This window comes from Mustelus asterias, chromosome 12 (genome assembly GCF_964213995.1).
Source record: "Mustelus asterias chromosome 12, sMusAst1.hap1.1, whole genome shotgun sequence".
In the NCBI taxonomy this organism is placed as follows: Eukaryota; Metazoa; Chordata; class Chondrichthyes; order Carcharhiniformes; family Triakidae; genus Mustelus; species Mustelus asterias.
In genome coordinates this window covers 90,985,197-91,102,490 of record NC_135812.1, presented here as the reverse complement: position 1 = coordinate 91,102,490, position 117,294 = coordinate 90,985,197, and the positions used below count along the sequence as shown (strand labels likewise).

General features: G+C 43.2%; 3 protein-coding genes across 3 annotated transcripts in view; 1 reads left to right on the top strand and 2 right to left on the bottom strand.

The window, feature by feature from the left end:
• gna13a (guanine nucleotide binding protein (G protein), alpha 13a) overlaps positions 1-26,222 on the bottom strand; it is an 83,656-nt gene extending 57,434 nt beyond the window's left edge. Inside the window, exon 1 of the mRNA XM_078225585.1 lies at positions 25,642-26,222. Within this exon, the coding sequence (XP_078081711.1) occupies positions 25,642-26,163 (522 nt within the window). The 5' untranslated portion in view covers positions 26,164-26,222. The remainder of the gene's footprint in view (positions 1-25,641) is intronic.
• An 18,485-nt stretch (positions 26,223-44,707) lies between these two features.
• anapc11 (APC11 anaphase promoting complex subunit 11 homolog (yeast)) lies at positions 44,708-50,509 on the top strand. Its single transcript, XM_078225584.1, has 2 exons — positions 44,708-44,903; positions 48,502-50,509. The coding sequence occupies exons 1-2, from the start codon at positions 44,795-44,797 to the stop codon at positions 48,645-48,647; spliced, it is 255 nt and encodes an 84-aa protein (XP_078081710.1). The 5' UTR covers positions 44,708-44,794; the 3' UTR covers positions 48,648-50,509.
• Positions 50,510-59,844: 9,335 nt separating this feature from the next.
• card14 (caspase recruitment domain family, member 14) lies at positions 59,845-115,150 on the bottom strand. The gene is made up of 20 exons (XM_078225593.1): positions 114,940-115,150; positions 113,679-113,816; positions 107,048-107,373; positions 103,489-103,659; positions 100,758-100,877; positions 98,340-98,465; positions 95,825-95,977; positions 91,915-92,034; positions 90,468-90,598; positions 89,659-89,747; positions 81,625-81,703; positions 80,337-80,526; positions 77,009-77,132; positions 71,234-71,477; positions 66,876-66,939; positions 65,474-65,600; positions 64,855-65,016; positions 64,164-64,288; positions 63,171-63,286; positions 59,845-60,049 (listed from the first exon to the last, which is right to left on the bottom strand). The coding sequence occupies exons 1-20, from the start codon at positions 115,148-115,150 to the stop codon at positions 59,845-59,847; spliced, it is 3,021 nt and encodes a 1,006-aa protein (XP_078081719.1).
• Between the last annotated feature and the right edge of the window lie 2,144 nt (positions 115,151-117,294).

Here is a 117,294-nt window from a genome sequence, read left to right as displayed (position 1 = left end):
ACTAAATACTTAATTTGTATAATTCGAACGCTCTAGTTGGTGGTTTACGAAAGGAGGAAAGAGTTTATGAAGATTTATCTCCACGATGATCACTATGTTTTGATGAACATAAAGTACATGGATATCTTGACTAACTCACTTGACTACATCGAGAACAAAATCAAAGTCTGTACTTGTGTTTTGAGTATTTAAAAAACTATGCAGTCTTCTACTGATTCATGAGCTGAAATCAGACCCCCCCCACACACCATTTTGCACTGCTTTCAGTTCGTACTGACTGAATTTTGTGGGGCTTTTGATTTGGAAAGGTATGTGCTATATTAATGGACAAATCCTAAATCATAACTCCAGGATCTGTTGTCAGCAAAGTTGAGGTGCAAGTGAACTAATGAGAATTCCAATTCAAACTTCATACTGAGAACCAAGGTCCTATGATGTATAGTGGTATCAATGGACTAGTAACCCAGTGACCCAAAGAAATACTCTGGGGATCCAGACTCAAATCCCACTACAGCAGATGGTGGAATTTGAATTCAATAACCATCTGGAATTAAAAGCCAAATGACGACCATGAAACCACTGTTGATTATCTTAAAAATCCATCTGGTTCACTAATGTCCTTTCAGGAAGGAAATCTGCCATCCTCACCTAGTCTGACCAACATGCGACTCTTCTGTGTCCACTCAGCTTATCAGCCACTTCCTAACAGCAATGTGTATACCACAGGAATTGTAGTGGTTCAAAAAGGCATTTCACCAACACCCCCTCAAGGGCAATTAGGGATGGACAATGAGTGTTGGCCGGGCTCGTAATACCCACAAAAAATAAAAAAACATTTTTTTAAAGTGCAAGGAGGACTAATATAGATCCAGTTTTCAAATGGAACAAGAATAGATTTGCATTTCTAAAGCAGTGCATCAGATTTCTCAAAAACTTGGAAATCTTATGCAGGCAGTTGCCAATTATTTTGCTGAACAAATTCCTCAAACTACAATAAGTTTTGGTGTTAATTGCCTTGCAAACATTTATTCACCTGGAGAAATGTGCGACAAAAATTGTGATGTGTGAAATGAAGTAGGCCATACTACAGCTCAAGTGGCAGGTCAAACCTCTAAATCTCACTTCTGATGTGCCTGAAAATATACAGTACAGTAAGGCCACATAATCCATCCTTCTGGATTTAAAATACTGACTACACAAGTCTCATTGTAACCCTAACAGACGTTTCTTTTAAAAGCATCTAAATTTGCAACCAATTGGGACATATGCAGAAATGCAGTTATTCTGAAATGTGAAAAGCAGCTATCAATTACGTATGTTTCGATAAACTTCAATCCCCTTTCCACAAAAAATTTAGACAAAGTAGCATTTACAATAGCACACCATTGTAGAAATTTGAGAACATGCAAGGTAACTATATAAAACTAATAGGTAAACTTTAGTGTGGAAAATAATTAATCTACCCAATTACAGAGGCCTGTGTAAGACTTTAATAGCTAGAATCATAATAGCAACCTGGAATGAACTAGTTCCAAAGTCTAATAAAGTAATTTCCAAAACGTTGTTTAGGTCAATGCCACCACTTATTTGGTTCCTACTGGTTTTGCATTAGCTACTAGGCAAAATAAATATATCCCAGCTGTGGTTTATCAATATAACAAAGTCCAGTCATTTGAAAAACAAAGGACAAAGAATAAATTGAATTTTTATAGAATCCAAAAGTCTAATTTGGCCAATCTTAAATCCAGTGCAAGACAAGAGACAAGCAAAGTCACCAGACAATGCAATGCAGTACTGTACTGATTACCAATACAGTATCAAACTGCTGGAAACCCCAAACTTGCGGTTATATACAAAAACATCTGTCCAAAATAGATTTTACATTTCAGCAGGGATGTAGCATTTAGGAAAGACAAATATAAAGAGAAAAAAAATGATGAGTCCATTGACATATTAGTATGAAATTTGCATTCCGCTTAACAACTTGCACCACAGAATCAGTAAATTAGCCTACTATTGAGTACTTCAAGAAAAGCTTAAAATTCCAATCACACTTATTATAATATCAGAGCCAGGTTTTTTTCTTGCAATGATACATTGAATACAACAAGCAGCAGAATACAGAATGTAATTTACTTTTTTAATCCATTCATGGGATATGGGCGTCACTGGTAAGGCCGACATTTATTGTCCATCCCTAGTCGCCCTTAAACTGAGTGTCTCGCTCAGCCATCTCAGAGGGCAGTTGAGAGTCAACCACATTGCTGTGGGCTCTGGAATCACATGTAGGCCAGACTGGGTAAGGACTGCAGATTTCGTTCCCTAAAGGACATGAGTGAACCAGATTGGTTTTCCGACAATTGGCAATGGTTTCATGGTCATCAGCAGATTTTTAATGTGCATTGTAATGTATTAAACAGGCCAATCCAAACAACCAAGTTGCAGATTTGAGTGCATTTACAATATAAGTTTATTACTAAAATGTTGTTTGGAACAATGCAAAATAACATTAAAAATTTCTCTTCAATTCAGAGTGCCGCTAGAAGGAACCCAGACTGTTTTGCACGGGCATTTCATTTAGTGTTCCACTGATTGTGTTTTATTGAAGACGATTGAGGATTTATATAGCTTTGTTGGTACAGAATTAACAAGTGTAAAATTGGTCGATTTTGTTCTTAATTTTCAGTGCTTTTGTGAAACACAAAAGCCACTGCACTGAATTCTTATATTTTCACTGAAAACAAGCCATACTTTCAGAAATTTTCACTTTCAAATGTTGCTACTTTTATTCCTTCAAACTCGAAAATTCACATTCATTTATAATTCTGGAAAAAAATGTTTTGCACACATCGTGTTAAGTTTTCATCACAGAAAATATTTTTCTGCGAAAATTGTCTGGTTTACACTGACTTTTTCTTTAGCAAAGAATTTAATTGATCGATTATTTCTGAGCAACTCAAAATGCCCAGCACCGAGTCTCAATCCCAGCTTTTCAGCACCCCTATTTAAAACATAATAAAAAATAACAGCTTTTAAGTCCTTTTTAAAAACAACAGCCACATCTGAACTACTTCCCTAAATGCTTCATATATAATTGAAGTCATGTAATTTATTTGGAAACTACACATCACTAAAATCTTGCACTATACTGCAGTGTTAAATTTGTGCTTTACATATATTAATAGGCTTATAAAACTTCATTAAAGCCAATTTGGTGTTTATAGCAACACAGTGTAACATGCAACACAAATACCATTAAAAGCAAGACAAATCTGAGTGTATATCCAAGTACATCGAGAAAATATCCATTCGTATGACAGCAAGCGATTGTACCAGTTAATTTTAGATTTTAGTTTCCTTGTCATACTAATCAGGCTAGCCCTATGCTTTTTAAAAACAGTCTTGTTTACTGTAGAATCATCCACTTTATAACCATATCAGGCTCAGAGAAATGCAATTATATTCCGAGAAATAAAGAAACCGTTACAATTTATTTCAAAAACCCAAAGCAATTTAGACAAACACTTCATGTTGTGTAATTGAAAGCACGGGAAGGAACTTAATCATAATATTGTGCTCCAAATCAGTTATAACAGGCAGACTAACCTCCAAAAATAAAACAATTGCAAAAAACTGATACTTCCACTAGGATTGCTCAAATCAATATTTAAGCTTGTACCTGCCATCATAGGCGGAGACTAGATACTTGTTCTCTGAGAAAGGATCAAACTTCAGAAGCTTTCTACTTTTGAACATCACCATGCTATCTCACCAGTGACCAACTCAACCAATCCAAACTGGTACACTGATGAAGCAGCAGCAAGATTTCCATTGCATGTTGCGTAAATTCCCACCCTTCTGAAGAACATGAGATTAATTCATCAACTATTGGGCACTCAGAATAGAGCCATAGAATCCCTACAGTGCAAAAAGAGGCCATTCAGCCCATCAAGTCTGCACTGACCCAGTGAAAGAGCATCCTACCCAGGCCATATATCTATAACCGTGTATTTACCATGGTTAATCTCCCTAACCAACACATCTTTGGACACTAAGGGGCAATTAAACATGGCCAATTCACCTACGTCTTTGGACTGAGGAGGAAATTGGAGCACCTGGAGGAATCCCACACTGACACCGGGAGAACGTACAAACTCTGCATAGTCACCCAAGGCCAGAATTGAACCTGGGTCCGTGGCGCTATGAGGCAGCAGTGCTAACCTCCCTGCCACCCACCCACCATTTTATTGTAATCTAATGGCCAAATTATTACGTCTTAATCTATTCCATGCCTTGCAAATTAAATTAAAAGCTTGGATTTTTGCATTAATTCATACTTCTCCTAAGTCCAATAACGATCAGATCTTTTGACAGCTCCATCAAACATTCTTGTCCTTACTATTGCCTCAGTTAAGGAATTTCCTCCTTGCTAAAATTGACAAGTAGCTCAATTTCTCTAGAGTTAAAAAATCTTTCTCAACCACCAACCCCAACCTAGTATTCAGAGGGGACTGCCTGAAAGAGTGGTCAAGGCAGAACTCCCCATCGTACTTAAAATATATTTGGATATATACTTGAAGTGCTACAACCTACGAGGCTCCAATCCAAAGGCTGAATTGTTCTTTTTCAGCCTGGTTGGACATGGTGTGTTAAAATGTGCCCGAAACGTCTACAATTTAACTAATCTCTTCACAAAGCCCAAGCCTGCCAAAACTTGAATACTGATCCTGAAACTAAGGGTTTGGCTTAAACTTTCCTGCCTTTCAACAGGATACAAGAAAACAAGCTTGTCATTTTTGAGACTTTCACTTACAGCCTCATATCAGCTATTGCTTTGAAGTTCCTTCTTTTGTCCCTCCTAAGCTATAAAAATACACGCACCTCGTCCTTTTCCCCCTCACCATGCTAAAATCAAAAGACTTGTTGCAGTCCAACTTGATCTTTCTACATCTCAAAAATTGTGGAACTCCTTATTTCTCTCCTTAAATTAAGCAATAAACACACAGGTCTGATGATACTTAATCACCGTTTCTTGATTGGACACGCACAGAATAAACATTATACCATGCCCAAATGCGTTTCACAATCAGAAAATTGATCCAGGAGTGCAATCAAACTAGCAACCAATTTTATTTTAAAGTTTACTTAAGGCTTACATTAACATTGCAATGAAGTTACTGTGAAAGTCCCCGAGTCGCCACACTCCGACGGCTGTTCGGGGTCAATGCACCTAACCAGCAAGTCTTTCGGACTGTGGGAGGAAACCAGAACACCCAATGGAAACCCACGCAGACATGGGGGGAACATGCAAACTCCATACAGACAGTTAACCAAGCTGGGTATCGAACCCGGGTCCCTGGCGCTGCGAGGCAGCAGTGCTAACCACTGTGCCACCGTGTTTTTCTAAAACAGCAAAGTACCAGAGGCACAAACTGACAAATGAACAATTTATATGGCCGGGCTGGCTGAGAGGCAAAGAGACACCAAAGAAACTCCTTTCTTTTACAAATTATGATTACTTATTTACTAAATTTACCAAATGTCACCTATATGTGGTTTGGATTTCGAAGATTAATGAGTGAATCTGAAGTATTACAAAATTACTATTCTTCACACTGCAACGCACCAATAATTTACTTTCAAATCATTGATGAAACTATCAGAAAGATTAATAAACTTAATTGAAAAAAGGCTTCCACAAGACTTCATAGTGTCATTGACAAGCAAAGCAGGATTCACAAGATTTTACATCATATACAAATACTTTCAGATGAGAAGAGAACGTGGCATCAATTATTTGCAGCAGGATAAGACAAGTTAAACTTGTTTCTACTACATCAAGTTCTTTTTAATCTCATTGATGGCAGAAACGTCAATACTGCCAATTACTGACAAGTTAGCACTTTTGGTGGTCTGCCAAGACTATAATTTTCAATGTGGAATGCTCAAGTATGTGGCAGCCTATCTGGACATTTCACAAAGCATTTACAGGACAGGAAGCATAACTGCCCTATCATATTTCATTAGATGATCGCCAACTAAAATTTAACACAAAACAACATACAATGCTGGAAATACTCAGGCCAGACAGCATCTGTGGAGAGAAACAGAGTTAACATCTCCACAGACGCTGACTGAGTATTTTTGCATGTTATGTTTTTATTTTGGATTCTGCAGCATCCACAGTATTTTGCTTTTGCATTAGCCCAAGTTCAATACTCTGCCTTACCCCCTTACAGATGCTGGCTGCACAGCTGTGAATTTTCAGCACTTTATTTGTATGCCATTTTGCAGTTTTTCAACAAATACACATAAGAATCAATTCAGAGCAACACAGGGACTATGCAATTGATTTAATGTACACTGCTGTCAAAATGAGTGATTTGAAATTTTACAACCTAGAAACACTTAGTCAAAAATCTAAATAAGTCTTCCTCACAACATGCCAAATATTTTATTTTTGATGAAATGATAGTCCCTCTTGTAGCAAAAATCCAAAATGTAGCAAGCAAACGTCAGAACCTGAATAATGGAACTTCAACATAGCTTTGAAATCAGGATGTATTCCCACATTCTGATAAATTGCAGAGATTATACCTGCGGTCCATTTCCTTGTTAACCTACTCAAAAGCTTAGTCTGTAGTGCACAAGGTGCATTAAGTACATCAGTGGTCAAACACAACTCGAACAGGAGAGGCAAGTAAAGTTTCATACAAACGGGAGCAAATTTCCAAATGTTGAAATGCAAAGCAACTCAAAGCTTTATGCTCATTAAGTGCTGACAAATTTTGTCTTTCAATGAAGTTTACTCTCAACTCATTCAGATAGAAGGAAGGGATGGAAGCAAATCAAAGGGAAAAGCTTTAAAATAATTTAAGACCTTTTTACAAGCAGTTGCATTTAGGACAGAGGAAATATCCAAGTACAAATATACACGACTCAATATCCACCACTCCCCAAGCTTACACAATGGCTTCAGTCGCTTTCCCAATTTCCTGCAGGGCTGTGCATAAAGCAATTTCATCCAGCCTGACCAAGAATGATCCCAACCTCAACAAATATTATCCAAGTAAGGGAGTGGGATGTAATCAATTAGGCAAGTTATGTGGCACTTGATTATCAAGGCCTGAGAAAGCAAGTAAATTTTGTACAATTATATATATTTTTTAAAATATTGCTCACAATGGGCAGCTACATTCTTTATTCTTGTCCGAATTCTTTGTAGCCACCCACAAATTTCAACTTTAAAAACCGCTTTCAAAAATTACTTTTAATATTCGAGTTAATCCCTCTGGAAAGTTAGCAAAAGGCTGCTTCCATGATGAAGCAAAAATACCCACTGCCTTCAACAGTCCAAATATTTAAGTACATAAAATTAAGTTAGAAAACTAGTGTCATGACCAATATAGGAACATATACTGCTAAACCGCTCAAACCTGTTCTGCCAATCACTGCATTCAAGTTTATCAAAAGACTTTTAAAGTATAGAGCATTGAAAGTGTACAATGCTCTAGGAAATGCATAACAGTACAATTCTAGATTTGTCTTCAAAGTTGCTGACAATGTCTGCAGAAAGTACTTGGGCATCCACATGAGTGAAGCACTTTTGTGAATCACTCTCTTGGTAGTGGAAGAAATGGTGATTAATAGCACACTGATGAATTAAAGGCATCACATCAGCCCTCGTCAGTCCCTCGAAATGAGATGACATCTCCCAGATTCATCACATCAGAATGTGTTGATTTACTGATAAATTGAACATCCTCTAAAACTAGTGTTACAAATACGTTAAAATAAATATGCTCTATTTTCCATCCTAGAATATTCTTAAATGGCCTAATTTTGTTTGTACCAGCTTTCATTCAGAGTAGTTGGGTTTACATCACCACTCAGGACTGTTGTAGAGATGCATTCTGGTGAAAACTTAATTATTGCAAGTTATTGATTGGAACCCCACCTACCATGAAAAATACTGTTTGCATGCTAGTCAGGAAACTATCAATTCCACTGTGATTTGCATCAAGTTTCAATGAGGATAAAGCTTTGATGTTACTGCCCTGTAACGTTTATTTTATTTAGGATATCAGCTTTTGATTTGACGTTGCAAGATAAATACACTCGGTCTTTTTTTCCCCTTACCATGCCAAAAGTCACAGAATCCCTACAGTGCAAAAGGAGGCCATTCGGCCCATTGGGCCTGCACCTGACAACAATCCTACCCAGGCCCTATTCCCGCAACGCCATGTTTTTACCTTGCTAACCCCCCTAGCACTCAGGGTCAATTTAGCATGGCCAATCAACCTAACCCACACATCTTTGGAGTCAACTGCTTTCCACACTGCAAAAATTGTGGAAATCTTTATTTATGGCAAGACTTCAATAAAGTCTTGAGAAAAATCTTGAATTAGCCAGTGTTACAATTATTAATTTGACATGCATCACGTGCCACATGAAGTGTTATTTGATCAAATCAAATGAATTTTACAAATGCAGTGTAATGAGTGGAGACCAATGACAATCACAGAATCATACAACACAAAAAGACAGCAGTCAATCACATGTATGCAGGCTCCCCTTATTCGCCCTATCAAAATACCGCATGATTTGGAAAATCTCAAATTTCCTCTAGACCTTATGTAATTTGACTTTGATGATTAACACAAGTTTTGAGACCTCTCAGCATGTTTTGTACTATGTGGTAGTGAACATTTTTATTTGCAAAAATGCATTTTTTTTAAAATGCTCCAAATCAGAACCAAAGTATCAAAAAAATGCAACGGGTTCAGCCAGTGATTTCGCCAGGAATCTTATCCAGCAGGAAGCTGGTATAATACAACCCCGATAAATCTGTTCACAGCTTATCAAAGTAGCTTCCATTTATTAAAAAGCCTTTCCTTGTTGAGAATTCAAAAAATATACACATGCACCAGCAATCCAGAACCACAACAAACACACTGGGTATAAAACCAGAAACTGTTGGAAATGCTCAGCAAGTCTGGTGGCAGAAAAACAAGAGTTAACATTTCAGGCCTATGACCTTTCATCAAAACTCAGATGAAAGGCCACAAACCAGAAGCACGGACTCTATTTCTCTCTCCACGGATACCACCACACCTGAGTATTACCAACATTTTGTTTTTAATTTCAGATTTCCAGAACTTACAGTATTTTGCATTTAAACAAATGGGGCATTCAAGTTAGGGGCTACTGCAGGCTGGAGAATAAAATATTTTAGAGCAACAGCATTATTACCGCTGAATACATCCTCACAGAATCAAAAGATTCCTATTCACGTATAAATACTACACAAAATAGCGAGGGGACCAATAATCTTTCAATCAGTTTCAAGGCTCCAACACACAGATAGTTTCCACAGATAGCAGCAACCCTTTTGCAGGTTATTGAATCAAAGGAGTGTTCACAGCCAAGGTTGATGCTGCCCTGACACCCTCCAACAATTTTTGAATAATTCACAAAAAGCAATCAGCAGCAGGGATCTCTGCAAATGTATTTTATTCCTACCCCTCCCCCATCACATTCATAAGAACATAAGAACATAAAAAATAGGAGCAGGAGTAGGCCATCTAGCCCCTCGAGCCTGCCCCGCCATTCAGTAAGATCATGGCTGATCTGAAGTGGATCAGTTCCACTTACCCACCTGCTCCCCATAACCCCTAATTCCCTTACCAATCAGGAATCCATCTATCCATATTCAACGAGGTAGCCTCCACCACTTCAGTGGGCAGAGAATGCCAGAGATTCACCACCCTGAGAGAAGTAGTTCCTCCTCAACTCTGTCCTAAACTGACCCCCCTTGGAATTCTCCATTGGAAAGAGGCTAAGAAGTTACTAGAGACCTCATTGTTCCACCTCAGATATGCTAGCTCAGCACAACAAATGGTCAAATCTGGTACATCAAGTGGAAGATCATAAATTGCCTGGATTCACTACAGTTCGCCTACTGCCGCATCAGGTCCACAGCAAACGCCATCTCCCTGGCCATGCACTCAACCCTGGAACATCTAGATAACAAAGACACCTATGTCAGACTCTTATTTATTGACTACAGCTCAGCCTTCAACACCATTATTCCTATGAAACTCACCTCCAAACTCTGTGGCCTGGGCCTCAGTTCCTCCCTCTGCAGCTGGATCCTGAACTTCCTAACCCACTGACCACAGTAATTAAGGATAGGCAACAATACCTCCTCCAAGATCATCTTCAACACCGGTGCCCCACAAGGCTGTGTTCTCAGCCCCCTACTATACTCCTATGTATAGTATGACTATGTCATGACACGTGGTCAAATTCCGCTCCAACTCGATTTTCAAGTTTGCTGATGACACCACCATAGTGGGTCGGATCTCAAACAATGATGAGACAGAGTACAGGAAAAAGATACAAAAGTCTGAGGTCACGTACGAACCTACTCAAGAACAGCTTCTTCCCTGTTGCCATCCGACTTTTGAATGGACCTACCTTGCACTAAATTGATCTTTCTCAACATCCTAGCTATGACTGTAACACTACATTCTGCACTCTCTCCTTTCCTTCTCTATGAACGGTATGCTTTGTCTGGATAGTGTGCAAGAAACAATACTTTTCACTGTATACTAATATATGTGACAATAATAAATCAAATTAAATGTTACAGGAATAAGAAAAACCATAGAGATATGTGCTCAACATGGCTGCGTGCTACAGGAGCTACAGCTCCCCACTACTTGCACTGTTCCCACTTATCCTGGACAGCTGCTGATAGTGGGCAAACACCATTAAGATAGATGCCAATTACAAAGAAACTTGCTTCAGCACATGACTATTTCAGGTAGTTCAAGCAGCTGTTTGTACCTCATTGAGGTACAATTACTGCATTTGTCATTGTCCTTTGAGACAGCACTACTGCCTTCAGCTAAGTGCTCCTGCAATAAAATACCACGGTATAAATGAGCCCCAGTTCAGCTCTCCATAGCCGAGAGTAGTTTCTTTGGCACATATCATTCAATCCTAATCCAGAGGTGAAAATAAGACCGCTGTGTACTTCAGCTCCGTTCAGCTCCCCAACAATATACATGATAACTAGACCACCATTTCTCCTTCTCCAATCATTCTGTCAATAACAAAACTGGGGTGGGGTACCTGGAGTGACAAATAGAAAGAGAAAGTACAGAGATTCCCTCCATTGTTTTCAAAAGTTTCTTGGGCACACTGGCCACTCTGTCAAGCAAACAAATTGCTTGGATACGAATGTGGCTACCATAAGCTGTAGGAAACATAACGCATTTGTCCACTAGCCAGGTTATGATTTACACCTTAACACCTGAAATAAAGTTCCTGTAGGACAACGAAGTGTACCATTGTCTCCATGCAAATAAATATTTGCAAGCATGTAATATCACCATTCTTCCTCAGGAAATTCCATGCCTTTACAACAATTGCAAGTGACATCCCAAATATATTTAAATGTATTCATAGGAAGAAAGATTATTCAATAAAACTTGCTTACACAAACTTCTTTACAATCACTTTGCATAAATTCTAAATATAACTATCCACATATTCTACTTCCTGAGCAACTTTAAAACGTAATAAATTTTGATGCAGCTGCATAAACTGGTGTAAAACACGTCAGCAAGAGCAGAAATCACATAAGCAATGGAAACTCAGCAGTGGCGTCTCCTTGCTGTATGATGCAATGCAAAGTAGCACTGGAGTGGCTACTAGCAATATTCCTTTCTCCAACTTGCAGCTGTACGCCATAAGGTATCTGGTAAACAAATTCAGAAGTATTGAAATGGACCACAAATGTAATTGAGGAATTCAAGTTCATTTAAGGTTTCCAGTCATATTTCTGGCACTTCATTTCTGATCATTTTACAACTCTCAGATTTGAACAAGCAATATTTTAAAAAATCACTATGTCAATGTATCCTAACAGTGTATTTTTACTAGCATATCTACAGAAAGTTTAGTTTCATGGTCAGAATTAGAACTGAACTTCGTTAATCAATTTGCTTTCCTGATGCTGCAAAACAAAAATCACAATATTAATGATTCTGCTTATCATAATGAATTACTTCTGATTTCAAAGCAAGTCTTTCACGTTAGGATTATGTTGGAATCGAAAGTGCAAGAATCCAGCTTTGAAAAGGCAATGTACTTTAATAACTATGCAATATCAGAATTTTTATGGCCTTAACACCAAATTCCTCCCTCTTATGATAGATCAAAATAATGCAAGTATACTGACCCTTCCATCCCTACTTCTGAATTGGTAAATAATTGTGTACAGCTAAAAAAAAAATGACTATAAAGCATTCCTCCAGACTTGTAACAATATTGTCCTGTGGACAGTTACTTGTAGGAGCTGTTCAGGTGTCCAACTGCATAAAGTATGCCAGGACCGCCTTTTGGTTCCTTTAGGGAATGGCAGCTATAATTCTGAAATTTACTGCATGGGGAACTGATAACTTATAATCTATCATTCTTTGGCAGAGTGCCTGGATCTGTCCACCCCAACTCAAATTCACTAATCTTATACACACTTTCTTCAAAATAATCTAGTTATTTACTATAAAATGCTTTTATCCAGAAAAGGTATGCCAGCAACCAGCTTTTTAGGTGTCCAGATCACCAACAACCTGTCCTGGTCCCCCCCATGCCGAAACTATAGTTAAGAAAGCCCACCAATGCCTCTACTTTCTCAGAAGGCTAAGGAAATTTGGCTCGTCAGCTACGACTCTCACCAACGTCTATGGATGCACCATAGAAAGCATTCCTTCTGGTTGTATCATAGCTTGGTATGGCTCCTGCTCTGCCCAAGCATGCAAGAAACTACAAAGGGTCATGAATGAAGCCCAGTCCAGCACGCAAACCAGCCTCCCATCCATTGACTGTCTACACTTCCCGCTGCCTTGGAAAAGCCGCCAGCATAATTAAGGACCCCATGCACCTCAGACGTACTTTCTTCCACCATCTTCCGTTGGGGAAAAGATACAAAAGTCTGAGGTCACATACCAACCGACTCAAGAACAGCTTCTTGCCTACCATCAGACTTTTGAATGGACCTACCTTGCGCTAAGTTGATCTTTCACTACACCCTAGCTATGACTGTAACACTACATTCTGCACTCTCTCGTTTCCTTCTCTATGAAAAGTATGCTTTGTCTGTATAGCGTGCAAGAAACAATACTTTTCACTGTATACTAATACATGGGACAATAATTTTTAAAAGTTTATTTATTCGTCACAAGTAGGCTTACATTAACATTGCAATGAAGTTACTGTGAAAATCCCCTAGTCGCCACACTCCAGTGCCTGTTCGGATACACTGAGGGAGAATTTAGCACGGCCAATGCACCTAATCAGCATATCTTTTGGACTGTGGGAGGAAACCCACACAGATACAGGGAGAACGTGCAGACTCCTCACAGTGACCCAAGCCAGGAATCGAACCAGAGTCCCTGGCACTTTGAGGCAGCAGTGTTACTACTGAGCCCAATAAAATCAGTTTTAGATCACAGGCTAACTATGAGGGACATGATATTTGCAATCTCAATGGAAGCACTATTTAGAAATTATGTTTTTTTTTAAAAATCAATGTTATTATTCCAAATTAAAAAAGCACTGCAATATCCATTTACTATTCTTGATAAAGAAACTGAAATTCAAATATTCTGGCTTTCTTCAACTGTAGACAGAAAGAATACAACTCATACCATTATTTGAGTTTTGTGAGTTAATTCACACCATTTTCACGAAGTGTCAGTGAGTTTCCCAAGTCAAACAAAAGAACGTCAGACCAACTCAGTCATTGCATTGGTCTAAATATTTGCTTATTTCACTCCAACTGCTAAAAGTTTTTGCATGTTGCAGTTAATTAAAGCCAAGAATGAAAATAACTTTTATTCTTTGAAATAAACAGTGCCCATTCTGGTTTGCAGTTGTAACCAACGTGCCTGAACTATTTTATGTATGGCATGTTTTCAAGATTACACTGCACTGTAATTTGTACAAACTACATTAAATGATAGATACACTGTCATTTGGTGATTCCAAAAATCAAATATGTACCAGAACTATCAGATAATAAGGATGAGTGACAAAGATTCCAAATGCATATCCATGGATTATCTCTTTTTGTTCCTTCTGCATCCTGCCCCATGACCAGTTCAACTAATTATAACCAAGAGACCTGTTTAGGTAAAACAGCCAGTGCCAATATTAAACACTGAGCAATGTGAAATAAAACTCAACACTATTAAGTAGCAGCAATGCATCTTAGTCAGCCCCAAATATTACTGATATTTTTCAGATCCCATATCAACTGTCTCCGATTTGCTTCCAATTTCCACCCCTCTATCACCTTCACATGGTCCATCTCTGACAGTTCTCTTCCCTTCCTTGACCTCTCTGTCCCCATTTCTGGTGACAAACTTTCCACCAGTATCCATTACAAGCCCATCTACTCCCACAACTACCTTGACTACAGCTCTTCACACCCCACATCCTGTAAGGACTCCATCCCATTCCTTCACCGCATCTGTTCAGATGATGCCACTTTCCAAAATAGCGCTGCCGATATGTCTTCCTTCTTCCTCAATCGTATTTTTCACCCACTGTGGTTGACAGGACTCTCAACCGCGTCTGACCCATCCTCCAAGCCACCGCTCCCACCCCTCTTCCCACCCTCCCAGAACCAGGATAGGCTCCCCCTTGTCTTCACTTTACGCCCCACCAACCTCCACATTCAAAGGATCATCCTACACCATTTCCGCCAACTCCAGCATGATGCCACTACTCAACATATCTTCTCCTCACTCCCACTGTCAGCATTCCGCAGGGACCGTTCTCTCTGGGACATCCTGGCCCACTCCTCTGTCACACCCAACACCTCACCCCCTGCCCACAGCACCTTCCCATGCAATCGTAGAAGGTGCAACACCTGCCCCTTTACCTCCTCGCTGTTCACCATCCCAGGTCCTAAACACCCCTTTCAGGTGAAGCAGTGTTTCACATGCACCTCTTTCAATTTGGTCTATTACATTCGCTGTACCCAATGCAGTCTACTCTACATCAGACAGACCAAATGTAGACTGGGTGACCGTTTTGCTGAACGCCTTTGGTCCGTCCACAAACAGGACCCAGACCTTCCTGTCGCTTGCCACTTCAACACACCATCCTGCTCTCCTGTCCACATGTCCGTCTTTGGCCTTTTGCAATGTTCTAGCGAGAAAAAAAAGCACTCTGACAAAGGGTCTTCCAGACTCAAAACGCTGGCCTTATTCTCTCTCCACAGATGCTGTCAGACCTACTGAGATTTTCCAGCATTTTTGTTTTTGTCTCCCGGCGTGTTTTTTCATTAAAAATAAGCATCTTCATCACAAATGCACTGGATTGAGACTTCCTGAATTTATGTCACAGTGAACCCCTGCAGACAGTAATGGCTCAAGACTTCTATTTGTCTATGCTGGATTCAAACCAGTTCACAGACCTCAAGACAGAACCATGCACCCAGATTCTATTATCCAATGAAACAACATATTTTCATGTACCTGTCCCTGCAGACCAACACCCAAGTTCTGTAAAATCTAGTGTTGGACTCTCAGAAATGTCTGAAGATCATGAATCAGCTGATTTGAGTGTCTATACTCTAAATAGTTTGCCAAATCAAGAATCCTATTTTTCTTTCAACAGAAGAGGGAAGGTGAGTCATAAAAATACAAAATTGCAAGAAATGTGGCAAAACCATTGTGTCAAATGCTCCAGAAATTCCACGTCAAATCAAGGGTTTGAAATACATTTATAATCCATAGAATGCAGTGCCTGAAATTGTGACAATTCAACTGCAATTTTCAAAAGGGAATTGAATAACTACTCGAGGAAAAATTTCCAGGGCTGAGTTGGGTGGGATTAATTGGATTGCTCTTTCAAACAGCTGACACAGGCATGATGAGTTAAATTGTCTCATTCTGTGCTGTATGATTCAATGATTCTCAGACAAAATCATCCAGTTACTTGTTAAGGTATCAAATTAGCAAACCAGGGTTCAGTATCAAATTGGAAGGAGAGAAAACAGGGAAAAAGCTGAGAAAATATTAAACTGATAAACAGAGCTAAAGAAAATTGCAGTGCAGCAATGCACCTCAAAGAACTAAAGCAAAGGGAATAAAGAATCAAGTGAAATGTAGAAACAAAAAGTAGAAGTACCACTGAAGATATTTTTATTTCAAGAAACACATTTTTTAATAATAATAGTTTTACCCCAAGGCATCAATACAAAAACCAACATGGGCTTCTGAAATCAGAAGAAACTAGTTTCTTGATGGGGGTTTGTCACTATCCTATACACAGGGGTTTCAATATGCTTACATCTTAGCCCCTTAATTGACTTTTTATACAAACAGAAAATGCTTATTTGTAAATGTAAACTGCTACAATTCCGACAAGTCCAAACTTATTTGAAACTGAAGAACACTTAAAGTACAATGATTAAATTTTGTTTTATTGACTTGGCAGCAAGCAGGAAATCAGTTAACAACATTGTGTTCTGAACAAAAAAACCCTCCTCCATTATTACTCATCTCAGGAACACTGCCAGTCAAAGAGGGAAGTGATGAAACTGGTGACAGCAATGACTAAAATTTTTCAACTGCTGCATCTTACTGTTCCAATTGTTACAATCCCAGTTGATGTTATAACTGAACGAGAAGATCCCAGAATGGGACCGTGACTCAAAAGACTAACTTCTGCTTTTTAAAAAAAAAAGTGGAGGAACAGAGGGAATTAGTTTTAACAAGAAAAAACCTTTGTTAAACATGAAAAAAATGGGTTATGGCACACCTTTATTCCCCCTCTATCTTAACAATTACACATGGGTTTTAGGATTAACACAGATTTCAAAGTATATCTTAAGCTACAATGGTCTCATTAACACAAAGTTCCATTTTAAGCAAACAAGATGACTGTGGAAAAATACTTGAATCCAAGTTAGAGTTTGCGGCTTTCTCCTCAGAATCCCCCCAGATGATTGTGTCAAGAGTGTTTTCAAACTCCCAAAAACACATTTCTCTGATAACAATGCTCTTGAGGTTTGCATTCTGAAATCCAGACCAGGTTTTCCAAATGACCTGTTTAAACAAAGCTTCTGCTCAACAGCAAATCCAATCCATAATTTTACACCAACCCCTTTTAGGATTTCCTTGTCTTGACTGCTGTGCAAACTGTTCACAATTGCTTTAACTCTCAATTCCCAGATTCTTATTAAAATGGCATCAGATGTTTCAGTTACCACTGAAGTCTCCTGCCCCACTTTAAATCTGATTACTGCAATTGTCTCCAACTCAGAACCCTTTGTTTGCTCTTCAAATGCTTCTGAACAATACCTTGGTCTCTGTTCTCTTAACTCCAGTAGTCTTAAACATTCTTTCTGTTCCACTTCCCTGTTCTTGTTCCTTAGGAAGCTGGCATTATTACAACTCCTTTGTCCTGTCCAGCTTCTCCTGGCAGAGTTGAGAGATATTCACTCCCCAGTGTCCTGTCTCCAACTGCAATATATCCAACTAAAACTAAAAAGCTTTTTTACCCAAGGGCCTCCAGTTGCTAAGCAAATAACTCCTACTTCTATTTACTCTTCACAACATAGCCCTCTCGAAGCTATTGACCCAACCCCCACACATACAAACACCTTTGTCCAACATGAACCTATCAATTTTATCTTTCCAAGCACAGAAACATTAAATTAAACACTCAAAACTATAGCTTATTCCTAATGTTTACCACTACAAATCTAAATCCCTTAAAACTACCTCTGTTTTCCTAACACAATAATTAATGTCCTCCTTAACCATATTTTCCCTGCAAACCTCTATCAGCTTTCCCAAAAGTACAAAACCTAAATTTCCATGAAGCAAATATATCCAAATTATTTTTGCTCTCTTCCAAGCTTGAATATTTAAAACTATGAATTATTTTACTATGGATGCAGATATATCCTTTAAAATTAGTACAGAAAAGCTACCACGGACTTGTGACTACATATGGAAGAATTTCAAGCTATCAAAGTAAATACTCCTTCAAGTAAATAGGAATCAACGTTTTGAAAAGTAGACTCAAAACCTGTAGACATTGTGTACATTTGCTCTAATTTTTATTCTCCTTTCTTCCCTGCTCTCCATGACAGTGATTCATGCTCAGTTACCGTGTCACAGGTACCCCAGCCTTCTTGTGCCTCAACTAAATGGGCAATTCCAAGCTGGCAGGCTATTCAACAGTGGAATACTTCAAAATGCGAGGCAGATATTGTCCTATATATGGATACTTTCAAACCAAATCAGAGTGGGTACCATAAATTAATTTCCTCACTGTCTGCACCCCCACCCTGGATTAATGAGGCAAGCATAGTGCCTCTCAGTTGCCCGAACTGAAATCAGCTAAGAATAAAGCATCGGACAAAACGGCACGGACAAAACGGACAATGGGGCGGCACGGTAGCAGTGGCTAGCACTGCTGCTTCACAGCTCCAGGGACCTGGGTTCGATTCCCGGCTTAGGTCACTGTCTGTGTGGAGTTTGCACATTCTCCTAGTGTCTGCGTGGGTTTCCTCCGGGTACTCCGGTTTCCTCCCACAGTCCAAACATGTGTGGGTTAGGCTGATTGGCCATGTTAAAATTGTCCCATAGTGTCCTGAGATGTGTAGATTAGAGAGATTAGCGGGTGAAATATGTAGGGATATGAGGGTAGGGCCTGGTTGGGATTGTGGTCGGTGCAGACTCGATGGGCCAAATGGCCTCCTTCTGCACTGTAGGGTTTCTATGATTCTAAAACCTAGGAATTCCCCAGTTTGAAACTCTCTAGACGTCATCAAGTAGCACATTCAACTCAATGAACGATAGCAACTGTATCTTTTGCTTTAAAGAGGTAGCATTTCAGTTAAATTTTAAAAGCTCCTTCTTTCTTCTTGGGTATCCTTAAAATAGTGCCTTCCTACTCTGAAAGTGCCTTGGGATTCTGGCACCCACTATTCTAAGATGTCAAAAAAACATATCATTTTAAAATATAGAAACACTCCTTTGTCCGAAAGAAAGCTCTTAAATCAGTCGTACTGTACACAAAATGTTCAACAAATTAGTCAGCTACCAACCTAATTCAAGATTTTCTGCCATATTACAAGTAGTAGTCAGGATCGAGCAATATATGAATTGAAAAGCATTAATTTGCAGTTGAGCAGGAGGATTCAATTCATGAATGGACTGATTACAATCAAGTTGAATTTCCAATCTCAAAGCATGAAACATCTTCGACAAAAAGTTATGAAACTCCCAGAGTACAATTTTTGATTGGTATTTTGGTTCAAGAGAGCCAAAACTCAGGCAACAATCTGGGGCGGGGGGGGAGGGGAGGGCCAGGGGCGGGGGGGGAGGGGAGGGCAGGGGCGGGGGGGGGAGGGGAGGGCAGGGGCGGGGGGGAGGGGAGGGCAGGGGCGGGGGGGGAGGGGAGGGCAGGGGCGGGGGGGGAGGGGAGGGCAGGGGCGGGGGGGGAGGGGAGGGCAGGGGCGGGGGGGGAGGGGAGGGCAGGGGCGGGGGGGGAGGGGAGGGCAGGGGCGGGAGGGGAGGGCAGGGGCGGGGGGGGAGGGGAGGGCAGGGGCGGGGGGAGGGGAGGGCAGGGGCGGGGGGAGGGGAGGGCAGGGGCGGGGGGAGGGGAGGGGAGGGGCGGGGGGAGGGGAGGGCAGGGGCGGGGGGGGAGGGGAGGGCAGGGGCGGGGGGGGAGGGGAGGGCAGGGGCGGGGGGGAGGGGAGGGCAGGGGCGGGGGGGGAGGGGAGGGCAGGGGCGGGGGGGGAGGGGAGGGCAGGGGCGGGGGGGGAGGGGAGGGCAGGGGCGGGGGGGGAGGGGAGGGCAGGGGCGGGGGGGGAGGGGAGGGCAGGGGCGGGGGGGGGGAGGGGAGGGCAGGGGCGGGGGGGGAGGGGAGGGCAGGGGCGGGGGGGGAGGGGAGGGCAGGGGCGGGGGGGGAGGGGAGGGCAGGGGCGGGGGGGGAGGGGAGGGCAGGGGCGGGGGGGGAGGGGAGGGCAGGGGGGGAGGGGAGGGCAGGGGCGGGGGGGGAGGGGAGGGCAGGGGCGGGGGGGAGGGGAGGGCAGGGGCGGGGGGGAGGGGAGGGCAGGGGCGGGGGGGAGGGGAGGGCAGGGGCGGGGGGGAGGGGAGGGCAGGGGCGGGGGGGGAGGGGAGGGCAGGGGCGGGGGGGGGAGGGGAGGGGGGAGGGGAGGGCAGGGGCGGGGGGGGAGGGGAGGGGAGGGCAGGGGCGGGGGGGGAGGGGAGGGCAGGGGCGGGGGGGGGAGGGGAGGGCAGGGGCGGGGGGGGGAGGGGAGGGCAGGGGCGGGGGGGGGAGGGGAGGGCAGGGGCGGGGGGGGAGGGGAGGGCAGGGGCGGGGGGGGAGGGGAGGGCAGGGGCGGGGGGGAGGGGAGGGCAGGGGCGGGGGGGGAGGGGAGGGCAGGGGCGGGGGGGGAGGGGAGGGCAGGGGCGGGGGGGGAGGGGAGGGCAGGGGGGAGGGGAGGGCAGGGGCGGGGGGGGAGGGCAGGGGCGGGGGGGGGAGGGGAGGGGCGGGGGGGAGGGGAGGGCAGGGGCGGGCAGGGGCGGGGGGGGAGGGGAGGGCAGGGGCGGGGGGGAGGGGGAGGGCAGGGGCGGGGGGGGGAGGGGAGGGCAGGGGCGGGTGGGGAGGGGAGGGCAGGGGCGGGGGGGGAGGGGAGGGCAGGGGCGGGGGGGAGGGGAGGGCAAGGGCGGGGGGGAGGGGAGGGGCGGGGGGGAGGGGAGGGGCGGGGGGAGGGGAGGGGCGGGGGGGAGGGGAGGGCAGGGGCGAGGGGGGAGGGGAGGGGAGGGCAGGGGGGAGGGGAGGGCAGGGGGGGAGGGCAGGGGCGGGGGGGAGGGGAGGGCAGGGGCGGGGGGGGAGGGCAGGGCAGGGGCGGGGGGGGAGGGGAGGGCAGGGGCGGGGGGGAGGGGAGGGCAGGGGCGGGGGGGGAGGGGACGGCAGGGCTGGGGGGGGAGGGATAATGGGACGGCAGGGGTGGGGGGGAGGGATAATGGGACGGCAGGGGTGGGGGGGGGGGAGGGATAATGGGACGGCAGGGGTGGGGGGTAGGGATAATGGGACGGCAGGGGTGGGGGGGAGGGATAATGGGACGGCAGGGGTGGGGGGGAGGGATAATGGGACGGCAGGGGTGGGGGGGAGGGATAATGGGACGGCAGGGGTGGGGGGGAGGGATAATGGGACGGCAGGGGTGGGGGGGGAGGGAAAATGGGACGGCAGGGGTGGGGGGGGAGGGATAATGGGACGGCAGGGGTTGGGGGAGGGGACGGCAGAAGTGGGGGGGGAGGGATAATGGGACGGCAGGGGTGGGGGGGGAGGGACAAAGGGGCGGCGGGGGTGGGGAGGGATAAACTGGCGGCGGGGGTGGGGAAGGGAGGGACAAAAGGGCGGCAGGGGTGGGGGAGGGAGTGACAAAGGGCGGCAGGGGTGGGGGAGGGAGTGACAAAGGGCGGCAGGGGTGGGGGAGGGAGGGACAAAGGGCGGCAGGGATGGAGGGACAAAGGGGCGGCGGGGGTGGGGAGGAGGGAGGGAGGGGCAGCAGGAGTGGGGAGGGGCAGCAGGGGTGGGGAGGGGGGAGGGACGGGACAGCAGGGGTGGGGGAGGGACGGGACAGCAGGGGTGGGGGAGGGACGGGACAGCAGGGGTGGGGGAGGGACGGGACAGCAGGGGTGGGGGAGGGACGGGACAGCAGGGGTGGGGGAGGGACGGGACAGCAGGGGTGGGGGAGGGACGGGACAGCAGGGGTGGGGGAGGGACGGGACAGCAGGGGTGGGGGAGGGACGGGACAGCAGGGGTGGGGGAGGGACGGGACAGCAGGGGTGGGGGAGGGACGGGACAGCAGGGGTGGGGGAGGGACGGGACAGCAGGGGTGGGGGAGGGACGGGACAGCAGGGGTGGGGGAGGGACGGGACAGCAGGGGTGGGGGAGGGACGGGACAGCAGGGGTGGGGGAGGGACGGGACAGCAGGGGTGGGGGAGGGACGGGACAGCAGGGGTGGGGGAGGGACGGGACAGCAGGGGTGGGGGAGGGACGGGACAGCAGGGGTGGGGGAGGGACGGGACAGCAGGGGTGGGGGAGGGACGGGACAGCAGGGGTGGGGGAGGGACGGGACAGCAGGGGTGGGGGAGGGACGGGACAGCAGGGGTGGGGGAGGGACGGGACAGCAGGGGTGGGGGAGGGACGGGACAGCAGGGGTGGGGGAGGGACGGGACAGCAGGGGTGGGGGAGGGACGGGACAGCAGGGGTGGGGGAGGGACGGGACAGCAGGGGTGGGGGAGGGACGGGACAGCAGGGGTGGGGGAGGGACGGGACAGCAGGGGTGGGGGAGGGACGGGACAGCAGGGGTGGGGGAGGGACGGGACAGCAGGGGTGGGGGAGGGACGGGACAGCAGGGGTGGGGGAGGGACGGGACAGCAGGGGTGGGGGAGGGACGGGACAGCAGGGGTGGGGGAGGGACGGGACAGCAGGGGTGGGGGAGGGAGGGACAGCAGGGGTGGGGGAGGGAGGGACAGCAGGGGTGGGGGAGGGAGGGACAGCAGGGGTGGGGGAGGGAGGGACAGCAGGGGTGGGGGAGGGAGGGACAGCAGGGGTGGGGGAGGGAGGGACAGCAGGGGTGGGGGAGGGAGGGACAGCAGGGGTGGGGGAGGGAGGGACAGCAGGGGTGGGGGAGGGAGGGACAGCAGGGGTGGGGGAGGGAGGGACAGCAGGGGTGGGGGAAGGAGGGACAGCAGGGGTGGGGGAGGGAGGGACAGCAGGGGTGGGGGAGGGAGGGACAGCAGGGGTGGGGGAGGGAGGGACAGCAGGGGCGGGGGAGGGAGGGACAGCAGGGGTGGGAGAGGGAGGGGAGAAGGGGCAGGAGTGAGGAGGGAAAAGGGGCAGGATTGGGGGGAGTGTCAAGGGGCAGCAAGGGTCGGGGAGGAAGGGGAGAAAGGGCAGTCACGTTGGGGGAGGAGTAGGGGCAGCAGGGGTGGAGAGGCTGGGGGGAAGTGGCAGCGGGGGTGGGGAGGGAGGGGAGACAGGGCAGCGGGGGTGGGGAGGGAGGGGTGGATGGGCAGACAGGAAGGCAGCAGGTTGGTGGGATGGACAAAGACCGAGAGTGACCAAGATAAATTTCCTGTCATTTTTATTTGTTGCATTTGTTGGATGTGGATGCTAATTACAGGTACTATGAATTTTACATCTCGGCATAAATGAGTTTTAATTGTTCAAAAGGATTTTAATTGATTGCTAAATTTTATTGAACCCAAGACAAAATTTGATAAGGTTCATAAATCTTGAATTTTCTGAAATGTAGGTCCATTGTAGAATCTATCCATTTTTATGTAACTGTGCATGTCAGCAGTAAAATCATCTATTTATTGCTTGCCTTAAAACTTCTGGTCTGTCTTTCGTGCTGATCATCAACTAGAGTCTATATTTTAGTACTTGAATAATATATAGCCAATTATTACAAAGCTTTCAAAAAGGCTTTGCTTTCACCTTTCCCGGACTCTTCTTGCTTCAGCCATGCTGCCTCCTTCACCCAGAATGCCGGAATTCAATGTCCTGCATTTCTCCATAACAAATGGCTCTTCAGCTGAATTATTTGGCATTGCAATAGAAAATAAACATTGTTTCCATATTCCCCTCAAAAGAATTAGCAAAATATAGACATTAGTACCCCAATACAATGAATCAATATATGAATGGTTCACCTAACATTTTCATTTCATGACATTGTTTCAAATCCTAACAAATTTTAAGTGTCACGTTAGATATTTACAGTCTATTACAAGATTGTTCAAGAACAATTAACTTTACAACTGATCGATACGCAAGGACTAGATGATATTACAAATTACCTGACCAATAAAATCGTAATAACTAAATCCATTTACAATTATCTATAAATTTCCCAATTAAGTTTAAATACAGTTTCATCTGAAGAATGAGAGTTGCATCAAAATCAAAGTCTCTTTGGTTTGGGTTAAAAGAACTCGTTTTAGCAGAGTTTCATGTCATACAGCCTGCAAACTTCAATAAAATTATTCCAAAAAGGATGTACCTCCAGTTCAAACTGTGGATGCAATTGGCTCACCACCAGAAGGGAGGAATTCATATTCCTGCATTGCCTGAGATTCCAATTCACTCACCTTTGTTAAATCCATCAGGTTTTGACCACATGCAAATTCAGAATAGGAAAAAAAGACACATGCTATGTCATCTCAGTGAATTGCACCCATCAATTAATCATAAAGCGACAGTTTTGTCAGTGGTTACAGAAATATGCTTCACCAAGCCCACCCACACGCCCAGCTGATGAAATTTGCAATTAAAAAGTACCTACGCAAGTAGAAAATTGCAGTTTACAGTGACGGATATAGGAAAATCACTTTGTGAATTCTAATGTACCAGTTTTGCAGTAGGATTGTAGGAAAAAAGTAGTAATTTAAGTCAGGCAATTCAGAGCAAAGTTAGTCCTAAATTATTTAACTTATTTTTGATTTCACTTCCTCTCTCGCTACATTTGCTAATTATATCTACCTACACGAAAGAAACCCCTTTGAAATCATCAGATCTACCCAAACTACGTAATGCGCAAAGTACTGATTTTCATAATTTCAAAATATGTTGCATGTCAGTTTGCTTACAGATTGGAAAAATGTGTACTGTCCATTCGTCTCTGAGGGACAAATTTACACTAAATTTTCCAAATTAACAGACTAAATCAAGATATTTTTTAAATTATTGAAAAAAATTAAACAGCACACTGATTCAAAGCATCTAGCTCAAAGTTCTAGCAAGGAAAATGCTGTTTAGAATAAATGTGCCAAGCTCTGATTTTAAAGTCAAAATTAAGCTTTACTTTAAACAGACTTACTATTTTAAACATTTGTCCTCCAGGGAGATCAAATAAAATTTACAAGTAGACAAATATCTTTTAGGTCAGTCATTTTTCCTCAATTGATGGGTACACCTTTACAATTTCTTAATGTTAGTCAAAACAAAACACAAAAAGCTAGCTTGTAGTTAACATAACATTAGCCACAGAACTTGGAAAGTCCCCTCTGAAAAATCTGGTGACTTTCAGGATTGTGTTTAATTTTATCGCGAACGTTTTCCACGGCAGGATTGAAGAAAGAATTCTGTTCGAGCCTCGAAAGATTTAATGTTTAATGAAATCCAAGATAATTTCGACCTTTAGACACCGTGTACCAATAAACGCGCGTATGTTGTGTATAGTCAAGCCTGCCCGTCCAACTAAAATTAGGGAGATGCTAACTGAAAATAATTTCGAATTTTTAAAAAAAGTTTGACAATAATGTGGAGTGGATTTCTAAATGGAAGAACCTAAACGTCGTAAAAAAAAATCCCAACTGAAGGATGCTTTCGTTTGTAAAGTTTATTTGAGTTAACCAGAAAAGTTCTCCTCCACCCGCCCAAAGCTGCAACTCGGAACACACCCTCCAGGAAGCCGCTGCTTTCTCGTTCCTTTCCCCAGGGTTGGGGGTGGTTTGGGGAGGGAGGCTTTGGAAAGCCCCGCGGCCCCTTCTCCCCCCCCCCCCCCCCCCCGGCTCGGTTACTCACCAGCTGGAACTCCCTGCGTCTGTCGTAAGCGTTCTGGATACCGCTGTCCGCCCACAGCGATCGGATGGCCGGCAAGTACGTGAGGAAAACCCGCGTCTCCATGAGGCCTACGGCCGCCCCGGTCAACGCCCTGGTGTCGAAACCCATCAGCACCTCGCCGTTCTGCTGGTTGCCGGGGTCCCCCCAGGGGATGCGGAGCTTCTCCCGGGCGTCCACCAGCACGCGGATCCCCTTCAGGATGTTGCTGTAGATGGTCCCCCTGAACTCCTCCTTGGCCTTCTGGTCGAAGTCCTGGCCGTGAATAATTCGCATCTGCTTGAGGAAAGTGCTCTTGCCGCTCTCGCCGGCCCCCAGCAGCAGGATTTTCACCAGCCGCCGCACGTAGGTCTTATCCCGGGAGATAAGCTCGTCGATCTGCTTGCTCTTGCGGAGCTGCTCGGCCTCTCGCTGGGTGAGGACGCAGCTCGGAAAACAAGCGGCCAACAAGGAGCGGGACGGCAGGAAATCCGCCATCTTTAGCATTCGATAACATAGTGAGGAGAGCGCGGGCACGGGCACGCGTTACCGCCGCCCGCAAGGGGAGGGGAGGGGGGGCGAGCGCTGACGTCAGGCGCGCTCCCCGGCCCCCGCCCTGCAGCGCCTCCACCGGCTGGAGGACTCGGCCGCTCTGAGGTTGTCATTGTGTGAACTGGTGGAATCATTCAGTCACAAGTAAGGCTTACATGAACACTGCAATGAAGTTACTGTGAAATTCCCCTTAATCATAGAAAGAAATCATAGAAACCCTACAGTGCAGAAAGAGGCCATTTGGCCCATCGAGTCTGCACCGACCACAATCCCACCCAGGCCCTGCCCCCTTACATATTAACCCGCTAATCCCTCGAACCTACACATCTCAGTACACTAAGGGGCAATTTTAGCATGGCCAATCAACCTAACCCGCACATCTAACCTAACCCGGACTGTGGGAGGAAACCGGAGCACCCGGAGGAAACCCACGCAGACACGAGGAGAATGTGCAAACTCCACACAGACATTAACCCAAGCCGGGAATCGAACCCAGGTCCCTGGAGCTGTGAAGCAGGAGTGCTAACCACTGTGCTACTGTGCCGCCCAACCACTGTGCTACCGTGCCGCCCACATAGTCTGGCACCTTGTGGTAAACACAGTAAGAAGTTTAACAACACCAGGTTAAAGTCCAACAGGTTTATTTGGTAGCAAAAGCCACACAAGCTTTCGAGGCTCTGAGCCCCTTCTTCAGGTGAGTGGGAATTCTGTTCACAAACAGAACTTATAAGACACAGACTCAATTTACATGAATAATGGTTGGAATGCGAATACTTACAACTAATCCAGTCTTTAAGAAACAAAACAATGGGAGTGGAGAGAGCATCAAGACAGGCTAAAAAGATGTGTATTGTCTCCAGACAAGACAATACACATCTTTTTAGCCTGTCTTGATGCTCTCTCCACTCCCATTGTTTTGTTTCTTAAAGACTGGATTAGTTGTAAGTATTCGCATTCCAACCATTATTCATGTAAATTGAGTCTGTGTCTTATAAGTTCTGTTTGTGAACAGAATTCCCACTCACCTGAAGAAGGGGCTCAGAGCCTCGAAAGCTTGTGTGGCTTTTGCTACCAAATAAACCTGTTGGACTTTAACCTGGTGTTGTTAAACTTCTTACTGTGTTTACCCCAGTCCAACGCCGGCATCTCCACATCATGACCTTGTGGTAAACCACTGTTAAGCTTATTGCCTGTGTGTATGTGACATGCCTGGGCATGCCCCTGCTGGCCCTGCCTGAGACTGCCCCCCTCCACTCCCCGGTCCAGGTATAAAGGTGACTGCTCCCCACCCCCCTGCCTCAGTCTCTGGACTAGTTCATCAGCATGGGTGTGCTCCAAGACTTTTGCGAATAAAAGCCTATTTGTTCTTGCATACAAACTAGTCTTTACTTGATTGATAGTGCATCACGCCTGTTCAGGTCAATGCACCTAACCAGCACACGTCTTTCAGTCTGTGGGAGAAAACCAGAGCACCCGGAGGAAACGCACACAGACATGGGGAAGAACGTGCAAGACTACGCACGCGCAGACTCCACACGCACAAACTCCACTCAACTATTGCAGGAGTCTTTCATAGAATTGGAATTCCTACAGTGCAGAAGGAAGCCATTCGGTCCACTGGCTACAATCTCACCCAGGCCCTATCCCCATAACCCCATCATTTACCCTAGCTAGTCCCCCGATATTAAGGGGCAATTCATCATGGCCAATCAACCTAACCTGCACATCCTTGGTCTGTGGGAGGAAACCAGAGCACCGGAAGGAAAACCGATATGGGGAGAATGTGCAAACTCCACATAGACAGTCACCCAAGTCGGGAATCGAACCCGGGTCCCTGGCGCTGTGAGGCAGCAGTGCTAACCACTGTGCCACCGTGCTGCCCTAATACTCAATACAGTAAGAACATAAGATATAGGAGCAGAATTAAGCAATTCAGCCCATCGAGTCTGCTCGCCATTCAATTGTGGCTGATAAGTTTCATTCTCCACCTTTTCCCCATAATCTTTGATCCCCCTGCCATTCAAGAACCTATCTATAATAAAAGCAAAATACTGCAGATGCTGGAATCTGAAACAAAAGCAGAAAATGCTGGAAAACCTCAGCAGGTCTGACAGGATCTGTGGAGAGAGAGTAGAACCAACGTTTCGAATCTGGAGGACCCCCTTCATCAGAGCTAAGAGTAAAGAAAATTAGAAGAGATTTATACCATCGGGGGGCTGTAAGTGGACACAGGGAATGTAAAAGATAATGAAAAAGGCTGAGAAAAGTGCTAAAAGTGTCCATCAAGTGATTAGAATGTGTGAATGGCAGAACAGAGGTACAGGCTGTTGAGGGACTGCCTGAGGAATGTGGCAGTTGCCCTGAAGGGGATGGGGGTTGTGTGTGGGGGAACATATCTATCTCTGTCTGAAATACACTCAATGACCTGGCCTCCACAGCCTACTGTGGCAATGAATTCCATAGATTCGTCACTGTCTGGTTAAAGAAATTCCTCCTCATCTCAGTTCTAAAGGGTCATGCCCTTATTCTGAGGCTGTGCCCTCAGATCCTAGTCAACGTTGAATTGAATTGATTTATTATTGTCACATGTACTGGGATACAGCAAAAAGTATTGTTTCTTGCACACCATACAGACAAAACCGTCCATAGAGTATGGCAAAATACTGCGGATGCTGAAATCGGAAACAAAAACAGAAAATCCTGGAAAATCTCAGCAGGTCTGACAGCATTTGTTTCAAATATTAGCTCTATTCTCTCTCCACGGGTGCTATCAGACCTGCTGAGATTTTCCAGCATTTTCCATTCATAGAGTACATAGGAGAGAAGGAAAGGAGAGGGTGCAGAATATGTGAAGTCAAAACCATTTCTTTCATATCAGTCATTTTGTTCCAAACTGCAGACCCTCAAGAGTAACAATCACTCGATACGACCAAATTTGATCTTTATCGCCGTTAAAAAGATGTATTTAAAATAGGTTCGCAATGTACATTTGTGTTGATCATAACCGTATCTGTTTCCATCATTTTCAAAGCTCGGAATAAGGATGATGAAATCTTTCCATGGCCCTTGTAAAATTTATGGATCATCGTTGATTGTTCTTACTATTGCTAATGGGAGGTCAGAAGATGCAATGTTTTATGTAACTACACAAAGAACAACTTTCCATCCAATTTCCAGCTGAGCAAGAGATGCACAAGCCAGTGCAGACTCGATGGGCTGAATGGCCTCCTTCCATACTGTAGGGATTTTGTAATACAGTGGAGGGGTTTATTTCCATCTCCAAACCATTCAGCTTGAACCTGTCTTGCCGTCCCTTCACAACAAAAACAGGAATAGAAAATGCTGGAAAATCTCAGCAGGTCTGACAGCATCTGTGGAAAGGGAATAGAGCCAACGTTTCGAATCTGGCCCAGATGTGGAACATTTGCTCTATTCTTTCTCCACAGGTGCTGCTGGACCTTTTGAGGTTTTCCAGCATTTTTTGTTCCTGTTTTTTTTCAGCTTCCAGCATTTGCAGTATCATAGAATCATAGAATCCTACAGTGCAGAAGGAGGCCATTCGGCCCATTGAGTCTGCACCAACCCCACAACCCTACGCATTTATCCTAGCTAGTCCCCCTGACACTAAGGGGCAATTTAGCACGGCGAATCTGCCTAATTCACATATCTTTGGAGTGTGGGAGGAAACCCACGCAGACATAGGGAGAACATGCAAACTCTACACAGACAGTGATCCAAGCTGGGAATTGAGCCCAGTTTCTTGGCGCTATGAGGCAGCAGTGCTAATAACCACTGTGCTGCCCACTTTTGCCTTTTCTTCAATTGGTTGTACTACATTTGCATGTGATTTGCAAACATGTCTTTCTCACTCATTCTGTGCGCAACAACTTGGTACTATTAAATGAATTCAGCACTTCATTCCTACTTTGAAGGAAGACCTTTACACTTACATCATTTTCCTCACCCTCACCTTCATTTCTCTTTCATTGCCTCTGCTGTTTCACTTCTTTTCTCACATTTGTTTCCCATTTATTTCCTCATTGCTTTCCTGTTTTTCTTCTCCGAGTTGTTGCTGTAACACTGTCCCACAGAAAAGGGCGACAGACTGTTGAAAGGTTTGTGAGATCGGGAGGGCATGAAAATGGAAGAAGAGCTGAGAAATAGGGAGGAAGGAAGTGAGTTGCAACAATTTCAAGAGGAGATGTTCTTGGAAATTGTACATAGGGGTCAGAAACATACAAACAAATTCCCTGAGCGTTTGCGCTGTGGACTAGAAACTCCTTTGCCAAAGAAAGTTAGTGGTAGATCTGGCTAAATATGCAGAGGAACAAATCTATACCTATTGTCCAGAATATGCTGAAGTTTGATAGGATGCTTCCTGATGCTTATGGAAAAGAGGAAAATAATTGCTGGAGCCAAGTTAATGGCTGAATTTGTGATTTTTTAATAAGGCGATACATTTTATTTTCTGAGCGTTATGGTGGAGGGGTGAGGGATTGTTCAGGAAAACCGCATAATGTAGTACCTTTGTATTTATAATGTGACTGGACAGAAATTTTTGATGTGGAGATGCCGGCGTTGGACTGAGGTAAACACAGTAAGAAGTCTCACAACACCAGGTTAAAGTCCAACAGGTTTATTTGGTAGCAAAAGCCACTAGCTTTCGGAACAGGCTGTTCCTTCGCCAGGTGGGTGGGAGTTCTGATCACAAACAGGGCACAAAGACACAAACTCAACTTACATGAATAATAATTGGAATGTGAGTCTTTACAGCTAATCAAGTCTTAAAGGTACAGACAGTGTGAGTGGAGGGAGCATTAAGCACAGGTTAAAGAGATGTGTATTGCCTCCAGACAGGACAGCTAGTGAGATTTTGCACATCCAGGCAAGTTGTGGGGGTTACAGATAGTGTGACATGAACCCAATATCCTGGTTGAGGCCGTCCTCATGTGTGTGGAACCTGGCTATCAGTCTCTGCTCAGCGACTCTGCGCTGTCGTGTGTCATGAAGGCCGCCTTGGAGAACGCTTACCCGAATATCAGAGGCTGAATGTCCGTGACCGCTGAAGTGCTCCCCAACAGGAAGAGAACAGTCTTGCCTGGTGATTGTCGAGCAGTGTTCATTCATCCGTTGTCGTAGCGTCTGCATAGTTTCCCCAATGTACCATGCCTCGGGACATCCTTTCCTGCAGCGTAAAAGGTAGACAACGTTGGCCGAGTTGCAAGAGTATGTACCGTGTACCTGGTGGATGGTGTTCTCGCGTGAGATGATGGCATCCGTGCCGATGATCCAGCACGTCTTGCAGAGGTTGCTGTGGCAGGGTTGTGTGGTGCCGTGGTCACTGTTCTCCTGAAGGCTGGGTAGTTTGCTGCGGACAATGGTCTGTTTGAGGTTGTGCAGTTGTTTGAAGGCAAGAAGTGGGGGTGTGGGGTTGGCCTTGGCGAGATGTTCGTCTTCATCAATGACATGTTGAAGGCTCCGGAGGAGATGTCGTAGCTTCTCCGCTCCGGGGAAGTACTGGACGACAAAGGGTACTCTGTTCATCGTGTCCCATGTTTGTCTTCTGAGGAGGTCGGTGCGGTTTTTCGCTGTGGCGTGTCGGAACTGTCGATCGATGAGTCGAGCGCGATATCCTGTTCTTATGAGGGCACCTTTCAGCGTCTGGAGGTGTCTGTTGCGATCCTCCTCATCCGAGCAGATCCTGTGTATACGGAGGGCTTGTCCATAGGGGATGGCTTCTTTAGCGTGTTTAGGGTGGAAGCTGGAGAAGTGGAGCATCGTGAGGTTATCCGTGGGCTTGCGGTACAGTGAGGTGCTAAGGTGACCGTCCTTAATGGAGATGCGTGTGTCCAAGAATGCAACCGATTCCGGAGAGTAGTCCATGGTGAGTCTGATGGTGGGATGGAACTTGTTGATGTCATCATAGAGTTGTTTCAGTGATTGTTCACCATGAGTCCAAAGGAAGAAAATGTCATCAATGTATCTAGTGTACAGCATCAGTTGAAGGTCCTGTGTGGTGAAGAAGTCTTGTTCAAACCTGTGCATGAAGATGTTGGCATATTGAGGTGCGAATTTGGTCCCCATGGCTGTTCCGTGTGTCTGGATGAAGAACTGGTTGTTGGAGGTGAAGACATTGTGGTCCAGGATGAAGCGGATGAGTTGTAAAATTGCATTTGAAACTGGCAGTTGTCGGCGTTGAGTACTGAGGCCTTTGCAGCAATGCCATCATCATGGGGGATGCTGGTGTAGAGTGCCGAGGCATCCATTGTGACGAGGAGTGCTCCTGGTTCAACTCCTCCATGTGTGCTGAGTTTCTGTAGGAAGTCCGTAGTGTCGCGACAGAAGCTGGGGGTTCTTTGTACAATGGGTTTCAGGATGCCCTCGACATAGCCGGAGAGGTTCTCGCACAGGGTCCCATTGCCCAATACGATGGGACGGCCGGGTGTGTTTGCCTTGTGTATCTTCGGGAGGCAGTAGAGATCTGCAACACGGGGAGTACGTGGGATGAGAGCACGGAGGGTGTTCTGAAGGTCCGGATCAAAAGTCTTGATCAGAGTGTTGAGTTGATGGGTGTGTTCTTTAGTCGGATCTGCGGGTAACTGTCTGTAGTGTTCCTCGTTGTTCAGTTGTTGGTACACTTCTTTGCAGTAATCCGTTCTGTTCAGTATGACGATGGCCCCTCCTTTGTCTGCTGGTTTGATGACAATGTTGCGGTTGGTCTTGAGAGCGCGGATGGCGTTGCGTTGTGCTTGGGTGATGTTCGGGGCTGTCTTGTGAGTGCGGCTGATGAATTTGGTGCTGACGCACCTCCTGATGGCTTGGGCATACATGTCAAGTCGAGGGCAGTGGCCTTCCGGAGGAGTCCAATTTGACTCTTTCCTCTTCGGATGCACTGCGGATCTCTCTGTCGGCTGTTCCGGTTCATTGGCTGTCTCATTGTGTTCACTGTTGGCCTCTTGGGGTTTGTGGAAGAATTCCTGTAGCCTCATTCGCCTGATGAATTCCTCTGTGTCTGCTGCGAGACTGATGGGGTCCATTTTGGTGGTGAGGCAAAAATTAAGCCCTCGGCTGAGAACTTCGATTTCATCTGGTTGAAGTGTGTAGTCCGACAAGTTGACAATGGACTTCCCTGCAGTGGTACTGTTTCCTACTGTGGTACCGGGGGAGGCTTGGTTGCTGCTGGTGGTGATGCCGAGTTTCTCAAGTTTCCTGTTCTTGGTGTGCATGTAGATGGTGTAGTTCCTTTGTCTCGTCTGCTTGGCAGAGGTTCGCAGCTGGTCTGCGTCCTGAGCGCAAGTTGAGAATATGGATTCTATCTTGGTTTCCAGGCTGCGGCATTTGCTGTAGAGCTGGTGTATGAGGTGGTTGAGGAGTGTGAGAGAGGTGCGACGGCAAAGTCTCTCAGCGTAGTCTGTGTTATAGGTTGACCTGAGTGGGTTCGTGATCTGTAGTCCTTTCGGTATCTTGTCTGCTTTCTTGTATCTTTGTAGAAACTTGATGTCTGTGTCGATATGCGCAGAGTCGCTGAGCAGAGACTGATAGCCAGGTTCCACACACATGAGGACGGCCTCAACCGGGATATTGGGTTCATGGCACACTATCTGTAACCCCCACAACTTGCCTGGATGTGCAAAATCTCACGAGCTGTCCTGTCTGGAGGCAATACACATCCCTTTAACCTGTGCTTAATGCTCCCTCCACTCACATTGTCTGTACCTTTAAGACTTGATTAGCTGTAAAGACTCACATTCCAATCATTATTCATGTAAATTGAGTTTGTGTCTTTGTGCCCTGTTTGTGATCAGAACTCCCACCTACCTGACGAAGGAACAGCCTGTTCTGAAAGCTAGTGGCTTTTGCTACCAAATAAACCTGTTGGACTTTAACCTGGTGTTGTTGGACTTCTTACAGAAATTTTTGCACAGGGGAAAGGTTTTATGCAATGTAGTTGGTTACTTCCAGCTGGGAAAGTGAACAATGTCGAGGCTTAATCAATGAGGAAGAAGAAAATTTACAGACAGTTGCAAAACACTATAGTCAGGACGTGCACTACAGACAGAGAAGTACTATCACTGGACTAAAGGATCTACTGTGATGTTGCTATCAGAAAGCAAGCAAGAAAAATGTTTTCTACCACCTAGACGGACAAAGTCAGCAGGTGCATGGGAATGACATGACCTGTAAATTCTCCTCCAAGCCACACACCTTCCAGATTTGGAACTATATAGTCATTTCTTCAGTTTTGCTGAGTCAAAATCTTGGAATTCCCTCCCTAACAGCACTGTGGGTGTCTGCACCACATGGATTCAAGAAGACAGCTCACCACAACGTTCTCAAGAGCAAAGATCGGTCCATGTCCAAATGCAGCAAGTCCTGGACAATATCCAGTCTTGGGCTGACAAGTGGCAAGTAACATTCATGCCAAACAAGTGCCAGTCAATAATTACTTCCAACAAGAGAGGATCTAACCATCACTCCTTGACATTCAATGGCATTACCATCACTGAATTCCCCCACTATCAACATCTTGGGGGTTACCATTGACCAGAAACTGAACTGGACTAGCCATATAAGTACTGTGGCTACTACAGTAGGTCAAAGGCTAGGAATTCTGCAGTGAGTAACTCATCTTCTGACTCCAAAAAGCCTGTACACCATCTACAAAGCACAAAGTCAGGAGTGTAATGGAATATTTTCCACTTGCCTGGATGAGTGCAGCTCCAACACTCATTAAGCTTGACGCCATGCAGGACAAGGCAGCCCGCTTGATTGCTACCCTTTCCTCAAACATTCACTCACCACCAACAAACAGTGGCAGTCATGTGTACCATCTACAAGATGCACTGCAGACATTCCCCAAAGTTCCTTAGGCAGAACCTTCCAAACCCATGACCATGATCATCTAGAAGAACAAGAGGCCAGCACGGTGGCACAGTGGTTAGCACCGCTGCCTCACTGTGCCAAGCACACGGGTTCGATTCCTGGCTTGAGTCACGGTCTGAGCGGAGTCTGCACATTCTCCCCGTGTCTGCTTGGGTTTCCTCCGGGTGTTCCGGTTTTCTCCTACAGTCTGAAAGACGTGCTAGTTAGGTGAATTGGCTATGTTAAATTCTCCCTCAGTGACCCCAAACAGGCACCAGAGCATGGCAACTAGGGGATTTTTACAGTAACATCATTGCTGTATTAATGTAAGCCTACTTGTGACACAAATAAATAAACTTAAGAGCAGCAGATACCTGGGAACACTACCACCTGGAGGTTACCCTCCAAGTCACTCACCATCCTGACTTGGAAATATATCGGCATTCCTTCACTATCGCTGAGCCCAAATCCTGGAATTCCCTCTCTAATAGCACAGGTGTAGGGACACCTCAGGGACTGCAGTGGTTCAAAAAGGCAGCTTACCACCACCTTCTCAAGGGCAACTAGGGATGAACAATAAATGGTGGCCAAGCCAGCAAGATTCACATTTCATTGAAAAACATTCTAGTGACTCCGCAATGCTGTTGAGCCCTGAAACTTGGATGACCCAACACATCTTCCCAAATGTTTGAGTACCTACCTCAAATATGGTATAATTTGCTGGGTAAGCTATGTTTTTAAAAATGGAAGATAACAATTGAATGCATAGTACATTCACGGTTCACAGAGAAAACGTATGGAATCACGTAATTCTATTCCAAAAATACTGTTTAAAAATGCATTTTATCATGTAATAAAATTGACTTGGTCACTGTAAATCAACAACCTTGACAATGCATTACGTGTTACATGGCAAGATCCCTTTATCATTATGAAACAACTTGTTACTCACGATGAGTAATGCCACAGGAACTCTACCAATAATGATAAATTTAAAAATCAAACATCAGCACCAACCTCATATCCATATGAGCATACAAACATGTGGAAAAAATATACAGGAATAAACTAGCTTTTCTATCAAGCCTGTTCCAAACCAAAATACCATGGTGCAAATCTACCCCTACCACTCCACCACCCAAAACACCCACACAGCCTAATGAGAGAGGGGAAGAATAGAAAAAAAAACAATTAAGTCAAATTAGAAAAACATTGGGAAATCCTTTTCTAACCACAAAGGCAATCAAGCAAACTCCAAGAGACCATGGTATGTAGCACAGTGATCACTGGATCACGTCGGTGCCCCTTCGTTTAGATGGTTGAGGTATTATACAATTAAAGTGTTTAAATTGATAAAATGATTCAAGAGGGTATGGAGAAGCTATCTCCTCTGCTGGGGCAAGTCCAGAAAGGGCAGAAACAATCTTAAATTTAGAGCTAGGCATGAAATCAGAAAGCAACTGTAAGTCAAATTGTGATCTTGTTCAAAGACCAAAAGAATCTCTGGTGTGAAATGTCATATGAGGGAAGGGTGGATTTCCACCATTTATGACATGTTTATATAAAGGACACAGAGGAAACCCCGTTCTATTGTAAAACCACCGCAAAGGGTGCTTTACATTTAGCTGTGTTGGGGTGCTCAGTGCCTAAAATAGCAAAGTATCTCACTCTGACTAACCCTTTACCTTTTTATGAACAAAATATATATATAAATAAAGAAAGGGAACCACAAACTGAGGTGCAAAATGCCAATTTATGCATAGTCTACCACAAACCATACTGATTGCAAATGTCATTAGATGTATAACCCACAATTTATAAACCAGATGGAATTGGCAGTTTGATTTTATTTTTAAAAAACTCTTCATTTTTTATTTACACTGGTGGTTCCTCAATTGTCAACGAAGTTCACGGGGCAGAAAATCATTCATTCTAACGAACCCCTGATTTGTTATAAGATGATTCAAGTTCACAAACTTCTTATGGAATATCAGATTGGACCATAATCTTTCCACAAGATATTTGTAATAAGTGCATATAATACAAAAATAATACTTGACCAATGTCAAAAAAATTACATACTGTGTTAAGCCGGCTAGGTACAGAAGTTTTTAAAGTACCAAGTATTTTAAGAAGTCTCTTTTCTTTATTTCCCTTTAAATGCCCCTTTCATCCACTTGTCTTACTTTAATCTGAAGGGGAAGCTAGAGAGTTCTGAATGCCTCCATAATTTTGCTGATGACATCCGGTGTTCTGCTGAACTTAAATACTTGGAAGTATGTAAAGTTGAACAATAGCAGATTTCTTAGAGTTATACAGTGCTCAAATACCATTTCCTGTCAAACAAAAATAAAAGAGATTTGCAGCTAAGAAAGTTGAATTCATCACTGAATGACTGATGTTTACAAAGTCTTATTTCAACAAACTTACAGATAGCATAACGAACATGAAACTGGCATCTGTTTTTTTTGAGATCTGTGTTTGCCCTTATACCTCCAAGATGGCATCTGCACATGCACTTTGGAGGCAAGTCACGTCGGAAGCCATATTTGTGATGGAGTTGGCCTGCGCAGTGAACAGCCACCAGAATATGCAGAGCAGTCTGCTGAATTGACGTCAGCGGTGCCATTCTGAAATTCAATACTCCAGCAAATGCTGTTTCTTAACCTTGCACAACTGAACATATATTCAGCAGCAGAACGGTCCCCATTACTGCTATTTAAAGGAATTACAGGTGAGTTGATTTCTTAATGCAATTGCTTTGATTCTGCAAGTCTTTGGTGCCTTTTGTAGTTGCTAAAAGTTGCAAAAGCACACAGGGATTAGTGTGACAGACGCTTTTTACAGACTCCAAGGCATCTCTTCAACCAGTTGCTCCCAGACATGGGCACACTAGTAGTCATTCCCCTTTGAATACAGAATAACTTGGTGAATGAACAGAGGTCACGCAGAGCAAGACAAGTTGCTGGAAGAGGAAGGAGGAAGAAGAATGGCTCTCAGCATGCAGCCATGTCTACCAATTAGGTGTTTACCACCCCCTCCAGACAAATATTTTGTATCTTTATTTGTCCCACTAGCATGCGCTTTTATCTTGCACCGTAACCCTTTTATCATTTAGTCTCTCCTGCCTTCCTATCACAGACCTTCACTTTTGTCCTATTTTTCCATCCACCCTTTCCCTGCCTCTCCAGATGCTTTAATCCTATTAAATCACTATTTTCTTCCAGTTCTGATGCAGGGTCATCGAGCTGAAATGGGGGCTTGGGGGGGCAGGGGAAGGGGCAGTATTTTCTGCCCCTATTTTTGGTGGGCAAGAAAACTAATGGGGACGAAGAATCCAATGAGAGTCCCCAAACGGCTTTAATGCTGTCGGAATTTCCTGTTGCCATTGTCCGTGTTCCCTGTCAATGACGTAATGGAGTTCCCGTCAGGAAAGATCAGGAACCTCACTATCATTCATTTCAATATCACTAAGATAAAGACAAAATACTGCAGATGCTGGAATCTGAAACAAAAAACAGAAAATGCTGGAGAACTCAGCAGATCTGACAGCATCAGTGGAGAGGGAATAGAGCCAACGTTTCGAGTCTGGATGAAGGGTTATCCTGACTCTTAACATTGGCTCTATTCTCTCTCCACAGATGCTGTCAGACCTGTTGAGTTTCTCCAGCATTTTCTATTTCTGTTTAAATATCAATAGCAGACTTCACCATTGTATTAGCCCCCCCCGCCCCCCCTGTTAAATTCCCTCCCCTGCTGGCGTGGTGTCATGTCAGCAGGGTTTACACCAGATCTGGACAAATGGGGACCTGGGGGATGGTCCCCGCCAGGGGCACATAGGTAAGTACAGCCCCCACGGGGGAAAGGATCATGCCCGGGCAGTGCCCTGGCATTGTCCCCTATGGATATTCCCTGTTGGGAGGGTGGGTCCCATATCTGTGGAGGAATTCCCAAGTCCATGTGGGGGAGCCCCTGAGTCAGTGGGTGGGGGGATTCCCGAGTCCGTGAGGGGTGGTGTATCAAATTCCATGTGGAGGAGGGGAGGGGGGTGTTCCGTGGGATATTTCCTTTTTTTCATTTTTATTGCTTTCAGATTGAGGCGCCCTTTTCCGTTGGGGGTTGAGGTTGCTGGCAAGACAATTTCTGTTCCGCCCCTTCCCTTCTTTTTTCAACATGCTTGAAAATTTGGCAGGAAAAGGCGGCTGGCGAGCTTGCCCCCTACTTTTCCCACCCGAGGCAACGCTTTGGAAAAAAAAAATCATAACGTTCCACCCTCGAACACTGTTTCTCTCTCCATAGATGCTGCCAGACCTGCTGAGTGTTTCCAACATTTTCTGCTTTTATTTCAAAAGCAAATTAATTGGCTAGGAATGCAAAACGAAAATGATAAATAAATGCAAATTACTTCCATCCTTCTCGAGTTCTGAACTCATCATTAAAGCCAATAAATCTGTAAAAAATATCTCCATCATTTACCTACACTGTCATCTCGGCACAAAATTATGGCATACGTTTTAAATTGGGTCATAACCACATTTGCTTACCACCCAACTGCAGAAGTAAACCAAAGGAAGTTTACCAATGCACACCAACCAATGTGATCCATAACAAGTTGAATGCTTTACATTACTTGAAGAATCTAGAGTGCCAACATATTCCAGTTAATAGTATAATTTTTCTGCAGAACATTAGCAATTCATTAAAGTTGCAGACTGAATGTACATTTACCAGGCATATTTCCTTGTGAAATGCGAGAAACAAGTACAAACTTCAATGATTTTTGCTTTTGCTACTTGGTGAAAATGAAAATGGAACTCATAGGAATATCTACTAAATAGCATTTGATGTTTGGCTTAACCCTTTGCCCTATTTTCCTCTATTTTACAGAATGAGGATGCCAAAAATAGGCAGAATCCCAGAGAAAGATCTAGCTCCATATGCCAGACTGCTCTATTATGGCAGATATCACAGCCAAGTACAATCATGTATGCACACACACACAAACATATTTCCAGCAGGGATCTCAAGATAGCAAACAAATAGAGGAGTAGCAACAGTGGCCGATTGTTCCCTCCTCTAACCCAGGGGAATGGAGGCCATCGGCAAACCACTGCTCTTCGTGGATTCAGCTCATCTAGCACTGACTGAAGATCTCGGGCTATCTTAGCCTGTATAGTTAACAAATTGATTGCTAAGCTCACTAAGGGCAGTCCCAACTGAAATATGTTAGCGTTAAATACTAAGTAACTTCTGTGTAAGACTATTCTGAAACTCATTTGGGCAAAATGTTAAAAACTGAATGGGGAAACTCCAGGAAAGGCATACAGATTTGAGGTTTAGAAGGTGTGTGCTCATTATCAATCCATGTTCATTACTTAGTCTAAAGATTAGCGTCGGGCCTTTCAGATGTGTAATCAAGAAATAATTCTTCATTTAAAGCTGTACAAATTTGGAATTCTCTTCCACAAATGGCAATTGTTGCTAGATCAATTGTTAATTTTAAATTTGAGATTTTTGAAAATCAAAACCTATAAGGGACATGAGAAATAGAGGAGATGGGGAGATGGTAATGCACTGGTAATATCATTGGACCAGTAATTCAGAGGCCCTAGCCTAGGCTAATGCCCTGGAGACACAGGTTCAAATGCCTCCATGAAGCTGGTGGAAATTAAATTCAATCAATAAACGTGGAATATAAAGCTAGCCTCAGTAATGCCGACAATGACAACTGTCACTGATTGTCATAAAACCTTGCTTCACTAATGTCCTTTAGGGAAAAAAATCTTCCATCTTTACCTGGTCTGGCCTCCATGTGATACCCACAGCAATGTGATTGACACTTAACGGCCCTCTACAATGGCCTAGCAAGCCACGCACTTCCACAGCAATTAAAAATGGTCAACAAACGATGCCTTGCCGGCGATGCCCACATCCCATGAAGGAACAAAAGAAACGGTGAAAAGCTGAGAAGCTTCGCAGATAATTCAGGATCTCATTGAATGTTTGAACAGGCTCCAGCGGCTAAATAGCCAACTTTTTAACACATCCTATAAATTCACAGCAAGAAAGTCAACAAAAAGAAAGAAAAAAAGTCAGCGAATCCCAACATTTTTATTTTTATGTCCAATAGAATGTTATATTTCCTAACACATCAATGTCTTGAGTTTGGATTTCAGCTTCAATTGTTAGATTAACTTGACTGATTTCCAAAGAGAAACATCACTTTTTCCTCTTGCCATCAGAACTTTATCTTACAGGGACAAGTAATTGGGAAGGAGTTTCAGCTATCCTATGAAAATGTAGCTCATAATGGCTAATACAGAGAGATACTGAAGTTGATTAGAATCAATTATACAGTTCAAATTCTCCCATTCTCAATTCTGAAGGAAAACAGAATTAAAATAGAAATGCAGTGAAAGGGGAAAAGGATTATAATAAAGGAACCATCATTACTGGCAGGATTACATGGCCCCTTCAACACAATGATGAGAACAGCAGCAGGCTTGTGAAAACAGAAGTAAGTGTTGGCAACACAGAGTCAGATTAAAAACGGTAGTTGCCAAAGGTAGTAACACTTTTAGGAATATAGGGAATGGTACAAGTCTGAAAGCACCAGAAGATATGACTGACTAATTATTCCAATTTAGAGTAGTTTACCTGGTTTACTTCCACAAATCTGTCTTCTCCAGAGTGAATTACAATTACTTTAATATTTCAATCTCAAAAAAGCTGGGATCTGTGAGGGCAGTGCTTGAAGAGGAAATGAAGAAAGATTCTCAGCTATCATGTTCTAAATGTAAATGAGAATCCCTCATTCAACCACATTCCATACTTTTATCCATTCCCTTTGCACTTGCCTGTTGCTCCAATTCAACACATCCTACTATGCTTCTTACAAGAGAAAGCAAAGGATCAACATTTGGAGGTAAGGCTAAGCCAACAAATTATATCAAACTTAATCATGCCTCTTAAAAATATACCAACGTATATCATGTAATGAATAATTTATTAGAAATCTTACATCTGCATGTGCATCCTTTCAAACTTTTCCATGACAATTTCCAAGGCCCACACACAACAAGAACTGTCAATGTAAACATTTCACACTGTAACTCTGCTCTCATGCAACAATTGATACCATCTTCTGAGAAACTGAATCTGTGGAGTGCCACAGGGATCAGCACAGGGGCCGCAATTATTTGCAATATATATATTAATGACTTGGACGAGGAAAGTTGCCAAGTTTGCAGATGACACAAAAATAGGTGGGAAGGCAAGTGATGAAGATGTCACAAAGGGTGGAATTTTCCGGCCGCGCTCATCCCAAAACTGGAAAATCCTGCCTGAGGTCAACAGATTTTTGCATGGTCCACCCCCTGCCTGCTACGATTTCCATGGCAGGCGGGATGGGAAAATTCCTCCCAAAGAATCTACAGAGGGATATAGACAGGTTAAGTGAGTGGGCAAAAACCTGGCATATGGAATTTAATGTAGGAAAATGTGAAGTTATGCATTTTGGTAGGAATAAAATAAGGAAGCCTTGCTGAAACTATACAAGGCACTATTTCGAAACACCTGGAGTACTGTGAACAGTTTTGGTATCCTTATTAAAAGGAAAATATAATGGCATTGGAGGCAGTCCAAAGATTGTTCACCAAGTTGTTCCCAGGTATGGAGAGATTTTCTTCTGAGGAGAGGTTGAGCTTGTACTCATGGGAGTTTAGAAGAACAAGAGGTGAGAACAAGGAATTATACACCAGTCAACCTGGCGTCTGGAGTGGGGAAAATGCTAGAGTCCATTATAAAGGATTTAATAGCAGAGAAGTTGGAAAACAGTGGCAGGATTGGACAGAGTCGGCATGGATTTATGAAAATAAACTTGACAAATCTACTGGAATCTTTCGAGGATGTAACTAGTAGAGTTGATGAGGGGGAGCCAGTGAACGTGGTTTATTTGGACTTTTAGAAGGCTTTCGACAAGGGCCCACATGAGAGATTAGTATGTAAACTAAAAGTACATGGGAATGGGGTAGTGTATTGAAATGGATAGAAAACAGATTGGAGGGCGGAAAACAAAGCGTAGAAATAAACAAATGACAGGCAGTGACTGGTGGGATACCGCAAGGATCAGTGTTAGGACTCCAGCTATTCACAATGTATATTAATGATTTAATGAAGGAACTAAATGTAATATCTTCAAATTAGCAGATGACACAAAGCTGGGTGGGAGGGTGAGCTATGAGCAGGATGCAGAGATCCTTCAGTGTGATTTGGACAAGTTGAGTAAGTTGGCAAATGCATGGCAGACTGCGTTGTGTGCAGTTTTGGTCTCCTTATCTGAGGAAAGATAGGGAGTGCAGCAAACGGACTGATTCCTGGGATGGCAGGATCGACATATGAGGAAAGTTTGAGTCAGCTCGGATTATATTTGCTGGAGTTTAGAAGAATGAGGGGGATCTCACAGAAACCAATAAAATTCTAATAGGACTAGATAGGATAGATGCAGGAAGTATGTTCCCGATGGCGGGACATCCAGAACCAGGGGTTAAAGTCTGAGGATACGGGTTAAACCATTTACGACTGAGGTAAGGAAGAATGTCTTCACAGAGAGTGGGTGAGCCTGTGGAACTCTCTACCATAGAAAACAGTTGAGACCAAAGTAGTGTATATTTTCAGGGAGGAGTTAGGTATGGCTCATTGGGCTAAAGGGATCATGGGGGGAAAGCGGGAACAGGTTGCTGATTTGGATCATCAGCCAAGATCATAATGAATGGTGGCACAGGCTTGATGGGCCAAATGGCCTACATTTGCTTGTACGTTTTATGGTTTTATCCATAAATCCTCAGACTGATGGATCTATTAATCCTCAAGCAGGCTGAGGGATCAATCAAGCAGGCCGAGGGATCTATTAAGGAGGCTGTGATATATCAAGCAGGCTGAGGGATCTGTTCAGCAGGCTGGGAGGGGGGATCTGTTCAGCAGGCTGGGGGGGATCTGTTCAGCAGGCTGGGGGGGATCTGTTCAGCAGGCTGGGGGGATCTGTTCAGCAGGCTGGGGGGGATCTGTTCAGCAGGCTGGGGGGGGATCTGTTCAGCAGGCTGGGGGATCTGTTCAGCAGGCTGGGGGGGGGGATCTGTTCAGCCGGCTGGGGGGATCTGTTCAGCCGGCTGGGGGGGATCTGTTCAGCAGGCTGGGGGGGGGGACCTGTTCAGCAGGCTGAGGGATCTGTTCAGCAGGCTGGGGGGGGGATCTGTTCAGCAGGCTGGGGGGATCTGTTCAGCAGGCTGGGGGGGATCTGTTCAGCAGGCTGGGGAGGGGGATCTGTTCAGCAGGCTGGGGGGGATCTGTTCAGCAGGCTGGGGGGATCTGTTCAGCAGGCTGAGGGATCTGTTCAGCAGGCTGGGGAGGGGGGATCTGTTCAGCAGGCTGGGGGGATCTGTTCAGCAGGCTGGTGGGATCTATGGATCCATTCCTTGGTGTAAACTCGATCCTGTCTCAGGAGGAACCCCCCACTGGCGGCTGCTCCACCGGACCAATCAGAGGCGGCCCCCGGTCGAGAACGAACCAATCAGAGAGAGGCGTAGACTCAGCCAATCAACCCGCGAGGGGAAAAGTCGATCGTTTAAAATCTCAAAATGGCGGCGCAGGCGTGACTAATGGAGAGCGAGTGGCGGTGAGTGCGGATTGGAGCCGGAGCCGGAGCGCCCCCCGCCCGGAGGCCGCGATGCGGGTGAAGGTGAAGCGCTGGAACGCCATCGCCACCTGGTTCTGGGTGGCCAACGATGAGAATTGTGGCATCTGCCGGACGGCCTTTAACGGCTGCTGCCCGGACTGTGAGTGTGAGGGGGGGGGGGGGGGGGAGCGGGGGCGACGTTAACCCGGCAGCCGGGCTGAGAGACCGGGCCCCCCCGCCAGGCACCATCCCCTTGGCTGACTTGCAGCCCGGCCCGGCTCCCCCGCTGGGCTGCAATGGGGGGGGGGAAGCTGTAACTCAGCCCCCAGCGGGGCCCGGGCCCGGCTGTTTGACTGGCTGAGCCCAGTATGGGATCCTGGTGCTGAGGCCTCTCGGAATAGCCCTGACCTGAGTTGACAGGAGTGCTGGATTGGCCCCCACTGCCTGTTTGATTTGATTTATTATTGTCACATGTATTAGTATACAGTGAAAAGTGTTGTTTCTTGCGTGCTGTACAAAGCATACTGTTCATAGAGAAGGAAACGAGAGAGAGCAGAATGTAGTGTTAACAGTTATAGTTAGGGTGTCAAGAAAGATCAACTTAATATAAGGTAAGTCCATTGAAAAGTCTGATGGCAGCAGGGAAGAAGCTGTTCTTGAGTCTGTTGGTAGGTACCTGTGGTGCAAAAAATCCCGCTGCCAAGCTTCGGCATCAGATCGTTCGGCATGCCTGCTACGACTCTCTCCAATTTTAACAGTATAGAAAGCATCCTTTCTGGTTGTATTCCAGCTTGGTATGGCTCGTGCTCTGCCCAAGACCGCAAGAAACTACAAAAGGTCGTGAATGTAGCCCAGTCCATCACGCAAACCAACCTCCCATCCATTGACTCTGTCTACACTTCCCGCTGCCTCAGGAAAACAGCCAGCATAATTAAGGACCTCACGCACCCTGGACATTCTCTCTCCTGCAGCCTTCTGTCAGGAAAAAGATGCAAAGGTCTGAGGTCACGGACCAACTGATTCAAGAACAGCTTCTTCCCAGCTGCCATCAGACTTTTGAATGGAGTAAAAAAGTAAACTTTATTTAATAGTCGCAAGTAGGCTTGCACCACGATGAAGGTACTGTGAAAATCCCCGAGTCGCCACACTCCGGCGCCTGTTCGGGTACACTGCGGGAGAATTTAGTATGGCCAATTCAACTAACCTGCACATCTTTGGATTATGGGAGGAAAGCAGAGCACCGGAAGAAACCCACGCAGAGACAGGGAGAACTTGCAAACTCCACACAGTGACCCAAGCCGGGAATCGTACCTGGGTCCCTGGCGCTGTGAGGCAGCAGTGCTAACCACTGCGCCATCATGCTGTGGCCTACCTTTATTAAGTTGATCTTTCTCTACACCCTAGCTATGACTGTAACACTACATTCTGCAACCTCTCCTTTCCTTCTCTATGAACGGTATGTTTTGTCTGTATAGTGAGCAAGAAATGATACTTTTCACTACCCCAATGTATGTGACAATAAATCAAATCTAAATCAGCAGGTGAATCTTTGCTTCCGAGGGCAGTGAATGAGCCTTCTGAATGATATGCAGTATTGTAATGTTGCTTGTCAGGGTAATGACTACTTTGTTTATATTGCACATTTCACAGTGCATTGTTTAAATCTTGGGGAATCTAAAGTTTAAATTATGTGCATATACATGAATAAATTAAGTTTATTTTCTAATGTTCATTTTCACCATTTAAGGCTCTGTTGAATTTAAGTAAGAGGAGTGATGATTTGAAGTCATTTCTATTTTTATTCATTCATGGGATATGGGAGTCGCTGACTGGTCCAGCATTTATTGCCCATCCCTAATTGCCCCTCAACTGAATAGCTTGCAAGGCCATTTCAGAGTCAACCATATTGCTGTGGGTCTGTAGGTATGAATGGCAGATTTCCTTCTCTAAAGATATTCGTGAACCAGATGTGTTTTTATGCCAAGTGGCAATGGTTTCATGGTCATCATTAGACTTTTAATTCCAGATTTCTATTGAATTCAAACTTCAGCATCTGCCTCAGAGCGCTACCCTGGGTCTCTGGAATCTAAAGTCTAGATTGCTAGTCCAGTGATAATACCATTATGTCACCACATCCCCAGCAAAGGTGCTGTCTGGTCAGCACTTTCTTCTTTCCATTTTAACCATATATTATAAATGGAATTAAACTGTTAACTGCATTGTTGCCTTGATGTGGCCTTTTTAAAGGAAGTGGAGTAAAGAAGGTTTAATTAAACTGACCTCTTGCCCTTTAATTGTTTCTATTAACACATTGAATATTTTGTGTTGAACCTCGTCCTGTACCCCAAACTATATCCTGTTCACAGAGTATATTAAATGATACATTGGAAAGCAGCTTTTAAACCTGCAACCTCCATTTCCCAGAAGAACAAGACCAGCAAGTGCATGGGGGACAACACAACTGCACATTCTCCTTTTGAGTCACACACCATCCTGACTTGGAAATATATCACTCTTCCTTTGTTGTTGTTGGGGCTCCCTATCTGGGTGTACCTACAACACACGGACTGCAGTGGTCCAAGAAGACTGCGTGCCACCACCTTCTCAAGGGCAATTAGAGATGGACAGTAAATGCTGGCCTTGCCAGCAACACTCACATTGCATGAATGAATAATAAAAATACAAGTTTCCCACTCTTCAGCTATGATCTCCTGTGTTACAACAACGACTTATGTTTATAGAGTGCCTTTAACATAATGGAACATCCCAAGACTCTTCACAGGGGCATTAATGCACAAAATATGGTACTGAGCCACAGATATGTTAAAGCGGATGATCAAAAGCTTGATCAAAGAGGTAGGCTTTAAGGTGTGTCCTAAAGGAGCAAAGAGAGGTTTTCAGGGAATTGCAGAGTTTACAGCATGGGCAGCTGAAAGAATAGGGTGCAACAATTAAAATTGCAGATGCCTGAGGCCAGAGTTCGAGGGGCACAGATTTTTTTTGGGGGGGGGGGGGTGGGGTGGTGGGGGGCTGTAGGAGATTTCAAAGATGGGGAGTGGCCAGATCACGGAGTGATGTAAAAACAAGGATCACAATTTTAAAATTAATAAACCAAGAAGAGCTAATGCGAGTCAGTGAGCATGGGTGGCAGGTAAACGGCATTTGGTGAGAGTTAGCAGACCAGAAATGAGCATGTTGGAATGTAATAAAATTCTGTAACTAAATAGAATTTACACTTTTTACCTAAATCTGTGTTGACTTAATAGAAGTTAGAACTTGGATGCAAAAGGCAATGGCTGCTGGTATTGGCTGAATTGCACATGGTTTCCGAAGTACAACATCAAAATAGCTGGGATTTTTGTTTATTAAAATAGCTGGCATTTCTTTCTATACCATTCAACCAAATCTTCTGGTGGGTGATCAAGAGCAGCTATTTTAAAGTCACTAAAATTCAATAATAACCGCAACTCATTAAATGAAAGTGGATTTCAGTTTATTTCACTTACATTTTCTGAAAACTGAAATTGGACTCAGACTAGAAACTTGTGGTACCAATTTTAACTTTTGATTAGAAAACTTATGTTTTAATAGACTTTTTCTGAAGGAGCCAAACTGAAAAATATATTGCACCTTATGATCCAAAGGTTGCTTTTCTGATGTGAAGCGATGATTTACATTTTGTGCAAACAAGTAGCGTAAGTGAAGTTGCGGCTGGGAAATGTTGCACAGAATTCCTTACCAAGATGTTTGTGTTTCAGGTAAAGTACCAGGAGATGACTGCCCATTGGTGTGGGGTCAGTGCTCTCATTGTTTCCATATGCACTGTATCCTGAAGTGGCTGAACTCCCAGCAGGTACAGCAGCATTGTCCCATGTGTCGCCAGGAGTGGAAATTCAAGGAGTGATGAGCAAATGGACAAATTGAGTGAAGAGTCCATAGGCGCAGAATAAGACTTTGTACTGATCTCAATGATGACGTGTTACCAAAGAGATTAATGCCAGTGAAATGTATTGTTTGCTATAAATATTACATAAAAAGTGTAAAACAGGAATAACTGATCCGAGTGAAATAGTCGAAATATCAAGTGAACAGCCGGATGCTAAACATAAAACTGAAAGACCAATGTGACTTCATGGGTTACTGGTAAATGTTGCTCTGTGGTGTTTTTGTTCTCAAGTCATTAAAGAGACTGATGCAGTTAGACCAGTGGAGGTCTATGACTAACTTTGAAGATGTACAGTTCTTATTTGTACCCGCTAAAAAGGAAGAAAAATGTTACAATACAGCTTTGGCAAAATATTTTGTAACAGAGAAATGATGACTCATTTTTCAGAGAAACAAAACTGACCATTTTTTTGGATATGCTAAAATAAAGGATGGACTTCTTTAGAAGCTAGAAAATTACTGAGTTGTCATTGAATTTTACAACACAACAAGACCATTCTGGCTCCGTGACATGTTGCCTGCACTTTTTCTGTGGTAATACACTTGGTGATGGCAGGCAGTAAATTAAGCTGATGAGTGAGGTACATAACAGGCATTTGCAAGCGGGCTACAATCTTGCCATTGTCACACAAGATCCTGCTGTGTCCCCACTTGGGCAAATAAGAGGTAGAGGTAGAGGCTGTGTTACATGTGATTGAGAGTTGTGATTATGCCAGAAAATGGCAATATTGCTGTTTTCTCATCACACAGCTTTACCGCTGACTGTGGAATTTGTGGAGATGGCAATTACCATTAACCTCATTATGTCTCAGTTGCACTCCTGATGGTGGTTGCAGTACTTTCCAGCCATCCTTTCTCCTTGGGCTTCAGCTGGGCTCCCACTGGTCGCTTACTTAAGTGGGGGCTGCTGGCCTCCCTTGCATGCTTCAAGTCTATAATGATTATGATGCGGGAAGATCCAGGCACAATTATAGTGAACGCTTCAACTGATTGTGTGGATGATGGTGGAAACAGTGAAAACTAACAATTTAGTTGTGGCACAATAATAAGTCTTCCACTCTTTAGAAGTCAAGATTTGCAACAAAGGTTGACTTCAGTAAATGTTTCTATTTCCCAGTAGGGTATTGGTTGTATTTGATTTTATCATCTTTTATTGAACTTTTAGTTGCTTAATCTTTGATTCAAAGATGATAACTTGGACCCTGGAATTGCTGCCTGTGGGTATAGTTTATAATTGTAATGAATTGATTTAGTTTTAACAATTTGCTTCTTACTCTTAATGTTGATGTTAAAAAAAAGTAATATGACTTAGCACATTTTAAAGACATATTTTGAATTTGGTTACGTTCAAAGTCTGTTCTTGAAACTTGCACCTTTAACTCCAGTTGTGTGTTGCTCATCAAATCCCTACTCTAATTAAGCAAGAGAGGAAATCTGAATTTTAAAGTACAGTGATTTCTATACAGTAAATTCACAGGTGAGGTATTTATTCTTGCATGAGACTAGGTCTGTCCACAACTTGAAATGTTTGCCTTAACATTGAGCTTTGCATTATCTTAATTTTTACGACAGAGTACAATAATTATGAATTTGAATTATTGCCTGTTTAAATTGAGAAACTGAATATGGTCAAAGTTTATTTAATTAACATCTCGTGGAATACTTGACCTTTTATGATCAAGATAACATCTGAAAAAAGTGTGAAATTGTGTTCAATTTGTTCGACAATTTTGACATGTTGACGTGTGCTTAATTTTATTTTTGTCACCAGTTTTAGTACGCCTCATTTGGAAACTATAAAATATTTTTTATTTGAATGTCTTTATAGTTTTAATTTGATTGTATTTTAGACTTCACTGCTGTCCAAACAGAACAGTTACTATATGTATGGAATGCAACTCATCCCTGTGAATACATTTACCGTTTTGTTGATACAAACTACTGTGGGTGGCACCAACAAAACACAGATTTTGAAATAATAATACACAGACCATATGGTGCAACTTAATGCTGCCACATCCATTTTGGCAAGATTAATTTTGCTGAGTCAAATTCTTAATTAAATATAAATGCTCAATTATAGTAAAATATTTCAATCTTTCTACACTAGCACATTTGCTTAATTTTTAAGAAAAATTATTCTTTAATTTTCCACAGATTTCTGCATTTAACATATTAGGAATCTGATTGGATTGGACAATAATATTTTGTTAATGCTGAGTTTGGTATTAATACTGAGGAAATGTTTGTATAAGTGCACCAACACATTGAGCAGAATAAGTTCAGCCATTTGGAGTATGGAAATACATCTTCAGCTGAATTATACAAATTAATATTTGTGGCCAGGTGTTATTCAAACCTTTTGAAGAAAATACCAGAATTGTCTGTTAATAAAACAACTGACCAGGCTGCATTTTGTAGTCGCTCGATCCACATCATGGAATGGGAGTAGGGTTGCATTCTGTCAAGTAGGTTTTCTACACCTGAAACGATGTTCCTAATGTTGTGTTGCTTGCCTCGTTCCCAAGTGCCATGGTTCAAAGTACCTCCTCACAGCTGCAGATGGAGTAGATGACTTAGTTGCTGTGGCATATGGGACATTTGCTTTTATCAGTTTTTGTGGCATAGAGTATAAGAGCAGGGAGGGTTAGGTTGGAGCTGGACAAAATATTTGTTAGGCCACAGCTGGAGTACTCTGTGCAGTTCTGGTCACCTCACTATAGGAAGAATGTGATTGCACTAGAGGGGGTACAGAAGAAATTCACCAGGATGTTGCCTGGGATGGAGCATTTGAGCTATAAGGAGAAATTGGATTGTTTCCTTAGAGCAGTGAAGGTTGAGGGGTTTGGACAGGGTGAATAAGAAGCCCCTTAGCTGAGGGGTCAATCACAAGGGAGTATAGTTTAGGGTGAGGGACAGGAGATTTGACGGAAAATAACTCACACAGAGGGTGGTGAGAATCTGGAAAGCTCTGACTGGGAAGGTAGTGGAGGCTGGAAACCTTACAACCTGTGAAAAGTATTTGGATGAACATTTGAAATATACCATTTCAAAAGTATGGGATTAGCATAACTTTAGTGGTTGTTATTGTCAGTACAGACTCGATGGGCCTTTTCTGCACTGTACAACTCTGTAGGAACCAATGAGCAAAGAATGAGATTCTGCAGAGGGAGTTTGAGGAACTGGTTTCTAAATTAAGCAGAACCTCCAGGGTCATAATCTCTGGGTTACTCCCTGAGCCATGTGCAAATTGGCGTAGGTTCAAGTGGGTTAGAGAATTAAATGCTGCCTCAGAGATTGGTGAAGGAGGAAGGGGTTTTGATTCTCAGGACACTAACACCAGTACTATGGAAATAGAAGACAGTTCAGTTAGGATTGCTAAATTTAAACCTGGCAAATCATTTGACTAGGACTGTGGATATGACCTGCTTAAGGGGGAGGGGGGGAGATAGGGTCAGGTGAAGAGGAATTTAGAAGTCCAACTGAAAAGAGTACTGTGGCATTTGGATAAAGATGAGCAATGTGTTGTAGGAATTGATGAGATTTTAATGGTAATCGTGCATCAATGAATAGGGTCCATGCAAAGACTAGTTAAGTTTAAAAAAAAATAAAGGCTATCTTATTGCAAAGAATGTGCTCCAAGCCATGACTACCACTCTTGAATAGCGCCACCAAGGCAGGTTTACACATCAGCTGCGGTAAGACCAGGACAGTGACAGCTGGACAGCAACAGCTGGACAGCAACAAGGTCTTCCCTATCGCCATCAGACAGCAGAAAATCAAGGATGTGGACCACTTACCCTACCTGGGAAGCAACATCCCCAGAGAGGGTGATGTAGAGATCAACATCCACACAAGCATCAGCCAGCAGCATCGGTCTTTCAGCAGCTCCACACATTCTGGGCATCCAATACCATCAACTTGGTTATGAAACTGCAACTCTACGTATCCATAAGATCAACTGCAATCCATGCTGGCAAGATAGGGAAGAGAACTGCGAAGGTGCCATGTAAGTTGGCTGTTTTTTCACCAGCATTGCTTAAATAAGTCCTGTGCATCACATGGAGAGACCACATCACCAACAAAGAAGTTCTACAGCAAGCTGGTCAAAAGCGCTTGTGGACATTGTGCAAGAGAGATGACTGAGTGGTCGGATATGCATTTGGCTTCCTGGATGTACACCCCACCAGAGTGGCAGTAGAATGGGCACCACAAGATGAAAAAAGACCAGGCCAGCCAAACCAGGAGGACCTTCAAGAACAAGGCGTCACCTGCACTGGAGCAAAATAAATTGTGATGGATCGAGTTTTGCTGCCCATTGTCCTGCATGGAACGGGAAGAACTAAGTTTATCTAAATAAATGAAGTATTTGTAACAGGATAGATGATCTAGCAGCTCAAATAGAGTTAAATATGATTGACCTAATCACTATTACAGTCACGGTTGCAAGGTGACCAAAGTTGGAAAATAAATACTCCAGGATGTTTAACACTTTGAAAGAGTAGCACTGATAATGGTTGGTATAAGGATTGTAAGAGATAATCTTTACTCAGTAGATCAGGAAGTAAATCTGTATGGGTGATTAGGATTAACAAGAGTCAGAAAAGACTGGTGGGAGTAATTCATGCGTCCCATAAGAGTTATGTTGTTGGGTAAAACATTTTCCCTCCCACAACTGGAGCTTTTAATAAAGTAAGAAGTTTAACAACACCAGGTTAAAGTCCAACAGGTTTATTTGGTAGCAAAAGCCACACAAGCTTTCGAGGCTTTTGCTACCAAATAAACCTGTTGGACTTTAACCTGGTGTTGTTAAACTTCTTACTGTGTTTACCCCAGTCCAACGCCGGCATCTCCACATCATGGCTTTTAATAAAGGCAATGTAATAGCCATTGAGGATTTTAGTCTTCTTATGGACTGGGCAAATCAACTTTGTGAAGTTAGACTGGAAGATGAGTTTTCGGAATGATTTTGCAATGGCTTCCTAGAACAATGTGTTATGGAACCAACTGGAGTTAAAATTTCAAGTCTGTTTGACCCTTCATTGGAACCAAAAGAGAGGGATATATGTTGGATATTATACTGTAGCTAGGAGAGATTGAAACAAAGATGTAGCAAACATAAGAACAAGAGACAGTCCAGTGTGGGAGGGAGATTTTTTAGCCAAAAATGTATGGCATATAACAAAAAGGGTTAAGATGGAGGAGAAAGGTCACAGTCTAACGTTATTGAACTCTATGTTGAATCCTGAGGGCTGTAATGTGCCTATTTGGGAAGCAAGATGCTGCTCCTCTAGCTTATGTTGTCCATATGTCCATCCTTGACCTGTTGCATTGCTCCAGTGAAGCCTAACACAAACTGAGACTTGTGACTGGAGGTATTAAAAAGGATTTGCCTCCACTCCCCGTTTTCCAATATTTTACTTCGGAAAGTTTATAGTATGAAAATGAATAGAAAAACAAATGTTTTTTTTTCTTCCCACAGTCTATAAGCTACAGAACCATTTTTCAGATGCATAACTAATTTGTTGAACATACACAGAAATTTTATGCTTCAAAAAATGATTGAATACCACAATATGGTGAAAGCAAATTATACATTCTCTGTTAATTCACATTGTTTCGGAATAAACCACGTTACAGCACTGCCACTTGTAGTCTGTAGTATCTATTTGGGAATAATGTGTACACGTCTGAATCAAGACAATGCTGTTGTGCTGTAGAGGGTTTTGGAGTTGTAAGGTAACATTTACTTTTTATTGACACAAAAGTAGATTATTCCTATTGAAGCCATTTTTGAGTTACTTGTAACAACATACACTCAATTCAATTGTATAAGCATGAAGGGAAGATTGCCATTTTCCTCCCTTTTTATACCTATGTTTTTGGCATGTTGCTGTTGCAGTACAGGTGCAAGCATTTTAGGCTCAACCCATTTCAAATTCACAGCTTGTGTGACTTCTTACTGTATTGCATACAACACCAGGTTAAAGTCCAACAGGTTTATTTGGTATCACGAGCTTTCGGAGCGCTGCTCCTTCATCAGGTGAGTCTCCACTGATACCAAATAAACCTGTTGGACTTTAACCTGGTGTGAGACTTCTTACTGTGCCCGCCTCAATCCAATACTGGCATCTCCACATCATGTATGCAATACCACTGCATATACCCCTATATAAAATGGGACTTTATCGTCAGGCAAAGAAATGATGCTGGCCGTTCACCTTGATGACAAAAGTTGCTTCTGGATTTTGAGCAGAGACATTGGACACCTGATTCCGTGCACCATCCACTACTAGGACCTGTGAGGAGGGCAAGAAACAGGGAGGAGCTGCTCTGAGTCAGATTAAGAATCCTCACAGGCATGCAGAGTCCAGCTCAGGAAGTACAAATTAGAAGATCTAAATCATGTTTGGAGAGTGAAAAAAACAGGCAGAAGGGACTATGAAAGACTGAGGCAGAAAATGTGAAAGCTACTTAAAATTTCCAACATTAACTTCTGAAGGGAAGGAATGAAATTCCACACTTGTAAAATTCAATAATTAAAACTTCTCACACCAATAAATAATTTCTTCTGAAACCACCAGCCCCAATTTTTTTGCCATCTTTAGTGGGCAAGTACAAGGCATTGATTACTGTGGCAAGTCTATTGACGTGGGACTGCAGCACACCCTGTGGAGTGCCAGTGTATCCATGTCAACACCTTCTGGGTTCCTGCATTTAATTGCGCATATGTGGGTGGCAGAGTTGTTGCCTGATTTACTCTATTATAACTGAGCACTCTTAGCCTCACCATTATCATTGCAAATCCAGGTCTACATTCTGGTGAAAGGGAGGAACTGCCACCTCAATTATCTCTTACACAAAGTATTTCAGTCGAGGAGCAATCTACAGAAAGTGCTCTCCGTCAGTGCTGCCTTTCCTTTTCAATTATGCTTGTTTATAATGAAAATAAACATATAAGGGTGATCAGATTAATCTGTTAGCACTGTGCTGCTTTGGCTAGGAATCAATGGAATAAATGTTCATCTGGGTCAGTTTTGGTTCCTAGACTCTGTACTGCACAATTATTGATCACAGCACTTATGACATCAATGTGTACACCTTCTCTTAGCTCCACCAGGTTTTTTTTTTCAGATCAGCGCTCTCTTTTAGGTGGTGCCCACAAGGGCTGTTAAATAATCCTGAGAGGAGCATATTGAAGGGGCCTAACACCTGTTTTAGGTTTCATACCAACTGAATATCATTGGAAAGGCAATAAAAGAAAATCTGCAAATGACACAAAATGAGAAACTGTCAGCAGCTGCGGATCGGACAAAGCATATTTCTCAGAACTGAAAGATGAGCAATGGAAATCACAAAAAAAACCGACAAATCAGATCTAAACACGAATATAGAAAATGCTAGCGCCATAGAGCACTTCAGAAAAAACATGCCAATATATACATTCCCCCTCAATGACACCAGTGCATTTGGTTCCCAAATTTGAATCCATTATTCCCCCTTACAACCATTGATAGATAAATCCAACAGTACATCCAAGTTAAAAAGAAAGTGATTGATATAGCTGAGGTTCAAAGCTCCTAAAGTTAATGCTTGGATCAGTGGGCTGCAAGTACCCAAGAGAAAGATATCTTCTTCCGGAAATGTGTGTTGAGTTTAGTTAGGACAAGGTAACAGGATAAAGGCAACAATGAGTGCAAAGTAAAATGATGAGCCAAAGGAAGCTCAGAGTCACATTCCCAACTAAACCAGTGGTGTTCCGCAAAGCGTTTATTGACCCGAATGTCCAGAAGATTGCACTGCGAGCAGCGAATACAACATAAAAGTACATGTAAGCTGATATCTCACATGAAAGAGGTCTAGCACAGAAAGTGGAGTCATCAGAACAAATGCAACAGAGAACGGGGAAAGATAGGAACAAATCTTTATCGTGGTGGGTAGAAGCATAACTAAAGTAGCTGTGGGAGTCGAAGTGTTTGTATGGAAAACCTAATGGGAGACAGGGAGAGAGAGAGAGATTCAGGGGAAAAAAAGAGCCAGAACGGGCCCACCATAAAAGTGAGGAGGAAACTAAGCAGTGCAATATGTGTGATAACAGCAAAAGCAGGAAGCAGCACCAACACAGTCATAATTATAAAAGAAGAGGAGGTTAGAGAGAAGCATGAGTCAGACTGTTCAGCATACCCTTACAAAGAGATAGGCAGAGCTGGGTTCTTCATGGGGCACTTTTTATCAGAGGAAGTGAGTGGAGTTAAAGAGAAGTTGCTCAAACTGGGAACTAGTTCAGCTGGAGGTGGAGTTTCAACATTGTTCAAGGAAGGGCGGGGGGGGGGGGGGGGGGGGTGGGTGGGTGCAGGGAGTGGGGTCTGACAAATGTGCTAGAACAGCGGGTACCACAAAGGGGGATTTTTAAATCCAGTTTACCTGGTGGAAATGGGACAAGTCAGTAGTTAAAATTGCTCACAAGACTTTATTATCAAGATCCCACTTGCTGCTCAGAGGTTCCAATTATAACCTGTTCTCTTGAGCAGGCAGCAATGAACAGATTCATTTTAAAAATAAAGATGCAGATCGGGCATTAATGGTGTAATCGCAACCTGACTGGTATATTAAAAAGATGTCTGATCAGGGAAGCCACTGAGACTTCACAGCCAGGCCAACGTATTGGGAAGAGAAAATGGGAACAAGAAGAGGCCTGAAAAGAAAAGTTACTTTGTGGAACTTCTTGGTGCGCCCCGGAGGAGGAGGAAGAATGCCAATCTTACCCCACAAAGGAGGTGCTCCTGTCCTGTGTGAAACTGCCACAACTTACCTGCGTGCCTGGAATCATCCTCTTGATCCCTAGAATTCCGCCCACAATTCTGCTCCTATTTGTCAGCCAGTTGTCATTTGGGGTTTGCTCTGTATCCACTTACAAACATTTTTAATGCATAATACCAAGCTCACCATTTATATACATTTTTCAGCTATCCGTTTCTACCTAAAGAAAGACATAAATGGAAACTCACTGATGGCTGACAGAAAGAGATTATTTGGTTCAGCAATTAGAGCTTAACCGAACTAAGAGAACATTGTATTTGTATTTAAAGGATCAAATCAGTTTGTTTAAATTGCTTGGTTGATAGAAGTTGGATAATGCATCTCTCAGGTACAAAAATATTTAGACTGCTTTTAGAGACACACACTATTCAGTTGGTATATCTGAACAATTTCATAGACTCCATCGAATCCTTACAATGCAGAAGGGAGCCATTCGGCCCATCAAGCCTGCACCTACCACAATCCAACCCAAGCCCTATCCCCGTAACCCCACATATTTACCCTACTAATCCCCCTGACTAAGGAGCAATTTAGCATGGCCAATCAACCTAACCCACACATTAAAAGCATTAAATATTTGTTCTGTTGGAAAGAACCAGGCAGTAATTTGTAATGCTGCAGCTTAGATTACAGTTCACAAGTTCTTCCATAAATGCTCACAATATTTTCTTGGTTCAAGCAAATCTGACATCCCAGGTGCCACTCTCAAAACATCTTAAATATTTAAGTCATTTAATAGCAGTTTCACACAAAGAAAATGGACTTGTGCAGGATTTGCAGTCCATGCAAGAACACGGCAATTTTTTAAAAAAGCAAATAGTTTAAATATATATTGTATACATTTAAGTACAAAAGTTTCAATTAGTAATGAAACAACAGATGGCAGTATCTGGCAATAAGTTACATCATAAACCCAAGCACTAAGGTGCCTCTTACTTGTTTTGCTAGCAAAAATTATAAGATACATTAACCTTACTGGTTCTAGGTAAGCATGCAAGCACTGACAGGTGTCAACATGTTTATCAGAGTCACTGTATCACATTTACAACTTCCATTTTGACATCTCATAAAGCATGTGATATTCATGATTTTAAATGTGGACTATGTTCAATACAGAATGTTCTGAAACTGCCTTTTTTTAAAAAAATGGACATTAAAAGGCTGCAATGGTGGCTGCTGAGGGTCAGATGACTGTTGCAATTTCTGTACAGTCTCAGAATGATGCCAAGCTTCCATAAAGTTCCTAATTGAACGGCCAAGGGTTGGGTGCCTGCCTTGAATGGATATGTCAAGACAAAGCCTTTTCTGGAATTCACACCTCCTGTTGTTTGTGGATTTTTCCAAACCTCAAAATCCATGGACTCCCTGTCTCTGAGCTCCAAACTGTAAAACTTCATCATTGTATAAGATTTTCAGGGTGAATAAATAAAATAAATAAATAATCCTCTATTTAAGCCCACAGAAAGCATGCTTATTCAAATTGATCGTACGCTCAGGGTTTAAGAAACATCCACATCTTCCTTTTCAAAAGCACACTGATTATGGACAATAAGGGAAGGGAACAATATTTTCCGTTCTCTCTCATCCCTGTCCGTAACAATCCTACGACCTTTCTTAAACTCAGAAAGATATTTCAAAGTAACTTACAAAGTAGGAAAAAATAGTAACAATATCCAAGAATTTTAATTCCATCAAGAGCTGTGGGCCTCCCTGTCAATGACAACATTTGTTGCCCATCCCTAATGCCCTTGAAAAGGTGGTGGTGAGCGGATTTCTTGAACTACTGCAGTCCATCTGGTAAGTGCAATAAAAGATCCTATGCAACCTTTTTGCAAAAATATCTTTCCATAATTTTAATCATTGTCATAGAAATTCATGGAAAATATCTCTACCATATGATTTACTTGTTTTTACGATACTGAATTATTTGAAGACTGCTTACATTTGAAGAGCTTAAAGGAAATTCAGCGTCCAGCTAATCACAATGCCACAAGAGCAGAAGTGGGAAGTTTTATTTTTGTTCTACACCCAATAAGAGTATTCCCCTTTCCTATTTCTCTCTTCTTCCAAGCTACAATCATGCCAACTGGTGGGGGAGGGGGCATGCAGGGGAAACACATCTGAAAACATATAATAGACTGCTGACTTACACATGTAATAAAAACATAAACTGAATTTCCAGAGGTCTGCGTGAAAAATTAACAAGATCCTGTGTTTGAAGATATACCAATGGGAATTTCCTTTTCCACTCAGCCCATGTCTTAAGTGTGAGGGAAAAGTTCACCCACTGATTATACTCTTCAGCTTCTCTTGCACGCAATCCTTAGACAAGTACACTAGAGCGGTGCTTGTTCAATCCAGACAATTTTCTTTTGCTCTTCCTTTATTGCTGCTTTTACTAAGTTGACGAGTGATTCAAGGTCACTCCAGCCATCAGCTATACTGTTGTACAGACATGGCAGTGTGTCCAAGCAAGCCTCCTCCCTTCGAGAACACTCCAATAGCAAATCCTCTGTCACTCCATATTTCTGCAAGATTTTTCTAAACAAATCAAGAATACATTAATGTATCTTATGCCCCAAAAGTACAGGATCCTGAAAAAGAAGAAAGTGAATTAAAACGCAAAACTTCAGTTACACCAACAAAATGTATTTTCTTGCTGAGAAAATAACATTGTTAATTCCAGTTAAAGAACTGCTCAGTGGAATCTTGTGTTCACGTCTTTCAAAGGATGGGACGACATAAGTAAAGGGACAGTATCCATTGAATAATACTGGTACTGATCAGGAGACCGATTTGGAGGGTAATTATATATTAATTTAGTGCCTTTAACATAAAGAGAATCCCAAGGCAAGTCACAATGGAAATAGATGAATGCCAAGCCATGGGTCACAGATTGGGATGCGTGTTAAGTAGATTTATAATGATGAAGAGAGAAATGCTGCCATTATAGATTAGCAAGGACAGATGTTCTGGATGAACGGAATTTAGTACAGGGGAGGATATGAGCAGCTAAACTTTGGACAAGTTGGAGCTTATGGAGTGGAATGAACTGACTCAGTCACTTGCCAATGTCCTGACCATCATAGGTGTCAATGTCCAAACGGGTAAGTTCACATCATGTAACAGTAAGAAGTGGCTGAGTGCACTGGACACAATAAAACCAATGGGCGCTCACAACATCTCGGCTGTAGCGTTGAAGACTTGCACACCAGAACTAGCTGTTCCCCTAATCAACCTGTTCCAGTGTAATAATGGCACTTGATGTCCAATTGACAATCTGGACATTACTGAGGTTTATCCGATCCACAAAAAATACCTTGTAAATATCTAGTTCAATTAAACTTGTTTAAGCTGTCATCTATGATAAGCTGTTTCCCTTATCGTTATTTCATGAAATGGTGTTCTAGTAGGCATGACACTAAAACACAAGTGACCAAAGTCATGCTTTGAAGCTGTAACAACATTGCAATGCTCTCAGTCGGGTAGGAATGTAGACTGGCCACAAGTGTGCCTTCTATAATGTTCTGGAATTTAAAATCCATCCCAAAGCCATCTTTTTAACCGAGATATTCTCCCTTCATCATCGATGAACTCGGTCAACTAACATTATAGCTAGTTTCAATAATTTAGAGCAAATTCATTAAATATCACATTAATTGAACACCATGGAATTACAATATTATTGGAAGATTCTGACAGGTGCTTCTCTCTCAACTGGACATGATTCCAGGCTGCAAAACCAGCCAAAACATTTTTCATACAATATCAAGTTGCCAAAATCAAATGACTTGCATACAAACTGTGCTTATGTAAATAAGGTTGCTTATACAAATTTTGCTCTTGTTATTTACAGTAACCCTGCTAAATTATTTAAAGTAGATGATGAATAGGAACTTTCGGGACTTAGCAACAGGCATGCAAGAGGAAAGGTTGCAACTAAACAAGAATAAAAGATGATCTGTTCTATCCACAAATTTGCTCCCAGTGCCATTTCAAAAATAAATCAGCATGCACAAAATTGCAGTCTCTGCTGTGCACATAGACACAGGAAATGGCACTTGCTCACACGCTACTATTTTCATACTTTGTATTTGTGCAGCCACACATGATGGTGGAGACACAGATGACGATGGTTAAAGGAAGTAATTAATCCATAAAAGTATGCAACTGCCATTAACATTTAATCTTGTATATCATGATGCTGGTACAATTTGTGACAAACGTACAGAAAGGTAGTTCACAAAACAAACTGGGGAGATTTGCATTAGGAGGCTCTCATGCCTTAGTGATTTAAAAAAATGATCTAAACAGTGATATAAAAATGCGTCTCAGCAAGGTTTTAGCGTCAAGGGTGCTTTGATGCACCTGTGTATTGACTAGCTTGCTAACTGAAACAGAAAAGTATTTTCACCTCCAGTGTTCTAAATTTTTACGTCCCTTTTGGTACATCACTGATGAATGAAGTGTTAAAGGAGAAATTCGATTACTTGTGAAAATGTTTGGTGAGTGTGCATATAGGCATTTTTACATCAGCACTTGACCAATTCATGTTGCAGGAGAGTAATTTTCTCCCATTTACACTGTCAACACCGGCTTTCGTAAACTGGCAGCAAAAATGTAGATCTCCAATCCCCTTGGCAAAAAGAAAACCATTAGCTATTCAAAAACAGGGAACCTGTGCACTCATGCTACTCTCCTGCTATCTGAATTAATCAAACATGAATGAGAAAGCGCCTTACTGCTTCTGCAGACACAGGTTGCATCCAAATGCCCTACTTTGCATGGAGCCAAATGTAAATTAATGGGATGATGATGAAAACTTTCCTACAATATAAATTTGCATACATCTGAATTATGTACAGTTTAGTTGACAATATATGGAATTTCCTAATGCTGCCATACATGTAAAGAACTGCTTATTGAAACAACTATTGCTGTAGAAATCATTACTTTAAAATATAGGGCAGTTCCCAAATCAGTTTGATTCTCATTAGAGTAACAGCATATGAACAAACTTGTGTGCCCTGTTGTTGTAAAGTCAGGCTACTGGAGCTGCTACCTTTGATGTGGAGATGCCGGCGTTGGACTGGGGTAAACACAGCAAGAGTTTTAACAACACCAGGTTAAAGTCCAACAGGTTTATTTGGTAGCAAATACCACTAGCTTTCGGAGCGCTGCACCTTCGTCAGATGGAGTGGAAATCCACTCCATCTGATGAAGTGGATTTCCACTCCATCTGACGAAGGAGCAGCGCTCCGAAAGCTAATGGTATTTGCTACCAAATAAACCTGTTGGACTTTAACCTGGTGTTGGTAAAACTCTTGCTGCTACCTTTCCCAGTCAACTTGACTACTTGCATGTCAGAGGACAACCCACTTTGCAATTATAAGGGTAGGCTGAAATCACCTGTTCTTCTCATGTTACATGCCCCCAACAGCATCAAGGCCAATTTGGTCAGTCTGTGGCTAGCTTTGAGAAAGTAATTGAGAGAAAACTGGATCTAACTATGCAAACATTGTTGCAACCTAGGCACTCATAGCACCTGGAAGACTAATACGTTTGGAAATTATGATCATTGTAAACAGCAAACAAAATGTATACCAGGAGTAAATGATGAACTCAGTTATTTCATTAATCTATGCAATACAGGTTGACTTACTTAATTTTCTTCATGTTTTTCTCACAGAGACGGATGATAATGACAATTGGATAGATCTCCACCTTATGTAACCGTTTCACACAATCCAGACCAAGTTCCAATAGGCAGTGGACATTCTGTAACAAAACATCATGGAAACCAAAGCATTTTGATTTCAGTTTTATCATTCAATCAAGTTTTAGTGCACTGGAAAACTACCAATGGGATTATGTGGAACATGCTTACTCCTGATTTATATTAAAACTGCTGGTTATTTTAGAGTTAGCTCATCTCAGCAGTGGAATTCTTTAATTGCTTCACTAGGTGAAGAAGTGAACCATCAGATAGGTGTTTCCATTCCTAATTATCCACTAAACCCTCCTTTGCCTTTTCACCTTCTGGGCTGCTGGCTTGATGTTAAATAGAAATAAACAGATTAAGATGTGTTTTTTTTTGTCAGAAGATTAAATGGATGGGGTGGAGTTCATGCTGGGTGGTGTGCATATCATCTATAGAAGCTGGAAGCTTGATGTGATGAATAAGAGTAACTTACCTCATGGTTTCTTGTGTTCTTAAAAAGGGATAGATAAAACGCACAAATATACCAATAAAGAGTGGGTAGTATCAAACTAAACAAACTTGGTACTTTTTGTGGAAGAGAATTGACCTGATTTGGAAGCTCACCAAGTTTAATCACATTTCTTGTGACACTTATGTTTATATTCCATAATTCAGTAATGTTTGTTAATTATTTGACCAACTCACTAGATGAAAAACACAGAGCAATGGGAAACATGAGGGCAAGAGGAACAGTAAAAAATGGCAGTGGCCAGGTATATATTGTAGAAGCACTTTTCCTTTCCCTATCTATTGATTATGAAGAGGAACCACAGATAAAGATTAGATAATGGGTTGGGCAACAATGGGAGAGCAAGAAATATAAACTAAAGACTGGTGAAAGGAAACCAAAATCCAAATTAGTCAGAACAGTATGCTTGAAAGCACTGATATTACCTTAGCAACTACAGCCTCTACCGCCGTCCGTGTGTAACAAGAGCGAAGTAAGTTCTGTACTTCTTTCACGCCCAAAATATCCCCTTTTCTATCTTTCTCAGCATACTCTGCATTATTCAAGCATTCTAAAAAAAAACAAGTTCTAATTCAATATATGTGGAACATAATGAGCAACACAGACTCAATACAGGCAGAACAGACTTGATACAGGCAGAGCAGACTCGATACAGGCAGAGCAGACTTGATGGGCTGAATGGCCTACTTCTGCTCCTTCACCTTAAGGTCAAATAGATGAAATTTATAAATTAAATACCATATGAATCTATATTTTATAAATCAAGTATTCAAGTATGTTGGGTGCGGTCTTGGGATCTGTAGACATGATATGGAGTTTCTTTCAGGTTGGGTACTTCATAAATACACATTTAGATTTACTGTAAAATTCTATGCTTGTCAAGGTGTGACATGCCAGTGGAACAAAACACTTTTGCATCTATTGTTTGGCCCATGCACGCTCAGATGAGTATAGCCCATATCAGGTCTAAAATCTCCTCGATTAATTTCCAGCATTGATGGAAATTCAAACAAAGCCTATTGGTGAATGCCCCATCTCAAAGAATTATTTGTTGAAATATTAAATAAATAATCTGTTTTCTTCCATTTCTTATTTGTGACTCTGAAGATACCTTACCAGAAGCACACTTTTCATACTCCGCTAAGTCTTTCAGCTTCTCAAGCACAACTTTTCCAATTCGAGTGGGCGCGATGATCACTGGTCGCAGAGAGGGTGGGTGGCAGGGCCTGACCAGCGAGTAGGGCATTAAAGTAAAACAATTACCAGGAGGCTGGTCGTCTAGAATAAATCATATTAAAATGTTAGAGTTAGAAACAATAATTGTATTTTTTGGATTCAAATACAAAAGAGAAATAATAAAGCTAAGGGGTGATATTGAGTGCAAAATCTGGTACACAGCCAGCACTAATAATATGAGGCAGTATCAGCTAATATCTGATTAACCCAAAATGCCATGACAATACCACTGGTTCCTGGACATCACATTGTTTACAGAATTAATTACAACCTTGAGAGTGAAGTATGTTTATGGTTGGCTGGACTCTACTGCAAAAGGCTAGAGATTTTAAATAGAATTGACAATCATGTGCTCAAATTTCAGTTTTGCCATCCATATATTAGAAGACTTTGACTGCGTAGTAAAGTCAGTATTTGAATGATGATCACTTATGGCCATTATGAATTAGATGATCACAACAGTTATCATAAGAGATCTACTTCAGTCTGTGACTCTCACCTTGTTCTTTGTCAGGGTTGATGGTGCCACAGTCAAATGATAACCATAGTGGATTTCTCTGACTTTTATCAGTGCTGACTATTCTCACGAGTTTACTTTGTCTTGAAGAAGATGTTTTCCGATCTCGCTGGAAAAACAAGCATAGCAGAGAGTATTAGGAAACAGCAGACTGAACTGAAACACAGTAAGTAATTTATCTACATTTTCAATTAGTTAAATGATTCCTGTGATAAATTTACTTTGAAAGGCTGAAGTTACTTAGAGCAAACAGTTAATCCTGGAAGGTATCTGTTAAGAGCTTTATGCCTTCCTTACATTACACAATATTACCACACAATGTTATGTACATATAAATGTGTGGAACACATATGCCACCAAGAGACACAAGACAAACACTGCTCCGGAGCCATTACCACAATCTCTTTCAACCTCAATTTCTAGTCTCCAGCTCCAGTGGTGAAGTGCAACATCATTTTCCTAGTTCAATTTGATTTGATTTGATTTATTATTGTCACATGTATTGGGATATAGTGAAAGGTATTGTTTCTTGCGTGCTATACAGACAAAGCATACCGTTCATAGAGTACATGGGGGAGAAGGAAAGGAGAGGGTGCAGAATGTACTGTTACAGTCATAGCTAGGGTGTATAGAAAGATCAGCTTAATATAAGGTAGGCTTGTTCAAAGGTCTGATGGCAGCAGGGAAGAAATTGTTCTTGAGTAGGTTGGTACATGATCTCAGACTTTTGTATCTTTTTCCCGACAGAAGAAGATGGAAGAGAGAGTATGGGGTCCTTAATTATGCTGGAAGCGGGAAGTGTGGATGGAGTCAGTGGATGGGAGGCTAGTTTGTGTTATCGACTGGGCTACATTCACAATGTTAGTTCATAAAATTTAACTATGTTTCACACTAAGACTCCTGACTTGTCATGCAAGTGTTTGGAGTTTGGATGAAGTATGATTACACATACACCATAGTTAGTTTAAAGTATGCCTAGCTTAGGTGTAGGTTTGATTCAACCACATATATTCAGTGTCACATCCCCAATGTCCATCTGTTTTACCCACTATTTACGAAACCCCATAAAATATTATTAACGTGTACATGCATTGTGTGAAGTAACGCTTTGAAGTACAACAATGGAAGTACTCCGGCAGAGATCCAGCACTGTAAATAAGGCAGCATCATCTAATCCATAAAGCAGACACAGATAATGGAGCTGGGTCTCCGTATGAAGAACATTATATACCATCAATTGCATCAGTAGAACAGGAACTGTTCTTTTGTTGTATAAATTATTCATGAGTTTCTAATCCACCTTGCTATCTTTGTTGATAACATTTCAGCACTATATCAATGGGAGCCCTTTTAAAATATGTTATATTAGTATTAAACATTTTACCTTTTTAATTGACGGAGTCTGTTGAGCCATGTTCTGAATCATCCCAATCAACAGCTGTTGAGCCCTAAACAGAAACAAGATATCTTTAGCTGACAGAATATTGATAAATAAGTTTCTTCAGAACTAGGAATCCTGGAAAGTCTCCCCCTCCTTGGCTAAAGCCAATTGCAGCTTTCCTTATTAGCTAACTCAGTATAGATCATGGATTAAACCTGGGACTTTTCCGTCCATGTGATTCCCAACAGGATTGGTGTATCCAATACTACCAAAGATGGTTTAAGATGGGGAGCATCATTTTTTATACTTCTGTCGTCCAAGTAAAGTCATCCTAGTTTTCTACAACATATTGACTTCAATAACTAAATTAATATATCCATAAGATCATAAGACCTAGGAGCAGAAGTGGGTCATTGGCCATCGAGTCTGCTCTGCCATTCAATTAGATCATGATGGATCTGAAGTGATAATCCTAAACTCCACTTTCCTGTCTTATCCCATTACCTTTGATTCCCTTATTGATTGAAAATCTGTCTACCTCAGCTTTGAACATATTTAACAACCCTATCTCTACAGCCCTCTGCAGTAAAGAATTCCACGGACTCACTACCCCCAGAGAAGAAATTCCTCCATATCTCTGTCTTAAATGGGTGATCCCTTACTCTGTGATTATGCCTTCTGGTCCTAGACCCTCCCACAAGAGGAAACAACCTACCCTGTCAAGCCCCCTGAGAATCCTGTGTGTCTCAATAAGATTGCTTCTCATTCTTTTTTTTATATTCATTAGTGGGACATGCCAGCATTTATTACCCATCCCTAGTTGCCCAAGGGCATTTAAGAGTCAACCACATTGCTGTGGCTCTGGAGTCACATCTAGGCCAGACCAGGTAAGGACGGCAGATTTCCTTCCCTAAAGGACCTTAGTGAACCAGATGGGTTTTTTTGACAATCAACAATGGTTTCACGGTCATCAGTAGATTCCTAATTCCAGATTTTTAAAAATTGAATTCAAATTCCACCATCTGCCGTGGTGGATTCGAACCCGGATCCCCAGGGTTTCTGGATCAATAGTTAATCGATAATACCACTAGGCCATCGCCTCCCCATTCTTCTAAGCTCCAATGAGTACAGGCCCAACATACTTAACCTCTGCTCATAAAAAAATCCTCCAGACCTGGAATCAACCGAGTGAACCTTCCCTGGGCTGCCTCCAGTGCCAGTATTTTCCTTTCCTTAGATAAAGGGACTGAAAATGTTCACAGTACTCTAGGTGTGATATAGCTGGCATCTTGTATAGTTTTAGCAAGACTTCCCTAATTTTATATTTAATTCTCTTTGAAATAATGGCCAACATTCAATTTGCCTTCCCTATTACGTGCTGAACCTGCATGCTAACTTCTTGTGATTTATGCATGAGGACCCCCAAATCGATCTGTGCTGCAGCTTTCTGCAGTCTTTCTCCAATTAGATAATATTCAGCTTCTTTATTCTTCCTACCAAAGTACATAACTTCACATTTTCCTACATTATATTCAATCTGTCAAGTTTTTGCCCATTCACTTAATTTATCTATACCCTCTTGTAGATTCTGTGTCATCCTCATCACTTGCCTCCCCATCTATTTTTGTGTTATCCACAAATTGGCATTCACTTTCCTTGTCCAAGTTATTAATATATATTGTGAATAATTGTGGCCCCAGCATTGAGCCCTGTGGCACTCCACTAATTACAGGTTGCCACCCTGAAAATCATAGAATCATAGAAACCCTACAGTGCAGAAGGAGGCCATTCGGCCCATCGAGTCTGCACCGACTACAATCCCACCCAGGCGTACCCTCACATATATTTACCCGCTAATCCCTCTAACCTACTAATTTTAGGATTCTAAGGGGCAATTTTTAACCTGGCCAATCAACCTAACCTGCACATCTTTGGACTTTGAAAATGCCCCTCTTATCCCAATTGTGTCTTCTATTAGTTGGCCAATCCTCTCTGCATGCTAATATATTACATCCAACACCATGGAATCTTACCTTTTGTGCAGCACCTTAGCAAATGCTTTTTGGAAATCCAAGTATATTACATCTACTGGTTCCTCTTTATCTATCCTGCCCCTTAGCACCTCAAAGAATTCTAATAAATTTGTCAGTCATGATTTCCCCTTCATGAAGCTATGCTGCCTGTATTTGATTATATCATGTATTTCTAAATTTCCCAATAACAGATTTTAAGCTAACTGGCCTATAATTATCTGTTTTATATCTCCCTCCCTTTTTGAATAAGGGGTACATTCCAATCCTCTGGGATGGTTCCATAATTTAAGGATTCTTGGAAGAGTATTACCAATGCACCCACTTTCTCTGTAGCTACTTCTTTTAATATCCTAGGATGCAATCCATCAGTTCCAGGGGACTTAAATACCTTTAGCTCCATCAGTTTGCCTAGTATGTTTTCTCTAGTGATAGTTGTTGCATTTATTCCCCCCCAGACCTTTGGCCCTTGATTATTTAGTATTTTTTCTATGTGAAACCTGACACAAAATATTTATTTAGCTCCTCTGCCATTTCCTGTCTTGATGCTCTCTCTACTCACATTGTTTGTATCTTAAAGACTTGATTAGTTGTAAGTATTCGCATTCCAACCATTATTCATGTAAATTGAGTCTGTGCCTTTATATGCCCTGTTTGTGAACAGAATTCCCACTCACCTGAAGAAGGGGCTTGGAGCTCCGAAAGCTTGTGTGGCTTTTGCTACCAAATAAACCTGTTGGACTTTAACCTGGTGTTGTTAAACTTCTTACTGTATTTCTTGGTTCCCCATTATTATTTCTACAGTCTCATTCTCCAAGGGGCCTATGTTCACTTTGGCCTCTCTCTTCCTTTTTATATATTTAAAGAAGCTCTTACTACTCTCTACCTCCCTGATGTGTCACAGTGTCTGCACCTCAGCCTCCAGCTCAATCACTCTAAGCTGTACATCTTCAAGTCACAAACACTTATTGTTATCCAAATGCTGCAGTGTTGACACATCATCTGTCCCGCTATCCTTAATGTGTTTTAAATAATTACTTAATTAATTTATTTATTATGCTTTATGTACATTTTATTAAATAACCATCACGTTGTGCACTGTTTAAACCCAAGGGGGCACCTCCGTTTACATCTCTAATGCTAATTCCATTCTATTTGGGACTATTTGTATTACATTACTATATAGGCCCTAACTTTCCCTTATTCTAGCTACAGAGGCCAATGGCAATGCCACTAGCGGTGCTACTTGGAAGAAATATTTAACTTAGCACAGAGTAATTATTAAAAATGGAACCTTCTAGTCTGTATGATTCACCTACATGTTGGTTTTGCCAACTGAATGATTTGCTAAGCTTTATTTAATTTGTTTGCAGTTTTGGCACCTGACCAATGCAGTTGGGTGCTAGAGTGTGGAAATATTTGGATGTCTTGTAGGCTACGTCAAGTTTAAGCTTTAAGTGACTCCGGGCCACAAGTATATGACATAATCACATCAGCAAATTCAGAAATCGTGAGCCAAGGAAAGCAGACTTAAAGTACCATTCGAGAATAATGAGACCGAGATTCACTTCAGCATTCTTCACAGACTAAGTCCCAAACTTATTCAGAGAATCGGAAGAATTAGTACAAGGGTCAATCTGAGTGATGTACCTTCATGCAGCTGATTACAAAATTAACATCTCTTAAGGGTGTTCAAGCAACAAAGGGAAAATAATTACTAAGTTAAAAAATAAATAAAATTAAATACAAGGAGAAATGTGTTTTGGCTGCCCATGCACAGAACCATACCCACCAGGAACACAAATCAGAAACGGTCAAAGGACATGTTAAATTGTCCAAATGCAGGCAACACTTTAACTTTAACAGGTGCAGGAATGCAGACCTGACTTTCCTGTATAGAGTGCTTTGAGATTTTCTCAGCTGCATTGTAATGTACACAGCGCAGGGAGGCAGCAGTGGATTGCTGACCTTGGCTCAACATCTCTTCATACAAGGAGGCAAAAACTAGATGTATAGTTACCACAGGAGTTCCACAACTCCTTGGGGGATTAGCAGGGTAAATGCGTAGGATTATGGGGATAGGGCCTGGATGGGATCATTGTTGGTGCAGGCTTGATGAGCTGAATGGCCTCCTTCTGCACTGTAGGGATTCTATGATTCTAACTCCCAGCAACCAGCTTGTAAGACACCAAAATTTATAGCGATGATGTGTATAAAAATGATTACCGGCGTTTATTTATTTTTCCGCAAGTGCTGCAATGGTCTAAATAAAACACATTTACTGTGGTTCAAATCACAAAGTCTGACTTCCTGGCACTGTTATGAGCTTACCGATAGTAATTTGGAATGGTACCACCATCCACGTCAGCCATTGTGTTGGGATTCACCCTGAATGCTTTCCACTCACTACTGCCTCTGTGCACGGTGTCAGTGATGTGCAGGATTTCATTGCATTGGATAGTAAATCCTCCCATAGCTCCATTTTCCTTATCAAATGTAACATTGACTCGGATGTAGAACGAATCACCAGATGTAGCAATCTTCTTCTCAATATTTTCCACTAATGTTTGATAGGCTGATAAAATGAAACAAACACTTTGCATTATCATGTTTTCTCAGACCACAGCTTAACTTCGACATAGACATTCAACCAAAGCTACAAAATTACGGGAGGTTTAACATTTTGGATTAAATTTAATTATGATAGTTCAAGCAGATTGTATTGTGGGAAAAACAAATGTTTCAGATCAAATGAATTATGAAATTTAAGCAACACAGTCTTCAAAATGTACCAAGGCATACAGGATTCAATTTTATATATTCCTGATCCACTTTCATATTTCTCATTTCTCTGGAGAAAAGTACATAATTAGAGCAAATAATTTGATGATTGAGCAAATAATATCCTATGAGTTAACATACTTACCACACGCAACGGGGCTCACTACCCAGGTCATGAATTTTGTTTAAATGATGGTTTCTGAGTGAAAATCATTCACTTTCCCCAATAACTATTTTATAATATGGTCAAAACATCCATTTCTCCCCATTTTAGAAACATAGAAAAACTACAGCACAAAACAGGCCCTTCGGCCCCACAAGTTGTGCCGAACATATCCCTACCTTCTAGGCCTACCTATAACCCTCCATCCTATTAAGTCCCATGTACTCATCCAGGAGTCTCTTAAAAGACACTATTGAGTTTGCCTCCACCACCACTGACGGCAGCCGATTCCACTCGCCCACCACCCTCTGTGTGAAAAACTTCCCCCTAACATTTCCCCTGTACCTACCCCCCAGCACCTTAAACCTGTGTCCTCTCGTAGCAGCCATTTCCACCCTGGGAAAAAGCCTCTGAGAGTCCACCCGATCTATGCCTCTCAGCATCTTATATACCTCTATTAGGTCTCCTCTCATCCTACGTCTCTCCAAGGAGAAAAGACCGAGCTCCCTCAGCCTATCCTCATAAGGCATGCCACTCAATCCAGGCAACATCCTTGTAAATCGCCTCTGCACCCTTTCAATCTTTTCCACATCCTTCCTGTAATGAGGCGACCAGAACTGAGCACAGTACTCCAAGTGGGGTCTGACGAGAGTCTTATATAGCTGCATCATTATCCCCGGACTCCTAAACTCAATCCCTCGATTGATAAAGGCCAGCACACCATACGCCTTCTTAACCACCTCCTCCATCTGCGGGGCCGATTTTAGAGTCCTATGGACCCGGACCCCAAGGTCCTTCTGATCCTCTACAGTACTAAGAGTCTTTCCCTTTATATTGTACTCCTTCATCCCATTTGACCTGCCAAAATGGACCACGACGCATTTATCTGAGTTGAAGTCCATCTGCCACTTCTCCGCCCAGTCTTGCATCCTATCTATGTCCCTCTGTAACTTCTGACATCCCTCCAGACTATCCACAACCCCACCAGCCTTCGTGTTGTCGGCAAACTTACCAACCCATCCCTCCACTTCCTCATCCAGTTCCCTAAAGTTCCCTAAAGTTTGGAAATTCATAGAGCAAAATTCAGTTTGATGTGGCTGGCATTGGAAGGAACAGTAAGAAGTCTCACAACACCAGGTTAAAGTCCAACAGATGTATTTGGTATCATGAGCTTTCAAAGCGCTGCACCTTCATCAGGTGAATGAGCACTCCAAAAGCTCGTGATACCAAATAAACCTGTTGGACTTTAACCTGGTGTTGTGAGACTTCTTACTGTGCCCAGCCCAGTCCAACGCCGGCATCTCCACATCTTGGAAGGAACAGGTTAAGGACTGGGGTTAAAAGAAAACTTTGAAATTGATTTGGGGGAGATCACGGTCTTTTTGAAATGCATGGGACTACTACACAGTACCAATCAAATCACATTGAGGACACCCTCCATTTTGTTGTGTGGCAGTACCACCGTGCCAAAGGGGATAGATTTCAAGCAGATCTAGCAGCTCAAACTTGGGCTTCCTGAGGCCATTAACAGCAGCGGAATTTAAACTTGTGATTTTCTTTCCTATTAATTTATCTATACTCCAGAATTTTTTTTTAAGTTGCCATGGTACAGATTAAAACCGAAGTAATGCAGGGTGAGTTAATCCTGTTAAAAAGCACAATTCACTGCAATTTCTATTTTCCAACACAGCCATTAAATTATTCTTCCACATTCTCTTCTGCCATTACCCTCCGCATGGTCTCTTTAGGCTGACAAAATAGCCCAAGCTGTAAATATTATCTCCAAGACTGGCACCAGCCTTGCTCCAATGCCAGCCACATGGCATTCCAAATAGAAAATATTGATTCATTTTAACATATTTGTTCACAGGATGTGGATGTGGCTGACTATGCCAGCATTTGTTGCCTATCTGTAATTTGCCCCTGAGAAGGTGATGGTGAGCTGCCTTTGTGAACCAATGCACTGGGCACCTGTGTTCGAATCCCACCATGGCAAGTGGCGGAATTTTTCAACATAAATCAGGAATGAGTCAAAAAAACTAACATCCTCTGGCACTGGTAGGAGATACCACTGCACAGTTCCTTAACATTGAGGGTACCCTCCATTGTAGTCCTGTGGCACTACCACTGTGCCAAAAGGGATAGATTTCAAACAGATCTAGCAACTCAAACTTGGGCTTCCTGAAGCGTTGAGGGTCATTAACAGCAGCAGAATTGTAATCTGTAATCACAATCTATAACCTCAGGGCATAACATATCCCCCACTCCACCGTTATGACCAAGCTGGGGGATCAGCCCTGCTTCCATGAACAGTGGTGTAGGGTACGCAAGCAGCAGCAGGCATACCTAGAAATGAGGTGCCAACCTAGTGAAGCTACAATACAGGACTACTTGCATACCAAGTAGCGGAAGCACCATGCGCTAGAATGAAATGATCCTACTACAACTAAGGGATTAGATCTAAGCTCTCCAGTCTTGCCACATCCAGTCATGAAAGGTGGTGGACAATTAACCAACTAAGAGAAGGGGGAGGCTGCACAAATAGCCCAGCACATCAGTGCAAAAGTGCATTTGCAACCATGGGCGACATGGTGGCACAATGGTTAGCACTGATGTCTCACAGCTCCAGGCACCCGGGCCGATTGGCCTCTTCTGCACTGTAGGGATTCTTGGGTCACTGTCTGCGTGGAGTCTGCACATTCTCCCCATGTCTGCATGTGTTTCCTCCGGGACTCTTGTTTCCTCCCATGTCTGAAAGACATGTTGGTTAGGTGCATTGGCAATGCGAAATTCTCCCTCAGTGTACCCAAACAGGCACCGGAGTGTGGCGACTAGGGGATTTTCACAGTAACTTCATTGCAGTTTTAATGTAAGCCTACTTGTGACACTAATAAATAAACTTTAACAATCTTCAGCCAGAACTGTCCACGTGATATCATGAAACAGCTGAAGGCTCTGGATATGGTAAAGAGTACAGGCCCTGACAAAATTCCGGCAATAGTACTGACAACTTATCCTTCAGAACTACTCTTGCCCCTGGCCAAGCTGTGCCAGTATGGCACAGCAATGGCATCTACCTGTCAATATAGAAAATTGCCCAGGTATATTGGCCGGAATTTTACCCTCTCGTCTGCCACGGGAAATGAAGCGGGTGAAGGGCAGACTGTGGAAAGGTCCTTGACCTCCGGCGGGATTGTACGGCTTTGGGACGAGCGAGACCGTAAAATCCCACCCACCATAGCTACAAAACCCCATCAGTCCACTCTTAATCATTAGTAAAGTGAAGGAAGGTGTCCTTGACTGTCATCAAGCGGCACTTACTCAACAATAACATGCTCACTGATACCCAGTTTGGATTCCACGAGGACCACTCAGCTCCTGACCTCATTACAGCCTTGTTTCAGATGTGGACAAAAGAGCTGAATGTGATGAGGTGAGAGAGAGTTCCCTTGACATCAAGGCAGCATTTGACCAAGTGTGGCATCAAGGAGCCCTGGCAAAATGAATGTCAATGGGAATCAGGGTATGAAACTTCCATACCTAGAGCTGGAGCCATACCTAGCACAAAGGAAGATGGTTGCAGTCGTTGGATGTCAGTCATCTCAGTCCCAGGACATCACTGCAGGAGTTCCTCAGGGCCATGCCCCAGGCCTGACCATCTTTAGCCATTTCATAAATGATCACCCTTCCATCATGAGGTCAGAAGTGGGGATGTTTCCTGATGATTGCACAACGTTCAGCTCCATTCAGCACTCCTCAGGTACCGCAGGTTCCCCTCCAAGCCACCCACCAGCCTGACTTGAAAATATAGTGCTGTTCCTTCACTGTCACTGAGTCAAAATCCTGGAATTCCCTCCCTGACAGCACTATGGGCTGCAGTTGTTCAAGAAGGCAGCTCGCAAGCACTTTCTCAAGGGCAATTAATGCAGAGCTATGATGCCCATATCCTGTAAGAATGAATTTTTAAAAACCTATCGCTTCTGTGCTCACTGACTTAATTGGCTGCCTTGATTTTAAAATTGTCATCCTCATTTCAAATTGCCTCAGCCCCGTGTCCTGGAATTCCTTCTGTATATCTCTGTCACTCTCTACCTCCTTTTCCTTCTTTCACACACTCTCTAAAACCTATCTCTTTGACCAAACCTTTTATCATCTGCCCTAATATTACCTCATGTGGCTCAATATTTTTCTTGTTTTATAATGCTCCTGTGAAGTGCCTTGGTTTTTTTTTATTATATTAGAGGTGGTATATGGAGACACGTTGGCTGGGATTCTCCGGCGGTTCTCACCGCTGGGATTCTCTGCCGCAGGTTTCCCATTGACAGCCAGAGGATCCCACGGCCAGTGGATGGCACACCACCTCTCACCATGGAGAAAAATGCTGGTGGGGTGGGGGCCCAGACAATCTCACCCATTCGCCGGAATTCTACTGCCCCCACCCGCCACAGAATTGGAGTAGGCAAGGGGCAGACAATGGAAATGTCCGTCAACCTCGGGTGGGATTTTCTGGTCTTGGGTCAAGCGAGGCTGTGAAATCTCACCCATTGTTGTTATTTCTTACACTGCTACCTACAATAACTGACCAAACCAGCAAACCTAATAATCATACCAAATTCAAACTGAAATTTAAAACATCAAACGACACAAAATAAGCATTATTTGGCAACCTTTATAACTGATTTTTTTTTAAAAGGGCCCAGCGACACTCTCTTACATAAAAGCAAAACACTGCGGATGCTGGAATCTGAAACAAAAACAGAAAATGCTGGAAAATCTCAGCAGGTTTGACAAGGTTGGCTCTATTCACATTCCAATCGTTATTCATGTAAATTGAGTTTGTGTCTTTGTGCCCTGTTTGTAATCAGAACTCCCACCCACCTGACGAAGGGACAGCCTGTTCCGAAAGCTCGTGGCTTTTGCTACCAAATAAACCTGTTGGACTTTAACCTGGTGTTGTTAGAATTCTTACTCTATTCCCCCTCCACAGATGCTGTGAGATCACTCTTGTAGTTCTTCTTAATAAAAACTCATCAATTTAGTCTTTTCTGAAATCACTGATGATATACTTGAATATATTTGGAACACGTGTTGCTTAGTTTGCCGGATATCTCTATTGACTGTTGAATTAAGGGCATATTTATTCCATCTGTAGTGGAACTTACCCTCTCCTTTGCGTCTGATGGCCAAACAGCATGCCCCTTTAATTTGTTTCAAGGTCCAAACAGCCTCCTCTAAACTGGCATCCTCGAGCACAGTCTTCTTTGGTTCTCTGCCATTATATTCCACCTGTGAATTCATCAGTGTCAATAATCTTTCAGAAAGATATCAGGTCCTACACAGTCCAACAACCTCTTTTTCAGTATCATTGTTGAGCACTGTTATAAAATGTGAACGATGGAATGGATGGAAACATGTAAAATAATCTAAAAAAGTGGTGCTGCAAAAGTGAGAAAAATGAGAAAGGTGTGTACAACATCCTTCTGGCCATGTCACTGTGTCACTAACTTACTGGATTATTATATGAAAGTGTGGTCAATCTCGGCATTTCAAGAATGAGTGAGAACTTAGGAGGGACATGTTAAAATGAGAGTTGGGGAAAGGGAATGTATTTCTACTTCAGCTATGATTTGAAAGTAGCAATAATTTGTTTTCACCCTCCTCTTCTCCTGAAAGCATTGACTCATTTCATGGGCGATGATTGCACTCTGGTATCTCACTCATGCAATCATTATTCAAATGGTTTCTTTAATAATGTGGGTTGGCAGACTGGAAGTCCCGCTTAAAAAAAAGCAGGAGTTAATCCCATTTTCCTGCACGTTGGGAATTTAGAATTTCTTTGGGAGAATCCCGGCCTATGTGACTGAGCCTGTCCTTTCTTTTTATTCCTTCATGGGATGAAGGCACTGTTGGTTCAGCCGGCCTTTAATGCCCATCCTGAATTGCCTTTGTGAAGGTGGTGATAAGCTGCATTATTGAAGCGCTGTAGTCTAGGTGGTGTAGGTGCACCCACAGTGCTGTTAGGAATTTCCAGGATTTTGATCCAGCGACAGGGAAGCAACGGCGATATTGTTCCAAGTCAGGATGGTGTTTGGCTTGGAGGGGAACTTGCAGGTGGTGGTGTTCCTATGCATTGGCTGCTCATGTCTTTCTGTATGGCAAAGGCTGTGGGTTTTGGAGGTGCTGTCAAAACAGCCTTGGTAAATTGCCGCAGTGAATCTTGTAGATGGTACCTGCTGCTGCCACTGTGTATCAGTGGTGGAGGGAGTGAGTGTTGATGGTGGTGGAGGGAGTGCCAATCAAGCAGGGTGCTTCGTCCTCCATGGTTTTGAGGTTTTTCAGTTATTATCCTCATCCAGTGCCCACCCATACATGCATTGTATAGCATGGAGTTGGACATTTTCCCTTGCCTAACTCTAGATGCACTGTGTTTAACTGTTATGAACCGTCTGCCAAACCAATTAACTCTATACCCTGGAAAATGAACCCAGGATCTCACCTACCTCTATGGTTCAGAATCTGTTGCGTCATAGAGGTTTACAGCATGAAAACAGGCCCTTTGGCCCAACTTGTCCATGCCCGCCCTTTTTTTTTAACCCACTAAGTTAGTCTCAATTTCCTGTGTTTGGCCCATATCCCTCTATACCCATCTTATCCATGTAAGTGTCTAAGACAAAATTGTACCCGCCTCTACTGCTACCTCTGGCAGCTTGTTGCTGACACTCACCACCCTCTGTGTGAAAAAATTGCCCTTCTGGATCCTTTTGTATCTTTCCTCTCTCACCTTAAACCTATGCCCTTTAGTTTTAGACTCCCTTACCTTTGGGAAAAGATGTTGACTATCTAGCTGATCTATGTCCCTCATTATTTTATAGACCTCTATAAGATCACCCCTCAGCCTCCTACGCTCCAGGGAAAAACGTCACAGTCCATCCAGCCTCTCCTTACAACTCAAACCATCAATGAGTTAATTATTGCATCGATTTTCCAGATGGCTATGCTCTGCACCCTATGGACAGTTTAAAAAAAAACATCCACACCAGATCGGCCTTGACCAATGTTAAGATGGCAGCCTAAAATGGGTATCCTTTGCAGGTGTTAATGACAGATCTAATACCTAAGTTAGGCCTCCTCTGGGAAACTGGTTTGCACTGCGTGGCGCAGGCACCAGGTCGGATTTTCTAGGCACAGATGTGGCCTCAGAACTGGTCACCACTGAAAATGTAAGTTTAATATTGGATTTTTAAATTCATGTGGAGCCAGGAAAAGCAGCTGCACTTTTGTCAGATGCATAGGATTGCTGCTGGTTACAGCTATTATTCTTCTGACCAACACAGTACTGTTCCCCCAGCCTGCTCCATCCTGCCTCTCCCCTTCCCAAACCTGATTTCAGGCCATTCAGTTTGGAGACATAACGTGGCTACATGGCTACCAGGTATTACTGAATGCTGAAGGGATGGTTCCCCTCATGGGAGGGACTGAAATTAGGGGGCACAGTTTAAAAATGGTGGGGGTTTCCCATTTGGGACAGAGACGGTTTGCTAATAGCAGGGCTAAGGTAGGAAGCACTGGAGATCTAACCCTACTGTTAAATGTCACCAATGTATCACACACAATGCAGGAATGTTATTTTACACCATTGAAAATCAAATGATATCTTTTACACATACAGAATATCTTTAATGCTCAGCGGTAGCATATACAATTTAATTAATCTACCATGAACCACAGATTGGATAGCGTCCATGGTAAGGATGACACCAGTGAGTTATCTGAGCATTCACAGCAGTGTCAGAAGCATTCCATTTGTCTGCCTCACTGTTGAATTGTCCTCTGTGTAACCTTGCTGTTGTATTCAATTGTGCAATTGTTTGGTGTTTGATTGTGTGAGACAGTTGACTTTTCTCTGTTCCATGTACTGTTAGTTAAACCTGGGCATCATGACTGGGAAAGGAAAACTAAACTGAAAACAAGAAGCAGCAAGCATGAGAGCAATCATTTTAAAGTATTGAATAAAGCCCTGTTCAGTCCATCACGTAAACCAGCCTCCCATCCATTGACTCTATCTACACTTCCCACTGCCTTGGAAAATCAGCCATCATAATCAAGGACCCCACACACCTTGGACATACTCTTTTCCACCTTCTTCAATCGGGAACAAGATACAAAAGTCTGATGTCATGTACCAACCGACTCAAGAACAGCTTCTTCCCTGCTGCCATCAGAGTTTTGAATGGACCTACCTTATATCTCTACACCCTAGCTCTGACTGTAACACTACCTTCTGCACACTCTCCTTTCCTTCTCTATGAACGGTATGTTTTGTCTGTATAGTGTGCAAGAAACAATACTTTTCACTGTATACCAATATATGTGACAATAATAAATCAAATCAAATCAAGTCAAAACAACATTTGCCCCTCCAAGTTTTCATTTGGTTTCAATAACAAAGCACCCAGATCAAAAGATTTTGCAGAATGTCTGAAACCTTACCATCATGATCTGAAATCCTGATTCAAGGCCGCAGTTATTTGCTGGAGATCCAGGTTTGGTTTTGTGAATGAATATTCCCGTTGAATTCCCACCGATGATTTCAATCTGATCCAGGATGCCATCGCCATTGAATTCAAATAAAGATATTCTGCTCAGCAACTTCATTGGAGGGGGTCCTCGGAGGAAGGGCCTGTGACAAAAAGAAAACAAGACATTTCGGAATTGGAATTGATTCTAGTGAGAAGGTTCTATGTCTGTTGCCTTCATTTCTCTGCACACATTGCGGTATTAAAGAAAACCCCCAAAATATAAACAAGTATTATAAACAGTACTGTTGTCAGGTATTTTCACTTTCTCATAATGTGGGTAAGGCTTCTTCTAAGGAAACCAAGATCATTTACATCATCACAGGTGTTATGCTACCAGATAAGATCAACTGTGTATCTTGGCAACACTAAGGATTAGCTGTCTCTAAACTGTCCAATATGGCTGACCCAGATATCCTTTGTAGAGGTTCCTGTTGATCTCTTTGGTATTACCTCTCCCCCATGTCCTCATTTAGTTGGTAGCAAGGCAGTTACAAAAGATATTTTTTGAATGCAAGACTTATTGAAGATATGATCTATGAAGAAATGGTGTAATTTGCAAAGTCAAATTGCCTTACAAAGTTGTGCACAACTGTAAATTAATTGGGGATCTGGGAGATCTCCATATTAAAGGCTGGATTGTGTGGTCTAATCATCGCAGAAGTTCTAACTTAAGTATATGAATGCTACCCAATGAATTAAGCTGTCAGTAATATTGTCCCACTATTATATCAGCACCGTGGGACAACATTTATTGCAAGGAAGTCGGCACAGGTTTGACATAGATCCCATTGCAGCCTTAATCTGGAGGACTAATAGATGGATCATAATAGAGCGTAGGCATTATACCCAGGATGATATGATCATTGATGGACATAGAATAAATACGTTTCAGCAGTCTCTAGGCAAGTCCATAGCACAAATCCATATATGATACACCTATAGCAGCTTGGTTAAGTAGCTGTAAAAATGAAGAAACCATGCAGAATATTCCTCTGAGACTGAGGGCAGAAGCATTTTGTCGACACAATGGAAGGGGAGGTTGGCGGGGGGGGCGGGGGGGCGTGGCGTTGATATGGCCTGCACTTATTTAGTGCATACTGCTATTACTCCACTTAAAGCAAAATCTTCTTTTATCTTTACTAAAGAAAAAGAAAAAAGTACTTTGAATCTACTTAAATAAATGAAAATGCATTGTTTACCGGTCTCGTTCAGATGGTGCAGTGACTCCAGCCATAGACTGTAAGCTTTCAGGGGATGACTCAGGCTTTTTGAATGGTACTGAAATGAATGTGACACAATTTAGATATGATTGTGCTAATGATGAAATGCTATATTGCACTTACATTCTCAGCCCAGTTTCTCTAATGTAGTTGTTGAATTGCAAGCTTAAAAATATTTTTTATCATTGAATGTAATAATGACTTTCGCTCTAAGTTGAATTATAACAAAGCATGTGCACCCATTATATGGTGAAAGCTTTCTTTATAACTTTTAGCTGGGCTATTACATTAATGCTGGCTCTAGGATGGACTTTGAGGACACATTGCTACACTGACGTAATCAATACTGGCTGTTATTCATTGGAATTGTTGGTTTAAATGTTGTGAAGCGTGACCAGAAAATCTCTCTGAAACTTTAGCTTAATTACAAACCCACATATTACACAAGTTATCTGGAAGTGTTACGTCTACATCAATAAACGGGCAGTGCGGTGATAGTGCAGAGTGCATTGCAACATGAAAGGATGTGGGTTTGTGCTCATGATCTCTCATGTGATCTATAGAAGTTTCCATTCGAAAATCTGCTGCACAAGTTTAAGTCAGCAGACATCCCCAGTAAAACGTGAAGTGGGTTAGGAGTTGGCTGAAAGAAAGGAAACTAGGGCAAGGGATTAATTAGGAAGATAGAAGGGGGTAAAAGGCACTGCATTGATGCTAGCATCCATGCTGTATTCAATATACATTGTGATTCATGACATAAAATACAACTTGGTAAAATGTGTAGATGTTACGAAGAAAGGAAGGAATAGTTTGCATTTATAAAGCGCTTCAACATTTCTCTCAAACAATCCAGAGTGCTTCATATTACAATGAATTATTTGGAAGATCAATTAATCTTGTTATGTGCGAACAGGAGAGGTGGAGGTGACAGATTAGTTTGTCGAGCAAGTTAAGGGGGTGACATAAGTTGTTGGAGAAACTTGGTAATGGGTGGAGCAATGGCAGGTGAAATTCAACGTGGCAAAAAATGTGCAACCCACTTAAGGATTATTGCAGAACCAACTGAAATGGACTCAGAAATGAGCATGTCCAATAATTGTGTGGCTGCAATGAATAAAGCTAACAGGAAGGTTCTGCATCAGATAGGACCATACAAAAGGTGGGTAATGTATGAAACAAAATAGGAAGGTTAAATTTAGTTCATTCTTTTTGAAGTTAATTCTGAATGCAAGAGAAGGGAACACAGTCATAAACAAGTAAAAGTCAAGTTCACGATAGAGGTCAGAAAGCACCAAGTAACATTACCTAAAATAGGCTTTCAGATAGAATAGTGGTAGGAAATATTGTGGAATATTCAGGATAAGTACCTAGAAATTCAGTTGTGTACTAAAAGGAGCATAGAATTATGGGTGGGGCTGTGTGTATGGTGCACTCGACTGGCCATGTTGTCTCAGTGGGAAGAGGTTGCAAATGAGATTAATGACAAGGAGCTTATCCCAGGCCATGGCTGCTATACAGTGAAAGGTTCATCACCTCATCACAGGGTTGTCAAGCTCAAAATCTTAACTCTTATCCCTCTTACTCTTTGCTCACACATCCACCACCTTCAGCCTCACTCCTCACAGGAGACCCCTCTCCTCTTCTACAATCACTGCATGACATTTCACTGCACCTCTTTCCTCTCTGATCTACACACTCTGCACTTCCTACTTTCCCCTCTAAGGCAACCAGCACTTGCTCTTACAGACAACACACAAACTATTCAAACATGAGAGGCAGATTCTCTAGGCACTTCTGAAGGATGTGACATTCCTGTTTTTCTTGCATGAGAAAGTCTTGAATGATCTACAATGGAATCATAGAATCATAGAAACCCTACAGTGCAGAAAGAGGCCATTTGGCCCATTGAGTCTGCACCGACCACCCAGGCCCTATCCCCATATCCACACGCTAATCCCTCTAACCTACGCATCTCAGGACACTAAGGGGCAATTTTAGCCTGGCCAATCAACCTAAACCACACATCTTTGGACTGTGGGAGGAAATCGGAGCACCCGGTGGAAACCCACACAGGCACGAGGAGAATGTGCAAACTCCACACAGACAGTGACCCAAGCCGGGAATCGAACCCAGGTCCCCTGGAGCTGTGAAGCAGCAGTGCTAACCACTGTGCTACCATGCCGCACAGGAGACAGGGCCAGAGGCAGCTGAGGCCAACTCCGGCAGGGGAAGAAGCGTGGCTATGGTGAAGGAGATATTGGCCAGAATTTTCCTGTCCCGCCCGCCATGGGAATCGGGGTCGACCTTGCAAAGGTTCTTTGACCTTGACTTGGGGACGAGCACAGCCAGAAAATCTTACCCATCATGGAGGACTCCTTTAGAACTTATTCTCTTTTCCTCCTTTCTTCTATCTCACTCTGCAGAATTCCAGACAAGATATCGCTGCTTTCAGCGTCTTTTCATTTATTCCTCTTTTCTCTCACACTAAAATTTGAATTTTGACTCTTTTTTTTCTATCAGGAGCTGAAAATGTTGTCACCCCTGTGACACACTGCAATGAGGCCATCCTTCTTGAAGATATAGCATCATTTGAGCTGACCCAAACAAGTACCAGTTCAGGGATTGGCAACAGGGGTACTTTCGAAGCTAGGCTAAAGGACGGGTCTTCATGTGGTGAACCACGAGCCACCAGTGTGTAGGATCGAGGGCAATGGGTTGGAAACAATGCAAGTGCTGCCTGCTGAAGTGCAAGATCGCACACAAGCTCTGCTGCAGTGAACAGATGCAGGCTTCAATGAGCCAGGCTCCAAAGAAGGTTAGCTGACATGTATTGAAAAATAATAGATGCAATGGGTAACACACAAGTAAGCTTGCACTTTAAGCTTGCTCAGGACATTTTGGCTCCATTGGCTCAAAGCTTCATACAAAGCAAGAAGACCATTCTGTCCAACATAAAGAGAGTGATCACCTTCAAGAATACAATAGTGGTTCACTGCTGAAAGCTTTTATGGAAGTATACACCACTGCCAAGGAGGATCACATAACTGCCATCTTGGCTGTGGAAGTCAGCATTGACAGGCCAAGGCATCACCTCACATCACTCCTGGTGTTTTTGCGCAGAACTCTCGGAGTGACAAGGACGGTCCCAGAGAGGTGTCTGTGGGCGAGGTACCTCTATCAGGAGGAAGACTTGCCAGTTCTCCTGCCACCTAATCCCCTAGTGCACACATTAGTATCACACAGCCATCTGTAGCAGACTATCCCAGTCCACAGTGAGATGTAGCAGTCTGAATTCACCCACCAGACCATCTCTGAAGCATCGTAACTGGAAACAACATAAGGTTTCCACCTTTCAAGCTGTATTCACTAGGGAGGAACCTCACCAAAGCACTAGGATAGGTAAAAACTCTCCACTTGCCTGGATGTGTGCAGCTCCAACAACACTTAGGAAAATCAACACCATCCAGGACAAAGCAACCGGTTTGATTGCTACCCGTTCCACAAACATTCAATTTCTTCACCACTGATGAAAATGGGCAGCCATGTGCACCATTTACAAGATGCATTGCAGGAACTCACCAAGGTTCCTTAGGCAGCACTTTCCAAACCCACGACCACTACCATCTAGAAGGACAAGAGCAGTAGGTACCTGGGAATACCACCACCTGGAGGTTCCCTGCCAAGTTACTTATCCTCCAGATTTGGAAATATATCGCCGTTCCTACACTGTTGCTGGGTCTAAATTCTGGAATTCCCTCCTTAACAGCACTATGGATATACCTACACTTCAGGGACTGTAGCGGTACAAGACGGCAACTCACCACCACCTTCTGAAAGGCAACTAGGGATGGGCAATAAATAATAGCCAGTGATGCCCACATCCCATAATTGGGTGGCATGGTGGCACATTGATTAGCACTGCTGTCTCACAGTGCCAGGAACCCGTGTTCGATTCCCAGCTTGGGTCACTGTCTATGTGGAGTTTGCACGTTCTCCTGGTGTCTGTGTGGGTTTCCTCCCACAGTCTGAAAGACGAGCTGGTTAAGTGCATTGACCCAAACAGGCGCTGGAATTTGGCGACTAGGGGAATTTCACAGTAACTGCATTGCAGTGTTAATGTAAGCCTTACTTGTGACTAATAAATAAACTTTACTTTACTTTACTAATTGAATAAAAAATATAAGCCCAGAAGACAGGCACTGGAGGTTGCAGAAACATGTTTCTTTCTCCTCTTTGAGCTGATCTTTCTCCCCCCTTCTTGGAATAGAATGCTCCATTTCTTGCTGCTCAGGCAGTGGTTAGGGCAGGGTCCTCATGTGAGTTGTGCTGCAGACAACTACACGTTTGGACACATGTCCAGCCATCACAAACATTACTCAAACACCCTTGGCAATATCTCTGCTAGAAGGGAGGCAGGCAGTGGTGTACTGGTATTGTCACTGGATGAGTAATCCAGAGATCCATGGTAACGCTCTGGGGATCTGTTTGAATCCCACCTTGGCAGATAGTGAAATCAGACTTCAATAAAAATCTGGGATTAAAAGTCCAGTGATGACCATGAAACCATTGTTCATTGTTGTAAAAACCCATCTGTTCACTACTGCCCTTTAGGGAAAGAAATCTGCCATCCTTACTTGGTCTGGCTTACATGTGACTCCAGCCCCACAGCAATGTGGTTGACTCTTAAATGCCCTCTGAAATGATCTAGCCTCAGTTCAAGGGCAATTCAGGATGGGCAATAAATACTGGTTCAGCCAGTGAAACCCACATCCCCTCAACAAATAAAAAAAAGCTTTTCAGCTGTGCCTGCTTTCTGTTCGGCATTATGAACTGTGCCTCAAGAAACTTCCTTTGCCAACAAGTAGTCAGTCACTGATTTGACAACCTGTTTGGAACAAGGCTATTACAGAGGTCTGACACAGAATGAATGAATCTTGATTGCTGCCAGAAACCAAGCATGATGTATGGCCGGCCTAGGCTCACAAATAAGTTAAGAAAGATACCAGGATGGTGACGGGATACACACAAAGCAATTTTGGTGTAGGCTTTGGCACTTCAGACTCTGGGTAAACACGCAACACAAAGCTCTCTGATCTCACTTCATTCTATCCATTGAAAAGGTAATGTAGCTGTTACTCAGAGCTACAGTTCCCACAGCAAGCATAACAGGATGGGGAATAGTATTACATTCAGCCCAGTATTTAGAGAAATAATGAATGAAGAAAATGGTTAAGGATAAATTGAACAGAACTAAAGACTGTCCCACAAATGTCTGGTCTCGTCTTCCAAGAAATAGCCTGTCAACAGTTTAGGAAGATATTGTGGGTGGCTCAGTAGTTTAAGTGGTTGTCTAACAATGTCCTATGTTTGAGTGTCTTGAATGTGTTGGTATAGTTTTGGTGAAATTTGTTAGATTGCCAGTTGCAGGGTCATACAATGCAAAATCTTCCATGGTTGTAAAGAGGAAGAAGTGAACATGCTTAGGGTCATCTTGGTAGAATCCCTCTGATAAAATTTGTTCTGAAGGCTTTTTACAATCGACAGCTTGGAGATCATATTATTGTGAACATTTACTGTGCTACAACATGACCACTAGTTTAGAACATAGAACAGTACAGCACAGAACAGGCCCTTCGGCCCACGATGTTGTGCCGAGCTTTATCTGAAACCAAGATCAAGCTATCCCACTCCCTATCATCCTGGTGTGCTCCATGTGCCTATCCAATAACCGCTTAAATGTTTCTAAAGTGTCTGACTCCACTATCACTGCAGGCAGTCCATTCCACACCCCAACCACTCTCTGCGTAAAGAACCTACCTCTGATATCCGTCCTGTATCTCCCACCACGAACCCTATAGTTATGCCCCCTTGTAATAGCTCCATCCGCCCGAGGAAATAGTCTTTGAACGTTCACTCTATCTATCCCCTTCATCATTTTATACACCTCTATTAAGTCTCCCCTCAGCCTCCTCCGCTCCAGAGAGAACAGCCCTAGCTCCCTCAACCTTTCCTCATATGACCTACCCTCCAAACCAGGCAGCATCCTGGTAAATCTCCTCTGCACTCCTTCCAGCGCTTCCACATCCTTCCTATAGTGAGGTGACCAGAACTGCACACAATATTCCAAATGTGGTCTCACCAAGGTCCTGTACAGTTGCAGCATAACCCCACGGCTCTTAAACTCCAACCCCCTGTTAATAAAAGCTAACACACTATAGGCCTTCTTCACAGCTCTATCCACTTGACTGGCAACCTTTAGAGATCTGTGGATATGGACCCCAAGATCTCTCTGTTCCTCCACAGTCTTCAGAACCCTACCTTTGACCCTGTAATCCACATTTAAATTTGTCCTACCAAGCGGATAGGAAACAGAGGGTGGTGGTTGATAGTAAATATTCATCATGGAGTGCGGTTACAAGTGGTGTACCTCAGGGATCTGTTTTGGGGCCACTGCTGTTTGTAATATTTATTAATGATCTGGATGAGGGTATAGTTGGGTGGATTAGCAAATTTGCTGATGACACCAAAGTCGGTGGTGTGGTAGACAGTGAGGAAGGGTGTCGTAGTTTGCAGGAAGACTTAGACAGGTTGCAAAGTTGGGCCGAGAGGTGGCGGATGGAGTTTAATGCGGAGAAGTGTGAGGTAATTCACTTTGGTAGGAATAACAGATGTGTTGAGTATAGGGCTAACGGGAGGACTTTGAATAGTGTGGAGGAGCAGAGGGATCTAGGTGTATGTGTGCATAGATCCCTGAAAGTTGGGAATCAAGTAGATAAGGTTGTTAAGAAGGCATATGGTGTCTTGGCGTTTATTGGTAGGGGGATTGAATTTAGGAGTCGTAGCGTTATGTTGCAACTGTACACAACTCTGGTGCGGCCGCACTTGGAGTACTGTGTGCAGTTCTGGTCCCCACATTACAGGAAGGATGTGGAGGCTTTGGAGAGGGTGCAGAGGAGGTTTACCAGGATGTTGCCTGGTATGGAGGGGAGATCCTATGAGGAGAGGCTGAGGGATTTGGGATTGTTTTCGCTGGAAAGGCGGCGGCTAAGAGGGGATCTTATTGAAACATATAAGATGATTAGAGGTTTAGATAGGGTGGATAGTGATAGCCTTTTTCCTCTGATGGAGAAATCCAGCACGAGGGGGCATGGCTTTAAATTGAGGGGGGGTAGTTATAGAACCGATGTCAGGGGTAGGTTCTTTACCCAGAGGGTGGTGAGGGATTGGAATGCCCTGCCAGCATCAGTTGTAAATGCGCCTAGTTTGGGGGCGTTTAAGAGATCCGTAGATAGGTTCATGGACGAAAAGAAATTGGTTTAGGTTGGAGGGTCACAGTTTTTTTTTTTAACTGGTCGGTGCAACATCGTGGGCCGAAGGGCCTGTTCTGCGCTGTAATGTTCTATGTTCTATGTTCTATGTTCTAAAATGAATCACCTCACATTTATCAGGGTTAAACTCCATTTGCCATTTTTCAGCCCAGCTTTGCATCCTATCTATGTCTCTTTGCAGCCTACAACAGCCCTCCACCTCATCCACTACTCCACCAATCTTGGTGTCATCAGCAAATTTACTGATCCACCCTTCAGCCCCCTCCTCTAAGTCATTAATAAAAATCACAAAGAGCAGAGGACCAAGCACTGATCCCTGCGGCACACCGCTAGCAACCTGCCTCCAATCCGAAAATTTTCCATCGACCACCACCCTCTGTCTTCGGTCAGACAGCCAGTTACCTATCCAATCGGCCAACTTTCCCTCTATCCCACACCTCCTCACTTTCATCATAAGCCGACCATGGGGGACCTTATCAAACGCCTTACTAAAATCCATGTATATGACATCAAAGTGGAAGCTCTAACCTGTGGCTATAATAAGCGGCATTGTACCGGCGGTAGAAACTAAGTCATTTTTGAAGTCTTTATTGTGACTAACACTTATTCCTTATTACCAGCTTGCTGAGATTTCCATCGTATTTTGCACTGTACCCAGATCATGAATGAGAAAATGAAAACTCACTGACATCAGGAATATTTTCATTGCAACTGTCAGTGTCAGTGCAATCATCTACTGATGTGAAAGCATCGTCATCAATAGAATATCTGTTGCTGTGAAAAGATAAACACAAGATTAAAGTTCGAGCTTTGGCTAGCTTCTCCTCCCAGTTTTATTCTGCCTTTTCCTTGCTGAAGACTTTGACTCAATTTAGGGGTTGTGTTCCATGCTGGTTGTTACTTTACCCAAATGACCATTCTTCATGTTTGAGCTTAGATGATGAGTGTTGGTAAACTATTGACTAATCATTCTTGGTGTCATAGATAGCAATGAAAAATAGAAACTTTGGTTGGCTGTTTCCCCTGCTAATGGAATATATTGAGGTTAATTCTAGTAGCCCCTATCTGGACACCAGCTGATCAACACAATTTTAGTCTTCTCTACAAATGACCATTTGTAGGATTATCAAGAAAACCCAACTGCTCCACTATTGCCCTATAGGGAAGGAAACTCATGTTTTTACCTAGTCTGGCCTCTTTCTGACTCCACATGACTCTTACCAGTCCTCCAGAGTGACCCATCAAGTCATTCAGCTGTGCCAAACTGCAGCAGTTCAGGAAGAGACCAACCAGCACCCTCTCAGGGCAACCCGGGAGGGCAATAAGTTCCAGCCTGGCAAGTAATGCCCGCATCCCCGGAACGAATAAATATAATCATCCACCTATCATTTTGACTCAGTGCTGAATGTAGATTTGCAGAAAGAAAATTATTTAAAGCATCGCGGTAATGATCTTTCATAGAGGTTGCCAAGATCAAAAGGCTGTCCCTCTCACCTGAATGATTCTTCCACAGCATCTTCATTCTGGCGTCTGTAGAGAGATTCCTTGCTGGGTGGCTCCACAAAGGAAGAGCTGACACTGCTCAACGACTCACAGCTTTCCGTTTTCTTTAGATTTGTATAAAACTGTAAATGAGACAAACTGGCACATCAGAAAAGTTATAGACCCAGCTGTGTTGAGAGAGACGCATGACAAAGCATTGGGACTCCAAGTTGAGTCAACACAATCTTAAAATTACAGCTAGATCATTTAGTTATGAAATCAAAGGGAACATTTCCCACACAAAGGACAGTAAAATCTGTAAATCTTGCCTCAAAAACGTTTTGTGGATACTGGGCCAATTGAAAACTTCAGGACTGAGATCAATAGATTTTAGTTTGGTAGGTAATCAAGGATTAAAATTGGGCAAATGATCAGCCATGATCTAACTGAATTGTGGACCAAGCTTGAGGGACTGAATGACCGACTCTTGTTCCTGAGAGTACTGACAGTTCTATGTATTGTCCTGGCAACGACCTCCCTCACAGACACTTATGCAACTGCAAACTTCAATCAAACAAAGATTTTGAATTAAAAGTAAGCAAAAGAAAATAAATGAAGAAAGTTTAACCCTGTCTCAGCTTGGAAATAATTAAAAATCAAGAAATAAGACATGTTTGTAAATGCGAGTGTGGCATTTAAAGAACAGGAAATGACCGGCTGGTCCATTGAGCCTGTTCTATAGTAATGGTGTAATTTTGTACACCATGACCCCTAGCTGATGCTTACAGATGCACACTTTCTCATCCGAAGGCATCTGATAGCAAATAGGAGCAGAACCCAGGCTAATTTTCCCTCTCCCTAACTCGCCGAACGAAAAGAGGCAGAGTAAGAAGAAAAGGGGGACATGTCCTCTCTCTGTCCGACCCCAAAATCCCTAACGAGGTCAGTCATGCAGAACTACAGCTGACCTCATTGAAGTCAACGAACTCATCAAAAAGAGTTGAATCCTCACCTTCATTATCTATATGGCTCAATGGCATATCACACAATATGTACAAATACAGGTATATATAATTGTATGTGTATATATATATATGTGCCTGCCTATAATCTGAGAATTCCCACAACCTCATTAGGGACTTGCTCACTGGGGACAAGCCTGGGCACATGATGAGTGCATGGGAGAAAGGAACAGATGGATAATTTGGCAGTATTAGATAACGTAGGTGGGAGGAGGCTCATGTACCACAGGAACATCGGCATAGACCAGTTCAGCCAATTGGCCAGTTTCTGTGCCACAAATTCTGTGTAGTTATCCCATTTTCTGACTTGTTTTCCCTATAGATGTGAACAATGTCCAGGATAGTCCACAGCACTTCTTGGAGTGGTAACACAACACAGCTTCTCGCTTTGAACGGTTATTCTAAGTGTACACGACGTGAAAGGTTTGTTCCCATACATCACTCTGGCTGCTACAGCTGCTGTCATCACTCTCACAGCTGATAGTCCTGGGATTCACTGCTTGCAGACGCTTCAGTTTGGGTTTTTCACGTGGTGGGGTTTTATTATTTGTTACTTTCTGTCAAGGAATAAAGGAAAGAAAATTGAAGCAAATGTTGCCAATACGTTCATCTTTTCTATTCATAGGATAGAATCATACAGTGCAGAAGGAGGCCATTTGGCCCATTGAGTCTGCACTGACCACATTTCCACCCAGACCCTATCTCCATAACCCCATGAATTTATCCTAGCTAGTCCCCCTGACACCAAGGGGCAATTTAGCATGGCCAATCAACCTAACCTACACATCTTTGGAGTGTGAGAGGAAACCGGAACACCCAGAGGAAACTCACGCAGACACAGAGAGAACGTGCAAACTCCACACAGACCATGACCCAAGGCCAGAATTGAACCTGGATCCCTAGCGTTGTGAGGTAGCAGTGCTAACTACTGTGCCACCCTGCCACCCACTAATAAAGTAAATGGCAAACTTGTCTAAAACAACTATTTCATGATGAGTGCCTGATGCGCGATTGATTCACACGGGAGGCTAGGACATACCCGGGAATAAAGGCTTTTATTCACAACAAGATTGGAGCATACTACTTAACAGTACTATCCCAGACTAAGGGCTACTAGGAAGTAGCAGTGACCTTTATACTCCTGTAAGAAGGCGGAGCCGAACGGAGTGTACCACAGAACAATGCTAACACCCCAACCCTAACCCCAACAGTAACAAGAGTAACATATGTACAAGAACCCATAGTGGTAACCATCTGTGGTTCACCACAGTGCCCTTCATTTCTGCTGAAGTTTATTCATCCATCACAATGATGGTTGACTGCATCATTGCGATGTTAAAGGTAGGTTTCCGGTGCCTGGAATGGGCTGGGTACACCCTGCAATGTTGTCCTGCGAAATCTCGAGGATCATTGTTATTTGTTGCAAGCTGTACAACCCTAATTTACAAAATATCCTCATTTTCAAGTCATCAGAGAAGGAATGACTTCTACACGACTAACAAAAGTCAACAGTATCAGCATTAATATAATGTGCAGGTAAACATGCTGAGAGACTTTTCACTGTATACTGATACATGCGACAATAATAAATCAAATCAAATCAAATCAGACATTTGTGTGGAAGAGCTTTATTTCAGGTTTCAGCCTCGGCTCACTGGTGGTGCTCTAACTTGTGTCAGCAGGTTATAGGTTCAAGCTGCACTCCAGAGATATGGGCCATAACTTCCGAGCTCCCCAGCATCAGGTTTGGGGGGTACCCCAAAGATTCGCCAGGGAATCCCTCTCAGAACTTCACAGGTAAACATTTACATGGCAAATGGCCCCAGAAGTACAAACTTCCCCTGAACAATTGTCCTGCCCTATGAACCAATCTAAAATGCAATTTAAATCACCAAACTTCGGATGGTTCCAACAGGGTTACTCAGAAAAAGTTAGAAGAATTAAAACCTCTTCTGACTTTGGAGTGACTATCGTAAAGATCCAGGCTGGCCGCCCCACGGGGCTGTGCCCCCACACACCCCATTGCCCCATAAGAGGACACCCCCACAACCTTAATCCCCTGCGACATCCCAACCTCCCAATTAACCGCATCCCCTCCCCCCCCCCATGACCTGACCTGCCACCCCTCAGGCCCAACAACCCTACACCCCAGACCCAATCCGACCTCGCCAGACCCTCCAAACTCTTGGGGACTGATGTCATTTCTGCCCTACAGATTCCACTACCCACACCCCCGCAAAGGCCAAGCACCACCAACTAGATGTGTGATCCCTAACCCCCCACCCAAAGGTCCAACCACCCCCACACACCACCCCCCCTTCACTGAGGTCCAACAACTCACCCCAAGGTCTGACCCACCACATTCGTGGCCCAAACCTCCAATCACCCTCAGCTCACAAATCCTATCCACTTACCTTCTCCCTGGCCTATCGATTTCAATGGACCTTTAAACTTACCTGGTTTATGGCAGCTAGTGTCATGAAAAAGGGAGTGTGTCCTTCTTCAATTAGACATAGCTGGACCTTGCTGCTGGAAGACTTTCCACTTTCTTGGATGATGAGCTCCAACAAAACTCAGGAAGCTTGACACCATCCAGGACAAAGCAGCCCACCTGACTGGCAACCCATCCAAAAACCTTCACTCCCTCCACCACCGATGCACAGTGGCAGCAGTATATACTATCTACAAGATGCACTGCTGGACCTAACCAAGGCTCCTAATACAGCACCTTCCAAATCCACAACTGCTACCATCGAGAAGAACAAAGTCAGCTGATACATGGGAACACCACAACCTAAAGGTTCCCCTCCAAGTTACTCACTATCCTGATTTGGAAACATATCGCCATTCTTTCTTCACTGTTGCTGGATCAAAATTCTGGAACTCCCTCCCTAACAGCTCTGTCCATTATATGGACTGCAGTGGTTCAAGAAGGCAGCTCCCCACCACCTTCTAAAGGTCAATTAGGGATGGGCAGCAAATGCTGGCCTAGCCAATGACACCCACATCCCACAAATTAATTTTTAGAAGTCTCACCCGGTCTGAGTTGGGAGGTTGGGTGAGAAGGTACGGGAGAAATTCAGTGTAAGTAATTGTTCTTGGAGTGGCAATCAGTGTCGGATTACCACTCCGAGAAAGTTATGGTCCATAACCTTGGCTTTCAATTTAGTGCAGTACTGAGTCAGTGCTGCTGAAGGATGAGATTTTAAATTGAAATCCCACTGCACTATTCCAAGAAGAGCAGGAAGAAATTATCCCTCAACCACCTGCTAAAAATAACTGACCTGGAAATGTACTTCATGGCTGTTTGTAGGACCATGAGGTGTCCAGATTGCTTGCTACTTTTCCTACACCACAACAGTGAAAGTACGCCATTGACTGTAAAGCACTTTGGGACATTCTAAGGTTGTGGAATGTTGTATATTAATTCAAGTTCATCTTTATATTTTCACATCTATAAACAGGACAAACTAACACCCATGTGGAGCTTTTCCTTGACTCTATGCCTTTGCTTTTCTCTCTATAAATATGAAATCAGCTACATCAGCAACAGCTCACAAATCTCCCATTCATGTCACAGGATGAAAGTAAAATGTTGGGAAAACTCAGTATGTCCATCAGCATCTATAGGGAAAACCGATGTGTTGTTTCATGGGTACAGCTGCCAGAAACCTAGTTTAATAAAGAGTCCACATGCAAAATGATTCTCGCCACAGGAACCAATGGCTGGCTGAGTGTTTACGCTGCATTTACTGTTTCTGTCCATGGGATTCTGATTCTCAGGCTCTTCAACCATGGAATTCAGCAACCTGACCCTCTGGCAAACAACATCTCCAGTTTAATATACTGCCAGCAGTCAGCAAAAAGAATAGGAAAGCGAGGCACAGACAGGACCTTATGCCTGCTAACCAAGATAAGCCTTGAAAAACCAAAGAAAAGGCCAATCTTCAAAGTTGTTAGCCTGCTCTGGATCTCTGCGGTGCTTATGGTTGTAGGCCACAACGTCACTGTGTTGAAGTGCCAAACCAGTAATCACAACACAAATTGAAACCTCACGTAAAGGGTTCCAGAGAACCTGCATCTACTGGAGCTCCAGCTCAGGCTCTTAAACCCCCCTGGAGTTCCAGGAAACGCGAGGGCAACATAAAAGTGAACATTAACCGGCTCACCGTTCTGTCTCTTGACACTTGTGGCCGAGAAATTACATAGCACCCGGGAACACAAGTCAGGAAAATCAGACAGTATTTTTTAGCAGGTCATGCTATTTTAGAGATCAAGTGTGATCCCTATCTATCTCACTTCAATCCCAGCCTGTGCTTCTGAATAATGACTGAGAAACAGTCCTACCTCCTGTCTGTCCCTGTTTGACCTTAACTGCAGGATTTCCTGATTCAACTCCCGATACGTGTCCTGTAGTTCAATAACTTGCCGACGACATAAATCCTTGTCCATGATCATTTTGCTAATTTGCAATTGGGCCTCATCCCTGGCTCCATAAGCCTGTGGAAAAATAAGAAAAGGTCTTTACTGCACTTTGCTTTCATGATTAGCCTCTACTAAATGAGGAGTTTATGGTTGTTCAAAAAATGGCGCTATCCAAGAAGCTGTATATTTGCATAATCTTTTTCACTAAACTGTGATATTACCATTGTGGCAATGTGCATATGTGTACTGTCTTGTTCCAAAAATAAACATTCTTGGTGTCCAAGTGCCTGAGATTTCAATAATAAAATGCCAAATGATACTTCTCGTAATGATATAACGGTAAGGGTCTCTATTCTTTTTAAAGTTAAAGTTTATTTATTGGTCACAAGTAAGACTTACATTAACACTGCAATGAAGTTACTGTGAAATTCCCCTAAGCGCCACACTCCGGCGCCTGTTCGGGTCAATGCACCTAACCAGCACGTCTTTCAGACTGTGGGAGGAAACCGGAGCACCCGGAAGAAACCCATGCAGACATGGGGAGAACGTGCAAACTCCACACAGACAGTGACCCACGCTGGGAATCGAACTCGGGTCCCTGGCGCTGTGAGGCTAACCACTGTGCCACCGTGCTGCCCTACATTTCATTTCAGATGGCGGGTATGAAATAATGATTTTTCTTTCCCTGCAAAAGAACTTTGGTTGAAGGAGAAGAGGCTAAAATGGTTTGGAACTGGACGGGGAAATGTGATTTGGACTATGTGCTTGTGCGCAGGGTAGATGCTGACAAAGACTGCTGGGTTGAATAGCCCATTCTGAAATTGTAACTTCTAAGCATTTCTACTTTTAGTAACAGGTCACATTCAAGTAATTTTAGTAACAGCTGTTTCCATACCGTCACAAGAAACTGATTATTTTAGATTTATGTGAGCGAGTCAGGGAGTGGAAATGAAGTTCTGAAATAAAACACATTGTTTTGTACATGCTTTCAATTGGAAATGTTTCATTGATCTGGGTTCCCAGTTTCTGGATTATTCTCAGGTAGAGCATTGAGATGCCTTTGGCAAACCTGTCTTTATAAACATTACTGCAGCTCAAGCAGTGCCACTGAACCAATAGCAACATTAATAATGTTCTAAAAATTCCTGAATATATAGACCAGCTACATCATTTATGTTCGCCTTTTTGGTGCTCCCTACTCCAGCAACAGCTGTCAAATATGTACATTAACTATATTCACCACATTTGCTGATGTTGCCTGTTATAACACTAACAACCTGAATATAAGCACTGTCCATACCATTTTCATCTTTTCTGCTGTTAATTTTTCCGTCAGTGAACATCTAAATATGCATAAATAATGTTACGTGTCAAATTAGTCAAATGGTTCTTTCTTTGGACAGGACAATTATCTCCCATCTGTTAGTAGTAGGTACTCAAGAATGTTGAAGCGTATTAAAAAATAATACTGTACATAATTTTTATTATATATGAACAACCCAATGAAACAAAGGTGCCCTTAAAAGGTTTAATTAAATTTATTCAACCATCCTCATTGTACAAGTGCATTATATAGTGTCACACTGAGACATTCCGAGCACTAGAGGGGGTACAGAGGTGATTCACCAGGATGTTGCCTGGGCTGGAGCATTTGAGCTATAAGGAGACACTGGATAGGCTTAAATTGTTTTCTTTAGAGCAGAGGAGGCTGAGGAGGTGTATAAGATTATAAGGGGTACGGACAGAGTGAATAGGAAGCAGCCATTCCCCTTGTTTGAGGGCTCAATCACAAGGGGGCATGGTTTTAGGGTAAGGAGCAGGAGGTTTAGAGGGGATTGGAGAAAAAAGAATTTCACTCAGAGGGTGGTGGGGATCTGGAATGCACTGCCTGGGGAAGGAGTGGAGGCCAGAAATCTTCCAACCTTCAAAAAGTATTTGGATGAGCACTTGAAACACTATAACATTCACGATATGGGACAAGTCCTGGAAAATGGGATTGGCATGACTTTAGTGGTAGTTATCATCGGTGCAGACTCGATGGGCTGAATGGTTTGTTCCACTCTGTATGATTCTATGACTCTACAAGCAGGAAGGTCCTGTAATTTTCTCTGGTCAAGGCTGAAGTAGAGATCTCTGCCAGGACAGCAGCAGAAATGTTAAATATTGTTTCCATGTCCCAGATAATGGGAGAATAATAGAAACAGAAGGCAAAGTTCTTGCTTCCAAGCACCTTCCACTGATCCTTGTTGGAAGTGCATGAGTGAAGCCTATATAATGGTTGGAAATGTTTACCCAAACCGTGAATAACTTGCTGATACTCCCTGGGATATGTGAAGTATGGCTATTTGGCAGAGGGATTAAAGAGTTGTTGACACGAATATTCCTGCAGAAGTTACCACCTTCAGTAATGGGAAGGTTAAAGATCTAATTTATTTACCTCATCACGTTCCTTTTGTAGTTCTAAGACTTGTGTCTGGAGCGAGGTAATTTTATCTTTGTACATATCACAGTCAATCTTCAGAGTAGCACATTCCATCAGCATATTCTCCTTTTCATCCAGGTACTGGCAGGATAGAAGGAAGTAAAACACTTTGAAAGTTTTTGAACTCATGGGTTTTGAACCCATTCAGAGAATAGAGACAGACAAAGGCTGGGTGTGCAGGAATCAAGATCAGATTAACTTTAAGAGTTAAAAACAAAAGCACATGTAAGAGCATCATGTTGCTAAAACGTAGGTGGATTAGTTCTGAATTAGGTCCATAAAAAATGGCTATGTTGTAGGTTGCAATTAAGTATGCACTTTAATAATGCACGCTACAGACTTTGTTAGAAACACAAAGGGTCTTTATTAATTACAAAAAAACTATGCAGAAGTTTGCAGCCTCAAAGCTGACCTTGAACAGCCCAATGGTTGCCCCACTCCCAATGACCTCAGACTGTCTTCTGCCTGAGAGAGCTCCACCCCCTGGGTGATTACCTACTCTCATCTTAATTGGTCCTTCAAGCCAGGTGACCCTCTTCTGCTGTGCTGCCCTTAAAGGAACAATCACCACGGCACAGCGAAAGCTTTGTGAAGCGGCTTGGGACATTCTTTAATTGTCAATGGTATTGTATAAATGCAAGTTATTGTGGGAAATTTACTGTTGGGACAACAAGGAATCTCACAACACCAGGTTAAAGTCCAACAGGTTTTTTTGGTAGCAAATACCATAAGCTTTCGGAGCGCTGCTCCTTCGTCAGATGGAGTGGAAACGTGCTCTCAAACAGTGCACAGAATCACAGAAATCAAGTTATAGAATACTAATTAGAATGCGAATCCCTACAGCCAGCCAGGTCTTAAAGGTACAGACAATGTGGGTGGAGGGAGCATTAAACACAGGTTAAAGAGATGTGTATTGTCTCCAGGCAGAGCAGCTAGTGAGATTCTGCAAGTCCAGGGGGCAAGCTGTGGGGGTTACTGATAATGTGACATAAATCCTGTGTTTATTCATCCGCCATGCAGACGCTACGACAATGGATGAATGAACACTGCTCGACAATCACCAGGCAAGACTGTTCTCTTCCTGTGGGGGAGCACTTCAGCAGTCACGGGCATTCAGTCTTGGATCTTCAGGTAAGCGTTCTCCAAGGCGGCCTTCACGACACACGACAGCGCAGAGTCGCTGAGCAGAAACTGATAGCCAAGTTCCGCACACATGAGGACGGCCTAAACCGGGATGTTGGATTTATGTCACATTATCAGTAACCCCCACAGCTTGCCCCCTGGATTTGCAGAATCTCACTAGCTGCTCTGTCTGGAGACAATACACATCTCTTTAACCTGTGTTTAATGCTCCCTCCACCACATTGTCTGTACCTTTAAGACCTGGCTGGCTGTAGGGATTCGCATTCTAATTAGTATTCTATAACTTGATTTCTGTGGTTCTGTGCACTGTTTGAGAGCACATTTCCACTCCATCTGACAAAGGAGCAGCGCTCCGAAAGCTTATGGTATTTGCTACCAAATAAACCTGTTGGACTTTAACCTGGTGTTGTGAGACTTCTTACTGTGTTCACCCCAGTCCAACGCCGGCATCTCCACATCATGACAACAAGGGCTCAGGGGATTGGTCCTGGGCTTAAAAGCATGGGATAGGAAAGGGCTCTGGCAGCTGATGGTTATGCTGAGAGGGAGAGGAAAAGTCTGGGCTAAGGGAAGCCTAAGGGCTCCTTACGAACCTACGGGAAATTCTCCTGCTCCTCTTGGCCCCCCATGGATTGTGTAGAAAAGTCATTTTTGTAAACAAATTATTGTGGACTCTTCCGCTAGTTGGTGCATCCCAGTGGTAGGGATGATAGCTGTATGGGTTCCTGAATCCAGAGGCAAAATTAATTGCAGCCCAGATAGGGTTGATCTGATGGCCATGATCTTTAAATTTAAAGCTTGCCTGCAATGACAACTTCAAAGTCAGTGAAGATAAGGTGTCGCTGGGCTGGAATGATGAAGCTATCTGCCAGCAACTGGACTTATCCTGATCTCAATCCCTTTATTCTGACTGGAGGGAAAGTGGGCTAAAATAAAGGGCTGGAATTTTACCAACCTGCCTGCCATGGCAATTGGAGCGGGCGAGGGGCGGACAATGGGAAGATACGTTGACCTTGGGCTGGATTTTATGGTTTCTGGATGAGTGAGGCCGTAAAATCCCGCCCGAGGTCTATCATATCTGATATCAAAATGCAGATTTAGATTTGTGTCCGATGGGCAGGGACTAGTTAATGTGATTAAATATCAGAAAAGCTGGTTTCTCTATTCTATTTTCCAGTTTTTGCAACGTCTTTCAAACCCATCCACAAAGCCTAATGTTACTTTGCTCACATCATTCCTCAGACTTTCAGCCCGATCTAGCTCCATCCGCACTGAGTTAAGCTCTTTCATTAGGTCCTGCCTGTCCTCCAGAGCTTCCACACGATCCTGTTCCAAGATATCTATGGTCACCTGTTGAACAAAATTGAACATTTTCACAATTTTTGTGTAAAATGCATGAATTGGAAGTTTTCTGACAAACATTCCTTATATTGTAATATTCCTCTGAATGACAGACCTGTTTAGTAGTAGCAAAGATGACAGTGCGTGCTGCAAAAACAGATGCTACAGCATAAATTTTTGTTTCTGTGGAGAGAGTTTCTGACTTAGTCAAAGTAGCACCGGTTACCCAATTTTGAGGGTCCCACCCCTGAACCTGGCACCCATCACTTCCACCATTTGGGGGGTAGGGGGGAGAAGAGTGGGGGGAGTGGGGGAAATGGGGTTGGGTTGTAGTTTACACATCTGTAATTCACAGAGGTAGCTGTTTATGTAGAAGTACAGCTGCCTTCAGACAAATCCAATTTTCAAATTGGGATAGAGTCATTGAGGTTTACAGCATGGAAACAGGCCCTTTGGCCCAGCTTGTCCATGCCGCCCTTTTTTCTTTAAACCCATAAGCTAATCCCAATTGCCCACATTTAGCCCATATCCCTCTATACCCATCTTACCCATGTAACTGTCTAAATGGTTTTTGAAAGACAAAATTGTACCCGCCTCTACTATTACCTCTGGCAACTTGTTCCAGACACTCACCACCCTCTGTGTGAAAAAATTGCCCCACTGTACACTTTTGTTTCTCTCCCCTCTCACCTTAAACCTATGCCCTCTAGGTTTAGACTCTCCTACCTTTGAGATATTCAAAACATGACTCGCATGCTTTAGACCTTTCAATAGGAAGTCTAAAACTGCGGGAGTTCTTTGGCTAGGTAGAGTACTTTTTCGGATAGATCCAAGGCACCTTTGGGAGGGGTAAGTTGCCTTTGGGAGAGGTCAAGTACCCTTTGGAAATGTTAAAACTGGATATGAATGTGAGTAAAAAGTGGATAATCTCATGGGAATGGTCAAGCTATCAAGGGAATTGTCAAGTTATCAAGGCATTTAAATATCCTGACCTTTAAAAACCACATTGCAATTTTGAAAAGTGCTTGCTATTTCATTGTGTGTTGACATAAGCGTGAAGATCATCATTATAGAATTTGTGCTGCATGACTAATATCACAACATAACATCATCACAATGGGGTGCTTGTCAATTCACAGTTTGATTGACAGCTCCAAGTGGTTATAAAGTCTTTAAAATGAACACAAATGCTTGTTTTTATAAGGAATTAAGCAGTTAAATTAAATGTTTGTTTTTATAAGAAATTATGTAACAGAGGAAATGTAAACATAATGAATGGGTATTTATGAATGAGCATTATTTTATATGAAAATAAAGTCTGAAATAGATACTTAGCACAATTTCATTTTATCTTATTATGGGTCCTGAGGTCTGCCCATGATGGAGAGAGGGTTAGTTGGCATGGGGGTTGTACAGTCATATTGTGGTGGGTGGAGGTCATGGGTTGGCCTTAAATTGGCATAGGGGCTATGAAGGGCCTGGGTGGGGGGGGAAGGGCTGGAGGGTTACAGGTTGGCATTGAGGGTTTGAAGGTTCATCAGGATGGATGGGATGCATGAGATGACATGAGTTGGCATGGATGTGGCATGGGGACTACATGGTGTTTGAGAGGTGAGGACAGAGGGCTGATCTTTCATTTATTGTATTTTTTTACAACTGGGATAAAGTCCTAGATTATGAAGGCCAGCCATTTGCACAGCCATTCTTCGTACCTGACAGCGCCTATGGCTGTCTCTGAACTCTTTCCAGGGAAGGCAGGCCCAAATCCCACCGACACCTGCCTCTCCCCACCCCCAACCACAATCCCCACACCCTCCTGCCAAACCCAGAATGAAAATTAGACCATCCAAGCCAAATTCCTTCGAGTCAAGTTTGCAGAACCAGGAATCTTCACGACATGAATTTTGAACTCTAAAGAGTGGACCATGGAAAAGTCCGTTGACCTTGGCTGGATTTTCTGGTTTCAGGGTGAGCACAGCCGGAAAATCCCACCCTAAGCCCCTGATTTTGGAGTGAAAATTCTGACACCTCAAAAGTACTTCAATGACTGCATAATATATTGGGACATTCTGAAGTCATTAAGGTTCTATGTAATGCAAATTTGTCCTCTCTTCTTTCGCAGAAGTTTTCCTGTACCCCAGGCAATCGGAATACCGGCTATCCAAGCTCTAACTTATAAAAATCAATCCTTTATATTCTGATTAACAGGACAATTAACTGTACTCTCACGTCTAGAAGGCGATGACAGCAATGAGGCAACTTGAAACTTAGAAACGTTCAAATTGATATACCATGATAAGACCAGAAGATGTAGGAGCTGAACCAGGCCATTCAGCCCATCGAGTCTGCTCTGTCATTCAATGAGTCATGACTGATTTAATATGATAATTGTCAACTCCACTTTCCCACCTTATCCTTGATTCCCTTATTGATTAAAAATCTGTCTATCTCAGCCTGAACCTACCTAACAACCCAGCTTCTACAGCCTTCTGCAGTAAAGAATTCCACAGATTCGCTACCCTTTGAGAGAAGAAATTCCTCCTCATCTCTGTCTTAAATAGGAGAGCTTGAGGGAAAGAAGACAACAGATTGTTACATATACACACGGCACCGTACTTACTGGGTTCATTTGCAGTTCTTGAATCCTTAATCTCAGTTTATCAATTTCTTCTTTTAAATATAAAAGTTCATCTTGTTTAGGCTTGAAAGCTTCACGCAGCTTAGAGGACATTCTCCGCTCAACATCAAATTCCATTTTTAATTTCTTGTTCTCCATTGAAAGATCATCCACCTTTAAGTTAAGTCAAAATAATCGCCATGATCATTTTTGGTCTAGCAACAAGCTGTCCCTTTCCAGCTGAATAAATAAATAAAGTTGCCACAGTCCCAGATGACCCTAGGTTGCTCTCCCCTTCGAGAGGGCGAGCTGACTGGAGGTGATTTTAACCTGTGGATCACCACATCTGAGGCAAGGGGCAAGGTTGAGAAGGCAGAGCTTTCATGCATACCTCAGCTGGTCCGCACTGAACCCGCACTGTTGGTGTCGCTCTGCATCATAAATCAGCTGTCCAGCCAACTGAGCTAACCAGCTGAATCTTATAGGAGAGATTTCTAATGATATGGCATGAAGGATTAAAGAGTTTTCTTTAAGTCGATGGGCAGGATTCTCCAATCTGGTTCCTTCCTGTCCCGTTGTCAGTGAGAATGGAAAATTTGGCACTCAGCCAGAACTCCATTCACTGCAGTGGGACCGGAGAATCCCAGCTGTGGATGAGGTTGAAGGTTTCCGGCAAGTAAGTCTGAGTGTTTCTTACCAGTTTGACTATGTCATTCAGACTCATTCTCTTAGCAATGAACATATGGAAATACTTCAATTAGTCAACTGATTTGATGCAGATGATTTCAGCAGAGCACAAAAGATATGTTGTTAGTGGAGTCTGATCTACTAAATGCTACTGTATCTAATCTTAAAACCAGAGTCAAATCATTTTTTCATTTGTTTTTGAATTGTATAGAACTTTACAATGGATTCTAAGGAACAATATAACAGATTGTATATAGAGAGGGGATTTTCATATCAAGAAGTATCTTTCAAGCTGCAGTTTTTTTAAGTGCAAGAAAGATGAGTGATAAATCATCGATGTCTAACGTATGTACCTCCAATCTAGCTTTCGGCATCATTTGCCGTGAACAGTGAATTACTGTGAATTACAGGTGAAGTTTGTGGTTAAAATCCTAAAAGTAAGAGTAAATTGTTTTTAGTTATAAACAGTTGATTTAACTGTAACATATTGTTGACTCTTTTTAAAATTAACTACTAAAGACTCTTCCAGTTTGCATTTCGCTTCTTATTCACTGGTGACCCACAGTCTATCTTCTGTTACTACTTTGGGCCCATCATATGGCAAGCAGGAGTTTAACATAGAAAATAGGAGCAGGAGGAGGCCATTTGGCCCTTCGAGCCTGCTCCGCCATTCATCACGATCACGGCTGATCGTCCAACTCAATAGCCTAATCCTGCTTTCTCCCCATAACCTTTGATCCGATTTGCCCCAAGTGCTATATCTAGCCACCTCTTGAATACATTCAATTAAGTTCTACAATTCATCAAATCGGCAGATTGGGGATGCAGCCAGCCTGGACGTGACAACGTAAGTTCATTAAAATCATTATACGTGTTGCAGACATCAGTCAACAAATTCAAGCGTTAAAATTAAATCTCAACATTTCTCAATTAAATATTATAAAATGACAGTAAGGACAGATCGTAAGGATAAAAGGATTGACCATTTGTAATGTCAGAGAATATAGACAAATGCCCCTGGTTTCTAAACAGCATGCAGCAAATTATCAATATTACAAACTAACAAGAACGCTCACAAAATCTACACATCTGCTCTTACTGCTGTGATAAGAAATATGCAAGCCAAAATTAAAAGAGCTTTTACTGCCTATCTGTCCACGGTTGCAATATTTCACCTTGTTTGAATCAATTGGTTTTAGTGGCATCGAGTGATCATATGATAACAGAAATGTGACATTGAGGGATGATGCTAATTCATGACCTGCAACCTTTTGTAAAGTTTATTAAATGTTGGGGGAGGGGAGGGCATCGCATCCACAAAGCTTTTATGCTGCATGTCACCTTGTTCATATTTAATTATTCCTACAATTGCATAATTGTACATTGCCTTTCAACATTGCACAAACAATCTGGGAGAGATGGCGGTTTGAAGTAGTTTGATGACAGCTGCACAATTTTTCAACTCCAATTAAATTTTTTCAAAAACAGTTGCTGCAACAACATCTTATAATAGTACATTTTATCTGCAGATTAGAGAGAATAAATGATTTATTTAAGCTAATATAGGCTTCAAGCCTCTATATCGATGCCTTTGATTGCCTCTGCTTTTACTCATTTTAAATATTTGTGAAATATAATAGCTACTTACTTCTGATATGAATTATGAAACAACTAAATAACACTTTTTACATGACTTTCTGCAGTGGATTAGCGTTGAACCAAGATTCTACTGAATTTCAATCCAGTGCTATATCTACTATAATTGCTTGCAGTGAATTTTGGTGCCAAGCTTTGTACTTTGTCTATTCATTTGTATTGGTCAATAAGTGTGAACATTATAGGCTGCACTAACATGCTCTAAATGACATCCAATGTTAGTAGGTTTAAACAGTGGTTAGATTATCTTTTGGTTGCATGTTGGTAGACAGATTCAAACATCACTGAGCCTTCCTGTTGCGCAATGTGATGACGGTTGGTGCCCTCATCCTTTGATATCAGAAAACACCATCATAGTTTTTCCAAAAAATCAAAAGAGCAAAGAGCATGACATTAATTTTCCACATTCCCTGCAGCAAGGCACCGCTTGCCAGCTCTGTGTCAGTACAACCAGTACTGCTATCTTCCAAAATGCAGATTACCAACAAATTGCAACTCTATTCTTCTATCATTAAAATTATTTATCTTGCCTTCAATCTTATCTCTCCTTTCTCTTCATTTTACTGCATTCCCACATGCTGACTTGCGATTATTCATGTAATCATCACCATTATCTAATAATTTGTGCTACTGAAACTGCTCCACCCAAGGCTGGTAATGTGGTTCTTTACTGAACCAAACAGGTCGGTTAGTGTACCAAAACGTCTGGCAGGCTAGGTTTGATCTCTAGCTTACTACATTATACATGACTGGCTTATGGGATCAAGAAAACAAATTGATAAACTTCCCCACTGCCCAACTGGGGCGGCATGGTGGCACAGTGGTTGGCACTGCTGCCTAACAGTGCCAGGGACCCAGGTTCAATTCTGACCTGCGTCACTGTCTGTGCAGAGTCTGTGTGGGTTTCCTCCAGATGCTCCCGTTTCCTCCTACAGTCCTAATGATGTGCTGGTTAGGTGCATTGGCCATGCTAAATTCTCCTTCAACGTACTTGAACAGGTGCCCGAATGTGGCGAGGCGGGGATTTTCACAGTAACTTCATTGCAGTGTTAATGTAAGCCTACTTGGGACACTCATAAATAAACTTTAAACTTATTCCAACTCACCATCAGAGGTCAAGGGTTTGGAATCACAGTTTGAACATTGCCTGCTAGAACGTTCAGAACCAAAAGTGTATTATATGATTGCTTCGACTGTTGACTGAACAATGAAGGAGTACCTGTTGATGTAACTCTCTGCTCCGTGTTACAGACATTTCTTTCTCCTGCAGAGTGTTTGTGTAGCGCATTAATATCTGATAGTTTTCCTCCTTCAGACGAATCATCTCATCGTGGTGACGGTTCCAATCCACCTTAATCCTGCTCAAGTTGGCCTCAGCTGCCTTCAAACCCTTGAGCTCAGTCTTCAGTTGCTGGTTTTGCTCTTCCAAGCTTTGAACTTTCTCATGCAGCCGATGTTTGTGGCATTTCTCTTCTCCAAGCCACTTCTGAGCCTTCATCACTTCATTCATTAGAAACTGAATCAAACCCAAATTTCCTTTCTCAACTACAACAGAAAGGTAAATGCAGTCAGTTTGATTGTTCTTTCTTAAATGCTTACTGTCAGGATCCTTTTACAATAGAGTGTGACCATGATGTGTACTACTCTTGCCAAATACTGCAGCTCAATTACATGTCCAATAGTCTGTGTGTGTGGGTTGAAAGCACTGGCCCTCAATTACAAGTGAAGGCAAAGAAATAAGAACTTTGCAGGCCCCAAATTGAATGATACTTAACTTTCAGAAATACAGTTGGAAATATGATCATCTAAGAATCGGGTTTGTTTAATGAGCCTACTACATTTCATCATTGCACCTTGCTATCCTGTCTCTAACTTGTTATGGCAGCTGCAGTTTTGCCTCACTTTTGTGTTGTTCACAACACTTGTCAATGTAGTTCTTATAAATATGTAGACATGATGATTAAGAGCTCATTTTAAAAATGAAATCAAATTAGTACCATCTACAAGACTGTATTTAATGGCCAGTCTATATGTACCCTAGGAAATCTGTTGTATTGATAACTGTATGGAATATTATTACTAATAATAGTGATGCTATTTGCATTATTCAAATAGTTTTAAAATCATTTTTACAGAAACTGGGTTAAGTACAATAAAACTATCACTTTTAATAAAACTCAAGAACATCCGTTTGATCCTGTCTTTAATGGTCACATCCCAAAAACAGTTAAACATTCATGGAATTGGCAAGTATATCCATTTTAAAAGAAAAACTAACTGCAGTTAAATGAGGTCATAAGACCCCCATGACATCCCTCTGCATACGATATAATGAGATACACCACCTGCACTTTTACCTCTTCCTTTCCCACTATCCAGGGCCCTAAACACTCCTTCCAGGTGTGCTTCTTGCGGTTCAGTAAAATGTATTCGCTACTTACGGTGAGGTCTCCTCTACACTGGGGAGACCAGGCGCAGGTTGGGTGATCACTTTGTAGAACATCTCCATTCAGTTTACAAGCAGACCATAAGTTTTGGGTTGCTTTTAATTTTAATTCTTTGCCCCATTTCCCACTCTGATGCTCCGTTCTCAGCCTCTTACACTGTTCCAATAAAGCTCAACATAAGGCTGAGGAGTAGCACCTCATCTTTTGATGGGGTGAGTTTGCAGCCTTCTGCACTTAATTTTGAGTTTAAAAATTTCAGCCCGTAACCTCTGCCCCCCCGTTTTTTCAGGCAGCAGGGGTTGATAATGATTCTGCTATTGCCATTCACACCCACTTTAGATCCATCTTTTCTTTCTTTATTTGTCTCATCTCCACTTCCTGTTGCCTTCCTCCCTTTAGCCATATAATCTCGCCTCATAGGCTTGTCGCTTTTTAAAAAAATCTCCCACCTTCCCCAGCCTCCGTCCTTACATAAATCCTGTTACAGCTCTACCTCTTCCCAATTAGTCCAGACAAAAGATCTTTGACCTCAACTGTTACCTCTGTTGCCCTCTCCACCCTTTCTGCCTGTCCTGCTGAGTATTTCCAGCGTCTTCCATTTTTATTTCAATATAATTCCAATCTTGCCTTTAGTTGCTTCTAAGTAACCTAACAAAAACTTTGCAAGCGTATCAGGATTGGATGGAAATACAAGCACACTTGTAAAAAGATGTGTATGGATTTGCTTTTGTTACAGAACAATTAGTTACAAGGAACCATGTAGTCAAGAGAGACTGTTCATGCAATGTGAAGGAAAGGATGGATATACTTTCAGTTTGCAAATACAAGTGAAAGAGATTATCCAGAGATGATGAAAATTAGAGTTATTCTTATGAAAATTTTAGTCTTTTGAATAGATGTTTAAAGATGCTACGTGCGGCAAAATTAAGATTTTTGCCCCTCCTTTTTCCAGCCAATATTCTTCCATCCCTGAGCAATTAAGATTAGAATGCTGGTATTATCTTTTTCCCAAGTCTACGTGCAATTCCCAGTTTGCTGAGTTAGCTGAGTTCAGTCAGGCAGCTTTAAAAACGTTATAATTGGTCTCGATGGAGGGAACATCTACTGGGAGTTCCCACCCCTGATTGCTATTCAGTGGCTTCTGCTAAAAGTGGATGTGTGCGCATCCTGGGTGAGAGCAGAGTTTGGTTCAGCAACAATGCTTTACTCAGTCAAATTGTCTGCTGACTCGCTGCCTAAGCCGACAAATAGCAAACAGTCACTTGAAACCAAACCTCAGCAAGAGTCAATGCCTCCAGGAAAGGCAACAGGCGAAAGGGGAGAAAATAAATATCCCAAAGTGATCTTGGCATCCTAAACAGGGACAACTATTATAAAGAAGTAGAGGGAGGTTGGTGGTGCAGTTTTATGAACAACATACTAAGCCCATCAATAGTGCACGCTCGTCGTCAGGCTGCTTTTCAAGGTGTTTTGTTTGGCAGCAGGGAAGACACTAGCAAACGGTGCATTCTTTATGAGGAGAGATTCAAATCTGGTGAAAAATCTCTGTCCAGGCATGTTTTCTAAGATACTGGAGTAACCCAGGGTACCTTCAGGGGGCAGTATGAGCTTGTGCATACAGCTCTGTCAGTAGGAGCAGAGCAGGCACTACAAACAGAGCATAACCAGTTGCTTATCAATCAGGGAAAGGAGCCCAGCCTAGTTGCTGGAAAATAAAGCCCGGTACTATCCCCGGAATTTCTCAGCTGAACCAATGTTTTGATGGATAAGGCAAACACAATGGCCCACAATTTCCAAGCTCCGGGGCATCGTAGCTGGCGGGGGGGGGGGGGGGGGGGGGGGGGGTGGGGGGGGGTGGGGGGTACCCCAAAGATGCGCTGGGGAATCCACCCCTGGTAAGGATTACGTGGCAATTGCCCAAGAACCTATTGGGCAATTGTCCTGCAATGCGGACCATCAGAAAGTACGAAATAAACCACAAACTTTGTATGGTTCTGACTGTCTTAAGATAATCATAGGATTCCTACAGTGCAGAAAGAGGCCATTTGGCGCATCGAGCTTGCACTGACAACAATCCCACCCAGGTCCTATCCCTGTAACCCCGAATATCTCCCTGTTGGCTCCCTTGACACTAAGGGGCAATTTAACATGACCAATCAATGCAATCCACACATCAATGGAGTGTGAGAGGAAACCGGACCATCCGAAGAAAACCAACGTAGACACAGGGAGAATGTGCAAACTCCACTCAGACAGTGGCCTGAGACTGGAATTGAAGTCAGGTCCCTGGTGTGGTGAGGCAGCAATGCCACCCATTGAATGTTCCACCGTGCCGCCCACAGATATCCAGAAGAGGTTAGAAAAATTTAAAGCAATTCCAACATCTAGTTAACTATAATCCTGACCATCCCCCCAACAGCTTCCAACCTCCACAGAATTCCCCCCACCCTCCATGGGGCACCCCTGACTAACCTCCACCACTTCCCACTAACACCCCCCCCAACCCAAAACGGGACTAGCCCATCCCCCCACTCCCCCAACCTCCCGACTGCTGTCCCCTCGACAACCCACCCCCAACCACCTGGCCAACCACTGACCACCTGACCTCCCCACTGTCCGCCTGACCCCCCCCCGACCTGCCTAGCCCCCACAAACCCCAGTTCTACCCACTTATCTTACAAATGTACTTTCTCCTTAGCTTCACAAAGTGGCTGGACCCTTAAACTCACCTGCTTTACAGCGGTTAGTAAAAATAAGGGATGTGGCTTCCTTACCTCCAACTCTCCTGCCCTCAACACGAGGTCTCATGAACCCACTGCACTACACTGTTCTTGTCCGGTGAATAAGGAGCAGCTTCATTTCCAGGTAACTAGGTAGGAACGGCATGGCAATCCTGCTCTGATTGCCACTCCATGGAAGCTACCGGCCTTTATATTGTATCCATTGACACTGAATGTTAGAATTCTCCTCCCCAATTTATTTGCTTACTTTAATAGAATCTACGTGATTAGAATCATAGAATTCCTACTGAAGGAGACCATTCGGACTATTCGAGTCTGTACTGACCACAATCCCACCCAGGCCCTTTTTCTGGAACTCCACACATTTACCCTGCCAATACCCCTGACACTAGGGTCAATTTAGCATGGCCAATCCACCTAACCAGCACATCTGGGCGGCACGGTAGCACAGTGGTTAGCACTCCTGCTTCACAGCTCCAGGGTCCTGGGTTCGATTCCCGGCTCGGGTCACTGTCTGTGTGGAGTTTGCACATTCTCCTCGTGTCTGCGTGGGTTTCCTCCGGGTGCTCCGGTTTCCTCCCACAGTCCAAAGATGTGCGGATTAGGTTGATTGGCCAGGTTAAAAATTGCCCCTTAGAATCCTGAGATGCGTAGGTTAGAGGGATTAGCGGGTAAATATGTGGGGGTAGGGCCTGGGTGGGATTGTGGTCGGTGCAGACTCGATGGGCCGAATGGCCTTCTTCTGCTCTGTAGGGTTTCTATGATTTCTATGATCTTTGGACTATGACAACATGAAATAAAAGTCAGCTCAGGCCTATTTGTTTGCTGTTACTAACGCATCTGCATTTTCTCACAAGATTGTGTGATTATTAGAACATAGAACATAGAAAGCCACAGCACAAACAGGCCCTTCGGCCCACAAGTTGCGCCGATCACATCCCCACCTCTAGGCCTATCTATAGCCCTCAATCCCATTAAATCCCATGTACTCATCCAGAAGTCTCTTAAAAGACCCCAACGAGTTTGCCTCCACCACCACCGACGTCAGCCGATTCCACTCACCCACCACCCTCTGAGTGAAAAACTTACCCCTGACATCTCCTCTGTACCTACCCCCCAGCACCTTAAACCTGTGTCCTCTCGTAGCAACCATTTCAGCCCATGGAAATAGCCTCTGAGAGTCTACCCTATCCAGACCTCTCAACATCTTGTAAACCTCTATCAGGTCACCTCTCATCCTTCGTCTCTCCAGGGAGAAGAGACCAAGCTCCCTCAACCTATCCTCATAAGGCATGCCCCCCAATCCAGGCAACATCCTTGTAAATCTCCTCTGCACCCTTTCAATGGCTTCAACATCCTTCCTGTAATGAGGTGACCAGAACTGCGCGCAGTACTCCAAGTGGGGTCTAACCAGGGTCCTATAAAGCTGCAGCATTATCTCCCGACTCCTAAACTCAATCCCTCGATTAATGAAGGCTAGTACGCCGTACGCCTTCTTGACCGCATCCTCCACCTGCGAGGCCGATTTAAGAGTCCTATGGACCCGGACCCCAAGGTCCTTCTGATCCTCTACACTGCTAAGAATGGTACCCTTCATATTATACTGCTGCTTCATCCCATTGGATCTGCCAAAATGGATCACTACACACTTATCCGGGTTGAAGTCCATCTGCCACTTCTCCGCCCAGTCTTGCATTCTATCTATGTCTCGCTGCAACTTCTGACATCCCTCCAAACTATCCACAACACCACCTACCTTGGTGTCGTCAGCAAACTTACCAACCCATCCCTCCACTTCCTCATCCAGGTTATTTGTTTGTACTTTATAAATAGGATAAGTTATTAAGATTTTCGATTAATCGTAATATATTAAAGCAATGACCTTATTGATTGCAGAACCTTGCAGCACCAGATGATGGCACTTGGATTCACAAGGAGACAGCAGAATTGCTCATTTCAGCTGTCATTATGCAGAAATACCATATAGATGCACGGTACTTCCTCAAAATAGGACTTGCATTTAGGTGGTGCTTCTCACAATCACCAGACATTGCAAAACCCTTACAGCTAATGAAGCATTCACTGCTGTAATGTAGGAGACACAGCAGCTAATTTGTATACAGCAATCTCTCACAAACAGCATTACGGTAATGACCAGATAAACTGTTCTGTTGTGATTTAATTGAGGGATAAATACTGGCCAGGACACTAGGGATAACTCCCCTAATCTTCTTCAGTACCATCCATCCGAGCTGGCAGATGGGGCCCCACTTTAACATATCATCAGAAAGGCAGCACTGTCACCTGTGCAGTGTGTCCTCAGTACCTCACTGGAGTGTCAGCTTTGATTTCTTTGTTCATGACCTGAATCAGGAACTTTGTGACTCAGAGACACCAGTGCTACCAACTGAGCCCGGCTGACACTAAGGCTGGAATTTTCCAGCTCCTCGCGTCAATGGGATGTTCCAGTTTCATATTCCAGTCAGATAAGAGAGAGAGAGAGACACACTTACAGAGCAATTCTTATGTTCCACACTGGTTCAGAAAAATGTCAGTGAAAATCTAAGAGAAGATCACGGTTAGTGCATGGACTGATTGCAAGGGTGGGCACTGGGAATAATTAACATGATAAAGAGGAATTTGCTTAAGAAATCAACCTTACCGAGTATGCTGCTACAATCCCTGGTGGGTTCCTTCCCAGTTATTAATGTATAAATTTCAGGATTATAAAACCCTAAAGACTCCAGAAAGGCAACACCTCCTTTCTTTCCCCGAGTTCTTAAGAGATCGAGCATATACCCTGGAGAGAAAAATAACACATTAATGATCTTAGCTGCCTAAACTAAGGAATTAATTTTTGAACTAGTGACTAGTTTGAGGACTGATATTCAATAATAAGAAAAGTAAGCCTAAAAATAAAAATAAAGTAAATAAAAATTTCGAATGATTTGACTCTGCTCCTCCCATAGGTCAATGATTTTTATCCCAGTATTTGGCTGAGTTAATTGATCTCAGACCGGCCAATGGTACAGGCGCTATGATTGATCCTAATGTTAGGAAGGGGACATAGAGTCATAGAGGTTTACAGCATGGAAACAGGCCCTTTGGCCCAACTTGTCCATGCTGCCCCCCCTTTTTTAACAACTAAGTTAGTCCCCAATTGCCCGTGTTTGGCCCACATCCCTCGAGACCCATCTTACCCATGGTAACTGTCTAAACGCTTTTTAAAAGACAAAATACTACCCGCCTCTACTACTACCTCTGGCAGCTTGATAGAAAATGTAAATAGCAGAGAATGGACACCAGTGTTCCATTCCTGACTTGTTTCCAGTGAAACCTGATGGAACATTCCGTGAATTTAGAACATGGAACCAAGAATGAGGAAAGGTCATTCAGCCTTCCTATCACAGCAATCTGTTAAATCTGGGATTGACAACCAAAATGCTGCAATAAAGCCTCAGAATACAAGCAGGTCTCAGTAATTTCACTGGAACCAGAATACACTGCTGGGGCAACAGATTGTTACAAAAAAAGACATTCTTCTACAATCTTACAACAAGAGGATCAGATTGTGCACAGAGTAAACAAAAGCCTTTCACATCTGGGGCCTGCTTTTAAATCTTTTAAATCCAGCTCAGACTGTGTATTAGCCACAAGGCTCTGTGTAGAATGAGATTTTGGCAGTCTCGAAACAACACATAATTGGCTGTAACTTGGCACTAAATTGTCAGTTGCACTCAGCGAAACTGAAGGATGGCTGACATGAAAAGTGCCTCACTAATGTACCTAACTATGCTACATCTAACCCACAAGTGTTTGATGAAATGGAAAGCATTCTGCCTCCAAGCAAGCAAAGCTAATTCAGTTTTCTTTTTCAAAAAAAACCCACCAGGGCAGCACAATTTTCTGAAATGTACACTTACCGGTTCTCATACACCGGTGTTTAAGGTGAGGGGCAAAAAGAATCTCTTCCTCATCCGTCTCCCCAAGTACGTGGCACTGACGCAAGAAGGGTGTGATGTGGCAGGGCCGAACCTTGCTGGTGATGATATGGCGCTGGCTTTCGATCAGGTCCCATATTGAGTCCTCATCTAGATCCTTTATTTCCTTGTCATCTGAGGCAACTACATCCATGATGAATCAAGGCTAGGAAAGGGACAGTTAAAGATTATAGACATGCAAGCACATATACATTAATTATATGTTACATTTGGCATGGAAGCACAGGTTTCATAGAAAACGTGTTCTCGCGATCTTTTAAGTGCTGTGATTGGTATTTTCAATATTAAGGGTATCACAATGTGTGGCATACTATAGTTCTATTTTATATGTAGATGCAGAGTATATAATCGAGCCTCTGGAATGCCACAAATTTCTCAAAATGCTTTCTGAATAGTTTTTAGCTGCAATTTTTTTCCTCAATCGCTGAAATCTCCAATACCTGAAATAGGGATTTAAACTAAACAAAAACTTTGAAAATGCTCAATATTTCACAATAACATGATCAAAAGTATCCATTGTATTGTGCGCCTTTTAATGCTTTGGTTAAAATTTTTACAAAGAACAAAGAACAGTACAGCACAGGAAACAGGCCCTTCGGCCCTCCAAGCCTGTGCCGCTCATTGGTCCAACTAGACCATTCGTTTGTATCCCTCCATTCCCAGACTGCTCATGTGACTATCCAGGTAAGTCTTAAACGATGCCAGCCTGTCTGCCTCCACCACCCTACTTGGCAGCTCATTTCAGGCCCCCACCACTCTCTGTGTAAAATACGTCCCTCTGATATCTCAGTTATACCTCGCCCCTCTCACCTTGAGCCCGTGACCCCTCATGATCGTTACCTCCGACTTGGGAAAAAGCTTCCCACTGTTCACCCTATCTATACCCTTCATAATTTTGTACACCTCTATTAGGTCTCCCCTCATTCTCCGTCTTTTCAGGGAGAACAAGCCCAGTTTACCCAATCTCTCCTCATAGCTAAGACCCTCCATACCAGGCAACATCCTGGTAAACCTTCTCTGCACTCTCTCTAAAGCCTCCACGTCCTTCTGGTAGTGCGGCGACCAGAACTGGACGCAGTACTCCAAATGTGGCCTAACCAGCGTTCTATACAGCTGCAACATCAGACTCCAGCTTTTATACTCTATACCCCATCCTATAAAGGCAAGCATACCATATGCCTTCTTCACCACCTTCTCCACCTGTGCTGCCACCTTCAAGGATTTGTGGACTTGCACACCTCGGTCCCTCTGTGTTTCTATACTCTTGATGGCTCTGCCATTTATTGTATAACTCCCCGCTACATTAGTTCTTCCAAAATGTATCACTTCGCATTTATCTGGATTAAATTCCATCCATCATTTCTCCGCCCAATTTTCCAGCCTATCTATGAAGATTTCATTATCGTTCAAAACTCGGGGGTCTAGAAGTTCAAGGTGAATCAATCATTGGGCATACTAATCAACCCCTGTGCCCAAGGCCTCATTTAAAAAAAAATTCAATGGATGCGGGCATTGCTGGTAAGGTCAGCATTTGTTGCCCATCCCTAATTGCCCTTTGAACTGAGTGGCTTGCTGGGCCATTTCAGAGTTAAGAGTCAACCACATTGCTGCGAATCTGGAGTCACATGTCGGCCAGGCCAAGTAAGGATGGCAGATTTCCTTCCCTAAAGGATGTCAGTGAATGAAATGGGTTTTTAGGACAATCGATGATAGTTGTAATGGGCACCATTTTATATATATGTCTATATTTATATCCCAGAAATATTACAGAATTACTTTTTGACTTGAAATCCCATCAGCTGCCATGGTGGGATTTGAACCCATTAGTCTGAATGGGCTTCTGAATTACTAGTCTAGTGACATGACAATTCTGCCATTATTTCCCCCACCTCGAAAGGAAATTATGATATTGGGCCTCAGGCCACATTTCCAACAGGTTAGTAAGTTACAGAGATCAATAGGCAGTAGTGAAGCACGAGTTAGGGTTGGTCTGTAGCTGGTGTTGTTAAGGCCATATAGGTAAGTGAGGAAGGACTGGGTCAACTGGGAAAGAAACTGATTGGGTAGGTAGCAGTAACCCGAGGAGAGGGGTGGTGGTGCTTAGGTGTGTGGCAGCGACTGTTATCCAGTAGAGTCTGCATTCTTTAAATGTGGGGTCATGAGAGGCATAGAGGTGGATATATTTTAAAAACTTAGTTAATTGGTTCCACTCTAACAAGAGGTCCCACATCTGGGCTTTTGTGGCACATCAGATGAGCTGCTGAGTTGGATACATCA

Excerpts from the sequence above, each read along its gene's own strand:
- anapc11 (XM_078225584.1), top strand. The coding sequence starts at position 44,795 with ATGCGGGTGAAGGTGAAGCGCTGGAACGCCATCGCCACCTGGTTCTGG. Across the intron at positions 44,904-48,501 it reads TAACGGCTGCTGCCCGGACT|GTAAAGTACCAGGAGATGAC; the intron begins GTGAGTGTGAGG and ends TTTGTGTTTCAG.
- card14 (XM_078225593.1), bottom strand. The coding sequence starts at position 115,150 with ATGGATGTAGTTGCCTCAGATGACAAGGAAATAAAGGATCTAGATGAG. Across the intron at positions 66,940-71,233 it reads ACCATTCCAAATTACTATCG|GGCTCAACAGCTGTTGATTG; the intron begins GTAAGCTCATAA and ends GTTTCTGTTTAG. Across the intron at positions 64,289-64,854 it reads GTATGAAAAGTGTGCTTCTG|AATGCTTGAATAATGCAGAG; the intron begins GTAAGGTATCTT and ends GTTTTTTTTTAG.